Here is a 142,779-nt window from a genome sequence, read left to right on the forward strand (position 1 = left end):
CCCCTATTAACATCTTAAGTCAGAGTTTACCTAGCTCTTTCACAACCATTCACATCTCAATGCATGGGATCGTTAATAGAACTGAAGAAGCTATTTGGAGTCCAGTTGACTGGAACTGAAGCTCTTAGCTCTTAGCATTACAATGAAACGGACGACTAAGGATCCACACCAACAAATCGGATTCAGTTACATTCATCCAGGAAAATTATTGGGAGTTCACGGTGCTGTAAAGTGTAATTAACCCTATAGAGCCCAACATAGCACCGGCGCTACGATTGCATATTGGCGGCAGATTTGAAACCAGAGAAGATAGATCGATCATTCTTTTTGCATATAAAATCTGGGGAGTTACACTAACATTTCACACATTCACCAGGTCTCAGAGCACTTTTTCATTGCAGTGGTGGGTTTGTAAAAATATACAATAAAGCACACATAACAAAACTCTTTATAAAAGAGACCACGGGATATTGTGCAGCTTTTTCACATTTACAAATTTGAGGGATACAGCAATGCAATTTCTGTATTTTGAAATATATGTGAAAAAAAAAAAAACTTTTTTTTTTTTGGTTTATTGCACTTTTAGGCTATTTATTATAGTAGTTAAGACATAAGTCAATTCATATTATTAAAACTTGGGATATAAGGGTTATATTGATGTAAAGTGAATGGAACAGGAAAAAAATACTCTAAACAACTGCACTACAGTATGTAAAAATGCAAGAATATGTCCTGATGGACTTGCATAATGGTAGGTCTTAAACTGCTAAAACAATACCAAAGCAAAACTGCAGTATTTTTCTTATTTACACTGTATAAATATTAATGCTTTTATTCTGTATACATGGGCTACATTTTGAAGTCCTTCAATTATGCAACAGAGTCCTTTCTGATTACTCTTATGGTAATTCAACCATAATGCAAGAAAACAATAAATAAAGGCCCTTATTGTAACTGGCACGACACAGGAAATGGCTGGAATGTAACAGTGTAATAATAGCTCCGATTTCTTTCAGGATTTCCTTCAGCCATGGGGTCTAATCTGGATATTTTTAGAAAGTTTAAAAGTACTTTTTTGCATCTTTTCTTCCCGCAGAGTCTCATGATGTCTGTGTGGTGACAACAAAAAGAACCTCGGAGTTGGTGTCTGCTCCTGATAAGACAAAATCCGACTGAGCTGATCTCAAACCTTTCTGTTCTCCAGGAGGCTGCAGGGACTTCTAGCCTTTGTCTCCCCAGAGATGTGGAGGAGGAAGGTACAGTTACATAAGAAAAAAATATATAACTCCTCTATCCATCCGTGATTGTGAGCACAGCATGTGATGTTCTTCACTCAGATATTAGGCACTGGATGCTCATACAAATAGCTTTTAGTACATAAAGTCCTTGTTATCTCCACTGTCATACATACAGATAGTTTGATTTATATTTAACATTGCTGTTTATAATCATGTTGTTGTTTTGTTAGTATTCAGAAGTGATGATATTTAAGAAATGATCTACCATATTTACAATAAGTGCAAAAAGACTGGAAATATAAAGTTTGTCAGACTTACAAAATGTGGATAACATGAATTATTTAGTGCATTATATCATCATATAACCTGCACATGAGCTAAAATATGTGTTTTTTCAAAGTAAGAACCAAATTATCCAAACGCTTCAACTCCTGAAATCCTTTGTTGTTGAAAAAGTAACTAAACATAGTTTTGTTATTTTCGACAGATTTGGCATTTCTCTGTTCAAACACTTTAATTCTGACTAAATATTTGAGGCATCAAGTAGCTCACCCTGTCCTGTTATCATCACTCTGTTGCCAAAATAGCTGATGCACAATGAGTCATTCATCACGGCTCTAAGCAGATATTCACGTTGTTGCTGGGGGAAACTGCTCTCAGCAGAGCCACATAAAGAGATAAAGGACCACTCAAGCCTTTTAATTATTCTTCACAACCATTTGTCATTTTATATAATACCCCTCCGTTCTTTGTAGGAGAAGGTGATTCCTGAGTAGATGGCTCTGTACAAACCAAATTGTTTCTCCAGACAGGATTAATGGCAGCATTTGCACTTGGTGGGATGTCCACTGACTGATAATAAAACAATTTATTTTTTATATTTACCACTGTTATCTTCAGGACTACAGTGATTTTGGGAGCAGAATTACTGAAAACAACTTAATCTTCTATCTTTCTACCAGTATTTCAGTTTCAAAACATTCAAGTGTAAACAGATAAGAGCACAATAAAGGCTTTCTGACATGGTTACGTTGTTCTTTGTGAGTGTGAAATGCTACAGCAGAAATGTGATCACTGATTTGTTTTCAGGCCACTGAGGCAGAGAAACTGCTAGATTCAGCACTGTGGTTCTGGCATTTTAACTACATCATTACTGTGACAGTTATAACATGAGCACATCTATCAGAATTGGTTTAGTGAGGAAGTATAAGTACTCTAAGTAGTACTTAGAGTACTTAATTTTTATTCTTTGGAAACATCATGTGTGAATTGTATTCTACAGTGTAGCACTCATTATAAAATCGCAAGCTTTGCTTTCAGTAAATGGGGATCCTATAAATAAGCAAACAACCAAACAGATATTGCTGAAAGATAATTTTTTTAGAAGTAGATTTAACCATGACAGTGTGTTTATCCATATTTTTATCTCTCATGTTTAAAATCACTGACTAGGATAAATCCACAGCTTAAAATGCAGCTGAGACTGTAACCTCTCCCTATATTGTGCACAGGCATTGTGAAGAGTGTGTCCTATGCATGTTCTGACCTTGCAGTGTGAATTGCAAAACGTGATAGCAGCCGACCATAAATCACTGTCAAGGCACAGACTGTTCCAGCCACATCCAGGTAATCTATTTGTCCCAGTAAAATATGGTGTAATTTGTTCCGGGTTTCTTGCAGGACCAGCAGAAAAACCTTTCCGACTGCATCTTATGCATATGTGGTATTTGCTGGCAGTGACGGCTTAACCCAGTACAGTCTTTCTGCACTTCTGATTCACATCCTTTGCCCTGATCATGAAAAAGAGCCTCTTACATATTATGTGATGCATTTAAAGAGAGCTGAGATACGTGACAAGATTTAATAGCCCAGGTTTAATAGCATGTAGCTCTATTGAAAGCTTTCAGTGGGCAGACATCCGCGTTCTGACATCAGTGCTCAATATTCTTAGACTTTAATAAAAATGTCCTGGTTCTCACTCTCGTCATCAAGCCCTAGTTTTCAGTTATGTAACGTTATGTAACTTTGTGATCGGTAGCTTTGCTTGAGGATGAGTTTGGTACATCGGCAGCTTTCTAGTCTTTTTGCACAGCAACATCACTCAAACGGATCTTTATTATATGTTTTCTCATTTGCTTTTGTGATAAAGGTTGAAGAATTGTTACCACTGCTGCTTATTTATCTCAAACAAAGAGTGTTACGTGAGTGCCTGGGATGGAAATCATAGCCTTGAGAGCTCACACTTGGATCATGAGAGCGAATGCTGCTGTCCTCCTAATGGGTCTTTATGTCGTGTGGGGTCAGCAGTTAGAGGAACATTTCCTTATGTAACAACCTTCTTACCCCACCCAAGTACTCAGCAGCGGCTTAATGAATTAAACGCTTGTGAGACGGAATGAGGAAATCAAGTTTAAAGAAAGAATGAAGAAAGCTTTGAGCTTGTGTTGGTTTCTGGGTCAAATCACAATCAAATTCTTTATGAGCTGGACTGTGCTACGGTGTAAATCCTAAATCTGCAGGATCCCAGCTTCAAATAAGATCACACGTCCAGGCCGGACACAGATGGACATTTCAGAGATGTAAAAGATACTATACAGTATACATCCATCCTCAAGGGTCCCATCTCTGGACATGTTTGGGAAACAAGCAAATCAATCAGTGTCAATTAGAGCTGCGTTCAAAGCGAACCACATCCTGGGAGTCGGGTGCCCATTGTGCACTCAACAGCAGGCAATGCAATTACGCTGCAAAACCATCTCAAGGGCTCCGGGTCCGAGAGGACGAACTGGTGCCGATAAAAGGCTCTTACCGTCTTTTATCTATACCTCTCTCAGGTACCCCCCTGAGCAGAGACTTTCCCTGAGCATGTGAGAAGGCAGCTACACTGGAAGCCCTCTGTTTCTTTCATGTTGCAGGTCTGTCCCTGTCAGACGCCACTGTTTGGGATGCCATTCTACATAAGTACACTGATCTTCAAAGCCTCTCTGCTGCTCATCCTCTCATTCTGATACCTCTCCAATGAAGTGGGAGCGGCAAGAGCTGTAACAGTCATTGATTTCTGAGTCTACAGTCTGTACAGTCACTTCCTCCCCAACCAAGGTGAGAATGCTGCACTTTAGCAGCTGAGTGCAGAATTAGATTGGGAGACGTGGGAGCATAATCACATTTGACTTGCAGTGTGAATTACAGAGGAGGGATGCAGATTCCTTTCTCTCACATTGGTATAACGATGCTATATTTGATACTTCATTTGCATGCAGACAAACACGCTTGCATCAGTGTATACCTCAAGGAAATGAACATTCACACAAAGACAGCAAAGAAAGAAAAGACTCCCAGCTTCCAGCTCCCATGCTGGTGCAGACATATGCTGTTTAATTCTTCATTGTATATTTTATCATAATGTCAGAAGATGGAATACGGTAGCAACTGTGTATACTGGTTTTAAAATATTCAGCTATTGCTTTTACTTTGCAATTCCATCAAAATTGAATTGATTTTTTTCTTTGAGGGTGGTGTTTACGTTGTTGTCATAAAGCATACATCATAGCCAAAGGCAATTCAAGGTAATTCACATAACAGAGACAAAATACATCATTAAAGAGTGCAAAAACAACAAAGTACGTCTTCTCTGTTTTAATCTGTTTTGCTACATAATAATGTCAAAATTTCAAAGCTGTTTCATCATGCACGGCTTGTTTAAATACAATGTCTGTCTTGTCTGATTTAATATTTTATCAGGAGTTGCTTCGTGTTTCAGTTTCATTCATTTCCTGTTTTGTTTTTGCTATTTTTCTTTTTTAGTCCGGTGCTGTGTTCGTTTGAAAGTTAGAGCATCACTTTGTGTGACTGCAGGCGTTAGTATCAGTGATGCCCTGTTATGGTTGGCTGCTTGCGTCTTTTGTATTTTTGCACTTTGTGGCCCCAGTCGTGATCGGTTTCTGTGGCAACATGATTTTGAAAATAGCTCCCGTCTCTAACGGCCCACTGCTGTCGCAAGTTCTCCCGGCTGTAGCCCACTCTTGATGCGTGACTCATTCATTGCTCATTATCATCCCACTCTTCATTTCTGCCTACCCAGGCTCCCCTGCTTGGATATCTGATGGCTGTGTGGGGGCGGGGTAGAGGCTACTATAAAGCTGGTGCGTCCCTGCTGTGATTGGCTGGTGGGATCCATTTAATCTGCTGTGGCTGCTACAGGGCCCACCCCCATACTCCTCCCCCTCTCTCTGTCCGCCCTGACAGCATCCATACACAACAGTGCGCTGTCTCTGTTCCAGGGAGAATATCAGCTCTGCACAGGGAGGAGAGGATTAGCGCAACCACTCAGCTCATCTGCATATACGTTCCCAGAGAACCACATGAGCACCCAAGGCTGCACCTCTTTTGTATAAAACCTGGCACTCCTATCACAGAGGCTCCACTTGATCTACTCTCACTGCTGTGAGATCATTTGATAGAAAGCACTGTTATTTTTTTTTTCTTTTGGACTCTTTTGAATGATTTATAGAATTTAAATTTGCATTTTGTTGCCTGCAATGTCTCTGTTTAACTGGGACAATGCAAGTAATGCTGTTTGACATACACTTGCTCTGAACATCAAGGAGTTTACCCTTCATTTTTTTGGGGACTTTTTCCACTGGGTTTGTTTCTTCATCTGGTTTGGAAGACTACAGCTCCAGAATGCCATCTAGAGAGTCCTACGAGGTTAACAAGGAAGAGAAGCATCTGGTGCAAAAGGCCAAGCGAGAGGCCAATCAGGAGGATATTCTGGCGGCAGCTCTGGGAATGAGGATGGGGCCACAAAAACCTTCAGCCACTTTCTGGCAGCCACTTAAACTGTTCGCCTATTCGCAGCTCACCTCGCTGGTTCGCAGAGCCACGCTGAAGGAGAGCGACCGGACGCCCAAATCTGAGAAAGTCCACAACTTCAAGGTGAGGCTGAGTGAACTAACAGAACGCTTGTCAGCTGTTGAATCTCCAGAACATTGGTATAATTTCATCATGTGTGGCCAGAGGGCTGCTTCTCTTGCGACCCTTCTGGGAAATGGAAGGGGAGGGGAGGTGTGTGTGGCTGAATGGGAGAGAGGGGATGAAAAACAGAGCTGTTTTTGGTCTGTCCTGTGAGCCTTTATCAAAAGAAAATCTGTTTGGTGGTCTGTGAACCACTGCTGTTAGTTCGAGCACCAGATGGAGAGATTAGGCCGATGGAGAAGGGAAACAGTGGAGGACTGTAACCCTGTTTGGCTCAGGCTCACTCTCCTAGTTTGGCTGGTTAATGGGATGGAGAGCAGTGAGAGAAATATTACCATCAAGGCTTTCAAACTGCTGATGCTCACTGCTCTCTTTCTGCTGTTTTGTTCTCCTCATCAATGATGCAATTCAACCTTTAAATATTCTAACGTATGACTATACTAAACATTTAACTGTTCCACTAAAATAATTCCAACTGCCGAACTTATTTAAACAATACATAAAGAATTGCGATTAATAGATTCTGGAAACAGGAAAAATGCCCAAAGAAATGTCAGATGACACAACTCTAGGTGATTGACATCAACTTTCTTCATTAGATAGTGAACAAAAAAACAACTAATCGAAAAGAAATCAAAGCAATAATCACACAATATTTACAAGAATAGACTCTGTTGGTGAGTAAACATGGGGATATTTCTGTTCTGATCTGTCAGCCTTTGATAATACTGAGTTAAACCATATACACTGCCGACCTGTTCCCTGTGAGAAGGTTTCTGCTGGTTCGGGGAACATTTCCTGACGTTTATGAGCTGTTTAACCACTAATAATTCCAAATTTATCACCAGTGTTCACTACCACATATTTTTTTATAACACAGTTTCCTTCACAGTGTTATTCCTGCATTCATGAATACTACACAAAATGGCTTTCCTGGTGCTGCTGCTATTGACTTAATGCAACTATACTGGGAGAGTCGTGGTTTGCTCTCGCTCCCAGAGGCCTCCCTGATTGGCTGGGCTGTTGTTACCTGCTGGTTCCCTTTCCTATACACGAGCCAGGCGGCCTTCTACTGTTTCCATAGAAAAAAAAATTCCCTGACAGCTTGTACATCGTCTCTGGTGAAGTGTCACAACCCACTGTGCCACCACGGCAAAGCCTCAGCTGCTGAAAGTCACGGCTGCAGTCACCACAACATTGTCAGTTCAAACAACAATCCTCCTCCATGCACGGATCATCCTCCTCCACTGTGTCATTGAAGATGGCAGCACCCACGGGTCTCCTGGCAGGGTAAAGGAGAGGGAACGGGGTGGACATGGAGTAAATGGCTGCAGCTACCCACTGTTCTCTCGATATCTTGTCATTACACTTCATCGCTAATATCTGTCACTGTCCTCCTCTCTGCTGTAGGTCCATACCTTTCGGGGGCCTCACTGGTGCGAACACTGTGCCAGCTTCATGTGGGGACTGATGGCTCAGGGGGTCAAATGTGCAGGTATGACGTGTTTACAGCCACATTAAGCATTATATGAACTGCCTCACCGATTGATTATTTTAAAGTGAGCATCGCTGTATGTGGGTTACTTGGCTTTTAGAGCATCTGGACCTGGATTATTGCGTTTTAATCTAAAATCTCAACAGTAGTTTGAGGATTAGTGGTTGTATAACACATTTGAAAGGAGGACTCCACTGCTGTGATGCAATGGATATGATGTAAAAACCTTTTTTACGACCTACTTCTTTCTCCACTGAGTTTGTGAATGGAGTTCAAACACGCAGAAGAACGAGTTTTCAGGCCTGTCAGGGAGATTCTTCTCAAGTTAAAAATAATGACTACATATTATGCTCAGGCCTTAGTTCTTCTTCACATCCTGTCATCGCAATTAGAGTAAAAACGGCTTTCTGTGTTTCACTTTGATGATTTTAATGGAGCATTTGTAGAATTATAACCCTGAAAACACACAGCGGGCCAAATACAAAAAAAAAAAAAAATCTCATTTTTCTGGGTGCATTTTGTGAGCAATTGCTCCATAGTGTGCAGATATTTTATTCACTGAAGATCTTCGCTTCGCTTTGTGTGGCAGATGCACACATGTAGTACTGAGAAAAATGGTTTGAGTATATTATCTTACTTACATGTCAGATACTCTGATGAGATTTCTATTTCACCGTATCTCTTGTAAGAATTCCTTTCCCATCCCAGAGTCGCACTATAATACAGTCGGATGTGCGTCTTTGATGTTTTATTGATGCAACAAAGTGTGTCACACAAATCTGCAGGAGCTCTGCCATTAATTATTAATGTCTTTATTTTGAAATCTGACAACAATTGAGATAAAAGCACATATGTTTGGAGCCAGTCTTTATCAGCTCCACACTCTGCCATTCCTTCAGACTCGACCACAGCTCCCAGAATCTAGGGCAGCAAAGTCTCACATGATGCTCACATTTGCATACCAAAAAATGTTCTCCCACCCCCTTTTCTTTTTGTATGTGTGAACTGTTTTTGGCCGAGTGCCAGAGAGCCAGCCTCTGCTTGTGCTTGTTGTGCCACTTTTCCTCATCAGAGTACGCCCCCCAGCCTCATCCCATCATGCCCATGAAGGAAAACAAAGCTGGCATGTCTCTTTAATGAGGAGAGGAGCTGGGAGTGTGAGGAACGAGCTCCGTTTCCACACACATTAAAATTCAGCCGGCTTCAACCAGAGAGCTGGGTCACACAGCTCAACCCCTATTTCACTTAAAGACTTGATAGAAAAAAACCTAAAAAGTACTGGTAGTGTTTTTTTGTTCTCAGTTCCAGTCAGAGAGGGACTGGTTTCAACTGGTAGCTCCTCCGGTTAGCCATGGTGATAATGTGCTGATTAGAAAATTAGCTACCAGCCACCATCAAACGTCCTCTTAAAAGTGAGCTGCAGCCTCCTCACCATAGCAACAGAAGACAGAGCTGACGGTGCAGTAAGACAAACATCCCCCGTCTCCCAGCTCCTGGTGTCCCCTGGGTTCACCCCCACCCTCGGCACCTGGGACCCAGGGCCATCGGTGTGCTCACAGGGACAACGTGGAGCTCAGCAGGGTTGAGTGTGATGACAGGACCTCCACTATTATACTGCCTGTCTCATGTCCTTAAGAGAATCATCTCTTAAGGTAATTACATTTCTGCATCAATGCATATAAATCCCGGCTGTGTGAATTTCTCCAGGGACCCATATTAATCAAAATATTGTGAGGTCCCCCCCAGAAACGTATAGAGTCTCAGCTTTCAGAAGCAGCTTTTTTTGTTCAATATTTAAAAGTCGGAATTCTTCGGAGGGATCAAAATAATTGTTTTTAATTTTCTAGAATAAAAAAAAAAAACACTTGGCATTTGTCACAAAGAAAACCTTTCAGAACTTGGAGATGGTTCAGAAGATCTAAGAGCTTGAAAAGCTGCCCCATTTTAGTCTGGGAAAGTAGGTCTACTGTAGCCCGCAGCGCCTCAATCGCTGCTTCCACAGCCATTGTGCTTGAGCTCGGATTTGGAAAAGAATAGAGCACGCAGCAGAGCTGGCCGTCCCTCCTCCAGGCCACGGCATTTCCAGTGTTCCTCTAATTCCCTGCATGGCTCTCTGTTACAAAGCAGAGCTGCAGTCTTTCTCTGCATCTGCTCTCGGGGGGCACCTCTGTTCCCAACAAGGTGAATCCTGCCCTGAAACAGCTGCGCCTCAGGCCCCATCCTCTGTGACTGGAGACACACCGTAATGTGGGGTACTTACACTAACATCATGACTAATATACCATTTAACCACCCAGCGAGGAGCGTCCTATTGTTTCATATCTGGCACATTTTGAAATAATTAAATGGCCTTCTGAAGGTGACAGCCCACTCTCAAGGTGACTCTAATACCATGTGCAGCAGAGAGAAACAGCTCTCCAGAGGTCTGGTGACATTTCAGGGGCAGATATTGATCAGGGGGATTAACACGTTTCTACAAGCCAAAACACACATGAAACCGGTGAGATAAATCAAATGAACTTGGCGTTGAGTGGCGTGTAGACAAAATGAAGTGAAAGAAATCATTCAGCTCACTTTATACGGTTGACAGATTCTATTGTGCAAATGAAAACATCACCATCCTTCGATTAGGACTGTTTGAAGCTACAGACCCGCCGGAACTAAACTCATCTGTATGTGTCTCTTTGTAGATTGTGGTTTGAATGTCCACAAACAGTGCTCGTCTCTGGTGCCCAACGACTGCAAGCCGGACATGAGACACATCCGTAAAGTTTACAGCTGCGACCTGACAACCCTGGTGAAAGCGTATAATACAGCCCGACCCATGGTGGTGGACATGTGCATACGAGAGATTGAGTCCAGAGGTCAGTTTAAGACGATTGTGAATGTGGGTAATTTGTGTTTGGTTCAAAATGAGACATGTGTTCCTCAACATGAATATGTTAAATGCTTTTTATTTCTGTTCAACTGATTTTACATCCTCAGATATAATGCTGGACTCTGATTGGCTGACATTAATTGCATTCAGCTGGAACATTTCCATTAAAGGATTATGGAATTATGGAACAGCCATAATAATTTGAGTTGAAATCTTTGAATATAACCATTTTCTTTGCTGCCATATGTGAAGTCAGGCAACTATTAAGTTATCTTGAAGCTATATATTTTTTAAAAATGCAACAAATTTAACTTATATTGGTTGAAAGCATTGAAATTTGTTCCAAGGATTCTGTTCCTTCTATTGTGTATTGTTTGAGATTATTGTGTGTATATTGCTGTAAAAAGGCTTTTCCTTCATTTTCTAAGTAATCTGCAATATATACCACTTAGATTGAAGTGCTAAAAGTCTGATTCAATTACAGCTTGGCTTAATGTTTTTTTGTGTGTGTTGGGGGGGTGTATGACTGAGAAGAGCGATGAGATTGCTGGTAATTGTAAATGTGTAATGAGGAATACATTACTCTGTTTCCTGCTGCCTTAGTTGATTGCATTTCAGTTAAATCATTCAACTATGTAGGAAACTCGTTGCTCCCTCATTGTCTGCCCTCTAATATATGTCTGAGGCTAAGTTTGATTTATGTCTTTATTATTTTGCCCAGTGATGCAGAAAACTATTTGCATCTGCCCATGTTGTTCCATTGTGTGACAATGTGGACGTTTTATCCTTAATTTCTTATGCATATTTAAGAGTGTTTAATGGCATTTCCCTACACTATCCATGGTGATGTATGCAGGTGATTTTTTCTGCATTACTCATGACAGCATCTGAAAGGTTGTTTGGTTCATGTTTTCTCCTCAAGGACTGAAGTCAGAAGGCCTCTACAGAATATCTGGATTCAGCGATTCGGTGGAAGAAGTCAAGATGGGATTTGACAAAGGTTGGTCTTGTGTGTTTTACAGATAGCTGTCAACTCGCAACATGACAGTAGACACAGTGTGTTTGCATACGATTGCATGAGACAGGCAGAACACTTAAGATTAACGAGAAAGTGACACGTTTGTGAAGGATTAGTGTCCATCTGGAAGCGCAGATCCCATCCTGACGTGTCGCTCTCACGGAGAGTTTCACAGCGTGGACAGACAGGGGGCACCTCAGGGGTTACAAACCAGGCATGTACTCTCACTGCCTTAAACGTGGCCGTGAAAAAAACTCTTCTCTGTGTTGGGATTCAGTAGGAGACTTAGTCTGTCTTGGTCCAGTGCAGTGTCAATTTTAACCGCAAGAAAAAACCCTGCAGCACTGGGCTAAAGTCTGCATGTGGGAGATCATCCATGACAGAGTGTCATTCCAGCTCACAGCACTGTGATGTTCAGTCTGCCAGCACAAGTAGGCCATGGCCTGCTCTGAAACGCATGCCTAACCGAGGGAAAGTCAGAATAAAACAGGCCAGGCAGATGATAGCTGCTACTTTGCAAAAATATAGAGCGAGAGTCAAATTTTTTTTTCTTTTACCTCCATTGTAACACAGTCTCTTCATTCCTCAGTTCACTGTGACGTGAAAGTGCTGATGTGAGCCATTTTGAGTGTGAAAACTTCTTCTTCTTCTTGTCTCCTTTATTCCATCACACATCTTCACAGATGGCGAGAACACAGACATCTCAGTGAACGCCTATGAAGACATCAATATCATCGCGGGTGCGCTCAAACTGTACCTCAGGGATTTGCCTGTTCCTGTTATCTCATATGATGCCTACCCCAGGTTCATCGAGGCTGCAAGTACGCCACAACTAGACAAATTACTCAGAAGCACACCTGTATAAGCAGTGTTTTAAGTGAAACAGATGTCAGGTGCAGTACATCGGCCTGAAGAGATTGAAAAAGGCTGTCAGTGAGCAGTTTTCATGTAGATTTAGGTGTATTGTTGAGACTGGACTGCAGTGCTATTATGTTGAGTTAAGCTGCACTGTTAAAATGTGACCATACAACTAATTTCTCTGAATCAAGTGACTGAAAACTAACTCCTGAATAAATATCCAACTGAATTTGCAATAAACAGAGTCACTTGCATCAGCCGTCTAAAGCAGCACCTCATCCTCAGATTTCCTCTCAGAGCTTAATGACTTTAACTTCACCCCCAGAAGTCACTGCATTGATTCCTGACTGTGTCCTCTGAGGTCAAAGCGTCGTCTGTATACTCTAATAACATCGTCCTTTTTGTTTCCCAGAGCTCGCAGATCCGGAGAAGAAGCTGGAAGCTTTCCGCGAAGCTCTCGCCCTGCTGCCGCAATCACACAGTGAAACTCTCAAGTATCTCATGGCCCACTTAAAAAGGTAAATTACCCAGGAAAGTTCTGTAAGAGCTAAGGGAAAATACTGCAATTAAGAAGAGGAGGTCAGAAAAGGGTATATTGTTTTTACTGTTGTGGCAATGTTTTAATCCTGCATTCTCTTCATTCTGCATCTTAGGAGAAATAACTACTAAAATAACATAAAATTTGCCAAAATGTGTCATATATATATATATATATATATATATATATATGTGTCATATATATATATATATATATATATATATATATTCACAGAATTTGGTGAAAAAGAAGTGTTCTTTTGTGATGTTTGCTAACTTTACTATATTGACTGTGTGGGAATTATTTTCCTACTTTTATATTATTGTTTATGTAGAAGTGAATTACCCTAAATTTTCATTAGATGCTTGGAAGTTCATTGCTTTTTAAAAAAAATATCCCATTGCCCCCTCCACAGTGTCTCTCATACAGTCATTAAAACTCTCCCACTGGCAGGCTGCATGTATTTTTCTAACTTTTATGCTCATTTCAGGGTGACGCAGAATGAGAAATTCAACCTGATGAACGCGGAGAACCTCGGCATTGTTTTCGGGCCCACCCTCATGCGTGCACCCAACCTGGACGCCGTCACAGCACTGAATGACATCCGCTACCAGAGACAGGTGGTGGAGGTGCTCATTAAAAATGAAGAGGTGCTCTTCTAAAACGCACATCAGGACTTTTATAGAACAGCTCTCTAATCATTCTTTTGTGTAAAGACTTGAAATGACTGTTTCTATTCCACTGATACATTTTTTTTAAATGCCTTGTGTATGGACTAGTGCTGACCTAACATCTGTCCTCCCCTGTAACTGGGCGCTGGATGATGAACCTTACACTTGTACGTACTTTACGTCTCCCCATTTTTGTCGGGGGATTCTCAGAAGCCGACAGACCAGCATGCATGGTGCAGGGTCTTTGTTGCTTTGTAGTTGTAACCCAGCATGTGTTAAGATCGTGTAGCGCCGTGATTTTTCTTTTGTCTGTTCCGTAGTAGGTTTTTTCCACATTCCCAGCTGCCTGCAGCGCAGTTATTTCTGTGAAACTTTGTATAGCTGGATGTAAAAAATAAGCTACTAATTTTTTCGGGGGTAATTTTTATGATGCTGTATTTTTTTATCTCCTCAAATGTTTGTATGTCACCTGCAGTTCTTAGCTGAATGAGCCTTTTCCTCTTAATGTGTTCGCACTGGTGCATTTTGCCTGACCTTAACATTTTTATTGTGTTATAAGCAGCATTATTTGTGAATTACATTTTTTACTGTAATGTTTTTGTACACAATTTGTGCATGATCACTTTAATTTATTAAACCTTACTCTGAGAAATTAAGTGCATAATGAGTTGTCTGAATTGCTATAATAAAAATCAACATTTAATTTGTGATCAAGTTGCATTTACTGATTTTTTTTGGCCACTTTGGGGCAGCGGGAAAAAACTGAGTTGACGCTCATGGTTGTTTAGTTGCATTTCCAACGGATACGAAACAGCATTAGCTTTTGTTATGAAGCATATGTTTATGCCCAGTGGCAGTGAGTCATGCTCAATCTCCTTTAGCTTTGCCTTCTTGTCTGCCATATTCTGAGGAACTTATTTGACTCTTAAGTTTTTTTAATGCTCTGCTGCTAACTTCTACACCCGTCTACGATGTCTTCAAACAAGCGGTTAAGCTATGAGTTGAAAATCCACATCACTAACTGAGTGTGCATAGTGAATTTATATACACATTTCAACATATTACATTGGAAAGATTAATGGAAATTGCAAATTTTTGTTCAAAATCCTCAATTTCACAACTAAGTGTTTACGCCAGGGGTAGCCAACACGGTGCCCGCGGGCGCCTGGTTGCCCGCAGAGACCATGTGAGTTGCCCGCCCACCACACATGTTCTAAAAATAACACTAGTCACCATGAAATTCCTTATAAAAAATTATAGTTGCTGTTCTCTTTAAATAAAAAATACTTACATTAATGCACATTTTAAATTACAATATTTATTACATTTTTTTTAATAAAAAATGAAAATGTCTTACGTGTAAATGAACTTTGACCTTGTCCGAGTCAAAGTTCACTGCGCATGTCCAACTACACGTCACTCTGCTGAAGCGTTCGGGCGCAGACACTTTGGGAGGCTAGATGTGGTCTTTACCCCCAAAATATGACAGAGAAGTGAAAGAGAAAACACTATTTTCACGGTGACTGGGAGGAAGAGTTCTTTTTCACGACAGTGAAAGATAAATGTATGTGTCCTGTTTGCGGGGCGACTGTTGCGTCGGCAAAGCGGCATAATGTGGAGAGACGCTACTTTAGCTAGTTAGCTTCCATGCTAACTAGCCACCTGGTAACGCACATAGACTGTATGCGTACTACAGACAGGAAAAGCCCGGGACTTAAAGGCAGCTTTGGCATAGACCGCGGCGAAAAGCTTCTTCGTGGAGAAAAATGTACTATTAGAAAAGCTTGTTTTAGTGACGACATACGGGGCTCCTCCATGACGGGTCGGCATGCAGGCTTCATTGTACGATGCAGAGGTGATCCAGACTTCCCAACATTCCTACATCTACATCGGACATCACTGGGAAACTGAACCATCTGAACTGTGAGCTGCAAGGTAAAGGTAAGACATGATAAGCTCTGCAATGCCAGGCTTCCCACTAACACACATTTACAGACAAAGAAAGAGGTAACATGTCATTCAAAACACCGTGCCATTACACCAAAGTGTGAAAAATTATTTGTTGAAAACATGTAATAATTTGTTATGATCTGTTAAAAATGTTGCAATGCTGGTGCAAAATGCTGGTGATTAGTACTAATGTGATAGGAATCATTTCAAAATGTGAAAGAGTTGATTATTTTTCTTACAGAACTGATAATTTGTACAAACATGGGACAGAGTTCATGAACTGTTCAAAAATGTTACAAAAGTAGGGATTTGCACAAATGAAGCATGATTTGATGACAGTTAATGATTTCCTAAAAATGTTAGAAGTGATAATTTGCACAGAAATGTAACTGGTGTGATTTTGAACAAAGTGCTGCAAATGTGCTGATTCATACAAAACTGCCAATTATTTTAAGGAATAATTAACATAAATGTGATCAGACAGTCTTTTTACATATTATTTTCATTATTATTGTTTAAAGATGATGGCGCACTTTTGCTGTTGAGGAAGTTTGTATCAAACAAGGTGCCCTTCGTACTACTCAGTACCCTTGAAGTTGCTCTCAGGTTCAAAAAGGTCGGTAACCCCTGATGTAGACTACCCAGACATGTTGACTTCTGAAATGATGCAGATGTAATGTTGAAATCACACAAGAACCTTTTTCAAAGTAAATGCACACCTTCCTGCCATGTGTCTGTATATAGCACACCTCCTCACTACTCTATATCTGACTGAAGCAACAAAGAATTTATCTAGAAGTGTTGTCTGTGTAGCAAAATCCAGATGTAGTTTATTCCTCCATAAACCTCCACTGTTGCCTAAAAGCTAATAAAACCATACTAGGTGACATGTTCATCATTACCATCAGCATGAGCAGGTTTATTTATTTTGGTTCAATCCCACATACACCATCCTGCTACTATAAATACTCACAAGGCCATTAAATATATTGCATTACTGAAAATAGTCCCCCAGTATACAACACTCAGCTTTTAAAAATACAGTTACACATATTAGGACATGTTTTTTTGGTTTGTGTTTTTGTGGTTTCTTGTGCTTTAATTGAGAAACAGAACATAAATCACATATTTTAGGCTGCTTTAAGTAAATAACACATGAACACAGTGTTTATTTGAGGCTGCAGGATGACCCAGGCAGCCTTTTCTTTACATATTCAGAGCGACAGGTTTTGCCTAAAAGCCTCACGTCACATGACTGTAAACCCTCTAACAATGCATCAGTCATACAGATTCACTGTGTGATTAAAACCAAACCCACATCACCGAGGGCAAAAACGCCATGCTCTCGGGAGGTTGTTAATTACTGGATATATGTGCAAACAATGTCACATAAAATTTATGAATTTCAGGATCAATTACCCACAGGTTATGTCTTTCCGAGCAATTTCTGAGAACCGCTCGTGCACGTTATCAGTAGCTTTTTATATCATCACTGTCGAAGCCTCTAAAGAACGTGTGGATAGTGTTTGTCTTTCACATTTGATTTTAAATCCTATTTTTTTTCTTGGACATTGTGAGCTTTCAGGGTGAATTATTATTTTACAGATTCTGGCAGCTCATGCTATATTTCATTTTCAGCCGCTCTTGACATTTAAGTGTTTGCACCTCAAATTTCACCACAAAGCGTTTGAGGAGCAATCACTGCTTGACATTTAATCACTCGGGTGTTGGGACCACATCACGCTGAGTTAATGCAAGCCAAACTCAGGCTTGTCTCTGGTGATTGTGTGGCAAAATTGGATTTTCATCCAACCGTTTAGCCTCCCCCGCCATTATCAGCCATTTTAAATATATCATACCTTTATCTACGCAGGGCATTGACTGTGAAAGGGGGTAAACCACACCAATAAAGCTATCAGGCTTTCTATCTCCCAGTCAGATGCTGTGATAACACCATGCTAAAGTAGAGTCTGCCAAATGTATTGTGTGCTGGATGTGCATTATTCACAGCAATGGGACTAAATTTGAAAGGCTGTGATCCATGAGATAACTGACCTTTCCCTCTTAACCGGATGCTAATGTTTTTTTCCTTGCAGAAGGCTGACCTGAATTTTCAAATACTGAAATGTAAAGAAATACTCAGTTCATCAGTGCAACGTATTTGAAATGGAAATGCTTGTTCTGTTTAATTGCTGGCCAAGGCTTGACAATTTCATATTTTTTAATGCTACATAGAAAACAAAGCAACAGCGAATTGTACATGAACAGTGATTTTGTATCCCGAAAAAGGCAAAAATGCTTAAAAATATCACAAACATACCCAGTATGAAGCTACACATATAAGGATTTAGAATAATGAAAATGATTTTCTGCTAAGGAGCAGCGTTGTCCAGTGTTTGTTATTTTTATATTTGTGTTGCAACAATGCATTCCTTAAAGCACATCATAATCTCTTCTATGGAAACTCTAATCCTTTTAATCTTCATCAGGGCATAAACATCCAGTAGGTTGTCCAGCTTCCATCCACCCCCCGCAGATATTACATAGGCGCTTTCATTCAGATTCAATGAACATTTACAGAGCAGATGTAAACACACAGCACATCGCCCTCCAGAGGGAGGAATCATAGTGTGAGTCTTCAGAGTGGTATAATTAACACCGGACAGAGGACCAAAAGTGTCCGGCTGCCACGAGGTCGACTGAGCAGATACAATGAAGGTTCGTCCTGTGGTAAATGACAGACTTGGAGAATGGCAAAACGGTGCTAGCATGGTCTAAATCCAGATGACCTGAGTCACTGCAGGCAGAGAGGAAGAGGGGGGAGGGTTGAAGCAAATCTCTCTTAATTCACATGTTGCCAAAATGGTCATTTGTCCTTAAGTGAGATGAATGAGGCCTGTGGTTGAGTGGTTGGTTGATTGAACGCATCGGGGACGTGAGGAAATTGAATTGCTTGACCCATCACAGGCCCCACAGGGCGGCATAGTGAGGAGCAAAGAAGGGATTTGTGGTTTTAACACCTGGACCCCAGGAAACACAAAGCTGTTTGAGAATCAGAATTATCTGATAGCATTTTATTTCTTATGTTTCACTAACTGGATTTCTGAGGCACAGTGGGAATATTTTAACAATGAATAAGATGAATCTTCATCACCCCCACTGAAAGGTTACTAATGAACACATGAATCTTTATGTCTCCCTATTTAGCACATGGATGCAGTATATTAACATTAATAAATGCTTTGTATGGATAAGTATTTACCAATGTAATTATATTTAATGTAGTTTTAACTGTTCAACCAGTAGAGGCTGTGAGATGTGTAATGACAATATAGGGAAACACAGTTGTAATAATACAAGTCTTTACAGAAGAAGCCGTTATTGTGAATGATTACTGGAGATTTCAGTCTATATCTCTTTGCTGCAGATGCTCAAATTTCTATTTTGTTTGGACATCTGTAGTTGATGGGGATCATATAATACAATATAAAACCAGAGTAGTTTCAGGTTGTTTTATTTGCTGTTCCTGAAATTGAAAATGGAAAAAAGTAAAGAAATCTAGTTAAAATCCAACGCTTTACAACAATATGAATTATGTTATATGTAACCCCAGTTAAAATCATCCATCGCACATGAAGATATTTTCCTTTAACAAGCTCATGCAGACAGATCACTCTTCAATTTTCCCATGTAATCTCCATTACACGACCTTGTATATAAAATGTATACAGATTTCAATGTTTTAAATAATAGTTTACCATGGATATAAGAAAAACTGACAGCAACAAGCATGTGTTGTGTCGTTGCACCTCGAAGTTGTGTGTGGCCAACTTCCCAATGGGATATTTCAGTGCTGGATTACTCTGGCACGTTGATCTCATAACAGATGACAAAGTATGTGGTCCTCTCAAATGACAAGCATTGGCAGCCACTCATTCACATCCGCTGTCAGACAATAACAACAAGGCTGCCAGTGGAGAGCCCAGAGGTTGTACAGTAAGTCATTTGCCAGCGTTGAAAGAATGTTTTAGGTGGGTCAAAGCCTTTTTAATTCTCAAGTGGTCAACGGGCAGCGTGTTGAGGTCGGATCTTGGTTTTGGATGCCTGACTTTATTGGCAAGAATGAATACTGTGTTTTTCATTTTTCAACTAATCATTCTAGCAGGTAAGAAGCTGTTCAAATTACAGAAAATATATGTTAAAATGTGTGTTTGTTCTTTTTAATTAGGTTTTGTGTTGAATGAAGTTTGAAAAAGTTATATGCACAGATAAATATATTCACTGAAGCCTTTCTTTTTTGATTTTACTGAACCTCTCAGGTCAGTGTAAGATGATTCAAGTCAAAGACCAAACTAATGAGCAAATTTAAATTTACTGGCAACGACCTGTATGTTGTTTTCTTTTGCTTTTCGCCGCATGGAGTCCACTGCATATTTATGGGACAGGCAGTTTCTTAGTTTACTCTGTTGAATGTGTCCAGAATCATTCAAGCATTCAAACAGCATGTTGCAGGAAAATGACCTTCACTTCAAGGTTAGCCGAAGAAAATGAAAGGGGATCCTGGTCTGGCTTGTGACAGATATGTGGCGGAAATAGCAATAGAATATCTCCATTAACAACTCTTACGGGGGTGCCATCACATGTTTAAACAGAGTATAGCCAAATTTTGACACAAAATCCAAGTAGCATATATTAAAAACAAATGAACCATTTTCAGAGACCTGCAGGTTTAAGAACAGGAGCTTGAGTGCATTTTTAAATGAATATCTCTCTGCTATCAGCTTTTCAAAGCCACTAAATGTGATGTTTTTGGTATTGAGCTTGACTACACACACTGTATCCACATCATATGAAAGTGGGTCAGTTTCAGTCTGTTGTGTGCTTATATTCACAAACATGATATGCCTATACTATGGAACTTGTCACATCTATTTTCAAGTCATATTAACTCAGCTCAAGTATCAGACGGTCTTAAAGCAATATCACTATATTGGCACATCAACAATTTTCCAGCACACTTAATATGCAAGAGTCACACTGCCCCTCAAAGCATTATTCCCTATTTGAAACAATTCCAAATCTAACGAGCTCATCAGTAAATAAGTATGAGGCTGTCCTTGTTTGTTTGTTTAGGTGCCGTCTGGGCCTCCTCTGACGAAACCCGTCTGGTTAAAACCCTTTTCACTGGTTACAATAAGGTTGTCCGTCCCGTCAATCACTTCAAGGACTCGGTGGTTGTTACTGTGGGTCTTCAGCTCATCCAGCTCATCAGCGTGGTGAGGTTTCATGTCACCGTATATCACCCTCATCTGTATTAAGATTCCTTGTGATCAGCTGTCTAAACACATACGCCCGTGTCTGCAGGATGAGGTCAACCAGATCGTCAGCAGCAACGTGCGACTCAAACAGGTTCACTTAATATTTTTTGTGTTTTTGTTGCGATACCATGGAAGAGAGACATTGCACAAGCCAGCATACTGCAGAAAAACTCAAGAGACTTTAAAAGGAAATGCATTTTTTTTTCCTTTTCCATCTCTTCTATAAAGGCCAGAGCCAGATGTAGGTCATGTGCTGTGCTGATTGTGTTTTGTCAAAGGTCTTCCTTTAATCCTTTCTTCCAAGATGAGTTTTGTTGGATTTAATTCAGTATTGGTGCTCTATATACTTTGTAAAGTTTGATGCCAAAGAGATAGATTAATCCACCTTCAAATAACTGCAAAATATGAAGTGCATCATTCTTTTAGTAGCTTGGAAATTTCCCATAGAATTTTCTATTCTTTTTCTACAAAATGAGAATGTATTAACACAGAGTTCGTTCTGCTTAAATTCGCTTTCTTTCACATATCAAATCCTCAACAATAGTTATATTTGCTGAGCTACTTTCCATTGTTCTGACTCTGCTTTTCTGTTTTTTCAGCAATGGAAAGATGTGAACCTGCAGTGGAACCCAGAGGATTATGGCGGCATCAAAAAGATCAGAGTCCCCTCCACTGACATTTGGCGTCCTGATCTGGTTCTCTACAACAAGTATGCTAGCAGGCTATATTTAATCCATGCCATGTCTCTTGTTTTCTTTTTTCTTGCATTATTTTCTTTCACTACAGTAAGCTTTGAGTGACCCAAACACCCTGACTTCTAGAAACAATCAACGCAGCTGTCAGTGACATTTTGAATCACACTTTCCTATACGGCAGTCTGTAGCGCGTGAAAGCTCAGATTTCATCAGGGCTAAATCTGGCCTCTGTTTCGCAGGGTCCCCCCTCCTTCTTCACACCATATGCTGCATCTGACACACTGCTATTTCTCCCTGACAACCAGCTCTGCTGTGACAACAACTTGTGCCAACCTTACCCATCCTCGGGCACTGACGTCCCCCTGCGTTAACATTTAGCTTATCATCCCCCATGCTGATGCTGCCTTTGTTTGTGTGTGCCCGCAGCGCTGATGGTGACTTTGCCATCGTTCATGAGACCAAAGTGCTGCTGGAGCACACCGGGATGATCACGTGGAACCCACCTGCCATCTTCAAGAGCTACTGTGAGATTATTGTGCTGCATTTCCCCTTTGACCTCCAGAACTGCAGTATGAAGCTGGGTACCTGGACATACGATGGAAACTTGGTCGTCGTCAATCCTGTAATACCACTTAATCCATGCATGGCTACTTTTTTGCTCAGTTAGATGAGAGGATTGATATCACTGTCATATCTGTATGTAAACATGAAGCATCTTAACCTAAAAAAAGAAGTTGGACAAAGTCCTGCACCCATAAAGCTCTCTAAATAACACAATTCATCATTTTTACACAGTTTTTATACTGATTCAACAAAGAAAACATGTCCATAGGACAGCTTGTTTTGTTGTCTTTGCCAAGTTACATGTTTCCCTCCTGCTTTCAGTATTTCTGCTAACTTTGGTCACAAGAAATGTTCCCACTATACTGACTAACATTACCTCCAAGTTCTAAAACATTTTAGTTTAATGTTGAAAAGAACATTTCAAATATATTTAGCATTTCCAATAAAGTTCTTATAAGGTAAAAAGTCAACTGAGACATCAACTGTAACATTTAAAGAATATTTGGAGAATGTTGTCAATGATACAGTTTCCTCCAATGATGGAGTGTCATTAACAAAACATGTGATGTGATATGTTAACAAAGATAAAACATTTTTACCGCAATGTTCTGAATATTTTTGGGGATGTTGCTGAGGTAACACATTATAGAACGTCCTTTTATATTATGTGATAACAAAATGAGGACATTCTCAATGCAACATTAAGAAAATGTTTTCAAATATCAGTGTGTAATGGTCTAACATGTCTTTAGAGAATTTTAACCTGCTAAAATTCTCACTGGGAAGCCACTGTCTCCTGACTGTAGATGTATGCTTTAAGATTGAATGTAGACATACAAATTCAGCACAGTTTAGCATTTAACATCTATTTAACAATCACTTTAGAATGCAGGCAGAAATTTGAGGAAACTTTTTACCAACAAATACAAAATACCTAAAATAACTTCAGCTGATATAAACAGTTAAACAGCTGAGACTGATACATGTGACAAATACAGAACTTGAAATACTAATACCCATGTTTATTGCATTTTATTACAGGACAGTGACCGCCCAGACTTAAGTCACTTCATGGAGAGTGGAGAGTGGGTGATGAAGGATTTCCGTGGCTGGAAACATTGGGTGTACTACGCCTGCTGCCCTGACACGCCCTACTTGGACATCACCTACCATTTCCTCATGCTGCGACTTCCATTGTACTTCATTGTCAACGTCATTATCCCCTGCATGCTCTTCTCCTTCCTGACGGGCCTGGTCTTCTATCTTCCTACAGATTCTGGTATGTTTACACTCGTGGTTTTAATAAAGTAATGACAGGTACCAGAACACATCATTTAAACATTCATTATACACTGCCTGGCCAAAAAAAAGCCACCGCCTAGATTTAACTAAGCAAATAGGTAAGAGCTTCCATTGGATATTTACTGCAGTGATGAATATGCTTCCGTAGCCAACAACTTGTTTAACTCTAGCTGATGCAGTGAGGAGCTTCTCATTTCTTAAAACCATGTCGGAAGATATATCCTGTGGTCATGGAAAGGATGTTAATCTGTCTCAGAAGGGTCAAATTATTGGCCTGCGTCAAGCAAAGAAAACAATTACGGAGAAACTACTAAAATACTGAAACTACTAAAATCAGGTTAAGACCCATCCAACACATTATTAAAACCTGGAAGAACAGTGATGAACCATCGTCTTTGAGGCACAAATGTGGTCGATTATGTGGTCTGATGAGTCCAGATTTACCCTGTTCCAAAGTGATGGGGGCATCAGGGTAAGAAGAGAGGTGGATGAAGTGATGAACTCATCATGGCTAGTGCCTACAAGCCTGTGGGGGTTAGGGTTATGATCTGGGGTTGGTCAGGTTCAGCAACGTTATGTTCCCAAAGAATGAGGTCAGCTGACTACCTCAATATACTGAATGACCAGGTCTTTCCATCAACGGACAGCTCTGGAAAGCCAATTTCTGCCCTGATAGCATGGGCATATTCCGAGATGACAGTGCCAGGATTCATGGGGCTCACTTTGTAAATGAGTGGTTCAGGGAGAATGCTCACCATATGAGTGAACTACAAGGAACATGCAAAAACATCTCATGAATTTGCAATTTGTCAGAATGAGATCACATCTACTTAAACTTGCAGCATTATATTTGTTTCATAATATAAACTGGCACCATGTTGGACAGATATTCATATCTGATGCTGCCCGTCAGTCTGAAGCGTCCCAGCATCCATCGGCTGCAACAGGAACTGCACAGCTTATGTGCACATCTGGCCGTGTTCCCAGTGTGTAGGTCTGCCTCATTACCCAGAGTCCCTCTGTGCTGTCATGTCTGAAAGCAGGCCTTTGCTTTAATGTATAATACATCACTTGATCCCTGTTTCTGATATGGCTGCTGACAGGATAGTGTGGAGGAGAAGCTGGTGCCAAAAGACGCTCTCCCTGGGATAACTGATCTTACTGAGCAACAAAAAAAGAAATAAAAAACATGTCTTGCATTTTGCTGGTGTGAAACGATGTCAGAATCTGTTTACTTGTTCGGGTCCTAGTTTTATAAAACAGAAGCTGCCTGTTACTTTTTAAATGTGATTTGTTAATGGGGGTGAACAATGCAGTCATTGTGCTGGCTTATAAATTCTGGAGGCGAATTCCTGATTAGCTGAGGGGTCTCAGAAATCAGGCCTATAGAAACAGCCCTCCCTTGTGGCAGAGTATCTACACTGCATGCTCATAGTTAAATATGGCAGCAGCACGTTAGCAACTCTGATTTCAAGGTTTTAGTCTTTCCTTTGAAGTGAAATCTGTTTAAATGGCACAGAATTTGTTATTGCCTGTGGACATTTTTACAGTTTATTATACTGTGGAAAACACAGCTTGTCCTCTTTACATCAAAGTTCAGTGATATTAAACCTCTTAGCAAGTATTCACTGTATGAGACATGATCAAATTAGGGTCTCACAACCTTTTCTCCTTAAGGTCTTTCACACTGTTCACATTTTGTATGTGTTATACCAGTTAGAACCAGTTTCACTTATTGAGGGATATTTTTTGATAATTATTTGAATGATTTTTAAACCAAAACATCAAAAATGGCAGACAAGGCAGTCAAAGATTGGAAGTAGGTCCGAAGAAATAACATTGTGTAGCAATTTGTTCTCTAAGTTTGCAAGGTTTTGTGATCTTCCACGCAGCGCCTGCAAAAACAGTCTCACCTCAAGGTCCCCTCGGTGGCTGGTTTGAAGCTTTTGATCATTCTCATGAGCAAGATCCATCTGCTGATGAAGATTGCATGCTGTTCAATGGACTTCGAAGTGTAACTGTTTTGTCCATTTTATTCTGCTTTTATCTCAGTCATCTCACAAATGTTCTAATTAGATCCTGACCTCTCAGGTGGAAACCATCAGTCTAAATGTCAACTTACCACAAGCATTTCTTTCTCAACAGCTCCCTCTGATGTTCTGTAGCTTTTGGTGATTTTCAGACAAACTAAAAAGACACAAGGAGCAGTGAAATTGGTTTGTTGTGCCTTCCAGGTGAGAAGATGACTCTGAGCATCTCGGTCTTGTTGTCTCTGACTGTGTTCCTGCTGGTCATCGTGGAGCTCATTCCCTCCACCTCCAGCGCTGTGCCGCTCATTGGGAAGTACATGCTCTTCACCATGGTGTTTGTCATCGCATCCATCATCATCACTGTCATTGTGATCAACACCCACCACCGCTCCCCAAGCACTCACACAATGCCAGACTGGGTCCGCAAGGTGAGCAAAATGGGAACTGTGGAGCTGAATGACTGCAAATGAATGAGTCTCACAAGCTTCCACAGTTTTAGATGCATGATATTTTTCCTCTGCATTGTATTGCCATCTAGTGGAAGCACACAGAACATGTGTTTGTTGTGTTTTTTCTTTGTGTAACTGCTCCGATGTTGCACTCTTTGACACAGTGCATTTCTTTTCCTATTGCTTACGGCAGGTTTTTATTGAAACCATTCCCAACATCATGTTCTTCTCAACGATGAAGCGTCCAGGCAAAGAGAAACAGGCCAAAACCATCTACGGTGGTGACTTTGACATCTCCGATATTTCTGGTAACCAGGCCTCTGCGGTTCCCTACCAGTCCCCCATCACAAAGAACCCAGATGTCCGCAGTGCCATTGAAGGAGTCAAGTACATCGCAGAAACCATGAAATCAGATGAAGAATCCAACAATGTAACCTTTCTTATACTGAAAAGTGTTTCTAATGTGGCGTTACAGTCGCTTCTCTTTCTGCATATGTGACACATTGTCCCTGCTCTTTTTCCAGGCTGCTGAAGAGTGGAAGTTTGTGGCCATGGTGCTGGATCACATTCTGCTGTGTGTCTTCATGGCTGTGTGTCTAATCGGGACATTAGGGGTGTTCGCCGGCCGCCTCATTGAGCTGAGTATGCTTTAAAGGATTGTGTTTCACTGTTTTTACTTCTCAGATGGCCAGTTTGTTGCTCAATGTGGAACATGTTACCTTTGTTTAAGAAGCCTCTATATAAGCCCTACAGTCCATACTGCCTGTGGAAGTCTCTGCTTGTTTGCTTTGAAGAATGGTCCTGTTTTGTATGTATAAGAACCTGTTTAATGCACTTATAGCAACACATTTTGACAGACCTACATTTGTTTTCTTATGGGGATGGGATCGTACATATGTACAAATGAAATGTTGAATTAATTCAAAAGAAAATCTAACATTTTGGAATATTGTGCAATTTTGCTTGACATGTTTATAGACATGTAATAAATTGCTTTTGCCAGTTTACAGCGTGACTGTCTTGACTGAGATGCAGTGAGATGTACAGTATGTCACAGAATTCTTCCTGTTATAATCCAGTTATGAATGAATTCTGATGTGTGTCATGTTTCAGCATACACCTGCCTCTGGTTTGTAAGTTCACGAGAGGTCTGTTGGACACCAGCTGCATCATGTTTTTCCAGTTATATCCTTTTTCACGAGTGTATCCAAAAGCACTACTTGCATTGTATATATTTGTCTGCCAACGCTCTATTTGACTGTCAGATCCATATGCACATTATGTAGCTTTGCACTGTCAGTTCTAAACAGTTCTTTCCTGGTTACTTATTTGCTAGATCCACAAGTCTTGATCAAGCCACAGCAAAATGTTACTTTTAACATGAACCCAATAAGTGTATTTGCTCTGATAACTGACTGTGACGCAGGCTTCACCTAATCTATTCTACATGTTGCACAGTTGGCTTCCACTCAGGCACCTGACTTAATGGAATGAAGGGTTTAATAGACGAGCAGAATTTATGTACTGCCATTAAAACGCACATACGATGGTGGTGACATGGATGTAATCTATCAAAATTACAGTAGTTCCTCTTAGTCTTTTTATATACTGCACCTCAAACACATTTTAGGATGAGCCCAAGTACATTGTGTTTTACACTAATGTGAATTTATTTTAAACTATGTTATTTAACACTATCGATTATAGAAAAGGACATTTGTTATAGCTTTTCAACCACTGAGTCATCACTTTCAGCTTTATCACCATTTAAATATTGCTAAAAGTAATGCATAAATGGTAACTATTTCAACTGTTTATAAATTATTTTTAGCATTTTCATTTCCAGTCATTAATCTATTGTTTGTAGCTTCTTTGTTATTCATTCGTCTTTAGCTTTTCGCTGTTGATAAAGTACTTTTAACACTATTTTAGCTTTTAGCTATCAGGAACCAGTTTGGGTTCAAGAAGCAGACAACGTCTCCACTTTCAAAATTAGATTTCAAACATTGCTTTTTGATAGATTTTATTATCAGGTAACCCTGAATTGTCCTTTTCTTGCTTGCTCCCATGATGCACTGAGCACCTCTCTTCTTTCCCTCCATGGCATTCATTTTCTGTCTTCTTTCTCCCATAGTTTCACTTGTGTCCTCTCTGCTGGTATTATGTTCAGATTTTTGGTAACTGGTCTCTCCAGGCTCCCCAGTGCGTTTTGTTCTCTTGTGCATTGTGCTTTGTTTGTTGTTTCTTCCTATCACTTTCCATATATTTCCTTTAACCTCAGACAAACTGGTGCAGATTATTTCTAAAGAGGTTTCTTCCTGTTAGAAGGCAGTTTTGTTTCTTGCCTCCGATTGACATCAAGCACATGCAGAAAGGTCATTATCAGATTTCTTATGTTTCTCTGTTAAATGTCCTGAGATAACTTATGATGTGAATTGGTGCTGGATAAATCGAATTAAACTGACCTGAAAAGCTGCTGACTCAGCTGCTCTTATCACTATCAAGTGAGATATACAGAAAAAGTGACATCGTCAAAGGCATTGTTAGGATCTTGACATATTTAGCTTTAGCCCAGTCCAGCAGATATTAGATTTTAACTTGGTAATTTTGCCATTTTTAAGTTTATTTCTGTTTAAAATAAATATAAAATGTGAGATGCTGCGCTCTTGGCAAAGTAAGGCCATCTTGCTCTCTTTTTGTTGTTAGCCCATGTTTCACATTAATATCACAGTCAGAATGCAGGCTGAGTAGAACAATAATTCTCAAACTAAGTACCTTAGAATTCTTTTTATGATTTACTTAGCTACAATCATATGTGGAGATGAGCCATGGATATATTTTTTATCATGAATTTTATTTAATAATAATTTGGGTGACAGAAAATTTAAAACGGTAGAAGAGATGCAGGTGCTAGAGAGGTGAAAAAGTCCACCCATAAAGTCCCATGACACAATAGCCCAAATAGATAAGTAATAATAATCAGAGCAAATTTGGTGTCTGTATTGCAGACAAAAAAATAAATAAAAACCTGTCTATGCCCTAATGATAGCTTATCCAACTTAAAATAAAACAACAAATGTGTTTTCATCGCTACTTCTTTATGTGTTAGTACATTGCGGTAGGTATTTTAATGATTACAGAGTTCATGCTGTAAATGTAGTTATCATAGATTGTGGTTATGAGGAAAGGTCCACACACACAATAACGTCATTGCTGCAAATATCTGATCTAAACTGTGATAAAACACATGAAAGAAAGATATTTGAACTTTAGCAGATCAGACTTCATGAACATTTGTTTTCTTTTTGATAGATTCAAGGACGGCTTATTTGTACAAATACAAATACATTTTGTTTGGCTCATGATTTGTTGTATTCTGCATTTGATTAGCTTGCAAGGGTGATTAAAATTATTTTCCAGCAAATATCTTTAAAAAAAATATTTACCCCCTTAAATACATTTAAACGATTGTGTAATTTATAGTATTTTTTCAACAATGTTTTTTCCCTGTGACTTTAAATACAATAAAAATCTGTGTAACTTTACAGTCAAACATTCTATAACTACTATTTTACTATTTTGTGTGATTTTACTTGTTATTGTCTGTAATTTAATAAAATATGGAAAAAGTGCAAAACATAAAAAATATTTTTAAAAAATAATAATACTAAAATAAAATAAGTTACCATATTTTTAATCCTTAACATACAACAGTAAAGTGTTTCAAAAAAAAAAAAAGTTTTCCCAGTGTAGCCGAAGCCTAATAATACTCAGGGGTGTAAACTGAAGAAGGCCAACCAAGCCCACATTAATTAAGTGTATAGTTTAGATAGGTATTATATTTTAGCCTCATACACCAGGACAAAAGAGGGCAGAAATTTGATTTGTATGTATGTAGATTATGTAAAGTAAATGACTATTCCTGTATAAGTACTGGACACATCTGATGGCTGCAGCCTTCAGACTGAACTCAGCTCCTCCTCTGTCCGCCCTGAAAACCTGATTGGTGAAGACGTGTTGTGAAATCAGGGATTTATGAAAGGTGCTGGGAGGGGTCCACCGCAGTGTCTGTGTAACAGTATTTCAACATGTGTCGTTAGTTTAGCGTTATTCGGACAAGTTTGTGACAGTCGAGGGTAAACTTTGGTCGTGTAAGTTGCCCTGCTGCGTCTGTAGTTTAACGTTAGCTAGCCGGCTAACTCTTTTAGCTTCTACAAACATGACTGACACATGGGACATGAGAGGACACGGCCGCTGTGAGAGAGGTGAGAGGAACTCTAATAGCTGTTTAAACGCACTTCTTGTCGACTCACTTTGATTTAACAACTTTACAGCCGCTCTAAAATGTGTATTTTTAACGCGTAACTCCGTTTAAACGCGCTTAGCGGTGCGCATGAAGTTGTTATCAGATTACCTTTGAACTGGCCGTGTTGACGGATGTTGTTGCTACTGCTGCTTAAAGTCCTCTGCTGTCCTTTACTTTCAGTATTTGGCTGTGACGGGCACTAACATGACCAGAGACCCTCCATGACAGCTGACAACACCGGGAGGATGACCACGATGGAGGCACCGGGCACAGCCAGCAGCTTTAACCTCTCATATGGGGAGAATGAGGACCCTGAGACCGCTGCTGCCTCCTCCAGCATGTCCATAGACAAACTCCTCCCTGCTCTGCTGGAGTGCTTTGGGATCATTTTGTGCGGATACATCGCAGGCAGGGCAAACATCATCACCTCCACCCAGGCCAAAGGATTGGGGAACTTTGTGTCCAAGTTTGCTCTGCCAGCGCTGTTGTTCAAGAACATGGTGCTGCTGGACTTTGGAAATGTCATCTGGCCTTTCCTCTGGAGCATCCTCATCGCCAAAGTGTCTGTGTTTTGCATTGTTTGCGTCCTCACACTCATAGTCGCCAGCCCTGAAAGCCGCTACAGCAAGGCCGGGCTCTTCTCCATATTCGCCACCCAAAGCAATGACTTTGCTTTGGGATACCCCATAGGTGAGCATAAAGCTTTTTATCCAACCACCCACACTGCTTCTCATCAACAGCTGTGACTGTGATCCTGCTGTCTGAAAGCTTTCCCATCCACCAAACCAAAAGTATAATTATCAGGTTGTTGTGGTGTAAACTGAGTTAGCAAACAGAATTTGACATCGCTGCATTCAGTTCCCTCCTTTATAAACACAGAGTTAATGCAGGAAATGTTCTTGAGAGTGCGTCACATCACAGCAAAGTGAGATTTATTAGTTTGTCCTCACACACAAACATTAGCAGAACTATAATCACATCTAAAGCATTTTTATTACTACCTGTGTTTGAAGTGGAGATGTGAACACGACAAACTGAAGCAGTTAAATAAAAAAAAGATTATGTTGCCAGATATTTATAGTTTACACTGTTCTTTAAGAAACGCTTATGTTAAACGTCAAGCATGATCGAATAACTGACAAATTTGTAAACTTCAGATCAAGTGATTTTTTTTAAACTGATTGCAGAAAGTGTTTAGTATTCCAGTGACACAGAATTTGTACCAGTATAAGCCTGCTTTCTAGCCATACTTGTCTCAGACTGCATGGCCTATAGATGTTATTTCCAAAAGGTTCCTTTTGTTTTGCAGTTATTCCAGTAGCTAATGCTTCAGTTCCGTCATTACTTTTGATTTTATAGTCTTTAATATTAAAACTGTTGCCCTGCCTCACATTTAATGTCTAAAAGAGACTTCACCGCTTACAGAGAAGTTTATTAAGAGTCATGATACCAGTTGCACACTTGCATGGTAGCTCTTATGATCGGGCAGGTCAGGACAGATATAAACAGTTGTGCATGTTGCAAGCCTGCTTCAATGGATTGATTTGAGAGCGTTCTTGTACTCAGTGCTGATAAACGGGCATCATGTCTAATCTTTTTTACAGATTGCAGGTCCTAAGCAACCTATTAATGTGAAATTTAGGTAAAGTTGTATACGCAAGGCTGTAGTAGTATGTTTTGTTACCTTCATAACATTTTACTTTCATTTTCATCCACAGTTGAAGCCTTATACAAGAGCACATATCCAGAGTACCTCCAGTACATCTACCTTGTTGCCCCAGTGTCCCTGATGTTCCTGAACCCCATCGGCTTTGGCTTCTGCGAGGTCCAGAAGTGGAAGGATCAGGGAAACAACCAACAGAGCAAACTGCGGGTCGTGGGACATGTACTGTTACAGGTCCTAAAGAACCCCATAGTATTCATGGTTGTCATCGGCATCATTGCCCACTTTGTGCTGCACCAGACTGTTCCTGCCTTCATGGCTGAGTTTGTGGATGGCTTGGCGAACTCTTTTGGGGGAGCAGCTCTGTTCTACTTGGGTCTGACCATGGTGGGCCAGTTGAGGAAATTAACCAAATCCACAGTCGTGACACTGATATTACTCCTTACAGCAAAACTGTGAGTGGAAATCATTCAGGCTTTTCTGCACCTTGAGGTGATTTTATATAAGAATTTTTTTTTTTTTATTGTCCAGCAACCTTGTGTTGTAGTGATGCATGCTGTAGGAGTGTAGGGAGAGTCAGCAGGTTAGAGCTCTATTAAGTGCTCCCATCATGTCGTTTTGTGCTGATGGTTTGGATGATTCAGACCTTTTTTAGGCTTCAAACTGTTACCACATATATGACACATTAAGAGGTCTTAGGAGTGTGCAGCATGGTCATAGCAAGTGTGTAAAAATATTGTAGCAGTAATGCATTTCATACCAGTGTCAACGTACCCTGCACATAGTGGTACATGATGTCAGCATTTTGTTTTTACTTTCAGACTGCTGATGCCCCTGATTTGTAAGGACATGGTGGACCTGTTGGACAACAGCAACACCAGCGCTTTGAACCACTCCAGCCTTTCTGATTATGCCTTTCTTTATGGAGTTTTTCCGACTGCACCAAGTGTGGCCATCTACGCCGTTTATTACAATGCAGAGCTAGAAGTTGTGAGTTGCTTACAGCTATCTGCTAATCTTGTACCTGCCATTCAGCAACTTGAGTAACTTTGTGTTTTTTCTTTATAACTCACTGTACATGTTTTTTTTTTGTCCTATTTTCTAACAGGTAACCTCTGGGATGGTGATCAGCACTTTTCTCTCGGCTCCGATAATGTATGTTTCGGCCTGGTTGCTTACAATGCATTGGATGGATCCTCAGCTTTTAATGAATTCACTCCAGAATGTCAGTTTTAACATAAGCATAGTGAGCTTAGTTGCACTGGTGAGTCACAACTAGACACTTTATCGTGGCAAATGTCAGTTTGTTGTTGAGTAATCTTTTACAATTGACCTTTCATTGGTGAAATCTTCTATTGTTGTCTGAGTGTGTGGAAACTGGGGTCATAGAGAAATGAAAACTGCTTCATCACATGATTGCAGATATAGTATGTTCCACTTTGTTATTGACAGCAGTTTGGGCTGCCATGATTTGCGATGATCACTGTATATTCCATAACCAGGCATCAGACACTATGTTATCTGTTTTTGCATTACATGGAAAAAGTAAAGGGGGAAAACGAAACATTTGCAAAGACGTTTGCACAGCTGTGGCAGACTAACATTAAAAGGCTCAGTCATTTAGAGGATGTATGGGTGAGCAGATGTTTGACCGATCTACAGACCTACTTCCTCTTTCTTACTTAAGTGCACCTTTTAAGGAACTTGAAACTCCCTGTTATAAATTGATAAGTTTTGCAATTATGAAATACTTGTTCTTCTGTTTTTCTCTTTGTTTAATGCAGTATGTCATTTTTCTGAGTAATGTCCCTTCCACTTTGCTTAGAAACTGAATAGCCACAATAACTATTAGTTATGTTTACTAAATGTCTACATGTATCATTAGAAATGTGTGTGTTTTATCTGACAGGTGTGGACAATTCCTGTCATGTTTTTAAGTAAGAAATTCAAGAGGCTACCTCATGTGTTTACAGTCAACCTTTTCTTGGCACAGGTAAGCATGCTGCCATATACTTCCAAAATATATTTCACCCATTAATTAAATTGACAAAAGAAATCTGGTGATAATGTCACACCAGTAAATGCTTGTATTTGTTGTGCTTTGGTCTGTAGTTTCTAACCTGCATTGGGATGATTCTGTGGTACTTTGTGGTGAAAGGAGACAGCTTCATCCTGCAGATCTTGACTTTCTCCGTATTATGTACTTCACTCTACAGTACATATTTGTGGCCAGGTATACACACAACCGTCCCCCCACATTAACCTCACACTGAACTGCACTCGTTTGTCTCTGTAAGCTCTATAATATGAAGCCTTATTGTCAATTTTTAATGTGTGTTTTTGTTGTTTTAGGTTTAATAGCGCTCTCAATTGTGCTCTTGAAAAGGTCTGAGGATCTGAAAGTTTCACCAGGGATGTTAGTCATTGCAGGCTGGGGGTGAGTCACATTTAAAAGTGAAACTAAACTTGTTTGTCTAGCACATGAAATGCAGAGCCATGATTAGTTTCCCTTCGCTATGGTTGAACTCAAATCTGAGGCAATTTGGCATAGAGTTGTGTCAATAAATGTACCACCAAAATGATTGATCCAGATTACTGTGCTGAATCTAAATGCTCAAACAAACATTTATTCAGATTTAATATCCATATCATTCACTTGGTTCAGGGAAATGTTGTTGAACTGTTGAACATCTTTTAACAGGATTCCAGCTTTCGCGACTGCTATTTTGCTCTTCTGTGGGGTAAAAATGCCTGACACAATTGATGCATCTTACTTCTACGGCGAACAACAGGTACCAATGCTTGTGGAAAACATTTTAATGTTTTTTGCCATTTAATAAAAGACAATTACATGAAAGTCTGCATACTATATGTGTGTTTTCTGTTAGATAATCTGCACCACAGTTGTAATCGCCCTAAGCATAATCCTGGGAGGAGGGTCGCTTGTGTGTCTCAGTAGAGGAAGCTGGACACAAAATGACCAAAACCAAGAGGGAAACTCTTCATCTGATGAGGATCTTTTAACCGAAGATGAACCAGAAAGCCAGACTTTGTTTGAGCCAGTTCCTCCATCGGGAGAGCGCAACAGAGGTATTTTGTCTACCTGAAACCATTTAACAGAGATTATAATAATAATAATTATTATTACATCTGACCATTTTTTCCTGTTACTTTGGTGGCACCGAACAAAGACCAGGTTTCAAAGTACTAAAAGTTGGTGATTAAACTAGCTTAATAATTAGTGAAGCAGAATACAGCTAGCTTACTGTCAGTTGCTTAAGCTCAGGTTTGTGTGTTAATGAAGAGAGAAATCCATGATCCAAAGGCTAACCCGTATCTTCAAACTGTCTACAGCCAACTGCCACAAAAACAGCCTCCCTGTGTTCAACCCCCTCCCTTCAGATACATTTTCTGTTACATAAATAGTCTCTGCAATTACAAAATCTCCAAGTAAGCAGTGAAGACAACTGAATTAAGCTTGGGTGTCATTATCTGGAGGTTATCCAGTAAGTTCTTGACAAGTAAAATTCCACTTTGAACACATCATCTTTCACAACCTACACTTCCTTTAAATGGAAGTGCCAGAAAAAGGAGTGTCAGCAAGCCAGCACTTTTTTTTGTGTTTGCTACATATGACAACTGAGCCATGGTGAACTTAAGACACAGATGAGCAACTTGAGCAACAAATGCTAACAAAGAGCTAAACCAGTATCGTTATGTCAGTGCGATTTGTTGCATACTTGGCTGCTGAAGTATAAAATGTTTCCAGTATATTATTGCAATACAAGCATTGTAAAAGCATTATTAAACAAATTATATAAAAATAAGTAATACACTTTGTTGGAAAATAGGTCACAAATGAAAACATACTTATTAATTGTTTTGTTTGTTTTCAGATTTTTGTCAGTCAATGAAATAAGAAGCTATGTAGCTTTATTATTGTAGTACTTAGATTTATTTTTTTTTTGCTTTCAGTGTAAAATGAGATGAATTGTACTAATATAGTCAGAGAATCACTTTCCCTTTTCTGGCTTTATCAGCGTGCCTCATATGTGACTGTGCAGCACCCCAGCCCATGCCTGATATGATCATCAGTACAAACATGAACAACACACCAACCACACTTGCAGGTACTGATAGTCGACTAACTTGCAGTTTTTCTTCTGTAAGCATTTAAAATGTAGTAGACTTGAATAACAGTAGTACAGAATCTGTCTAGTCATGCAACCTTGTATTTGAGAAATGTAAATGTTTTTGCATGTAGTTGGTTAGATGTAGTTTGTTCAGTTTCTGTTCTGCTGACCTCCTCAGGTCAGTGTGAGAACAGGTGTGAGTCAACAGACTGCCTCCTTGTCCAAGTGGAGGAGCTCCAACAGGTTGCAGACAGACAAGAGACGCGTCATCTGCTCATATGTGTGCTTCTGACTGTCAGCCTGCTTGCTGTGAGTAAACCACCACCTTTCAGTTATAAATGACATGAAGTCAGCCTTCGCCTGCCTGCATTATTATATTCAGTGCATCACAAACCAAATCAGATACAAATGACTGAGCTGTGTAATTTTAACTCCTGTCAGTGGGAGACTTTAAGGTATATAAAGTCCTTAAATACATGTATTTATAAAAGCCTATTCTGAAACCCCATTAGAAAATAATTTTGTATGGATTATTATTTATTATTGTATGTGATTTTTATGTATTTGTGTTAATCTGTAATGTTGAGAAAAAAATTGTACTTAATTTTTATGCTAGACACCATATGTTTGGTCCATCACCTTCAGGTAGACACTTCCTCAAGTGGACTGAAAAAACAAAACTGAATTCTGCCAAACACTCCCACTAGCAGCCTGGACCTGAGTGCCTACGAGCAACTGAACTACTGCCTTATGCACCTTGTATTTATTTATAATGCAGTGATAGATTATTGATTCATTTTGTTGCACAATGTGCAATGACATTAAAAGGAATGTATTCAATTTTAGTATTCTCTTACTAAAATTAAATGTAAGGAAATGAATGTCCAAATGCGCTAAATTTCACTCAACTGGTTCTACAAGCTGGTTGTAGGATCAGCGTGCATCTCACACGTAACATCCTTCTTCAATCCTGTTATTCCAGAACTTGTCCAGCTGCTTGTGGTTGCTCTTTAACCGTGATCCTGGCAGACTCTACCTTGAGCTGTTGTTCTTCTGTGCTGTTGCCAACTATGGACAGGTCAGTGTTACAGATATCATAGTCCCAAAATCATGAGCCTTTACTTTAACACAACACCAGAGTCATGATAGTTATATTTTCTGTCCACAGGGACTTCTCTCCTTTGCTCTCTTTGGTCTGGACAAGCATTTGATTTTATTGCCATTTAAAAAGAGGTAAAAAAAATTAGAATTTACATAACGGATTGTGCCTCAGTTTACTATATATACTGTATGTTTATACAGTATGTGCACACATAAAGTGCCCATGCATTTATTTTTCTTCAAATGGTGTTTAGGTTAATCAGTCTGTGGTATGGAAAGAAGCAAGAAGAGCCACCGCAGACAGATTTACCTGAAGACATCAGGATGACCTGCACCCAGTTCACCAGATACCACAAACAGCAATGTTTTCATGACATTGTGAAAACAAGAAGGTGAGAGCATGTAGTGTTACTGCTGCTCTGGTCAGAGGTTGATGAATAAATATTTCCAGGTTCCCTGGCAGTCATCCACAAACCACAATGCCAGATAAACATTATTTTAAATATAATTTCTTGCTCTGTGGTTTTGGTGTGTGTGGCCTCTGTCTGTTTCTCTGCTTCTTGTGGTTTCTCTTTAAAGAGAACAACAGTCATTTGGGTGAATGCTTCTCTTGACTTTCAGGTGTGGGAAGCAGACTGTGGTGGACTGTTTTCTTGGCTGTGAACTTGTGGAGTGGCTTCAGCAGGTGGGCTTGGCTCAGGACCGTGGGGAGGCAGTGCTCTACGGGGCGCGGTTACAACAAGGTGGGGTGCTACAGCACATCAAGGACGAACACAGCTTCCAAGATAAGCCCCTTTATTATCGCTTCATGACATAAGACACAAGGGACTTGACACTTTTATTTATCCCTAAAGCAAATGGCATTTCATTTCAAACAGGGAATTAGTTCTTGTCCAGCCCTGTACTGTACAGTATTTTGCAATGCGTCATTGTGCAGTGTAACATTACAGTTGGGTGTGGGAATAGGCCACGCCTGACTGATGATGTATGTGTTCAGAAATGCAACGCTCTGGCAAACCAAACAGGTCAGTGGTCACTATGCAGTTGTTCTTAAAGGGAATTTCTGTCTTTTTTTTTTTTTTTTCACCAGCTCATGTTTTATATTTAACATGTCTTCGAGCAAGTTCACTCCTGAGATGTGAAGTTGTAGCCAGGAATTCAGCCACAGTTATATCTCTTCACTGTGTGGAAATACTGCAGCCACACCTACTGTTAAGTGCGGTACTTTGCAGCAAAATCAGGAAGTCAGGCTTCAGATTGTAATGGATGTGTACGACAGAGACACATTAATTTAACATTAGCCACTGTGTCTTGCAAGTTAATATGTAACACTGGATTAAGTAACAAGGCATTACTAATCTCAAAGGGTAAAGCAAGATTTTAAAATGACTTTTTTTCTTGTTTGTTTATGCAGTCAATTTATGTGATTTGACTTTGTTGCCTTGTTTCATGCCACTGTGAGTAATGAAGCACAAAGACATGTTCTCATCAAACAAATTTATTGACAAAAATAAAATTCCCACTCCTGCTGAATGTATTGTTTCCTACAATGGGACACCTCTTTGTGCATTATCACTGTTCTACCAAAGCCATTAACCAAAGGAATAAAGGGAAGATGGGGATGATTTTCTTGATCCAGTTTACAGAGTTTGTTTAGTTAGTTTAAACAGCTAATGTAGCATTAAGCACAAGTAGTGTTGCTTTGGTAACCTGCAGTTTAATATGACTTGCCACTGATGCACCACAGTGTTTACACTGTTACCAGGACCAGCACCATTTTAGAAACGACTGGCCAGTTGTGGACAAAAGGTTTTGTCCATGTTTCCATGTTATTTATTTATAGCAAAAGACAACTGTCAGTTGAGACATTTAAAAACATCTAAGCAAAAATACAACCCAAACATAATGTGGTAGCATGACCCAAGGACTGAAATACTTGAAGGAATCAGGTGTTTGTACTTGAAAATGCTCATCTTGACTTGAAAAATGAATTATCCTATTTCATATAATCCTCATATCCTTAAAAGCTGGAGCTGCTGTTATTCTTCTTTACCTTGCACAATGATGTAATTAAAGATAAATGTTTGTGGCTTTTTTTAAGTGAAACGTGTTATTAACGCAAAAATGTTGCGAAAATGGCTGTAAAAATATGTCTTTTTAATAAAGTTACTAATACAATGTGCATCTTTCTCCCAAACGCTGGATAATTATGTGTTATTTAAAATAAATTCCATATATTGCATAATTGCACAGAAAGTATTTCAGATGAATGGTTCTAACCCTAGGCAACATTTTAGTCCATATTTTCCATTGCAGGATTCATGAGTTTCATAGATTTTAGTTAGTATTCAGTTGTGTACACATGTATGGTTTATTATGCACATTTGTCCTTCCACCTGATTAAAAAGTAGTAAAAAGCCTCTTAACTTTTGCTGTAAACAGTCATTTCCTCCTGAACAGACCTTGAGAACAGGTCTGCCAGAATATCAGGCTTGTCAACACCACTTGAAAGAATCTTCTCCATTTCTATCATCTTCATTCTCTCTAGGTCCCTCATGTTTTTGGTGATCTTCTGTCCTCTGTCCTACAGGAGCAAACATGAGGAAAAAATTTTATTTTTCTCATATAAATGACAAATTCAGGTAAATTGCAGGCTTGAATTAAATTTCCAAACCTTGTAGGATTCAATGATGGCAGCCACAAGTTCATGTTTGACAAACAACTCGTGTTTGCGGTTGGGTTTGCTCTGGAAGCGGGGTTTCTTCTTCACGGGGTCATCTGGACCATAACTGGGGGAAGACGTCTCCTTTAATGGCCGAGCATTTTCCACAAAGATGAACGGTTTGAAAACAGACCTGTTGTACAAAAGAAGAACTTAGTAAATACTCAGTAACTGCAGTCAAAATTAAAGAGTCTAATATGTGCTTAAGTGACATCAAATGTTGTACCTTTCAGGGTCTGGAGTTGCAGTAAAATAGTGAACCCCCGGCAGCTCAGGGTTTGTGGGTATCACAGACACCATGCTGCCTGTTGACATGAACATGCCCTCCATGTTGATGCCACTATCTTTATCCCTCAGGATACCCATCATCGTCTCCGCAGTAATGTGACCTTCAGTAAATAAAATCAACACATGCATCAACAGTCATATTAACTTTTATGTCCTCATTTTTTACAGCGGTTTCTACAATAACTCACCGTTGCTCTTCTCCAGCAGCTGCTTCCCCTCACAGTATCGGCTCCCAGAAGCTTCTATTCTGGCTGTAGTCATAAAGGAGTAGACTGTGGCAAAGTTAAACTCTGTCTTTCCATCCCACCAGCCCTTGCTTTGAGCATACTCCCTCATTTTTGGATGTTCCTTGTCTATCTTAGTTGTTATACCGTACTGGTTGGAGATGTTGCAATATCCATCTGGAAAAGGGGAACATGTGATGATGAGCTGTTAAAATTAAAACGTATCGGTACAACTCAGAGAATGTCGTTATTCAACATGAGCCCAACTAGTGCAGTGTGTTATTAGAAAACTCTGTGATAATAGGTTTACATGGGATTCTTCATCTGTTTATCTACAACTTCAGGTTTTTAAAATCTGTTTTACTTTAATTTGTGACTGCAGTAAAAAAAAAGACAGAAGGAATATTGCACTTAAAGGCCCAATAAACATGGTAAAGATGTGGACTGGGAGCTACTCTGAGGTAGACACTGTATTCTTGAGGCCAGTACAATTACTGACATCAATATAGAGTTCTAACAAGCCTTAAATGTTTAAAATATTTAAAAAGATGGGACACAATGTGCTCTAAATGGGCCATTTTTCAGTTGAAAAATAAAGGTGACAGCGCCCTCTGGTGGGTAAATGTGTAAGTTGGTATTTTACATGTTTGTTTGTATTTGCAATGGCCTCATCTCCCACATAACCCCAAACCTCTTGAGGCTTGTAACACTTGCAGCTAAGCAGAATAGCTGGCAGTTCAGGTTTTCTAGTATTCTTCATGCATTTAATTGCCCATATCTGTGCACACATTGAACAGATTTGATTTTCTCCCTACTGCTGAACATGGAAATCATCATACCTGTTTAAGAAGTCTACTTCCCTTATAGTTCTTTGTGGATTTCATTTTGCAGGCAACACTGTCTTTTGAGCTCGTGCCATTCACATCTGTTGCAAACCTCTAGTATTCTTTTCTGATTACCTTCCACTCTCTCTGCTGCCCAGTGCTTTCCAGACGTTTCCAGCAGCCAGGCCTCCTTCCGGTCTGAGATGAGGAAGCTGTTGTGGTAGGTGAAGCCACTTTCATCCTCCATACATGATCCTCCCTGACCGTATTTCTCCAGCAGCTCAGTGATGACATCCACAGCCTTCTCAGCTGTATCAGCTCTCTCAAGCCCAAGCCTGTAAAATGACAGACATCACAATTCATGTTGCATTAGGAACATTTTGTAAAATTCCCTGTACAGTGCCTTCTTTTGTTGTTGTTGTTTTACATATGCAAGAATATGTGAAGTATCAGTATTTCCTACTAATAGAAGGGTCTGTGAAATATCATTCTGTACAATATTTTTCTACATATACAGTGGTGGAAAAAAGTTTTCGAACACCCTTGAAATTGTATACAATCTTAAATGTTATCATGAAATGTTTGTGGAAAAATCTGTTTTGTGCTTCAAAAGGCGTGGCTGCATTAGACAGACACAAACAAATACAAATTACATATTTTTTGTTTGTTTACAAGAAAAACTAACAAAACTAAATTCTATCAAAATGACACAATATTCAAAATTTCTTATTTTTATAGAATCAATCAATTTTAAGTTTTTTATGGCTTTTTTTTGCATTTATTTAGTATTATGGCTGAGATTGTACTAAAAGAAATTGCACCTTGAAGATCTTAGAGTGATTCCTAATGCAATATACATGCAAAAAATTATTTCCAAGGTTCTGGCTGGTGCCATGTTATTAAAATTCTCTTTAAATCTCAGGATGAGTAAATAAACTGTGCTTGAAAACACAGAAAATTTCTTTGACATGGGGTTTACCTGACGAGATCCATGCCGAGAAGAGCCTCCTCATCATCAGCGGACTCTCTGCTCCACACTGCTTCATTTCCAATGCACACTTGATGCTCATTTGCGCCCATCTCTGCCCCCCACAGCCAGGCCGGTCTGCTCAACACCACTGCATAAGTGTGGCCAACCTGCTCTATCTCTATGTATGTGCACTTTTCACACACAAAAAACAACAAAACACGGGAACAAAAACTGTCAATGATCATCAGTTGGCACACTCAGCACAGGAGCTTTCACACTGTGGAAAATTGAAGGTTGGAGGCCAGTGACAGGCTAAGCTGTGTGTGTCACCTACCTCAACCTTCTCCTCTGCAGCATAATCTCTGGCAGGAAAATACACAACCTCCTGGACTTCATCACAAGGCCTGTCAGAGTTCTTCCCAAAGATGATCCGTTGTCCTTCAGTGGAGGGAGGTAGAGCCACGAAGGTGTCACATGAAGATGGCTGCATTTTAACCACACACTATCAGGGAGAAAGGATAATAGATTGAACACATACATTACTACAACAATTATATTCAGAGCTCAGATTTAAATAACGTGGTTGTCTTGGCAAAAGCAGCCACTAATACCTTCAGTACACTTCACTGTAAGCTCTAACTGTGTGAAGTTTAATGTCATATAGTCTGTAGTCATGAATCCTACCTTACCAGTCTCACCCAGAGCTGTCAGTTTCTATTCTTCTGTGTTTCTGTTTGAGTCCATCGGTCACAGTTCACGGAATAGGAACTAGTACAGTCACGTGACCAACGTGAAGTCAGTCTCATATTCATAGTTCAGAGAGAAACTTGTATTTTTCATCCATATATTATTGCAGTGCTAGTTATAGAGCATTTTTATTATTTTAGTTAACATTAATGAGAGCTTTATAATTACAAATATTGTAATTAAAAAATATTTAATTGTTTAATCTTTCATTTCCCTTATATATTAGATGCGCACCTGGAGCAGACTATTTGCCTACATGCAAAAAATAAATTTAACAATCTAGTTTTTGGTTTCTATTGTCCAGGTAATGTAGCTGAATTTCAACCTCCATTGGTTCTGCATCAGTTTCCAAGCACAAAAACGGATTTCTCCAACCCGAGTCACTCCAATGTGAAACTGTCTTCTTGTCGTCGTCGATTTTGTTTACATGAGTAGGAAGCTAAGCTCCGTTAGCCAACAGTAACGTTTCCACTCAGCTAACCTTACCGGTTGCAGACATGGGGAAGTCGTTCGCTAATTTTATGTGTAAGAAGGATTTTCACCCTGCGTCGAAGTCAAATATCAAAAAGGTAAGTGCTTGTTAGCAGCTAGCGTCACTACTTTTGAAGCTAAACAGACGTTAGTTTAGCCTGCTAGCCAAAGAGCTGTGCTGTGTTAGCCTATTAGCTCAGCTTGCTACGTACCAAAACGAACACTTTGCTAACTTCTTGATAGAAAAATTGACGTAGGAATTCCATAAACTAGCTAAGTTTGTTTTATAGCTATGTAGTTGAATAAAACTAGCCACCGTTTAGTTTACTCACTCTGCTGTTGAGTTAAGCTTAATATTGTGAACAACACATTTCAGTTTTCCAGTTAGATGTTTCATTAAGTGTCTATTTTTGAGTAAAAGTGGACCAACCATGAACATTTACTGCAAACAAATGCTTTGTATAACGGCAGTTCATTCACTAGCTTCTTGAAACAGAAATTCTTGCTTGCTTCTAATGTGTGCTGTTTAATGTCATGTGTTTGTAATATTTAATGTGGATTATACGATTTAATGTCGGTGTCAGCAGCGGAAATTGAGCGATATTGTCCTCCTTATATACATGTGTATGTATGTTTTGATTGTACACCGCTAAGGGACTACGAATGCCTAGCTTTCAGTCACTTCTGACAGTATATTAACTGATAAATGTAGTGGATACACACCTCACAGATATATTTAAGAAAACATTTGTTTACATGTTGTTTTCTCTACAGCTGGTTTGAATTATTAGCCTATGGAATGCACAAAAATGTTCCAGTCCAAACTGAAGTCTTCAGATTTTTAGTTCGTCATTTAGGAAATTAAAAATAAGTACATCTTACATCTAAGAAGCTAATACCAGTGAATGTTGTATGATGTAATTTTTTTAACAGTTATCAAAATTACTGTCAATTAGTCAACCATCTGATGACAAAACAAGTCATATTTGCTGCAATATGTGCAGAGGGCTTGGTACATCTCTGTAACAGCATGTAGGCCAGCGCAGAAGTTGGAATAGGACCTTTTCTTTGACCATATGTCTGTGAGACCAAGCAGGACAAAACTGTGCTGTAACTCTCCCTGTCTCTTTGTCCCTTAGGTATGGATCGCAGAACAGAAACTCACTTTCGAGAAGAAGAAGCAAGAAGACCTCATGCAGGCATATCTGAAAGAGCAAGACACTTACAACAACAGGTTAGATAATTATGTAGGAAGATACCTCGTATCTCCTTAGAGTTCAGTTCTCTTACCAGTGTATTTTACACCTTATTTTAGTCTGCTGATTAATGTATTTGGAATATTCACAAAATTAACTGTAAGACTGCTTTCTGTTTGTGCATTTTTAGACCTCCTTCAACTTAGTGTGTTTTAAATTTTAATGCCGTTTTCAAAAAAATAATTAAATACATTGTTTTCTCACTTTTAGGCTTTTAATGGGAGATGACCGTGTTAAAAATGGCCTGAATTTCATGTATGAGGCTCCACCTGGAGCATCCAAAGGTAAATTATCTTTTTCACAAAGCAGCTCTGATCCCGAACAAATATTGATCCCAATTCTGATGATTTTATTCTGAAGAAAACAGTGCTTAATATTTTAATACTTGTTTTTTCTTTGTTTTCTCTCCATAACTGTCCTCTGTCCTGAAGAGGAAAAGAAAGAGGTAAAGTAATAAAAATTACAAATTTAAAACTACAAAAATTATTAGTTCCCAGGGCCTCAACATGATTAGAGAGTCCTCAAAAAAGAATTAACAGTTTGTATTTGTACATGCTTATACACTCCCCGTCCAAACAAAAAGCAGCACACTAATATTTCATTGGACCACCTTTATCTCTGACAACGTACATTCACCATGGCATCATTTCGATAAGCTTCTGCAATGTCACAGCATTTATTTTTGTCCAGAGTTGCATTAATTTTCTACCAAGATCTTGTATTGATAATGGGAGAGTCGGACTGCTGCGCAAAGTCTTCTCCAGCACATCCCAAAGTTTCTCAATTGGGCTGAGGTCTGGACTCTGTGGAGGTCAATCCATCTGTGAAAGTGACGTCTCATGCTCCTTGAACCACTAATTGTCAATGTGAGCCCCACGAATCCTGGCATTGTCATCTTGAAACATGCCCATGCCATCAGGGAAGAAAAACTCCACTAATGTAAAGACGTGGTCCTTCAGTATATTCAGGTAGTCATTCTTTGACCTCATTCTTTGGGAACAGAGCATTGCTGAACCTGACCAACCCCAGCTCATAACCCTAACCCCCACAGGCTGGTAGGCACTAGCCATGATGAGTGCATCACTTCATCCACCTCTCTTCTTACACTGATGTGCTCATCACTTTGGAACAGGGTCAATCTGGACACATCAGACCACATGACCCTCTTTCAGTGCTCCAGAGTCCAATCTTTATGCTACCTAGCAAATTGAAGCCTTTTTTTCTGATTAGCCTCACTGATCAGTGGTTTTCTTAGTGCTACACAGCTGTTTAGTCCCAATCCCTCAAGTCGCTTTCACATTCTGCATGTGGAAACGCTCTTACTTTCTCTATTAAACATAGCTGTAAATTCGTCTGTTGATTTCCTATGATCATCTAAGAGTTTGTTCCAGCCACATCTGTTCCTCGAAGACGGTGGTTCACCACTATTCTTCAGGTTTTAATAATGCATTGGATGCATTTTTTCAGAACAAAGTATGGGGGTAGTTCACTGAACAGCAATGCAATGTGTCCTTGTGTTTATACTCACCGTACAACAAAGGCCAAATAAACACAGTAACGTTCTGAAACATCGTAGTACAAACTTCAGACTAATTACAGTGTCAGGGGATGAAACCCTCCTTAAATGTATTGTAAGCAATACATTCCAGACACATCTTCACAGATTAATGTGTTTGCTTGTATATTCCGTTAATATGACAAATATGACAGTGCTACAACAAAAACTTACGCTATATATCCAGGACCCAGATTTCTGTATTATGCCACCGTCTGCAACATGCATACAGTCTTTATTTGAACTTAAAAATGTTCTCTTGAGTTTGGTTTATGTTTGATTGCATTCATTTATAACAAGTAGGGTTTAAACACTGAAATTCATAATGAAAATGTGGTTTTCAGGGTGAAGGGGAAGATGAGTACAAATTTGAGTGGCAGAAGGTGGCTCCTCGAGAGAAGTAAGTAGTTGATTTTTACACACAATGAAATTTCTTTGACCAGTGCTGTCAGAATTTACATTATTTTCTCCTTTTTATTGTATCTTATAGGTATGCAAAGGATGACATGAATATTAGAGATCAGCCATTTGGAATCCAGGTGAGTGATGATTTGTATTAATATGAAGCAGGTGTACCACACAATTTATTCCTGACCTGGTGGTTAAATGTATGAGAGTCATGAGTTGAGTAAATGAATAGAATATAAAATGCCTTTATTATTTCCCTCAGTCAGATGCTTTTTTTTTTCTTTTGAAATATTGGGTACTTTCATCTTCTCAGGTCCTTGAAAGATCTACAGATGAAACAAACGAGAAATCTTTCTGTTGTTATAATGTTTTCAGCACATGTTCACAGTGAAGCCATAGCCTTTGACAAGGGGTCGCATGTAGACACTGATTTGTTTTCAGGATCAAAAGCAAATGCTTTCTTATGAAATACTCTGATGTATACACACACATTTGTAAAAGTACAACCACGGCTTGTTATGAATTAAAAGCCTAATGCATTGATATACTGTTTTTTGCCTCATAATTGGGAGTTAGGAGTTAAGTTGCCTTAATTTTTGAATAACATGTACAGTAAACTTTAAATTATTATGTGTGTTGTAACTTCTCAAGGTGCGCAACGTGAGATGCATCAAATGTCACAAATGGGGGCATGTGAACACAGACAGAGAGTGCCCTCTGTATGGATTATCGGGTATCAACGCCAGCTCGATGGCATCTGAAGAGGCAGCAGGTACATAAAATAACTCAACATAAAAAAATACCAAACATAATTTTAGATGTCTTGTCTTTCACTTGATTTATTTTATGCAGCATTTTTATCCTAATGTTGCCTTTAAATGTATGTAAACAAGCAATACTCTCTTTATGCTGATTTTATTTTCGTTATTTATTTGTGCATTAGTAATAAGGAAATTAAAATAAGCACTAGTGAAGATAAGCACATATTAACATTAGATAGATAGATAGATAGATAGATAGATAGATAGATAGATAGATAGATACTTTACTAATCCTGAAGAAAATTCATTATCATGTATATATTTGGATCGCCTACAATGAGAAGTCATTATAAATTTAATTATAGTGTGGAATTGCAGAATATTTTGCTCGCTTTGGTTACCAAAATATACATGTATATTTGTCTTAAACATGCTTAATGTTAGGTATGCAGTGGAACAGCTAGAATAATCTTTCATAGCACAAAAGAATAAGGAGCCAGAATATCAAGGTGCCAGAGTTGCAGGAGCTACACCTACTGTATCTTTGCTCTCAGCCTTCAGCTGGAGCTCCCAACCTTGAGCTGATTCTGAGTTCTGCAATCAGCGAGTTGAGTAGTCAAGTAATAATGTTTACCCTGGGAGAGTCCAGTCAGTGGTGTTGATGGTGGAGTGCTGTAATGGTCCCCCTCCTGTGCCAGAAGAAAAAATGTAATTATCGTGTATTCTGATTCCCCTAACTGCTGCTTTGGCAGAGAATGATATTGTATGATTTGCTCAGCCGGAAGTGGAGTGAGTTGATTTGATGTCCCATTCTGTTAACAAAGCCGCCTCTGAAATTCCCACTGTGGAGATAGTGGATGGTATGGGTTTGACATCAATGGGACTCTGAGGCTGTGATTTGTGCCAACAGGTCCGTCGATGCACCCCTCGGAGTTAATGGCGGAGATGCGAAACAGTGGGTTTGCCCTGAAAAAATGTGTCCTTGGTAGGAATTCTACTGTTTGTGATCCATCACAGGTAATTGTCTGTCTCACACTGTCATCTTTGTGCACATAGGACAATATACGAACACACACGTATACCATACCCTTGAGAAAGAGAAGACTATAGCTTCGGCGTGTCCTTAGACTGCATCCATTTGCAGGAAAGTGGTTGGTTAATGGCACGGCTGAGGTCAAGTGAACAGATTTGATAAAGAAATTCCATCAGTGTTTAAAGTGTTCAGCTGATGTAATCAAACATAGGTTTGCCTTTGAGAGTCGTACTTATCTGTACATTGTGGTTGTGATTCAAGTGCAGATTTCGATGTGCTTTTGCAGGATTATGTTGCCAGTGAAGAAGAGGAAGATCCCGAGGTGGAATTTCTGAAATCATTAACGACCAAACAAAAACAGAAACTCCTCAGGTAGAAACACTGCACACTTTACAGAAATTCCTCCTGGTGATCAATAAAATATTCTATTCTAGTCTTACAAATGTTAGTATATTTAAGTTTTAATGAAAATCCCTGCCACATGAATATTGAGCTAAAATTTAAATATATTTTTAACATAATTTGAATAATTTTAATCCTTTTGTTGAAATCGTAAGCTGATGATAAAATCTTCGAAATGGTCATTTACAATGGTTCTGTAATGTTTCTGATATATTTATTTATAATTTTTAAATGCTCTGTGTTTGCAGTCCAATTAGCACATATCATCAGGATTTTTTTTCTGTATTATTCTATTTTTTTTTACAGCTTTCTGTTTTTCAGACTTTAATATGATTAATCAGAATTTATTATGCTGTCATTCTTCTTTAGATCTGCTGTCTCTGAAGAATGTTAATCTCTGTTGGTTTTTCGTGTTTTACAGAAAACTCGATCGGCTAGAGAAGCAGAAGGCCAAGAAAAAGAAGAGCAAGAAGCAGAAGAAGAAAAGCAAAAGAAAACACAAGAAAAAGCATGAAAGTAGTGACAGCTCAAGTGACTCCTCCAATAGCAGCAGCAGTAGCAGTGACAGTGGCTCAGATTCAGACAGCCATAGCAAGTCCAAGAGCCAAAAGAGAAAGAAGAACAAGAAAAAAGATTCCTGTCGGGATAACAGCTCTGAGAGCGAGCGTCAAGTCAAGAGTCAGAGAAAGGCCTCTTCTCACAGGAGCAGGTCACGCAGCCCTCACGCTGGACAGAAGCGACCTAAAGAGGAGTCTGGAGATTATAGACAAACAAAGACAGAGAGGGGAACGAGCAGGAGTCGAAATCGCAGCCCTGAGCTCAAGATCAAGCTGGAGGGAGGTCAAGAGAGAAAGAGGCCCAGCAGCAGGGACAGGCAGAGACCTAGCAGCTCCAGGTCTGGCTTGGACAGAAGTAGAAGCCGTGAGAGAGGCAGGGAGGACCGAGGTAAAGACAGACATCACAGTAGAGACAGAGAGAGGAACAGAAGTAGCACAGAAGGAAGGAAAGGCAGAACAGCAGATGGGAGGAGTAGAAGCAGAGAAAGGAGAAAAGACAGGGAGGGCAGGAGAAGAAGTAGGAGCAGGAGCCAAGACAGAACAAAAAGAAAACACTGACTTTTTTTTTTCTTCGGTTTAGCGTTGTCTCCGGTCTTACAATACCGAGCAAAAAGTGGAAATGTTATGCATGTTTCTTGCAAAGTAGTATTTCTGGTAAACCTATAGGGTCCCTGTATTTAAAAATTAAATAGCAGACGTTGTGCGCGGCTCTCCTTTTCCTCCAGTAGAGGGAAGCAGTAGCCTAAATATATCCAGACAGAGCTCATGCTTCTGATGCTGTTTTGTACTGTATGAAAGGCTCTAAATTAATTGATTGCCATTGGAAGCAATTTGCAGCTGATCCGTTGATGGGAAAATGTTGGACTCATTTTCATGGTGAGACAAGTTCCGTTGCTGCTGTTTTTTTAAATTTTTTATCTTGCTTTCATGATGGAGTCTTTTTTTGGGAAACTGGCATAGTAAGCTGTAATTCTTGGACGGCTGTTGATTCCTGAAAAAAATTAGAACTTTCGTTCTCTGATTAAAAATTTAAATCTCTCAGTTTATTGGGCTATTTATTGAAATGTTTTAAATTAATACCAGGGTCGTAGATTTAGTAAAATTGAAGCTGTGAATTTGTATGGTGGCTGATGAGCTTATTAGTTTAAGATTGACACCTGATAAGGACTTAATACACGTTATTTAAAATTAGTAAATTATTAAGTAATAGTATGTCATCAATTTTCAGGGCGGTTTCAAGGATTCAAATAGCTTTTTTGCGTTTTCTCCAATACTGGAATACGTTCTGCTGAGATTTTGCGGGCGTCAAAAACCAACAGAAATAAAAAAAAATAATAATATGAATTTTGGTGAAAATAAATACTATGATCGAAACTAGTGCAAACAGTGTAGAGGAAATAAGGTCCCTGTTTTTTTTTATTTATTATTATTAAGGCATTAGTAGCTATTTTATATCTATGGGAAATTGTGCAAATAAATACACAGCGAGAAGGACACTGAAATTAAGCGTTTGTCTTTTCAAATTAAAATGTCTCAATTTTATTTTGACAGGTTCAGTCTCAAAGCATAATTTTGATCTCAGTGAAAAATGATCAAGAATTGCATTTTATCTTTGAAAAAATTTATTTTAGTTGCTTAAATGTGCCGTCAAAATATATTTCTTTGCTGTAAGTTTAGCTTTTTATGTTTGGATTTAATTCAAGCTGAATTTGATAGTTTTCGCTATCTGCTCGTTTCCTTGAAGCCGCTGTTACACAAAAGGAAATGAAAATAATTTCCCTCTATTGCCTTCTGGTCAATTTAACATCCTCTTGAGGAAAAAAGAAGAAGAGAGGGTGTCTGGATGAGATGCTTTTCCATGACGCATTCCCAGTCCTGGATTCACGCTGTAATTATTCCCCGGCTTTTTCTTTGAGAGTCGGACGCTGCGCTGGGTAAGCACAAAGAAGTCAGAGAGCATCCTTGAACCCTTTCAATACGGGGCCACTGATATTCAAATAACATGCAGGCACCATTTGACTGCGCTGTGCAAGGAGCATTTAAAATTCAACATTTGCATGTGACTCTTTGCCCCACTCTTTTTTTCTCTCTCTCTAAAGTTTAAAAAACTGTTCCCATAACATCTATGTGGTTTCTGGCAAAGAGAAAAGAAGCCATATCCTTTTTGTCGGCCCATCGATTGGTATGCAAATGAAAGCAGTTAATTTGGACAATTAGAATAAATATTCGGGGACCTTTGTCAGCGAACCCCCTTGGAAACCCCCCGATAAAGTGAAACTGAACAAAAGATGTCTCGGAGATTAATTAGATATTTGATAAGACACGAATCCCTAATCGCAAATACAAGACACATGGGGCTGCGATGTGCTCCAAGTCATAATTAATACCATTTAACAAGATTTTCATTTGGGCATGAAATGTCTTTTCCGGGGCATTAAACATTGATTTATTCCATAGGGGGGAAATAGTGCAAGTCAAGGTATTGTAGGTGATTTTAAGAGAAAAAAAACCCCTCACGGTTTAAAATCAATCCCTAAATATTTTTTCTAAATTTTCGAATTAAATCCTAGCAAATAATTAAACAAAAAATATATAAAATCTACATCACACACTTGCAGCCTTTTTTAAGATGTTTTAATTACGATAAAATGAAAGTCTTATACGTGTGACTTTATACAGGTAAACATTTATATATAGATATTTTTTAGCAAAGAAATAAAATGGTTAACCAAAGTTTTAAAAAGCTGTGTACATACATATCCACAAAGTGCGTCGAAAGTAAACTCCCTGATTTCCAGGATACCAACACGAATAAAACAATCATAGCCTAACATTTACATGAAAAGAACACAGAGTTTAGTCGTCAATATACAAGATGGAACTCACATTGTCCAACCAAAGTTCAACAGGTTTCGCGCACCCTTTAAGCAAACATCCATTTCATTTTCAAGTTGTCCCTCAAATTTGTCCTGGAGGCCTACAGTTAGTAAATCACTCTGTTTTCTTTAGATGAACTCACGAATGAAATACTTGTTACGCCTGTGGAGAATATATCTTTTTTTCTCTTTTAGATTTTTGCTTCTTGGAAATATTTTCTCCTTTTTATTGTCTGTCAAATAAGACCCGTTTTCGTTTCTGTGCAGTTTTTTTGAATGTGGTTTGATTTTTTTCATTATTTTTTTTAGAGGGAGAAGAAGCCTCAGGGCTCGTCGTGAGGAGACGGATCTTTTACAGTGATTCTGGGGTTCACACCCTCCAAAATAAGTTCTGGGGACTCGGACCTTGGGGTCTCCAGGTTACTGGTGTCGGTGTCACTGTCGCTCCCCTTTTTGCCTCCTCCGCCCGCCGTGTGCGTTTTGATGTGCTTGCTCAAATGGTCACTCCGCATAAAGCGCTTGTTACACACCGGGCATGCAAACCGTTTCTCTCCGGTGTGGGTGCGCAGGTGTCTCTGGAGCTCATCGGACCGAGTGAACCTTTTGCCACAGAAAAGCCAGTTGCAGACAAAAGGCCGCTCGCCGGTGTGCCATCTCAAATGCGCCTTGAGGTGAGATGTCTTTCCGTACACTTTACCGCAGCCGGGAATGTGGCAGCTGTGGAGTCCTTTTCTCCGCAGACTGGCCCCGGCGGGTCCCAGCCGCTCAGCCTCCTGGCAGTTGGGACAGTCACATGTTGCTCTGCCGGAGTACCGCCTGGACGACCTGGAGGAGCTGCTTATTCCTGAGCTGCCCCCTGAAATCATGGCGTTGGCGGCAGTAGCGTCTGTGTAAGTGGGGATGACCGTTTTGAAACCGTCCTGCGTTAACAGGTGCTGACTGGTGGACAGGAGGTGAGACGCGGTCGGGCTGATTCCGGTGGAGCTAAACGCCGAGTGGGTGAGCGAGGAGAAGTCCGGGTTGTAGCCACTCAGCTGGGAGTGGATAGCCTGCGGGGTCCCGGAGTGCAGTGAGGTCTGGAGGGTGCCTGCGGGATTCTGGACATCGAGCCACGACCCGGGGTTAGTATGGACATCCCACCACGAGGACGCCCCGTTGGCGACATCGCCAGAGATGGTTGAGTGGAACCCCGACTTGTACCACGACTCGTACGGGTGCGCCATTCCCACCCGCGGGTACAGAGTCTCTGCTGACGTGTGGACTTTGGAGATAAAAGCAGACTGTCCAGACTCCTGGGTCGTGACGCTGGCAGAGTTGGAAAACAGACCGCTGTACTCTGTGGAAAACGCAGACGAGGTCGGGGAGGTGGAGGCTAAGCAAAAGGCGCTGTTGCCTGTGCCACTGGTCGGTGTTAGTCCTGTCGAAGCTCGGCTCGTTGCTACTGTGAAACCGGGCAGACTGGATCCTAAGTTGCAGCTGGAGGAGGATCTCTTCCACGGGTGAAATCCACCTTTGGAGAAAGCGCTGGAGTCTGGTAAAGTTGTAAGAGGACTGGTGTTGCCAATTTTGTTGCAAGTTGCAGCCAGCATCGCTAGAGGTGTAGTTCCAAACCGTGGCTCTTCCTAAAAGAAACACACAAAAAGTTGGACTTAGCACACGGAATGACAAATGAGGAAACTTTTTTTTTTCTTGCTTCAACCGGAGGCAGCGAATGCGCAACAAAACAAGAGTTCAGGAAATTAATTAGAACCGCAATTCAATTTAGTGTAACTTAGCTCAAACATTTTTTGAGGAGAGAGGCGACTCGAATAATTATCATTTAAATGTTTGTGTGCAAATAGTGCAACAAATAAAACACTCAACAACAATCACGTTTAGCAAGTGTCTCAAAATAAGAAGAGGAGCGCGCAGAAAATATTAAAACCACAACAAAGTTTGCCCAGCTCTTGTTTCATCTTTTGTTCGCTGTTAAAAGTTCATTTTTATACCAAAAAACAACGGAAACAAGTTAAGTAATGACACACAACACAGAAGTTAATCTTGAAAACACGCGTGTTCTCATAAGCAGAGAACACATTTTGTTGCAAAAGAAAGTGGGGCAGCAATAACTTTACGCGCAACTTTTACGCATAAATACAAAGTCAGACTCACCCCAAGTATAGACGTAGCCATATCCAGGGTCTGTGCTGTGATGAGAGTGTTCGCGATTTCAGTGCTGTATGGCTCCAATTTGATTCAGATTTACCGTGTTGACTCGGGTCACACGGTTTCTCTCTTGGCTCGCAGCTCCCAACACTACCTAGTTGTAGTGAGCGTGTTCTTTGAAGTACAGCTGGCGACGACGCGCAGCCAATCTAATAGCTGCATTCATGGCTGGGGTTTGAAGTCAGCCAATGGGAGAGCCGACCACAGACAGAAACACCAAAAACCCCGCCGTCAATCATGTGTTGTGCAGCCTCTGCTCAGACTGTCATACAAGACACGATTTGGTATTTTTTTAATGCATACAGTTATTTTTATGTATTCTCACACGAAGGCTCAATGTCTCCTTTCATTGCAGAATTGAGTTCACACGTCAATTCTCCACGAGGTAAGCTTTTCACTAATTTTTTTTCTTCCTTGTAGGTTGGGGCGACACTCTTCCATGTGTAATTCCAGGTTTCCCTTTTCTGATTTTTTCAATATTCAGGTCATGTGCAACACGTCATTAGGAAATTGTTGATTTAAGCGCAGAGTAGGAATGTGAACGATAACTTGGAGATGACTTCATTAAAACAGTCTGCAGTCAGTGTCTGCTGCTGCTGCTGCTGCTGCTGCTGCTGCTGCTGCTGCTGTGTTAGAAATGGCACAGTTAACGCACAGTGGGGAAACAGCTGGCGTTGTGCGCTCTATGCCACATTTTAAAGTGTTTATAATAGAAAATCGGGGATGGATCAAGTTTAGCGAAGAAGTCCAGAGACAGGCCTGACAGCGCAGACCTCACTTCTCTAACCACAAGTTGGATTATTTATGAAGTGGCTGCATGAAAGCGACTAAATATGTGAAGAAAAACAGCTTCAGACTCGTAATTAATCAACTAACCTCCAGTTTGTTTTTAAACTTCTACCCAAAAATATTACGCGCGTCTGAGTCCGTGCGTGTGGTCGTGTTGGCGCACGCCCGTTGCCGTCCGTTCCCCCCCTGCTTACTTGTTGGGGGGGAGTGCAGGTGAGGGGTTAATTAAAAACGACAGCTCGCTTTATCATGTAGTAGATGTGTTTTAAAAGACAAGTATTGGAAAAAGTTTGAGCTCGCAGGAAGAGGAGGTGGGGGGGCACCTGGTGTAAGTGCGCCAGGCATCTCCATTAAGCTGCTTTAACAGGAGACACGGTACCTGTCTTTTAGCTGAGAAATAACAATTTAACGGCAATTTAATTAAATTGTGGACAATGACGAGGATGCGTTGTTTCACCAATTTTCCCCTCAACTCGAGATTCTTCTTTTTTATTATTATTTTTCTCTCTCTCTCTCTCTTTGAATATCACAATTCAATAAAGCCCGCATATTCCATAGCTTGATAAAACGCTTAGGGATAATGGCATAATGTAAAATTGACCTGCTCTGCTGTGATTCATCATCCCTTTAAAAGTTAAAGCAATTTTCTAGAGAAAGGCTTGACCGAAAGATGTGCATTACAGTATTCAAAACGGGCAAATAATGCTCTATTATAGAGTATGAATGCTGCCAGTAAACACAGGCGCAATTTGTTCAAATACTCCCCTCTTTTTTTATTTTGCTTTAAAACCCCACCTTTGGAAGGGTGAATAAAAATCAGTCTCATCAAATACTCAGCGCTGCCAAGAAAATGGAATCATTTTTGCAATCATGACAATTTAGCAGAGTGCTGTTAACAGTATTAAATGTCTACTCTTCATAAGCAGAGTTGATTGTTTCTAAAGAAGTTAAATTAATTCGAGCGTTAAATGAAATGTAATGCAGAATGTAAGCATTTCTTTTCACTATAATTTCTTAAGAAGAAATCGGAAAAATAGCTTCAACCTCCATTATTTAATTAAAAAACATGATTGCACCGTGTCCGTAAAGAATTAATAATAGAGAGATATTACAATTGCTGCTTAATATTCTTGTATTGTATTTAGGATTATATCTCAATAATGGGCAGTGTGAGGGTCCTAACAAAGAAATGTGTAAAGGAATCACAGGATCTATATGCTCTGTTAAATGTAGCCTTTTGATATTTTTATTTAAATTTATTTGTAAAGAAATATATTTGTTAGATTAACCTTGAGCAGCACAATATTGGTGATTTTTCAGACAATGTGTGTTTGGGACAAGAGGGCAGAACATGATCTCGCCTTGTCATTCAAGTGAAAATTCTGAGCTGAATCTGTAATTCTGGACTCCATTCGTGAGCACTTCTCTGTGGCAATTAGGAGCCTATTACAAGCCATTAGATTGATCAATGTACCTTAAACAATGGGAATGATTTATTTGGTCGAACAAAACGCTCTGCATCTATTGTGATGAGTCTAAGTGGGGGTGCATCCATCAACAAAAGATAAATGATTAATTCAGACCTATTCATTTGAATTCTTTCTACAAAGCCAGCCTCACTTGCCTCAAATCCAGATTATTAGAGCCTCATTTTCTGCATGTTAAACCAGACAGGCTGCTGGATTGGGCAATGGTGTTTGGTTGTGCCCCTGTGTGCTTTAATTTGTATTTCTGCACAGGCAAGTTTATTTGAGGATGTTTAACTAATTGTTGTAATTTCGTGTGCTCATGTGGCTACACCTGCTTCTCCCAAAGGGGGTTGGAATAAGCTACGAGTGAGAGGATGTTTCATGTTATTTCTGTGGTGCTGAAACTGCACATTTTTCTGTGAAAATTCCACTTGTGTCATAGGGAATCAGTGGAAGCTCAGGAAATAGGAAAAAGTGGGCACAAGTGTATAGATTTGTTCAGGATGCTTTTACTTAGTGCATCTTCTTTTGCTTTCAGATATTTCTGCGTTGTAAAATTTATTCTGCTCCATAGCAAAAATATGAAGATAATGTTTAAAAAAACAGCTTGTCTTCTTGATGTCTTACTTTAAATGACAAGGTCTGCATTTCCTCTGCCAGTTAGTTTTATTATTTGTGCATTAAGGTTGCCAGCTCATTCTTATTTCTGTGACAGGTAAACAGAGACCACAGTAAGAGAATGGAATTGATATATATTAAAGTATAGTTAAACTGTTTTACAGCAAGGATTTATTGCTGTAAGATGTCAATAGGCTATAAAACAAAAAGACTTGGCAAAATTGCTTGGACCTGTCAGGATTGAGACACAATTCATGAACGTCTTCAGTTAGTCGACTGTCAGGACGGATTCTAATAATAATACAAACTGACAGTACAGTCAAACCTCTGATAAGGATGATTGTTTTTTCTTTTAATGCCCACTTTTCAATAGTACTATGTAGGGTGGATCTTAAAGAAGCTTGTCAACCCACATCGATATTATCGACAGCTAAATTTGGAGGTGCTGGTCAGCTTGCCAGCTTACAGTGTCAACTTTCACTTCCAGAGGCTGCATGTTCTATTTCGAGCGCAGGGAGCCAGCTAGTTGAAGTGCAGTGGACTGGTTTCATTTGAGGACTTAGCTTAGCTCATTTTCTGGCAATGAATGTGCTTTTCTGAGTTTGTGAGCTGTTGTGGAAGTCGGTAAAACCTGAGGTGTGAGAAATGGCTCCGAAAAAGGTGTGTTTTTGTTGAGCGATAGGTCCATTCAAATATGAGTACGCATTGTTTAGGTTATGTAATGTCAAGTGGTCTTTCTGACTGCAGGCATTTCCACATTGTCTTTATTAGGGCAAGGGAGGTGATGTACCAAAGCCACCACCACTGATTGGAAGGTTTGGAACCTCACTGAAAATAGGAATTGTCGGCCTGCCCAATGTTGGGTAAGTAAAATGATTTTATTTTTATATGGCTTTCTCACTGCATTGACAAGCATGTGCCCTGCCTACTTCTGAACTATATTTGCCTTCTGCAATACCACAAATATGAATTCATGTAAGGCGAGATGTAAACCTTACACAGTACACTGCATGACTAAAGAGAACACATTTAAGTTCATAAAACTTCTGATTTCATTTAGATTTTTGGCAGCAGTTGTGCAAGCTTCTCTAAAAAGAGTTGTGACACCTTGTGCGTGCCAGACTACATACTGCACCAAGAAAAATGTAATGCACATGATTTTAGACATACATGCCAAGAAGACAAAAACCATGACGGTCTGTGGAAAGTCTTTCTGTGTTCTTTATCCACCGCAACAATGTTTCTATAACTGTTAAGTGTCTGCAGCCACATGTGCTCCCACCAGCCAGGGATCAAATTCAGCAAGAGGTTTTCAACCAGTGTCTCTCCTTGCATGCATCTTAACTTTCTCTCTGTTTAAGACAAGTGCTAGGACTGAGAGCAAACTTGTGACATCAAAGAGAACATGGGGTTCTAATAAAACAGCTAAAGTAGCATTTATGTTGTATCTTCTATCCCTGAATTTACCAATGTGTTCTGCAATTTCTGTTAATTAGACAAAATACGTGTTTAATTCTGTTACATCTTATTAACGAGAGTCTGTCAACATTAGAATATAGTTTCTACCTCACCACAAGCCTAAGGACCTAATGCAATCTTGCACTACTGTATATTTTTGTACATCTTGACCTTTTGCACCATAAATATTGCACATGTTGCACACTTGTTTGTATGTTCAGTACTGTCTACTTCATTGTGTATGAGTAGATTTTCACCTTTTGCACCACAAATATTCTTTATGTTATTATATTTTTCCATTTTTCTATGTATGTTCAGTGTTGTCTATCTCAGTTTGTTAATATGAACGCGAGTGACGTGTGTTCAATGAACAGATTCTACCATTATGTTAATCACGGCTCTAGGTAGAGACACAGTAAAGCCATTGCATACAGCTATATGACAGCAAGCAAAAATTATCCTACATTCTTACTACTTCCTACTATTTGTGCAGAAAATGTTAAATGATAATTGAATGAGAAGCATTAACAAACTCTGTCGTCAGTTTGTTTTGAATAGCCACTTATCACTCATCATGGCACGCACTGGTCAAAGGTGAGGATACATGCTAGGCAGCTCTGTGGGCAAATCACAGGGAAAAACACATACGCTAACACTAACATATTCATGTCTTGGGCAATTTGTGAGTTAAGAGGCTGACATACTGTTTGCATGTCAGACCTGGTCAGACAAATCCATTTTGTCAGCATCTACAAAGACCTTCAGCAACATCAGTGACATAGCGTAATCACAGGACAGACCCTACATGACTTCTCTGTAGCCCCCTTTGAGTTACAGGAAGGCTCCAGTGGTAGGTCATGTTCTGTACAGCTGACAGGTTCTCATCTTTTTTTGCAGTTCCATAAAACATGTTTTTCTAAGCGATTTTTCCAACATAACAGTTGTTTTCAAGCAGCCTAGAAAGTTTTGTGAGATCTGAAAACTGCAAGTTTTGAAAGGACAGAAAAGCCTATGATGGTGAGAGAAATATGTAAAACTGAAGTCATTGAGATGGATTAGTTAAACTGTACACAGACTGGGATTGTTTTTGAGCAGGCATGTATTTGTGATATATTTAGATGTGGATCATACTATATACAGTGCTTCTGCAGATGTTTGTTCACATGTGGTGTGTGTTGGTTGCTGTTTTGCCAAGTTTTGGAGATTATTGCACAAAGCTCTAACTCTCTAGTGTCCAGTGTTTTCATTTCTAACCACAGAGAAACCACAATTTCTTCCTGGTTTAAGAAGTAGAACTCACTGAGGTTGTGGCCTGCCATACCATATTTGTGTCAAAGTACAACTTGTCAACCCTCCTATGGTTTCTTCATGAATGAACTATGTTCAGATGCCTGCCAGCTGTTCGTTGGGCGTAACTGACCATTCTTCACACATGGGAAACTTGAGAGAGGGATTCAGCCAACCTTTCTGCTATTTCTACACTTAGACTGGCACATTTTCAGAATGTTTACCACCATTCTCCTGCTCATAGACAGGAAAATGTCTTGTCCATTTAACCCCAGACTGTATTTATTGCTTAAGATACACAGGGATACATGCCTTTAGCATCTCTCTTCACTCCCCTTGCCTTGTGAAGCTGATTAAGAAGCTGATGTCTTAAAAAATCTTCAAATAATACCTTCAGCTGTTCTTATATACAGAGTGGATAAATGTGTGCTCAGGGAAACACTCTCATCATGTCACTGAATTAGGCAGCTTGCATGAGGATAACCAAGATGATTAAGATTAACAAGGCATTCAAGCTGAAAAACAAAGAAGCACACTTCCTCATGCGGGCTAATATATTAGCTTGGAAGTTATCTTTTCTGGTATGGACTGTCCCTAACAGAAACATAATCCTTTAGAAACATAGATGCTGCAGACTCATAAATCTCACCCTCATGTTTAACTCTTTTGTATCCAAAATTATTAATCAGATTAAAATGAAAATAAAAATAACAACAACAAAAAAATCGTAATGTCTATTACTTTGGTTTAAAGTTGGACATTTTTTCATTTTAAGTCATAGCTCATTACAGTTATATACCAAGTGTATGTGCAGAGTTAACTGAAATATTATTTCTTATTATGCGTGCATAAATTTGCTTCTTAACAATAATCCATCGAGGCATGAATCACAGATGTGAATAAGTCATTAGTACATGCTTGATTTTTGTCCAACACACAATGCAGCTTCTTAGGACACTGGGGTCAAACAGTCCATTGAAAAGGTTGACTTTAATGGACTGTTTTTAACCTATAGGTGTGATGAATTATTAATCTTTGTCAAAGCAAGCTACAGAGAAGAACTATAAACCAACCAAGCAGATCCTTAACTTTTTCTCAGACTTACAAAGTACATTTATTTACTAATAACATGAACACATTATGTATTTGCATAATTGAGAATGAAACCACAGCTGAAATGTTAAAAACACATTTAGTTATATAAACAGACAGAAAAAATCAGAAGCTCAAAGTATTTTGGATCAATCAAATATTATATAAGGTAAAAGGTATCCTGTAATAATTAATCTTGAAAATTACCCTAAATCAGCTGTATAGCCTTTTTGTCTTTCTTTATCGTGTCTTTAACAACATAATAATCACCTTGATTTTCTAGTACTGAAAACATATTTACGAATTGACAGAATGATCTTAATTTAAGATTTACTTGATCCACCTCCCATCCTTCATCAATATGAACCCTTGGATACATGACAAGTCTATATGCAGACAGGTGACAAATTAAAGAAAAAACCTGATTAAATGAGTGGAGAAACACAACAAATCCAGATGCATCCACACAGGTGCACTGCAAGGTACACTTATGCAGTTAACATCCAATCACGCTATGTGGCATGAAAATGCTGAACAGGCACAGCTGATTCTGATTCTGTAACAAGATGTCAAGAGGAAAAGATCTAAGTGAGTTTGAAAGGGGGTTCATTGTTGGGCTCCAGAGGGCAGGAGCTTCAGTCACAAAGACTGCTCAGCAGTAACTGAAGTGACATCTGCATTTAGATTTATAGGAAGGACATCAGTAAATAGGGTTGAAAATTGTGGTTGACAGTGCAATTTGATGACCGATGACTGAGAATATCAATGCAGGATGTGATCAGACTGTAAGCAAGAACTGTCTGTTGACAATTACACAGAGAGGAATATTATAGTAGGACTGCAGTGGTTGAAAGTGAACAAGTACCTCAATGTTTGATCCATACAGTGAGGAAATCCACTGGCTCTCATTGGATCCTTTTTATTCTGATGGGAGTGGTCTCTTTTAGGGTGAAAATGCCATCTACAGGCCACAAGGGATCTCTGAAAGGTTTAAAGAGAATATTATGTGAATCATATACTATGACATTTGCAGTCGCCAGATCTCGAGTCCATTTTACACCTATGGGGGATTTTAGACTGACTTTTTAGACTGATTTTTGACAGAGTTCTTCACCAACATCATCAAAACATCAACTTAGGGAATATATTTTGTAAGAATGATGTTTCATCCCTCCAGTGGAGTTCTTTGGACTTTGGACAATCAGTGCCTTGCATTTATGTACAGTCTATGATGCCAAGAAACTCCCAAATAAACATTTTTTGGGACATTTTTAGTATATATAGACCATAGTGAACTCTGTTGAAGTTTTTAGGTTGATATTGGGACTCCACCTAAAAATATGTCTTCCCCCTATAATTTTCTGTGACCCACCACTGGGAAAACACTGCTCTAGAGTCTGGCTGCAAACCCTTCAAGACACATCACTTTTCCTGTTACTGATAAACATATTACCCTCAGATTTGCACAGGAATAAGTAAGTCATTTTCAGTGTTATTTGTTTTATCTTAATGATTAAAAATTTTCTACCGAGAGTGGTTGTAGTTTTCCATTGGATTGCTTTTCTTCTTTTTTCACCAAGGTGACCCAGCAACAGCCTTTAAGTATGTTAAAGTCTTGGTCTAGCTTTACATAAGGAATTAATTTATGCACTTTGGTAGTCTCAAGCAATTTCATGCCTATAGACGTTAGCAATCATTTCAATGTGAAGCACTAAGTAAGAGAATAGAGATGGCAAGTCTTGGATTATAGTCTCTGCCATGCCATTATTACTGTTAGACACTTACCATTGTCTGTAGATTCTGAAGTACACTTGAGCCGCCTTATGCCACAGAACATAAATCTCTCTGTGATCACAATATGAGGCAGCACTTTGTTGATCCTGTTCAACAGTTGAGATCTATCAGAAATCTAAATGCTCCTCGGCACCATGTACAATTGATCTATTATGGGATTATCTAACCATGTCATTGGCATAGCATTTTACAAAGTATTTTTGAGTCAAGAGCTTAAAAATTAAGTCCATTAGAATAACCTTTTGTGTCTCGTGTGAAATTAAAGTTAATCTCTAATAAGGTACTGAGGTATTTCAGGATCATGCTATGGAACCTTTGGGCTCTACACACTGGCACTTTCAGATGTCTTGACCTCACTGCTGTTTTTATTTTCAGGAAGTCAACCTTTTTCAACGTGCTGACAAAGAGTCAGGCTGCGGCTGAAAATTTCCCCTTCTGCACCATTGACCCAAATGAAAGCAGAGTGCCCATTCCAGATGAACGCTATGATTTCCTCTGCCAATTCCACAAACCTGCCAGGTATGGGGTCTCATCGTTCACATATTATTCACACTTCAGATATGTAGTTTCTGATGGTGCTGTTGCTATAGGTATGATAAATATGATACATATAACAATGTTGTTAACATGTAGCTGCGTGATGTGTTCTGTATGATGTTACAGTCTGTGCCTTTGAAAGAAAAACCTCCAGGACCTGGTTATTATACACATTCATAGAGGCTGTTAAATCAGGTTGAATTCACATTGGCTCTGCTGGATTATATATGATCTATACTGTGCATCGAACACATTCAAAATAGATTCCATTTCTCTCCTATTTATCCATATTTACACTGGTAACAACATGAATTAAAAACACTGGTGATATAAAATGCAGTGCAACGCCTACCTGTCTACACTACCTGCCTCTCTTCGGGTGGTATTCTACATATTTTTATTAAAAATGTCCAGAAACAACAATGAATTGATTCTGCCAACCATATTACTATCAGTGTAGCCAAAGCCTGGCATCCTATGTCTCTATGTCACTGACCTACATTAGTATCCAAAAATGATTAAAGTGAGCCATCCTGCTGCTTCAAATTGAAAATCACCCAATCCATACTCATCTGCAACTGAAAATAATCCCTAATCAATACAGTATTTACTTATTTTTAAGCAATATATATTAAAAAATACATTTTTAAGCCACTATGAAATCATTTTGAACAAATAAAGGGGCATACAGCATTTGTGTCTTACTAGTAAAGCTTTACAGACAGTGAGGGGAAGTCGGAGAGCATTGACAGATTGTAGAACACACAGACCTCTTTCATTGCAGACATTTTGACTTTTCACAGTAGGGAAAGCTCAAGTGGAGTTAATGATGGCTTAGTTCCATTAGGTCTCCCAGTAAGCCATGACAGTGAACCAGCATGCACAAAATCAGGACCTTCCCTAAGTGGAATGCAGCCATCATTAATACACCTGAGCTTTCCCTACAGTGACAAGTGAAAGTGTCTGCTGTGAAAAAGGTCTATTGTCAGTTTTCATTAACATTTTATGGAATTTGTTCAAAATAACACCAGCCTTAACCTCTGAGGATGCTTTGTATTTGTATGTTGTGTTGCAGACTCATGCTGACGGAAAGCAACATATAGCATTCGTACACACTTTACATTATAGTGCAGTCCAAATTGGCATGATCTCATATCAAAAAATTCACCCTTGAAATCCTCTCTGAGACTGAGTAAACAACCAAATTAAAAACTTGAAGTTTCACGTTGAGTTGTACTGGACTGAAGCTCAGAGTAATGTGGTTTCTATTTAGTCTTAATTATCTGACTTCTTCCTTTTGCTTCTTGGTTTGCAGCAAAATCCCAGCATTCCTCAATGTTGTTGACATTGCTGGTCTGGTGAAAGGTGCTCATGCTGGTCAAGGCCTGGGAAACGCCTTCCTGTCCCACATCAGCGCCTGCGATGGCATCTTCCACATGACACGTGAGTCACAGGTTGGGGGTCACATCCCTGTGTAGAATTTCTCATCATCAACAAATCACATGAAACCTATTGGCGCAGTATTTAATATGCTATGTTGTAGCTAAAGCGATTCCATCGGCTGCGTTTGGTCATGCCAAGACTCCCCCACCAGGCCTTTGAAAGCAGAAGCCATAGTTTTCCTGGAGCTTTGCTTAGCAGGGCATCTTGTGTGGCCAGTGCCAAGATCAACATAACAGTCAGAATAAATGAAATCAGACCAAACCTCACATTCCTACTGGGAGGCTCCCTGAATGAGAATCACAAGAGCGGTTACTGAAAATGTCTGTGCTTGGTTTAGACTTCATACAATCAGTAGTATATTTTGAGGGCTGGAAACAATGCAAGACTGTAGAGAGGGAACACCACATATTACTGTAATATGATTCCTAATGCCACTTTTGATTTATTTTGGGTGTGGAAGAGGTAAGTAAGGCATTAATAAACATGTGAGAATGAAACCATAATTTTCTTCTACTGTCCTTTTCTTTGTTCCATGCTGAATCTATTCTAATCTACTCTATCTTAGTCTCATCTGTTGTCTTTAATATTTCTTAAAATGTTGTTTATTTGATATGATTCTAAATACTGTCTGCTGTTTTTTTGTGAATGTACAGATATAATTATCCTAACAAATTGTTCCCAGTTTGTCCCTCAGTGAGACAGCCTTCAAATCACTTCCCGAGTCTTCCTCTGCCTCAGGTTCTTCTGTGTCCCTGACATGGTCTTTGTCTTTGACAATTAAAGTATTACACGCTAGAATAATTCAAATCACTGCAACTGAAATGAATGCAGAGGCTCTTTTAAAAATAGCTGAATTTGTTTGCTGATTGTATGCTGTTATTGACTTTCCCACTGTGTGAAAAGAGCTCTGATTAGAGTCAGTGGTGGCAGGCACAGTGCAGACGGATAGAAAGGGTTAAGACTGAGGCCATTTTTCTATATTGTTCTGAAGTTGTCTCTGTGTATCACTGGCAACCATATTACTTCTGTTCCAGTGCAATTTTCAAATAGCCTTTTCTGCATGATGACTCTAGTAGTTTGTGAGAAATGGAAGTGGAGGACCACCCACTGTAAGACTAAGTAATGATTTACAGAGTGGACAAGACTTGTCAGGTGAGATAAACTGTTTTTCTAATAAAAAGTCACAGAATAAGGTTGAAGCAGTTCTATATTATTTATTGTCAGCAGATCTCATAAAAAGATCAAAAACAACAATGCTTTAGTCTGTCTCGTAGTGGTTTATAATTCTCAGTCATCCTTAAACCCCTTTGGTCCTACAAAAAGGATAACTTTGGTGATTTCTAGTTATTTTTACTGTCAGCAAAACTCAAAAAAACACAAAAGCAAACAATGAATTAATCCCACTAAGAAACACTGTGAGTCTAAAACCTGGTTTATCTTATTCCAATGTGTCAAAGAGTTCTATTGTTATAAAAGAGCCATTAAAACACATCATTGAGCCACAACATTGCACTGGGTGACATGTAGCTTCATTGTGCAAAATGTGTGCACTATAGTTTATTACAAACCAATCCACCAACTAATCCTAGCAATCACTTTACTGTGTATGAGAGTAGATCCTGTAAGGCAGAGGTCACTGCACATGCTCAGATACACAGCTCTGCTCACACTACTTTGCTAGCTTGTTGGGTTACTTAGCAGAACTTATTGACTTAAAACTTAGGATAAATATTGATGTACATCTGACTCACAAGAAGAAAATCAGGACTGATATATTCATAGGACAATGCTTATATGAGCCCAAGTGTTCAAAAAGAGAAAATACATTTGAGGTGTGCTGAAAAAGGCAACCTAAGGCTACCAGGATACACTAATTACCTCATCTACTGATAGTTAAGCACTGAATACCTCAAACACAAATATGAGAGACTAGTGGTGCAGCTGTGGTTAGTGCTCAGAAATCACAACCAAAGCAAAGATAAATGTAGATGCTGCAGTGGAAAGATCTGGAGATCATAATGAACATTCATGTGTTATACACTCACAACACTAAACAGCTGAGGTCTACAGCAAAGTTCTTGACATAAATTCACTGCACAACACAGGATCAGGCAACTGTTTATGATGTAAACTTTGTCCCTGTGCATACTCAGTGACCACAAGCAAATATGCTAAATCCCCCCTTGTTTGCACAGATACTACCTATTAGGAGGAACCATTTTATTGTGGCTTTTGTTTTTTAACAGAATTTGTCGAACTAGAAAGTCACAGTTATCCTTTAAGGTGTAAATCTTTAAATTAAGATCACAAATATATAGTTACATGTTTAAATAATAGTATTAAAAAACGACTGGGCCAATCAAGAGTTTGTTGGAGGCTATACATTTGTAAAGAATGGCTTGGTTCACCATTTTCAGACATTAGATACATGTGTGATGTGGGTCTATTCAACATGCAGTGGACTACTGTCACCCTGTCTCACTGTTAGTAGAATTTGCAGCAGGCTTTTATAAAAATCACTGATCAACCTGAAAATCTGCACTGAATTGTATTAAATGGTGCTTTGTCCATATGCATACACCCTCTCTCCTCGTCATATATGCACTCTTACTCTTTTCTGTCTCATTCTCTCTCTCTCTCCTGCATTTTTCTCGGCCACTTGATTAAATGACATTTAAACATCAGTATCACTGAATTAATTTACACTCCTGATGGCAGCACCAGGTTAGCAGAGCCAGGTAGGAGTCCGACCCGCCTCCAGAGGAAGATCGTGAAGGCGGTTCGGCTGACATGGGTTGACCCATATAGCTAGATCCCTCACCCACAGCACTGTGTCAGTCTGAGTGGGGTGTAATAGTATTTATACAACACTGGAGATCACACAAGAGGATTAAGCTCTATCAGACTCTGGCTGCATAGAAAATACTACTAACTTACACTTGATCATTAAAGAAGTGAGAAAAACATGAAATCACATCACATTTTTTTTCTTTTGAAGAATTTTTATGTTTTAAGTTTTAGTCTCAACAGAGGAGGACTTTAATGTATATAATTCATCTCTACATTAATAGTACATATCTTGGCTATATGTGTGGTTTAAAAAGCCCACAGTTCAAATGTATATACCGGATCCTCACCCAAAACCAACTCTTTTGTTTGTATTCACACAAATTAGACAAACCTTCACAACAATTAGAAATAGAAATCTAAAACTTCTTCTGTGTGTGCGTCTGCAACTGTCTGCCCTGGCATGCCATTGTTTCCACTCTTGTGAAGTCCTCGGAAACAATGTGGTTTGTTTCACAAGTTAACCATTAAGCAAAGCTGCTTTTGTTTTGTAATTATATCTATCTGGTGTTAAGTTAAGCAGGCTGCATTGCTGATGCCTCTGCTTTTATATAGCTTGATTATATGGTTGTAGGGGTTCACACTTTTTTTCCTGTCTGGAGTGGTATGTTTTTGTCTGAGAATTAGCAGGAGCGTTTATATAGGGTTTCATTAGTGACATGAAAAAGCTCAGCGTAGTTGTATGATTGTTAATGCAAGCTGAGGAAACAAGCAATTGACCTCACCCTGATGAAATTAAATTTGAAGTCTTGTTAAACTTTAGATGTCAGGATAAATTTCTGCCAATCCTGTCTGAAATTACTTCATGGGCCTTCACTCTACAACTTTTTCCAGGGAGTAGGTCAACGGGATTTTCCTCTTGATGTCTGTTCTGCGCATTATGAATATATTTCATCCCTTAATGACTTTGAATAGCCTGTGTAAACAGAGGATTTACTTTCAACAATACCCTCCAAAAACTATTAAAGTACATGATGACATCCTGAAAGCTGATTCTATTGAATGCGGGACGTTTCCTGGTCTCATAACGAAATGGTTTGCAGGCTAAATGTTCCCAGTCCCTCTGCAGTCACTGGAGAACGGCTGAATCCTTACTGTCTGAGACAAGACACAGACATGTTCTACTTGATCTACTCTTCTGTTCCCCGCTAGCAGCTCTGCCAGCTCACCTGGCCTTATTCCCAGATGTTTGGTTTCCAGCAATTAGATGTTTGAATGCTCACACGGTGCCCTCCCCACCTCCCCATCACTGTAGGAAGCCCCTAGTTCACTTCTAATGAAGACTTATTTACGGTTGCACGGCACTCAGTAAGACTCTAGCCTTAAGACATCATGGTACAGCACGTTTAATCTTGAGGGACTTTCTGTGGTTGTGGCCAGGCAGCTGGAAAGTAGCTGTTATTTTTGGCAGAGATGTGTCTCTTCCTGGGATATTCATGCTTTCAGCACCTGGATTCCTGGTTAAGTTGGGGTTCTTTCTTCTTACTTCGCTGCTGCCTGACAGTGCAGATTAAACTTTTAGGGCAATAAAGTTGATCAGCTGCATGAGATCATATGGGAAGACAGATGGTAGATATTCCTTTGCAGTGCTGAAACATTTAGTCTCTTAATTGGTAAGTCATCATTTGTTCATCATTGTTATTAATTAGTTAACAACCAGTTTGAAAGTCGATAACTGCGTACGACATTTTTTGCTCAAATAGGCAAAACAATTGAGGAGATGCTTGAAGCTCCTTGTCTTCTATCACTGTAAACTGAGCATTTTTGGTTTTAGGTTCTTGGCTTGACACATCAAACATCTAAGAACCTGCTTCGTGCTTTGGGCATTTGTGATAAGCATTTACCAGTATTTTATTTTAATGTTTTACCAAAATAGACAGCTTATTCTCTGGTGAGAACTTGGTCCTACAGTGCCGGACCATTCTCTAATGCCAGGTAGAATGGTCTGATTGCACCTTATTGTCATTCTGCTATAGGGAAAAAAGACCTCTGGTATGTTTGTATTCCTTTAAACCAATCACAGTCATCTTGGGCAGGGCTAAGAACTGCAGTGGTGCTCACTCAAAGTAGCGATGGGGGAATTGTTTTTGTGGAACATTTCCACACAGGGAGGTTAGCACTGCCATCAAAATAGCTAATTCACTGAGAAAAATTAGCAAGGCTGCTACATTGCACAAACCAAATCAAATTTTCAGTGTGTAGTTTAAGCGTCAACAGTTACCTTAGTTTGACTTAAAACCATAAATGCAATAAGAATTGGACTCTATATTCTATGTTGGTGCTGAAAGTTGATCAGTTTCACATATACTGAAAAATGTTCACCATGTTTATTTGAACTCAATAAAAAAATAGTGTCCTGCTGTAGTTGAATCTATTGGCTGCACATATGAATGGGAAACATTAACGCGATTATACAGCTCTTTTAGCCTTATGAGTATAAATGTATCAAATTCTCTAGTAAGTAATTTTTGCAGTGTTTTTTTTATTTGGCAAGTGAGTACTTGGTTTTACATAGCCAGACCAGTTGTGGAGAATGGCCTCACTACACTGACTGATCTGATTGTGCTATTGCCAAATTTCTATACATATTCACATGTAAGCCATGACTTGTAGCTACATTTACTGTTTTAACAAGAGCCTACACACCAGCAACCAATAAGCTACTGCTTTAATTCAGAGGATAATTCTCATACTTATACAGTCACTGTAGTATCTGTATTGAAGGTGAAATCATTGTTGACTGTATTATATTTTATTAGTTGCATATATATAAAATACCATTGGCAGCTGTCAGGTTGTGACTTTTAGGCAGAAAAAATGCGTTTTTGTGTTTTTCATGCCATTATAATTAAAGATAAAAGCCTGTTTTTGTGCTTTGTGTATATATTTTAATTCAAATGACAGCAGGAAATATTCCTGAAACACTCTGGGAGTAAATGTCTCTTTTCATTGTTAACAGTGGGGCTAATGTAGACCAAGTCAACATCTTCATCCTCCTCTCACTCACCTCTAAAAAATGAAAACCAATTAAAATCATTCAGTGTCCTCAGGTACTTCCACATGAATCATGATTACCTGATGAACACATAAATCTGATGATAAAGAGTGAGTGCTTAAATGCGTTGCTGCCACATTGTATTTGTGTTTGTTTATTGCGTCATTCAGGCGTCATTCCACTCTCCTCTCAATGCTACAGTAAAAAAAATCAAACTGATTGTTTAGCTACAGGCGTTACATGCAAACTGGCTTGACTATTCAGACAGAGATGATTTATGGCTGACCTGCCTCCCCACTGACGCCAGTAATGGCTGCTCTCCAGGAATTCAGCCTTATCACTCACGAACTCACAAATCCCCAAACTTGACAAACGTCCAAAACACCTCAGTCAGCCCAGTGTGCTCAGCAATGAGTGAGCTTGTCAACAATTCACTTGTAGAATCTGTTGTTGCATTGATTCAACTGTCAATATTAGTTATAAAAAAATTATAAATTTTTTACTGACGTAGACCAGAGCCAGAAAACAGGAAGCCATCAGTGAAAACATGTGCACAAACTGTAATTATAAAGCACACATTTACAGTAACTGTTGTGTTTACAATCTTCTCAATGTCTGACATGTAATCTCATGCCCAATGGATAACTAAAATTACAGAATTTATGGTCTGTAACTATTTATTAAATACGTATTTAAAAATTGTCAACAGAATCCCACAGATCTAGTATATCCTCTTCATAATAAAAGCATTCATTACTGAAGACTTAAAGACTCTTTAAAGGAAAACACACACTAAAAAGAAAAAAAACACAAGGAAACACAAGGAAACAACAAAAACAAGAAGAAAAAACATATTGTAGCAGCTGGGGCACCAAAATAATTTGCATTATATATATATATATATATATATATATATATATATATATATATATATATATATATATATATATATATATATATATATACATATATATATATATATATATATATATATATGTATATGTATATATATATATATATATATATATATATATATATATATATATATATATATATATATATATATATATATATATATATATATATATATATATATATGCAATATAGTGCAATATAGTGTCCCATTCATATGTTTCTGATATTTTTAAAATTTTATTTCTTTCCTTTTTTGCCTTTTCATGGGTTTTAAAAGTTAAAAAATATCATATTTACAGATTTATCCTTTGAACTATTCTGAGTAGTGAGATAAGACTTTCTCATTTGAGTTCCTGCATGTTTATGGGTGTTTAGTTTATCACCTTTTCCCCATACCATTACTTTCGAGATAGTAACACAAACGTAGGGAACAGGAAGCAAATGTCAAGATGTTAGTCTTGACTGGTTAACTGTTATTCAGTAGCATTTTTTATTTATTTATTTGTGCAGTTTTCATTTGATGGACAAAAGCCAAACACTAAAAACTTGTATGCAATCTGCAATCTGCACCAAAATAATGGTTTCTTTCTTTGTCAATGCTACACCTACCTGAGATTACCTATCTACAAAGTTTTATTTTAAAAAATTAAAATCAGCTCACAGGCAGACAAACAAACAAACCACAAATGGTTATGAAAACATGACTTACTTAGCAGAAGTAAATAGAAAAATGCTAAGTTTGAAATGAGCCTAAACAGCATTTACACTGTTTCCTGCACTAGAGTTCCATATTGTATCCAGGTATATACACACTGTTTTATCTGACAGTCTCAGCTGACCTGATTTTCTTGTTTATCTTGGGTGAAAGCAGTGGAATTGCATTATAAATAGGTTAGAAAAATATTCTGCCCTCTGCTGCATGCGTCTCTTTGTTTATGTCGGTTGATGTTGGTTGTTGTTTTAACCAATACTCCAAATGTGAAATCTCCATCATTTAGCCGTGCTGGGATCATCCTCCTTTTGTGTGTTTTCGGGCTGTGTTGAGGTGCTGTCACAGCATTTAAATGAGCATTTTGCTTCAGCGAGAATGAAGAGTTTTTGTCAGCCTCCACTCATCGTGGATGATTAGAGAAAAATGTCTACCCATCTTGACTGGAGATCGCCACAGCTCCAGATAACATGCTCGGTGATTGAAGGTCGCAATATTTTGAATTCTAATGGGTCTGCAAGATGAATTGCCTGAAATAGACTGTAGAATCTTCCTGCTTCCTCCTCGTGCCCCCCTTGCCTGTCCGCCGTGAAAAGAACCACTGGGAATGGCAAGGCCCGATGATCATAGAATTATTGGATGGTGATTCTAAACCCTTCAAAACGGAGTTGCTATGGAGATCTCGTTCCAAACTGTGAAATGATTCACCTTTGAAAGGCTGGAGGGCCTGAAAGCTGAACACATCATTGTTCAGGTGGCGGTTGGTTAGGAAATTGCTGGTGTCTGTGCAATCAGCAGCACTATAGTAGTTAGGGATCTAAAAAGGTTTGTTCTCTGAATGATGTGGGACAACAGCGGTCTGCATATGACAGTTCCTTTCAATCACGACACTCTCATGCTCAGTGGTTTAACAAAGTAAATGGAATGACAGAGGTTAAGCTAATGATAAGGAAATTAATACTGTTGTTTTCTGTCTATTAGTTCAAGAAAACCGCAGATTCGTCATTCAGGTTTCAGCTGAACACACATCCGACTTGTCTGGACGACTTTCCCCTACATATAGTTTTATTTTCCATCAGTCATCGATATCAAACCTGGTGGAAAGAAGCACCTTTAAATCTCAGCCTGAGACATTGCAGCTGTCAGTACATTACATAGGAATTGGAGACACCTTGTGAGGTACTGGTATTCATACTATCGAGCACTGTGATTTCACTGTGATCTATTTTGAAAGATGGGATCATGTAGAAAACATGAGTGTATCTCTGAAGGGCTCCAACCCACCACTTTCTGGTGTCAAACTGCTTTTTAGCAGCCTATGTATTTGCCATAATTGACATGGGGAACAGACAGAGAAACAAGGCTGAATATTCCACAAACTCTGTTACAGAAGCAGTGTACTACAAATTGCTGTCAATTTCATGTATCCTAAAATGAATGTCAAGAAGATATTTTCTGAATGAACATAAATACCCTTATGTGTATTGCCAGTGTTTTTATGCTGGGAAGACATCCATAATGTGCTTTTCCTGACAGACTCATAAAATAGCTTTTACTGCTCTGAATACCAGGAGAATTGCGGCACTGAGTTTGCATGAACATTTTAAAAGCAGCGTGAGGAATGCAAGTTCTTTAGATGTGCTCTTACCCATCTTGCATGTGAAAACATGCACAGGAAGTTCGAAGTCAATGAATACTGTAATTTAACTGAATTATGTTGACCACATATCCTCCCAGGTAGCAACATCAGAGGAAGCAGCTCAATCAGTATTGATCTAGATTTGACTCAGATAGCTGCCTTGTCTGTGTACCTGACAGAAAAGTAATGATATAAGCTAACTTCAGCTTGCTTGGTGTTTTTCAGTGTTAAACTTGCACTAAGTGAAAGGAAGGAGCTAATTTTTTTAATTATGTTGCAGTGAAATTTTACACAGTGAGGTTAATGTAAAAAACGCGTGCCTCCTTTGTTGCTTGTGCCTCCTTTCAAAACATCTTTCATTTGTAAATGTCAGTACAAGTTATATCTTCTCAGGCTACACCTGCCTGCAGTGCTGTTATAATTTTGCAGAGCTTAGCCTGATCCCTAATCAGGCCGTTGAACACCACTCGCCCTCTGGAGACTAATCCTTTTGTTCTGTCAATAAAGGAGCACCTGTTAATAGTGTCTTCACAACATCCACTGTTTGACATGAAGCAGTAAAAATGAATTGTAAGACAGACCTGACTCCTGAAAGTGGACCTTTCCGACCTCTTCCCTCGTTTTTTGTGTGTTTTTACTGTCTTGCATGTAGCTTTGTGTGGCGCCGTAGTTTCATAAGGGCTGTTTTCACAGAGGCCCAACCCGACTCAGTTGTTAAAGGACTAATTGTAGAGATTGCCCCACTAGATTTCTCTCCTCTCTTTCACTTCATGCATTTGTTGTCCAGCTCTAGGCCTTGAATGGGAAGGCGGTAAAGTAGATGTGAATGTTAAATTAGGCGAAATTAATTAAAGCAAATTACTTTGGAATATGTGGCAGTCAGCAGAGAGTGTCAGTTGATGACTAAATAGTGAGCGATCAGCTGCTCCTGCTCTTTGAAAGCCTGTTTGAAATTTTGATCTGTTCTCTTTTTAAAAAATTAATATTTCTTTTATTTTTCTGTTTGTGATTTCTTAAAGAATGTGTTGCCAGATGATTGTGCATCTTTTAGGTGTTTTAAACTTTTTTTAAACAAATAGACTGATATTTTGCCATTTTTAATGATTTCATTCGGAAGGATTTATCCCAACCAGCAGTGGTTTATTAACCATATAAATCCTTTTTAAGCCTCTTTAAAGCTTTAATTAATATGTACTAAATGGAACAACAGAGGGATGCATTTTCCATCTGAAACAGTGTATCAAAACTATACATCATAATTGTTTATAATGTATGTATATTCTTGCAGCTAACAAAATGATTACGTTGCATTATATTTTCTGAGTTCATGCAGACACAATAGCAAATTTTCATTCTAATCAGTGCTGAACAGGGAGCTGGTAAATTGGAGCAGCAAAACAATAATTCCACTGATTAGCCCCTTTCTGTGTGGCGTAAGTGAACTGTTTATACTGTGGAGTACCTCTGCAAGAGGAGAGGAACCAAAACAGCCTGATTAGGCAAAGAGTAATTGAATAAGTTCATTTCACCATGAGGACAACGCACAGGATGACAGCTTGCACAAAAGTCTCCAGCTTCTGTTGACTTGCATGAGCAATAAGGTTGCAGGATTTTTTTTTTGGTTTGCTGTCAGTTTGTTGTTGAGCTGGATTGTAAAAGGTCGTGTACTTCACTTTTATGGAAAATCAGGTATTTGTGCCTCCTTAGCTCAGTAAAAGATGATATCCTGTGCATGTTGGGGAACATTCAGAGGTTTGTATCGGTTCAGTTTACAAATTAGTGTCCCATACAAGCAGAAGAGGAACCAGTTGTTATTAGTGTGCCAGATTAGGAGTTTACAACCTGCTCTGCATGGCTGCATGTCAGCACAATATTGCTTTAAGCTAAATTCTGACATCAGTATGTTAACGTAGCCACAGTGACAATGCTAACATGTTGATGTTTAGCAGATTCACTGATAACCACCCAGCTACTTGTAAAAAGTCATCCTGTGGGGTATGTATATGTCTGTACAAAGGTTATTATAGTTAACTACACTACAAACCAAAAGTTAGCTGTGAAAAAAACATTTAAAGCAAACCGAAGCTTTAAAAATAAAAATAACTGACTGAAACAATAGTGTACATTTAAAAAACAACCTAAAATAAAATGAAAATATACAGGAAAAGTCTTTAGTTTTCATCTTTATTCACTGCAGTCAAATTTGAACACAGCAAGCATGAGGAAGCTGTAGCTCATGTTTACTGTAACTTGGATGACTACAAAGCTGTGAGTCATTTGCCTTCACAAAAGGTTGTGTTTGTACTGTAATACCTATTCTAAACTTCTAAAATATTCCCCCCTGACAAATACATCCACATATCATAAAAAAACCAAAATAAAAATCACAGAAATAAATAAAAATGGAACAAAAACACAAAGCCAACTCTGGAAACCAAGTGAAACTAAAACTGGAGTGAAAACAACATTGAAAACGATAAAATTGTACCCATTTTCTTGGCGAAACTTGGCAGGACATTTCACTCGTCTAACTGTTGGCACTAGAGTCATCAGGATTCTTCCTCTGGGGATCACGAATGTCTGTACAAAGTTTAATGGAAATCTACTCGATGGTGTAAAATCAGGACGTAGTGATGATGCCATAAATTCATACCTTAGCCTCAGGTATGCCGTCACCCGTCACGTTAACTCAGCACAGCTATGAATCAACAATATTTTCTGCATGTGTCACTGTTAGAACTTGTTGAGAAATCTCACAGGGCCTCACCTGTTAACAGACTGTCACACGCTCAGGTGTGAATATGGATTATCGATAACATTTAGTGACTCCGCTGTGCACATTCCAAGCATACTGTCCTTCAACACTTTGGTAGTTAAGGCCAAGTCATCATTCACCTGACATCCACTTCCTTGTTGAATGAGATGACATTCCCATTCTGCCACGGTGTCCAACTTCACGAGTCGCTGTTGTTGACTGATTTACGAAGATGTGTGCTGCTACTGTGTAATCCAAATTTACCAGCACTCAAACAACAAAAAAAAAATTACACAAAGGTACATAACTAAGTACATTTACTCCAGTACAATTTTGAGGTGCTTGTCTCCTATATTATATAAGCTCGCTGTTTTAAATTAGGCAGCAAATTGTCCAATTTGTCTTGGCTAATAAAAGTGAAATACTGCTTGCATTGGTGATAAAAATCTCTATAATGTAATACTAGAATATTATATAATGATATAAGAGTCATGGGGGCTTTTCAGAATTGTAAGTCTGTGATACTTTAAACACAACAGCAATGGAATAATTTTGCTGAAGTGAAATTTAGAATGCAAGACTTCTACTTTAAATGGAGTATTTTTACTTTGCAGTCACTTTGGATGAAAACTTGCACAACTGTACACAAATCCTATGGGTTTGCAAATTAAAAGCAATGTTAGAACAGCATACAGGTCCACTGCAGATGCCTCTATTAACGTTAAAGGCTGTCACTCTCTTGTGACAGATGTACAGCCGTTACCCCCCTCCACTCCCCTTCCCACCCCTGAGCTCTGCTGGAGAATCAGAAGGAGTCCTGAGAGTCGCTGGTGGCTAAATTGTCTGCTTCAGAGCCTTATTACCTAATCACCAGCACAGCCACAGCTAAGATGCAAATGATTGGGAGAAGACTGTCCTCTTTCATTCACGAATGTTGACATTTTCCCTTAAACACACTTGCTGCATTTGTCATACTTTTTACGTAATAGTCTTAAGACAGAGGGGTATAAAATGCATGACCAGATGCTTTCCACTTCACGCATTTGACAGCCTGTTTTGTTGCACTTAAAGCCAATTTCGGTGGAACTTACTTTGACACTCTTAGCTGTTTTTGTACAGTTCTGACACTTGCACGCTGAAAAGAAAGATTAAATATATTCCTGAATATTTGATTGTATTTGTTATGACTTTCCTGCGACTCCCACTGTGCTTTTTCATGTGGATGTTTATTTTTCCCCATATTCTCTGCAAAAGCTAATGATTTTTTCTGGGTCTGAATCTAATCACTGTTTCACATTTGATCTCAGAAAGTCAATGTTATTGATTCTGTTACTCTGATTCTGGTGTTTGTATTATACGTGTTCACGTAAAGCAGTATTGTTGCTGCGAGAGAGAGAAAAAAAAAGATTCTATACTGATTCTTCGCCCTGTGTGTTTGTGTCCTGTCGCTGCAGGTGCTTTTGAGGATGAGGATATCATCCATGTTGAGGGGACAGTGGACCCAGTGAGGGATATGGAGATCATCCACGAGGAGCTGAGGCTGAAGGATGAGGAGATGATCGGCCCTATTATTGACAAGCTGGAGAAGACAGCCATTAGAGGCGGTGACAAGAAACTCAAACCAGAATATGTGAGTCAATGTCCCAGCAGGCCCTTTGCTCCCCCTCACAGCAAGGCACAAATAATAACCCTCCCACACACATGGCCAAGGAGAAAAAAAGTATGTTTTTTTAATCTCCCTCCAATAGGTCTCACCCCTCCCCCTGGCCCATTTTTTCCCTTTTTAAGATTGAAAGTGATCAGGGGTCAGGGGTTTTCTGCTGTAGAAATCATTAATAGAGAGTTACTTATTCAGCTGCTGACCCCGGGTCACAGCACTGGGCTAATGAAAGTGTTTCCACACAGCTCTTTTCATCTAAAGTAATACTCAAATCATGGCACAGCTCTTGCTCATGCTTATACACCTACAGCAGCTCGGGAAATTGTGCGAGGCCATACGGTGGGTGACACATATTCCTATACCTCGCTATGAATACCGTAAATGTTGAGAATATTCTTTGACAGAGGATTTCTCGGCACTCGGAGGTGCAGGGCAAAATGCCGGGTAAGATCAGAGGAAAAAAACCCACATCCTGGAGGTCAGATCAAAATGTATGTGGATTCACACACATTCAGACGGTTATATTGTTACGGTAATGAGGCTGAGCAGCCAAGTTTAGCAGTGATTTGGTTGCAAATGTCACATGATGCCCTTCCATCATTGGAGCAGGATAGGATGGGCCATCGTGCGAGGGGGATCTGGCCTTTCACTCGGAGCGGTGTGCCCAATTTCAGGCCCCAACACACAGAGGCTCTGACCACTCATTACGCTAACGAGAGGGGCTATTTCACCTGCTGCAGAGGCCCCCGCCACTGGTTGGTTCGCCCAAGACGAAACCCCCTCCTTCCAGCCAGCAGCACTTCCCCACACCCCTGTAGCCCCACAGACAGGAGCCATTCAGGCTAGGCAGGTGGCCGCTTACGCACATAATTGCTAACAATTTTAGGCAATGAATAAAAATGATCTACATTACTTGTCAAAGGTTGTGCACGCGTCGGCAAGTGAGAATCTATAGAAGACCTCTTTAGATGGCAAAGAATGGTGCTTATCAAAGCCTCCACTAAGCTTTTAGATGGGAGGGATTTTGTGATTGTCTCACAGGCTGAGCCTAGCGTTTGACATGCTCAGCTGTGTGTAAGCACACATACACGTGTTTATGTCGGCATCTATATGCAGAACGTCAAGGCTGCATCTAAAAATGTGGTTTATAAAAACAGTAGTGCTCGTACTTTCTTTTGTAGTGCCACAGAATGCAGCGGAATAAAAAAAGGAAATTGTGTCAACTATTTAGATGGTGATTACTTCCTTAGATTTCCCTCTTTCCTGAATAATTTGAAAGACCTTTGAAATAGTATTTAATTTCCTTTGTCGCACTCAGTTGTCTACTAGCACCACAGGTCTTTATGAGACATGAAATTTCATGAGCAAAACCTATTTTTTTTCCTGCTCCTAGTAGATTTCAAGAATTACTTTAATGGAACTGAAATGACAGGGCAACTTATTTTACTATTTAGGCATCCGGCGATTATCACATTAGGAAATCTGTTGTGATTCAGGATGACGCAACATTCACATTTACAGAGTGAGTTTAGTTGATATTTCACATTAAGCTTCTGTTCTCAAAGATATTTTTTAAACTTGCTTTCTCACATGTTCTTCGAGTAGAAGTGAAATACAATTAAAACCAATAATCTGGTTTATAAAGAGTTATTAAAATAATTTAGAAATTCTGGAGCAGTTATGACAAACCACACAAAAAATGAGATGGAAAACTGAAAACGTGTTCAGTGAAAAATGCATCTCTGCAATGAGTTAATGTATGCTTGTGCTTGTGCTCTTCAAGACCTGGAATGAAAGTGATGTGCTGTAGAAACATGTAGACAGCGAGGGAAACTCCCTGTACATTGTTATTACATTCAAAACATATAGAATTTGCATGTTGCTTTTTTTTTATTAAATGTACTTTCCACTGAAGCAGAATGCTGGGGCAAGACAAAACCCAGAAGGTGATGATTGACATTGTAAACTAAAAGGGATTTCAATTAGGGAGAAGAATGCAGCTTTATCTCTGCTTTTATACATTTACTGCTGCATAATGCTCACAGCTAAAGATGTGTTGTTTATGAGAAAAAAAATCTGAGATTTGGAAATTATTGTAAAATCGGGTAAAAATTAGTTTTAAAGATGAAAATGGGACTTGCTATTTTGTTGCCAGTTTAAGTTAAATTTATGTGCATGCAGCAGTGTATGGCTCATATGTATGCATTGTTGTACAGATTTAAATCCATTTTGCCGGTGCTGTGTTTACAAGAACAATGTTTCATCGCTTTTGTCCATACGAATCCTCAAAGTCCCTATCCTTACAAAACAATAATAAGAAACCGGCCCACCAGCGGCGCTTCATGGTGGCAAGCGTATGTGTTTGACCCCTGTGGGACCTATATGCCTTTTATTAACACCTGCCTGTTAGAGGAGCGCTGCACGGCGGCTGCGAGCTGATGAGGGAAACCTGGAGCGGGTTCAGCCTGTGTCACTGGCCGTTTGCTGTTTCCATTTCACAGATGATTAATCTCTCTGTGAAGACTTGGGCCGGCGCAGGCGGAGTGTATGCAGCTCTTCCTGCGCTCTCTCCCGCTGGCTGCACTCTGGCTGCCTGACTAAAAGGCCTTTAGAATTCCTGTGGAGAGAGATGTGCAGAGAGTGAATGCAGCTGGCTGGGGGTCAGTGTGTGGAGCTTTTTCTGCCATTGTGTAATTGAGGCTCTGGCAGGATTTTTTCCTCAGTTCTTTCAAAAGGGAGTATGATTGTGAAGTGCTGCAAGGGTTTGGGGAGGGAAAAGGAGGTAGGGGGAGTGTTGCAGGGGGTGGGGGAGTTTTTATATGAAGGGGGAGGTCAAGTTGACAGGAACAAAAAGAACGTGTTCCGCTAATTTCTGTGGGGCTGGATCAACAATAATAGGCTCAATTTCTTTATTACAAATTTTATAACTACCTCCCTCCCATTTTCCCACCCTTTTCCGCTTCCAGATCCTGTCAAGACCCAGTCTTGCCTGTGGTCTCAACCCACAAGTACCTCAGTAATGAATGTGGCATACATAGCTGGAAATGCTCAATATTTTCTCCAGAAGAAACAGAGAATAATTAGCTCTGTACCTCACTAGTGCTTATTCGGTATGACTACATTCTGCAAAGTGCCTGAGGAAGGACCAATAATTTACACCTTACTAACCAACTTCCAATTAGTTCCTAGCTCTTTCCAATTTTGTCTCCTCTCTCTATCCTTTTTATTAAACAGTCCCGATGGAATATTGATGTATAAAGCTGAGACTCTAAGAGAGACACCCCAGAAGGCATTTTGTCATGATTTAAAGGAGGGAAGGAGGTCTTGTGCATGCCATCCCTGTCAAAGCCAGGCCACTCCTGCTTGAATGCGAGCAAAATCCATTGTTCATTTTGGCATCAGGATGCCATGCATTTAGGAAATAATTACCCCATACCCTGCTGGGTTTATATTCTTTTTCATCTCCTTTAATGGCTTCTTGTTCATTCTATTTTAACCCCAAACAGGACGTTATGTGCAAAATAAAGAGCTGGGTAGTGGATGAAAAGAAGCATGTCCGCTACTATCACGATTGGAATGACAAGGAGGTAAGCGTTTGATGTTGCTGTCAAATTTATTAATGTGATTTATCTCGCTAATCTTTTCATCTGACCTAAAAGTACAACTGCTGTTTCCCTGTCTTTTGATTTTGCGAGCAAGACGTCTTTTGTGCAAATCACAAGTTAATGTTATGCATAGTCCTTTTTTGGTTATATTTTGACATCACTTTTGTACGAGCTAATGACATCTGGCCACGCTGATCTTGATTTAGAGGCTTCATAGTTGCTCCCCACAGTGCCTATACACCAGATCCTAATTTGATTTGGCTTCGCTTGTCTCTGTCTGTGTTGTCCTCAAAGGCTACTTTGGAAAGTTGTGGATTCTCTCTCTCTTTTTCACAGATCGAAGTGCTGAACAAATACTTGTTTTTGACGTCCAAACCCATGATCTACCTTGTTAATCTCTCTGAGAAAGACTACATAAGGAGAAAGAACAAATGGTAAGTGCTTCAAAGAAGGGCGGGAGCAGATTCATTGCACTTACTAATCATCAGAGCATTCCTTCTACTTATGCAATGACTTATATCCATTTCTACTAACTTTGACCGAATCTGCAGTCGCCTATAAACAGAAAAAGAAGTGTGTGTGTGTGTGTGTGTGTGTGTGTGTGTGTGTGTGTGTGTGTGTGTGTGTGTGTGTGTGTGTATATGCGTGCTTGCTTCTGTGCATTCATGTACGCGTGAGACTGACTGTGGTCTCCTGCTGATAGAAACGGTCATATCTTTGTGAGAGGATCTGCCTGGAGGTGGCACTAAGTAAGCTCTAACACAACATCCAGCTCTGCAAACACCGACCAGCCTCCAGACTCTGCACTTCATTAAGCACATACTAGCATATGGTCTCCATTTTCCATCAAAATTTCTCATTTCCATATGATATCAAAGAGAGTGAGCGTTTTAAATGACAGCAAAACAAGTGTGTGTGCATTCGTAGCCAAACAAGTGATTAATATCATCTGGAGACGGCCAATAAATCATAAGGACAAGGCTCCTTGAATATTATCCGAAATTGCTTTACTCCAAATATTTGGTTTTGTTGTCACATGTTGCTGTTCTTGCTTTACAAGTACCTCTTTACAGCCGTGAAGTTCCCACAGTTAAACTAAGTCTGCCCAGTGAGATGTTTCCATGTATGTTTTTCTTTTTAATGCTAATGCACAGGGCTTTTTCTAACTTACTTTGCAGGTACAGAACCAACTGTCTAAACACGGCCTTTCATGCACTAATGTAAACTTCTTGCTGTGTTTCCAGCTCTGTGATCCTCTGCTCTGTCACAAACACTTTTTTATAGTAATGTTGTCATCTGGCCACAGAGAGAGCACATCTAGAAGGCTGGTGTTAGACATCCATTATATCTGAAAGGGCTACTTTTCCACACTACAGCCGTTTTGTCAATAACACCAACTTGTGGATTGTTATCACACTTTTCCAATTGCCCTCTAGGCTTGTGGTGTCAGTTCTTACAAAATTTGTTTTTAGTGCTTTACTTGGCAGCATTGTATTACAAGGGAAGTTGTTTACCTATGACTGTTAAAATGTTCCTGACACGAAAGTATGACTGTCAGATGGAGGGAGGGGGAAGAGAGCTCATAAATCATATGATTCATGGCAAGTGGAACATCCGTCATCAGAGGGAAGACAGTTTTTTTTTTCATGTCGCATGTGTGTGTGTGTGTGTGTTTTTAACGGTGTGAAATGCAATAAATCTTGGAGCATTTTAAACAGGCAAACAGTAGTGCTCAGGTGTCCTGAGGGCTCCGCGATGAACAATGCCGACATCAAAGTGTTGATGTTTGACAAGTGATGAGTCACTTCCCTTGTCCAGAGAGGGGCTCACACCTGTATGGAGATGATTACAGGTAGATCTAGCTGGCCCTAATTGTACAATAAATGCTGCTCTCAGCCCTAATGGCAGCTAGTCTGCTGCAGAGACGCCAGACTGCCATTTGGCTGTCGCCATGCTCCTGTGTTTTTCCACCAGCACAGTTGAGATGATGATACGGTTAAGGACTATTCAAAGCAAACAGCAAGACAAATTGCAATCTCAGCTGTAATGTGTGCAGGAAAAGAAGGCAAATCGTAAAATGAGGCAAATAAGCCAATTTTATCTGTGTCTCTCAGGACACCCATTCAGACCATTTCACAGGTTCAGTTGCATTTTTTTTTCAAGCTCACTTTTTATATCTGAGGTGTTTTGAGGAGTGCATGCTGTCAAGCTGGATTTAGGTTAATGTTATTAATTTCAGCAACATGTTCCACCAAACATCATTTTTTATTTTAATGAGTGTACATTAATTGCTTTTTTTATTCTGGGCACTCCATAGCAGGTTATAGAAACAGTTATGATGACTGTACTGAACCACCATCTTCAGCACACATGGGCGATTACAATAGTTTCATCAAACGTTGTGAGCCTCCAGAAACATTCCATTGTTAACCAAGATCATCCTGTTTGGAGTATGGGAACCACATACCAAGCTGCCCTTGTTTAGACAAGAATACACAGTATTAGCTTTAGCAAGCCATCATTAATGGAGGGATCAGACGAGGAGCAAGGCCTCCTTTCATCCCCAGGTTCTCTGCTGGAGACAGTACATCATTTACTGTTGAGAGGAGCACATGGCTCCAATCCTATACAGTGTATGTGTATGTGTATGAGAATGCGTACATGTGCATGTTTGAAGTCTGTTTCAGAGGCGACTCCATGCTCATTTGGATGCTGGTGTAATTGCGGTGCGGAGATCAAAGGCGCGCTGGCCGAGTGATGTTCCAGAGGAGACTTTACCACACAGCCCTCTCCTCTGTGCAGAGGGGGCCGCCTGCTGCTCACCGCTCCCCTCTCCCCTCTAGCCATGCACTGCCCCCTGCACATCCCCGCTCGTAAAAAATGATTAAGGCTGCATTTGTCATGTGTTTATGACTGAGAGGCATTGCGTGATAGGGAATGGCATCTACAAGAGTCTATCAAGAGGCTTTTTCCTCTTTCCTCGGCATCACTGAGCTGCCTAGAAGACTATTTCTCTGTGCCACATGCTGTAGTTTGTGTGTTAGAGAAGGTCATTAGAGCACTGTTGATGATGTGGTGGCTGCAGTCTGCCCAGTGTTGATGTCTTTCTCTTGTCAGTTAAGATATTGTTTATTTTACAAGCATGTGGCCTCGACAATTTTTTTCATATCAGTCTTTATTTCTTTTAATAGGTTTGATATCACATATTTATTTAATCTTCCTCAGAGAACTAAGAGCAGTCATATTTTGTAATGGCAAAAGACACGATTGAGAATATTCCGGCTATGCTGTGATGTTTTTCTCCCTCGTCATTTCTTTTTTTCTGCTTTTTTTTTCCTGTCTTTTGGACAATGTGCATTAAAGTAAATTGGTGCCTCTTAAGTAGATGAGTTGACCTTTAAGGAAACCAGCAAGCGTGACCTGTCTGTGAGTGCCTCTGCCATGTGGGTTCTCCTGGTGAGTGTAGGAACTGCAGGGTACCAATGCTTGGAGCTTTTATTAACTGTGTGTGTGTGTGCGTGTGTGTGTGTGTGTGCGCGTGTGTGGAGGCTGGGTCTGTTCGTCTGTCTGCCTGTATGAAATTGTGTATATGTAATGTATAGGTATGAGTACTTTTCTTTGTAGTCTGTAGAGCCTTATTGTTATACTTACTTTTTATCATTTATTACTCTTCCTCTTTGATTATTTGCTTTTCAGTGTGTGTTACATCAGGCACTTCTGTCTCTGTTCTTAATACTTTATGCTGGAAAAGCAACAGATGAAAATGTTATAAACCACAGCTGCTCTTCCCATCAGCCTTTCTTTAATCATGTTCTTCCTGCCACAAATACTTCATTTTTTAAATATGATTTATTTCCCTGTATTCTTCTGTCATGGCGTAATTCAGACAACTATGATGTTGAAAAGAAAGACTGAATGTTTCAGGACGAGTGGCTTCGCTCAGCACATCAGGAGGCATCTGATTAACAAGTTATTGGTTTGATCTCAGCAGAGTGCCTTGTTTTTTCTGTTAAGGTGACACTGACTCAACCTCTACATACTTTGCTCATTATCAGTTAAAAGATAAAGCTGGAATGTTTTGTGGTTTTCTCCTTGTCAACAAATACACAAAAAAACAACAAAAAAAATGTTCTCCTAATTGCTCTTGTTGTCAGTTAGCAATTAAAAACACATCAGTGTTGCCCTGGCTGTTGTAATTCAATATAATTAACAGACACACTGTAGTTTATTTCATCCCAAATAAACCAAATACTCACATGTATGCAAAATACTTGGATGAGAATAGTCCCACAAAAATTAGGTTTTGAATACTACACACTATGTCTAACTCTTTTAAGGAATTATTTAGCCCCCTTTTTTTCTTAAAAGGTTATATATGGATATGCTTGTTATATATTCAAATTGGTTTGAAGCTAAGTGGCCATGGACAGGGCAAGAGAGTCAGAAAATATTGAGAGAAAGACTAATTCAGGGGTTTAAATCTTTGCTTTGAATTTGTTAGCTATGAAAAAAAAGTAGATTAACCAAAGTCTTAACTTATCTTAATGACCTATGCAATGTAAACCCTAAGTCTGAAGAAATCCACAGTTTAAGAAGAAGGAGGAGAGGAGCAGGACTCTCCTGAGTCTGATACTCAACTCTGCCTGTAGGAGGAGCTTTCACAATTAAAGTAAAGGAAGACCTGAGAGCAGTTGCAGCATGCGGGCACTCAGTTAATAAGGGGGGAACTCCTTCATCTGTTCAACTTAATCACTGGCTTGTATATTTCTGCTTTCATTTTTGGTTTTGAAGAATAAGTAATAAGTTAGGCATGCATCTGTTTTTGCCTTATTATTGTGATAAACAGCCAGACATTTCTGAGTAACCATCAAAATTTAGAGACTGAAGCAAAACTAAGAACGGAGGGGACTGTTATGATACTGAAAGCCAGTCCATGAAAGCAGTGACTGCAACCCACTTCAGCTACTCCAAACCATAATTCCCATAAACACAACTGAAACTTTATTGAGTGCAAAACCACTGGCTCCATCCAAGTTTTTAGGAACTGCTATCTAGGGAGTTAGAGCTCACTTTTCAAAGCCGTGTGGGAGATATACGATCACATACTCCCTTTTATTTTGTGCACAGTCGTGCACTCTCTCCTTGTGCAGTGTGGGATCTTGACAAACACTTTCCCATGGTAAGACGTGTACCCTACTGCCCACTGTCAGTCCTAATGGATGCCTTCAGCCAGCTTTCAATGAGAGAAAACAACAGGAGAGGCTGTATAGTAAAACTGAAACAGATGTAAAGTCCTGTCGGCACAGTTAACCCGGTTATTGACTGTCCCCAGTCCAGGTAATGAAAGGACACTGTTGACATGTAACATGTCACCCCATTGTCTTTGATGTGTTCTGTTGTAAAGATACAGCGCTGTTGTTGCAACTAATGAGACAGAGTCTGAACTTGAGACAAACTGACTTTTTTTAAACTCTTGTTTGCTCACTTTTTTTCCCCCCAAAATCTATTAAGTATTGGTCACTTTTTTAAGGCTTTGTCCTGATAAATGCTGAGTGAGTCCCCCACAGCTCATAATGTATTTAGACACCTCTGCAGTAGTACAACATGCTCGCTGTCCTCTGAATCCACGCTGGGAATTGTTCTCCTGTACAGCCTGTAGTTTGGCATTTTGCAGACATAAAAAGAAATGTCTGAGTTTCAAGTCTGTCTAATGATACATTTTGATAGCTTTGGCTTTGTTGAGCTGCTTTTTATTATCTTTGTGATAGGGTTAAGACCAAACACACATGCCACAGTGAGTAGCCCGCAGCCTCGGCAGCTCTAATGAGACAAATAAATGAATTTAGTGTTGCCACATACAGCTTGTGAACGCTTATTATCGGGATTATTGTTGAACTGTTATGAATGGGGGAGAGAAAAAAAAAGATGTCGGATTGGAAGGGGGCATGATTGGCTGATGTTACATATGTCCTTGATTACCTTCCTTCTGCTTTTATTCTAATAAGTGGCATTCTTTGTACTCCCTAGGACAGCTAGACAGTCTGACACACGATGAGAATAAATATTGCATGTGGTAGACATTAAGCTGTCATCCTGGAAAAAAGAAGAGATGGAGAAATCCGTGTGGTGTTCTTCGGCGCTACACTTTGCCTGCTCTTGTCACAATTGTCACATCTTGATGACTCCCCCCACTCTACCCCAGCCCCCTTATTTTCTCTCGCCCAGTCAACTGCCATGAATGACAGCATGGATACCCCATATAGAGAATTATTTTGGGTGATGTAGAATGTACTCCTCTGGGTTACAGTTTGAATTTCTGATGTTTGCCTCTTTTTTTTTTTTTAAATTTCAAATCCGCCCCCTCAACCCCCCCATAAATAGCTTTAACCAAGTTTATAGCTTTGATAATGTCTTCTCAACAATCATCTTAAAGACAAAAATGGGACCGGCAGTTTGTTACGGGTTTTATCTATCATGTGCAAGCATTTAAAGTCACAAGATTTAATGGGTGTATTTATCAAAGAAAGGAAAGTTGTTTTAAAAAAAGCTTGTTACCAGCGCACCCTCAAGGTTTGTTTGAGATACGATGTGAGATGATGCTCTTAATTAAAGCTGCTCCCATTGTGCGTGCACCATGTTCTGTTTCCTCCAGCCCATGATTGCTTTGAAGATTGAAAGAAGTTGATAATATTGGAGATAGCGTGTGTGTGTGTGTGTGTGTGTGTGTGTGTGTGTGTGTGTGTGTGTGTGTGTGTACGTGTTAGATCTCCTCCCTTTTTAGAGACTGACGTGTAATGCCTTTCCATCCGGCTGTGGCCACAGGGAGCAGAGAGCGTCTGCACTCTTGTCGCTCAGGAGCTCACCACTGGGAGGATGAAAAGCTTCCCACAGAGCCCCCGACTTCCTAGCCTCTAAAGCCACCATGAGCTCATACCTCTCATTTCTGCCTCCCTTCACAGAGGAAAGGAAAGAGGAGGGGGGTTAGTATATGCTGTGTGCCGCAGCATCCTCACCCCTTAGACTGCTCATCCCTGTAACCTGGAACTGGAGAAACAGGCAGGACTTTGAGTTTATTACTTGATGAGTCTGTGTCTGATAGCTGCTCACGTTCGGCCGATGTTCAGGTGCTTCCTCCACCTGTGGGTGTGTCAGTCACTGAGTTGTGGAGGATGTAGATAGAGGATTACTCTTTAGGTCTGTCAGCATTCAATTGCATCTGAAAGGAGCACTCAAACTGGAGGTGGTGGCCCGTCTTTTACAGGCTTAACTGGCTAAGCACTCATAATGAAGCCAACCTGTATGAGTGTGCGTCAGACGCAGGCCCAGGTCATTGTCTCAGGTAGCTGCCCCTGTACTTTCAGAACCTCCTATTGTTTTCTCCTCCTGAGCCATTTAAGCAGATCAAAGCTCTGACAAAGCCCAGGGAAGCCCCAGGCATGCAGAAACACAGGAATTATCCCCCCCTCAGGATTCCCACACAAAAAGACAAATAGACTAGCTCCAGAGGGTGGCCCCCTGTGGGATATCTCTATTCAGAGCCTGTCTGTTGTGGAAGGTCCAATTGTTTTTTTTCTTCCTTTTTTCCATGTCATTTTGCAATATATTGTGCTTTAAATTAGATGCACAATCTAAAGCTTGGAACAAATAACCAGACAGCTATTTTTTTTTCTAGACAAACAGATGGTGTTGCTTTCATACTGACTTGTTTTTACCATTTAAAAAAAAATGCTTGTTTTAGATTGGTAAAAGTTTGATAAACAGAAAGTACTTGTAAGAAAACTGTATTTCTCTCAGTGAATTAAAAGCAGGAGGAAGAGCACAAACATGACTTGTTCTTTAGCCTTGTTTGAGCCTTCAAGCTGGTGAATGATTAGCAGAAATAATGTCCCTGTCACCCTTAATCACATTAAAATGTGGTTAACATTTAATTTTTCCCACTTGATATGCAAAAATTTCCACTTGATTTGCAGCAAAGGCCATTGGAATTCCATTATAAAAAGAATAAAAATTTCAGGCATCATTTGTTCAGAGAGGGATATCAGGAGCAGAAAGTGCTGAATCTTTCTATTAGGCGAGCAGTGAGAGATGGCACTCAGTGCTGGGACATAATGGGAGACTGACAAGACGCTCACACACATACGCAATCTTTGTCACTGAATTTCTTTTCAGTTTAGACTTGTAGGCACTTTTTTTTAAACAGTTTCTACATTACAAATATTTTATTTAGATTTTCTATTTTGGAATTTTACAAACCTTTTTTTTTTACTTTAAGTATTTAGATAATAAACAGAAATTAAATTAGTCAGTAAACCTGCACTGAAATAAAAATCTGACTTATTTCTTATGTCATATAAAGAGCTGTATATTAAACTCAGCTGTAAAAAGGCCTCGCAGTGCAGAAAACACTGCCTTTGAAATACAGATTTACATGAACACCCTTTATAATTTAGAATGACTGAAAGATAAGAACAAAAAAAAATCTGAAGCATGTTTTACATAAACATTTTCTCCAAATTTACACATCCATACAAAATTTCACACAAATAATTGGAAGGGACATAAATACAAATTGCAAAGTGCCGTTGCAGACAGCGGTGAAGTTGACAGAATTGGTTTTGGGAGTCATGTTGACGGAGCATCAAAGCTCTTAATTGACAGTGCTTTGTTTCTGGAGTTGAGGGAAGGGGGTGTTTCATGTTCTTGTGGCAAGGTGTTTGTCTGGTCCTGTGTCACTCAGTGCAAGGACCCACAGACCCCCGTGCTCATTTGCAGCTCACGTTCTCCGTCTCGGCTTCACATTATTAAAATCATCCCTCAGCCTTCTACCAAGAGCCTCTTTGTTACTTGGCCGGCTTGGCTCAGCTCTGTCAAGTCTTCACCAATTACAGTCTCAGGTACAATGGTCTATTCAAAGGATCACAGCCCTTGACTGGTGTGGAGAGAGTGATTTGTGAATCATTATTCAGCCGCCTGTAGAGAACGCAATACCTGAGGAATGCAAATAACGTGCCACCAAATAGACAGCTGTGCTGCTAAAAGTGACAAACTACAGCTGTTATTATCTCAGATTGGATTTTTTTCCCCTCTCAGAGCGCCCTCCATCTCCTATGTTTTCAGGTTTTTGGCTTTGACTAAATATGTTTTATTTTTCTGTCCTTTATTGGTGAGACATCGGTTCCCTCCTTATTTTGGTGGCAGTCAAGCGTCTGCACACATAGTGCGAACAGAAAGGGAAATATTAGGTTATGGCTCATAATAGATGTGCATCTGAACAGACAAAGTGGCATGTGAGGCATTTCAAATTTACCCTGTAGTGTTATTTTAACTTGTGAGAAAAACATTCAATCAAAGCAAAACTGTGCTCTTCTTGTGCCCGTTACCCTGTCATATATTGTATATTGATAATCATTAGGTAGGAGCAGTGATATGGTGTTGCAGGTGATAAAACGGTGACATTGTTATTGGAATAGATGTGATATTGAGGTGGTCGGGTTCCTCCCAGTCTTTGATTCTTATGGGCTTTAAACAGGAAACTAGGATTACAGATAATGACAGGGACCCCTTAGAATCAATCCAGCCTAGGAGCTGCCGTGTGAAAATGGATTTGTGTGATGCTGTTCTTTGAGATCTGTCCAATCCCAGCCTCGGAGCTTGTGGGGCTAATCTCATAATTGCCCTAACCCCCTTGTATTGTTCTGACTGAGAGTCACCATTAAGTGTCAGGATATCTTTGTCCTGCAATGTCAGGTGTCCTGTTGGACAGGAACATAGAGAGAGAAAAAAACAAACTTAGGCAGTTAAGAAGGTGACATACACATTTCTAAGTAAGGAAACACTTAGTGGTTAGTTGTTCTACTTCCTCCTGGCTTTACCGTAAATGTTTATTTGGTTTCTCAGCAGGTGAATGAATTGTCTTTTGTAGTAAAAAATGAGGGAAAACAACAAAAGCCTCATGTGTGTCGTGAACTTTAGTTGGAAGTCATGAGGCAGTTTTGCTTATTTAATCTTAAACTACTTTAATATCCCAGAAATGTAGTTTTTACTCAATCAGCTTAAGCACAATGTGTAGCCCTACTATTAGGTCATTTTAATCAATAAATAGGTCCTTACTATCTTATTTATTATCTAACGATGCAAGAAATATATATAAACACACATTCTGCATACTGAGTATTTTCAATTGTGATCTAATGCTTTTAACTATCTAAGATTTTATTTCAGAATGTGGTATTTTTACATTCTTCTTCCTCGTCACGTCATGTCGAGTCACATTTTTTGTTGAAAACTTTCCAGGAAAAAAAAGTCAAACTCTGTGCAAGAAACGCCACCTTTGGAGTGCAGCCTCCCGCAAACACTCATATGTTCAGCTGCTCTCATGAATATGCATGCGCCGGCGGATAGCAAATACTTTCATGTTAATCAAGTCCCCCAACGAGTTTTGTGGCTGCTGTTTTCATCAGGTTGGTGAAAATCAAGGAGTGGGTGGACAGTCACGACCCGGGAGCCTTGGTCATCCCCTTCAGCGGCGGCCTGGAGAGCCAGCTACAGGACAGCAGTGAAGAAGAGAAGCAGAAGTACTGCACAGAGCACAAGACGCAGAGGTTAATTAGCATTCAGTCTCCCCACACTTTATTATCAGCTGTGTCCTCCATGCACTCCTTTAATTGCATGTGCTGATAGAATAATAAATGGCAGAGTAATTACCATTATAAAGCAAAGGATCCCTCTTCTTACTGAACAACTCAGTCAAAGGGTTTTCCTCTAAATTAAGTTTTTAACTGTCATCTGTCATCTGTAGGTATAATTATAACTTGGGCATTTTGGGTTTATTGTTCTTGTGTGAAAACCTCTATGGAGAGAAAAATTGTGACAGCAGATTTTTTTTTTCTTCTCTCTCTCGGCACAGAACGAGGCATTGGGTTGAATTCTTAAAAATGTTAAATGAGTCTACAAGCTTTCTAATTAATCAAAGAAACCATTGGAGAGTTGAATGTCTTATGTGAAACGAAGTGACCCATCTTATTCACTTAATGAGTTTATATTGGAATGAATGGGGCCTTGCCACTGAAGTGAACTTTGTCTAAGCATCAGTGGCAATAAAGAATACTTAAACAGTTCAGACCCCTTGATTCAAGCTGAAATTTCTCTCCCCCAGTGCTCTGAGCAAGATCATCAAGGCAGGCTACGCCGCCCTGCAGCTGGAGTACTTCTTCACTGCCGGACCAGATGAGGTCCGTGCATGGACCATTCGGGTAAGAGGCGGCTGCCTGCTGTGCACATACATGTGAGCGTGAGCGTGAGGGTGTGTACCAGACGTACACACTCGCACACAGTATCCCATGTTCCACCCTGCTGGCACTTTCACTGATATCACACACTTTCAACTTTGTCATGGTTGTGCTTTAGCTAGTCATTACAGACCAAGGATAACTTCAATTACTGGTGAGCTGCTGAACAGTGAAAGTGGGGGCTACATTGATTGAGGAGGGCAACAATTGATTTTGCCCATTACGTCCATGAGAATGTTTCCATCCTGTGCAGATCTGCCTGCCCTCCTCCTGCCGCTGGAGATAAGGAGCCTGTGCATTGTGCCTGCCTAATCTGTGTGACGGAGGTTGTCTGTGCCAAAATTGATGTCGCTTTTCATTCGACTGTTTGTGGGCCTTGCTGGGGGCTCCTCCTCCCTGTGTGTCTCAGTTTACTGAGCCCAGCCCGCCAAGAGCTTTGTGCAATGGGATCGCAGGATTTACATCAATACAGATGTTGGCTTTGCATGTTGGTATTGTGCTTCTTCTTTTATTCTTGAACAGATAGAAGTATTGAGTCCGTATGTAAAATGTATTTGACTGAGTTACATTTTTAAGTACATACAGGTGGTTTAAAAATCATGCAAAGTGCCTTTTGAAAAAAAACTTTTGAAAAATGAGAGATTTTGTCATATGTAATTATATCCATTCTCTCATCCCAGCGCATATTTCAAGGGATTATAATTTTGGATCAAATTATTACAATGCAGAATGCTTTCAATCCCATAAACATAACATGTCCATTTGGAAACGGAGGCCCATTTTCCAAAAAGCGCTGCAATTTTCCACAAAGGCATCTATTCAAAAAACTTGTCACCAAGCAGATCATTATGGTTTTGTTCCCTGAATGAGAGTCTGCTCACTGTTCATATTTTAGTGACAAATATTGTTCAATTCAAAAACTTTAAATAGGCTGCAATAAATTATGTTTATCTGGAGGCAATAATGAATGGCTTACAGTTTTGACCACTGATGTAAATGCTGCTTGAATTTTGATCTTGTCTAAAGTTATCTAGAGTTACTGGTTGACTTACAGAACATGTAGAAGTTGTGCATGTTTCTGCTTTACCAAGATGATTTCCTTTAAATAAGCTTACATTGTCTTCCTTCTATTTTCACAAAAAGAAATTTTAAGAACCGGCATTAATTTTTGTGTTTCAAAACAATTTGAAAAAAGAGAATAGGCCAACAACAGCAGCTGATTTTTCAAACTAAACAGGATGATTTATCAATTCATAGTCAGTACTGATTAATAGAAAAGACTATGTTGTTATGTTATTTGTTCAAGATATGGATTTTCTCAGGAATTTTATTCCACATAATGAAGTTTAATTTATTAGATCACCACTCATAATTTAATACCAGCTGAAACACAATGCATTGGGACTCAGTTTGTGCAACTTAAGAAGTGTTTTTTAAAAAGTCTTTGCTGCTCACCAGTATTACTAACATCATGCTGTAGATCATTTCATTTCAATTCACCGATATACAGTGTAGATTTCTGTATGAAAGATCACCATTGAGGTCAACATGGCAGGAAAATGCTGGCTGGGAAATAAGTTGTGATTCTGGAAGCAAATATGTTGAAGTGACGTAATGTATATTTATTTAGCCCAATATCACAAACTGACAAAGTGTACAGCATGTGACACTATCATTAGACTTTCAGTTAGAATGAGGAAAAAAAACCTTCCAAAATACTTAATAGGGATAAATATTATATATTTTTGACTATAAATCCCACTTAGAACATCTACCTATCGATCTATCTATCGATCTATCTGTCTATCAAAAATCAACCACCTTCAACACCAACTTTGTTATTCTTTTTTTTTAATTTCTCAGGCCAGAGGGGACGGTGAGCTCACTCTTCATCTTTTTTTCTTTTCTTTTTTTTAACACAGGACACATTACATTTTAGTCAGATGACATCACCAGGTTGAGGCGCACACTTGTCTCAGCATGACTGATGTCCTCACTATTTACAGCAAAGTCCCAAAACACTTCAAAGGCATCCTCAAAAACACGCTTGTCCTCTTCGACATAACTGATTACAGGCAGCCTTGATTGTGTGTGAGGGGCATTTAGTCAGGTAAGCATCAGTGAGTAACTATATTAAGCCAATACATCTTGTATTGTAAAAACTACACTCAGTAATGTCGTGTTCCTAAGTCCTTTAACATGCTTTATTAGGCAGCCTCGAGGTGACCATTATCTATCAGCCTGCTCTGCATAGCTCTTAACTAGGACAATGTGGATCTCTTGTAATGCGCCATATGAAAAAAATCCCTCCCTTAATCTATTTTTCTCCAGATAGACAAACCTTGATGCTGATTAATGGTAGTTAAACTCACAAGCACTCCGTCAATGAGATTGCAAATAGATGGTAATGTATTAGAGTCATTAAATACGCATCATTCTTTTGGCATGAAATATGTTGACCCCAACCTGATTATATACATAATTAAAACTGCTCAACAGTTTCTGAGCACGGAGCTGCAGAGCAGAGAGAGAGAGAGAGAGCAGGTCGACAGGCAGGAGTCATAATGATACACAGCAGCCACGTCACTTATTTGGGTCATTTGTCATTTCCGCCCAGCATTATTTCAGTGCATATAAATTGCACATTTTATCAGCTTCCCAGTTGCGTCTTGGAGTGTTAGAGACGATTCAAGGTGCAAAAAAATTGTATACAACTATTAAACTGTAAATGTGTGCTTTGTAAATTGGTATCTGAAATAGCTTTACTTAATGTTTGTTTTGAATGTAAAATCATTGCTGTGTGTTTCAGCTCAATTTAAAAAACATCACAAACACATTCACACACTCCAAAACTGTTTATTGTACTACATCTGCCACAGTGAAATATTACTGAGGGTCTCGAATTGAATTTGAATTATCAAACTCTGGAGTGTCACAATAGCGAGGCCTGATGCAGTGAGGTCTATACCACCCTGGCCTCTCACTGCAACACTGGGTCTTCTTGCTGTCATGACCAGAGAGCCGAGCAGCGACCCACAATGAGGCAAGATTGCTTGGAGAGAAATCAATACCACCACGGAATGGGAATCAGAAGGCATTGATAGCAGTGCTGGGTCCTTATCGGTGTCCAGGCTGCCCTAGCAGGGCACAGCCGAGTGGAAAGCTATCCAGAAATCAGGACTGAAGCAAGAATACCCCCGACTGAAAACACCCCCAGAGTGATCACAAGGCTATCACCCTATCAAACACCATGTCGCTCGCATGCTGTAATCCATCTTCTCCAAAACAATTCATTTGTCCTCTCTTTTCCTTCCTTGTCACAGAAAGGAACTAAAGCTCCGCAGGCTGCGGGGAAGATCCACACAGACTTTGAGAAGGGCTTCATTATGGCGGAAGTAATGAAATTCCAGGATTTTAAAGAGGAAGGCAGTGAGAACGCTGTCAAGGTGAGCAGTCAGGGTGCCAGAGGAGATGAGGGGAAGTCTCCTGTGATCAGTGGAGCTGACAGTCACCACACAGCTCCTACTGAAAACTGCTCTTCACCTTTACTCAGGGGAAGAAATTACTGCACACACTCCAGCACCACTCTTGACAAGCCAACTGATTCTGGCTCTAAACACTGCCATTCTGCTCCAGCTGTGCATATCTTTATCACAATGTGTCTTAACTGGCTGATGGTAGTTCTTGCTCGTGGCTCAGCAGAGTCGCTCAGAGGAAGCACTTCTTCACCTCGCCAGGCATTTATCAGATCCATAGAGTGCGCTGTTAGCTTAGCACTCTCTGTTGCCAAATCCCCAAGCTACTGCAGGCATGTGACAGTGATATAAAGCGGCGAGTTAAATAAAGTGTGAAATTCCTCAAATCAAGACTGTTTCATGGGTGGGTAGCGCAGAAATGTGACTTGCATATCTTATTTTTATGATGGCTACTGTTTGTTTTGACCTTTTAACTGTGCTGTGGGTTGTTCACGTGCACACTCCTGTCAAATGTAGTAACTGAATTTGTAAAGACTGTAAGTGGGCTCCAGCAACAGCCGGCGTATAGAAAAATGCATAGAAATGCTGTTCTTTCCTGCTGCAAGTTTAGGTTTGACATTAATTTAGCTTCAGATCTGCAAACTATAATTAAGTAATTGACAGTACAGAGTTAATAATCACTTAATCAACACTGTAGGACGCCTTTTATATCAAAGATGTACTTTTTGTCATGAAATTTTTGTAAATACAAAAATCTTAATTGTATTCTCAGTTAGTTAAATTAAGAAGAAGTGACTGTAACCTGAGTGACACTTGTGAGCAGCAGATGTAAGCCATGCTGTTGCAATCCCTCTATTGTCACCATCAACTCCATGTGCCCACTTACACACTCAACTAATGTAATTATGGTGGCACAAAGGGCCCACGGGGACCAGTGTGGAAAGGAAGCACTAAAAAACATTTAAATCTCGTTACTATTCAAGCCTTTTTTGATAAATATTTGATATTTAATGCAGCGGCAGTGTATTGTCCACACCCTTCATAAGCTGCAAACAGCGAGTGAAATGTGTCGGTCTCTGGGGGTTCCGCCATTGTTATCCGGGGGTGAGATCTGAGTGTCAGGTCCTTCCTGCATGCTCTCTTACTAATCCCTTTTTGAGCCTCAGAAGAACATGGAGCGTTTCTGACTGTGGCATTAAGGTCCATGCTATTTAATGCCAGTTGTGGGAATAGGCTGTCTGAATAGGGCCAGTGTACGGGGATATCACATTATTAGTAATCATATCTGCTTAAGCCAAGCTTGCTGCTCCAGATGGCTGCTTTCAAGTGCAAATGAACCAGTTAGACGTGTCTGGTTTAATACATACTCAGGAATCACAAATAGCCATTGATTTTTTTTCCTGTCTCCCTCTCCATCCAGTGTTTCTGGTGGTATTGAGCTTGGATTAAATGGTCTCCTGAGCCTTTAAAGGGACATTGATTCTTCTAATTAATTGTGCACTGTGCAGAACCAGAATGCATAAACCTGTCCGTATTAGCACTTCAAGTCAATTATTTTGAGTTTGCCGGGAAGGAGAACAAACACTTACTGTATACAAAAGAAATGTTAGAACTTATTTTGCTTCCTTGAGAAGTTTTATAGTGCTGTAATCAAAGACTTATTAACATTTTGTGCTTGTGCACATGAAACTGAAATGGACAGAAGAGGGGATTATTCACTCAGTGGGAATTCAGGCACCCCTTGAACAAAACATGCATGTAATTGTGTGTGTGTGGGTGTGCGCACGTGTGCATGCAAGCGTAGAAGAACAAGAGTATGGCATTTGCAAGTGCAGTTTAGTTACTGTAGGTGCCAAAATAGACTAGCTACTAATCCTGCTCTGCAATTTTCCATTATTCTTTGAAATATACAGAGCCGCTACCTATTTTATGTTATCCCTATAATCCGGTAGATAAATAACAGAAGTATGCAATAGTCTATAATGTGTACATCATACAATATTTTGTGTTGACTTTTATTTTAATTCAGCATTTATTTTTTCTTGATCGTGCAGGCAGCTGGGAAATACAGACAGCAAGGACGAAACTACACTGTTGAGGATGGAGACATCATCTTTTTCAAATTTAACACACCGAATGCACCAAAGAAAAAGTGACACGAGAACAATATGTTTGTTTACATAACTGACTGTCTTGTTATCTGTTTTTTGGCTGATACCCACTTGCCACTTTCCCACTTTTTGTTCTCCATTCTGTAGGATTGAATCCCTCCCTCATGTGCCAAAGCACAGGTTCAGTAAACTCTGACAGCTTTGCTATTTAAGATCAGGATCATCCCCCACTCCAAATTGTAGCAGCATTTGAAGGAGCATATTACTCTCCAGATACTTCATTAATCTCCATCACGGGTGCCAGCACTGACACAGCTGACAGCGGGGACAATGCCACCTGCTCCTCTCCCCCTTCTGCAGATAATGCATGTTTTACAGTAGCCCAGATGTCTACACTCAATAAAACATTTGACAAAACCAGTCTGTGTGTGTTTTGGGATGTCTGTATTGAGTGGGAAGCTGCATGGGGATGGTGATAGCGGTCCTGCCGACCACTGATTAGAGAATTAAAAGACACAGCTGACATTGACTGTAGCATAGAGGGGACAATTATAATTAAATCTGTTAAGTGATGCTGATTTTGGAAGGGCACATACAGGATGCAGGTGTTTTGGCCAAAAGAAGTGGTCACTTTAAATGATTATTTGTAAAGGGATTGAGTTAACCTTTCATTTAAAATGTTTTATTACATTTACGATTATTGAATATGTGTGATCTCTCTTTCACCGTCTCCACAGTACTTGGCTGCAATCCTTAAATATTGACAGAATAGCATGTTTGTTATGTTTACAGTTTCTTACTCCCATCCCTGAACAATGAGGGCAAATACACAGTTACCGAAAAATAAAGGAAATTTTCATTCAAACCATATTTTCACCAAAAAAAGTCCACATTTTTAGAATATTCTGTGTAGTATGAAAATAGAAGTTGACACAATCCACGAGCACAAGCAGAAAACGATTCCTGTTGTCTGGAGTAGTGTTTTTCTCGCCCCTATACTTTGTGCGTAAGTGTTTGTGAAGCGTTTATGCTGATGGAATTGTATGGCTGCAGCCGCAGTGCTCCAAAGTAAGATTGTATTCTCCGTGGGAGTCCGAACAAAGAGCTGTAGATCAGCAGTGCTTTGCTGAATATCTTGTAACCATTAAGACTGCAGAGAAAAAAAATGGCCTTTTGATGGGAACAAAAAGATTGAATAAAAATGGTCATTTTACAGAAAGACTATTGCATATCCAAGTTTTGGAATAGGATGTTTTATGGAGCAGAGCCTGTACAGCTAGCACTACAAAGAATAGTGTTTGTCATGGAAATAAGGTGGATTATAGTCTTTAGGGTTTGAGATCAGTGGCAAAATATAGGATAGTGTTTATTGTGTACTTTGAAAGAATGACGGATGACAACATGTGGATCAAATAACATTAAGCTTACTTTGCTTGGTAGTTTTAGCATTAACCGCTGATTTTAACCACAACTGACACATACAACTCTGATATATTGTACGGACACTTCCACAACTTCTACAACAGGCTGTTTTCAGTTGACTGTTTTCTAAGTGAAACCATACAAATCCTCTGGAGAGCACAATGGGGGCTTGAGACCAAACTGTTTTTGCATTCTTCTCGGGGTGGGGGTGGTGGTGGTGGTGGTGCTGGCCAACCTAAACCCAGCACAGAAGATTATTCATCTGCTGCAGTTTTGAGGCTCAGGGATTGATGAGTTGTTCCCAGTGGTCTGGGCTGCTGAGCATTTTGTTTTTCATAAAGTGGCAGTAAATCTTCTCCAGGCAAGTAATAAAGCTATTTAGAATCACGCAGATGTAGCATAGGAACAAAACACCAAACAAAAAAAAAAAAGTCTCTTGTTCTGCAAGAACATCCTGAACATGCTGTTTCAGGGTTTGATACCAATAATTTTGCTGTCGCACAGGAGGCAAGAATTAATGAATTATGAAGTCATTGGACGAGCCTCCTGTCCTGACGTCATGGGCCACATTTCAAAGTACACGTGCGAACATAATGCCACGGTTCACGTTTTAAACAAGTACTAAAGTATTCATAAACGCTCTCAGGTGACATCGGTGGATTATAATAGCTGCCCAACAGAGCTCATATAATGTGACAGAATCTCTGTCGGTACAAATGTTCTGTCAGCACCATCAGTCAAGTGGTGCCACTCTGCCCCGAAGGCAAACCACAGTGGCTTCAAACCGAGAAGGACGCAGAGTGAAGAGCTCGCTTTAAAACACACACCCAACAAAACAAACCACGGCCTGCTGGTGTAAATCACATGAGCGCCAAAAACCTTTGAAGAATTTCAACAAAGAATGCATGAGTTATAACAAATAAACATATAAATAACTATGGCATTTTTTAAAACAGTAAGTATGCACAAGGGATTGTGTTGGGAAATTTGATGGTTATTATAAACATACTGTATCATATTATTACAGAGAGGAAATTATCTCTATTCTGGATGACAATAAAAGTGTTGTAATTGTTGCTATTGTGTGACTTATCTGTCTGATGCTTTGTGCTATATGCTGCACACAGAATACACATGGAGTCGATACAGAGCCAGGATCTGGTTAAATCGTGCACGTATGAGGGTTTCTGCAACAATTTCCCCTCGTTTATGTTGCGCTACATGATGCAACTTAGTGCTTTGATTTATTGCTCTCATTGGCAGGGTGATAAAACACTGTCAGTGCAATGCTGAGTGAAAAGAATGTCATAAACAGCTCAGAGGAGGCTTAGAAAGCAGTGTTTAAATCATAACCTATGGAATTTAGTTGGTCTTCTCTGTTGTTATTGCTGCAAAAAGGGCTTCTTTTCTTTGCCATTTGAACAGCTTTAAACAATAGGTTACTATAAGTGTTTTAGTGTTCATATAAAATGCAGCAAAATCTAATTTAATTTGGCATCGTTTTTACCACAAGTCATCATTGTAAACAATAAACTGTTAAATCACCAATGTGGCATCCAAAAACAACTCAGTAACCCTGGCATAGTAATTCATTCTACTGCAGTTAAAGTACATAAAGTATACACATTGTACCCCGGCATAGTTTCCTTTTAGTGCCACTTGTTAGTCTAAGCTGGTTTACTCAAAGTACCACCTTTACAATCTTTAGCAATTTAATACAACAGTTTTGCCACAAAATCTTCCTTTGTGATTGTTTTGGGGGGTTATAAATGTCCACATTCAATCATATTTTTATTTATTTAAATTTGGTGTATTGGACTACATTATAGTTAGAGTGGTTTCTTATTATTTGCAGAATATTTGAAACACTTTCCTATATAATGCAATCTGCTGCACATGATCACTGACCATATTTAACACGTATCATATGTCTTGTTTCATATTTTATGTTTTGTTGTTTGTGGACCCTGGAAGACTGGGCTCACTGCCTTATGTGGCAGCAAATAAGGATTTGAATGAAGAATGCTAAAACATGGAAATAATTCAAACTATAAAAACCTTAATAAACCCATGACCTCAAAGAGATTATAAAAGTAGACTTTACTTTATGGCACAGAGTTGTGTTGGATTACATTAATCCTCTGAAACCCCAAGCAGTGCCTGGGCATTATTTGTTCTTGTCACATTTGTTCTCACTCTGGGTTCATTTTCAGTGCAGTATAAAGTCCTGCACCTCTATGGAAACAGCACAACCATGGCTGGCTTTTGTACAGTATGGCACAGTTGTATTGACATAAATTATTTTAAAAAATGAACAAAAAATGTAAAAACTTGGAACAACATTTTTTCTGAGCCCACAAGTATTACTAGTATTGCAAAATAATTCTTACATTTTTATTTGTTTTCATACTTCTACTTTCTGCTTTGTGTAAACACAGCCTGCAGTTCATCCCAGTTCAACCTAAAAGTCTTTGACTTTTTGTCATGTTAATATTTAGTATTTTACACAACCCGCTCAGTTGTTTATGTTTATACATACACTACTGTTGAAAAGTTTGGGGTCACTTAGAAATGTCCTTATTTTTGAAAGAAAAGCATTTTTTTCAATGAAGATAACATTAAATGAATCATAAATCCAGTCTAGACATTGTTAATGTGGTAAATGACTATTCTAGCTGGAAACGGCTGGATTTTTAATAGAATATCTACATAGGGGTACAGAGAAACATTTCCAGCAACCATCACTCCTGTGTTCTAATGCTACATTGTGTTAGCTAATGGTGTTGGAAGGTTAATAGATGATTAGAAATCCCTTGTGTAGTTATGTTAGTACATGAATAAAAGTGTGAGTTTTCATGGAGAACATGAAATTGCCTGAGTGACCCCAAACTTTTGAATGCTAGTGTATATTTGTTTATTTTGGCACTTTTCAAGTGAGACATGTAGAATAAAGTGATTTTGAATAAATGTGTTTGAGCTTAGAGTTGGTTAATTTTTCCGAGGCAGCTGCACATCACACATGATTAGTTCAAGGACCACTGGAAGGTTTAAACAGTTATAATTTCTTTCTGTAATAAATGGTCTAATTTTGGTGATTTTTTAAAAAACATAACATAATTTTAAACATGTCAGTGAGGTTCAGAGCATTAAACTGCACAGGTGTAACTAATAAAGTGGCCACTGAGTTTAGATCTATTTTTCCATTAAAACACACCATCTATATCTGCACATAAACTTATTGTATACCATTTTTTTAAAGCATTTTTTTCATTCTTGCATAAACAGACTTGTTTGCACATTTCTCAGAAAGAGCGCTACTATAGATAGATGCTATATTTATGTTTTTTGTCTAGTTCTGTATATGCATATAGATACATCTGTTTTCATACATTTGACCTGTTTGCCTGCCTATTGTTGTATATCCTTGTTGTCTCTGTTTAGTGTTGCATCATGTGAACTACTGAAAACCTGAGTTTGTTGTAAGTTTCAACATGGCTGATGAAGGTTATTCTGATACTAAATAGGAAATGCATCCACATATGAAATGTTCAAAACATGTCCAACTTATTTTAAAAAGTTTTCATGTGACTGTCTTTGACCTCAACCCTCATTGTGTGTACAACTATCAATTCCCAGTTCTCTAGACATAGAACAGTATGATTGTTCCGGTCTCAAGTCCTTCAGAGTTGTGTCTAACACACATTTGATATTCCATCCACACTACTTCATGCTGCACCAGTTTCAATTTTCTCTCGCAGGTCCCATTTACAGTGCCTCCAGTAGGGCAGTTTCTCTCCGTGGGATCACTCTCTCTTGGACTGGCCTTCATGAAAACAACTGTCAATATGTTAATACAAAACACTCAGAGCCATTGTGGATTCACTCAGTTATCTTTCACATTTCTGCAATGTGCCACAACAGCAATGTCCACTCCTAGAAGACGCAGAGGAGAGGGTTTTGCTTAGAATAATCACGCTTTGCTTCTAATTTCTCGTCCATAATTCAAAGCGGGTTTGTTGTTAAAGCATAGAATCTGTGTCACATTTCTCACCATGAAAGAAAAGCAGAAAGCTAAGAGGTCTGTGCTCATGCAGGGAGAAGGTCATAGATGCCCCTATTTACAGTTATATGTGTCACACTGGATCCTTATAGATGTGCTGAAACTCCCACTGGGTAATTGCTCTGCAGACTTCACAGATTCCTCTCATGAGGTGAATGCAAGGTCTGTCAATACAATCTCATTTCCTTTGTTTGTGGCTCGAGCTGGAGACAACACTCACAGGCCAGAAGACAAACACGATGGCAGTTACATGTCTTGTGCAGGCCACTGCATCCTCCAGGGTGTTGCATTTGTGTTGCTTTTAGGATATTTGACTTTTCCCTTTAACTTGGAGGTCTTTGTAGAAATTGTTGATACGTTTCCAAGGACTCCTGAAGTAATACAGACGTAGCTGCAAGGTTTTTCTAAAGCTGTTTTCATTGGCCTGTGTTTACCTGACACTTGGATTGACAGCAGAGTGATTGGAAATATCCACCATTCACTGCCGTGAGCTCCTGAGTGCAAGGAAAGTGCTTTTGTAGTCTGGCTGTAATGGGCCAAGTTTGAATTGAAGGTTGGGAGAAATAGCCTCACTGCAGTCGCACACTGTGAGGAACTGACACACCACAAATAATACTCAGAAGTGGGCTCCTGATAGCATCACAGCCACAGAGCAGATACAATAGCATGCAGGCTCTCATTTCAATGCACTTTCACAATGTTGTAATGTGCACAATCAGATGGAGGGGAAGAAATTCAGTCAAATACAAACTCAGATTCTGTCTTGACTGTTTTTCCCCACAAGTTATCGACACAAAACTCCTAAATGTCTTATCTATAAGTGAGAAAATGCCGCTATTGGTTTGCAAAAACACACGAGATCAAGGGAAGATGGCTTTTGGGGAAAATTCACATTCAGAATTTTACTTATTATTGCCTTAAATAGAGTAAATGTGTTTTAAAAAAAAAAGGGATACAGTGATCTCCAAAGCTCAAACTATATCAACAGGGTCCTCCTCATCTTGTGATTCTAAAAATCACTATTTCATTTATATTCCGTCAGTCCCAGCGGGTCACCAGCTCAGTTTTTGATCTCATGCCTTATGTTGCTTTTCAGGTTACACATTGCAGCCCAATCTGCACTAATGTCCACAGATTTAAAACCTGTCAAAAACAGGTGTCAGATCTGGTTTTGGATCACTGGGTTGTTGTATCAGAATTGAGAGAAAATATATTGGATTGGTGCATTACATTAAAAATGATTAAATGGTTTGGAATTTAGAATACTTGTGTTTTGTGTTTGCAAATACAGTTACCACAGCTGATACACACTTCACTCAGAATGGTAATAAAAACAGATTTTGGGATACTTTAAGAAGTCACATGTTATTATTATTTTTTTTGTATATATGTTTGTCAGAAAATAAAAAATGCCAAATGTTGGGTTGACTTACAGGAGCATCACAGTGGGTTTTCCCAACAAAAGTTATGAGATGTGACAGCTGCTGGGTATCAGAATTGTTGCTGACTGCTCCTGGGCTTTAGTTAAAACTGGTTAAAAATCAAGCATGAATGTGTTTGGCAAACATATAATGTGACTACACTTCTTTACCTGCTCTGTAGCACAATGTTACAGATTTCAAGCAGATTTCACACAGAACTGGTAACAACAATGCAACTGAAGGTACACAGAAGCCTCACTGCCACCACCACCACCGTTAAACTGAAGATGCATAATAAAGTCCACTATTTCCTCTGCCAGTCACATTAATTCAGTCACAGCAGGACACAGCTCAGTTTTTTAATCCACAGCAAGTCCATGCCTTATGTCACTTTACTGGTTATAATGCAACACATTGTGCACACTGAGGTTTGCTGATTTTTAAGTGAAGAAAAAGAGATGTCAGAATTGGTATTGAGATAGAAAATACTGAATTAGTGCATTAAATCTAAATGATTAAACTACTTTGAATTTAGAGTACTAAACAGATATACATATATCTCTTAGAGAAGTGCCAAAAAGTAGATTTTTGAAACATTTCAATAAGCCAAATGTTGTTGTTTGTTGTTAATAAAAGTTGTGTTATGGGTAGATGCTGGCAGGTCATCAGCGGACTGGTTACCAGAACTGTTGCTAGTAGGTTGAAAATCAAGCATGGATGTGTTTGGTAAATGTGTAATTTTTACTGCACTTCTCTACTTGGTGTATTGCACAATGTTATATGCATTTGTAACAACTTAACTGACAGTACTTTTAAAAAATATTTTACATGCAATCACAGAATTCAATGCATACATCTTGAAATACTTGATTTTTGGAACACTGTAGCAGTATTACTTAATAAAGTTATGTTATGTAACAGACGGCATGATAGGAATGGACTAATTATTGTGACTCAGAACTGTTGCAGTGCTCCTGGGCTTTTGTTTGTGTTTGACAATAAAAAAAACTTAATTGCTCTTCTCTACCTGCTGTATTGCATACTGTTAGAGGCCACAAACAACGTTCTCAATGAATATTAACAAATAACAACAATGCAACTGAAGGTACACAATGTAACTGCAACCCTCACTGCCACCAACACTGTTAAACTGAAGATGCATAACAAACAGGAAAAGAATACAACAAAGGATGATTGACAGGTTGACTGACGAATAATAACACAGTGTGGGACAAGAGCAACCAATCAGCTTTATGTAGAACGGCGGGATTTCCTGTATGTGACGCAGATACTCCCAGTCAACAGTGGAGGCCCCACCCTTTGTGTTACCCACCGCCCGTCAATCAAAATAGAAAAAAATCTGACAGTTATCACCAATTTCTGCGCGTATACAATCAGTGTAATGTGCTGATCATGTCCGGTGGCTTGTGACTATCAGGACCCTCCGTTTTACGACAAGTCACGCAATGACTGGTATGTAAAATCTGTTGTTCTTCACCCACGTAAGCTAACAGGCTATCTGAGGCATCCTCCGGCTAAATTAGCTCGCTAGCAAGCTAGCAGGGATTCTCGTCGGTGATATTGCTAATCAGCGCCGGCTAAGTTAGCTGTATCGGCTAACGCTTCGCTCGTTAGCTCGGCTAGCTGGATTAGCTTGTTTAGGACACATCACTTATTAGCTTTTCTTCTACTAAGTATGCTACATAGATCTCTTTATAGGGGTTATAGCTGTCAGTATCCGCCGTTGGAGCTGTAGTGGGTTTATTGCTTCACAGTTTATCGACGTTAGAATATTGTTACAGATGCTAGTCCTCTGTGAATCTCAGGTTTGTTTAGCTAACGTTAGCCGTTCCCTCACTTAGCTAACCTTTAACTTGTGCTTTTCACCTCACAGCCCCAGAACAGCCAATGAAACCAGATGATATGGCTGCCTTGGACGTGGACAGTAGTCAGAGCGACTTTATGCAGCAGGAGGAAGGCAGGGGCAATCAGGTAAGATTTCCCTCTTGGTATTATGAATCTCATTATGCGTTGTTGCTGCGTTTTCACTAACTGAGTGGTGCCTACTGAAGTTCACACATTTCAAACTAGGAGGGGGGGGTTGTACCCTGATTTGAACCTCTCAGGCAATACTTCCTCCCAGGCTATTTACAAATCCCGCCTCCTTTGCTCGGGTTGAAGTAAACGACAGCCAGCTCTGATCAGTATTATGGATGTTATCCTAGGGGCTGCCTGAGGGGCTCAACACTGGACAAGAACGTCCTTTAAAGGTCCCATATTGTGCCTTTTTTAAAGTAAATTAATGAAAATTTTCCATGTCCCCAGAGGGTGTCTTTCAAAATTTCCATTCAAAATAGGGCAGAGATGGTTCATTGTACCATGACTGTTTTACTCCTGGGTTTAGTCATCTTCTAATGAAGTAGTGTTTGTGTCTGAAGCTCTCAAAACCACTGAACTGCTACTGTCTTCCTGAAGGAAACCTCTCTCTGCGTCTGTGACTCATAGTACAAAAACAAATAATTGATCTCGTCAGCCAACACACACCTAAATGAGTGTGAAAGTGTGTTTCTGTCACTTCTAACTTTCTTTCTGAGCAATCGTTGAACATGAAAGTATCTCAGAATTCACAACACAGCCAGTGTTTTTAACTCACGTCTATGTTAAGTTTGTCAGACGATGCCGCAGCTATAAAATAAGTAAATTATTAAGAACCTCTTTAGACATGGCAATGAAGAAACTTCCAGTTAACAAGTAGTCTTAATAGGCTGTTTCAGACACTATTTCATCATTTTGTTGTCTGAAAAATAAAACATGAAAATATGTAATTAAAACCTTCACGATGCCTCTCAACTTTACAGTTTCCACAGACCTCTGATCTGTGGGTACACAGTCAAAGCTAATGGTAACATTAGCCATAATACCTACACTACACGGTACAACTATGGATATTCAGTAGCTGTGATGACATTTTCATCAAAACTAAAAGTAATTCACTTGATCTTCAGATACTGGGAGAGCATGAAGACTTTTGTGTGCACTCTTGCTGCCAACAGCAGAAGATTTGGTCAGATTTGCTCCTGGGTGAGACATTTTAGAGTTAGCAGAAGTGACTCTAGAGAGTACACAGACCTGGTGGTCTGTGAGGCAGCTGCATTATTATACAAAGTTTGGGTGAGACAGCTAATGGTTTGTGGTTTAGGTTTGTGATTTAGGTTCAGTCGGAAGCTATATAGTTGTGTAGGGCTTGAGAAATGGCAGACGTAAGCATCTTATATCTTAGCAATGTTTACTGTACACCTGTAAGTTTGTAACCACAAAACACAATAAAAATGGATTTTCACCATATGGGACCTTTAACCTCCACACTTTAGTCTTCACTCTTTAGCAATGAGTCACACTTTTAATGTGGCCCAGACTAATGGCCACCCACTTTCTTCCTTTTAAACCTTGCCCATTGCGGGTAGGACACTCAGCCATCACCCCTCGACCTGCTAGCAACGACCTGCACTAAGGTTGGGTCTCCATCGTCAGAGGTGGACAGAGGTGCTGCTGCTGATGTGGTAAGTCGGCACCTCTGCTACATCTGATACAGTTTAAGCAGACGTGAAGCCTTCAGTCACAGTTGAGGAAAGTTGGGGGAAGTGGGAGTAAACCTGTATTTGTTTGGTGGAGTTACAACCACTGCATTTTGGCATCAAAACAGGAGGGAGTCTCATTGCCACAACTGGAACATTTTTACTACATTAAGTACTGAGACAGACTCATTTGCAGTTAGGGCACCCATATCCTTCTGCTCACAAGACTGTTCTTAGTAGACTGGAGCCCCTTTCAGACATGCACTGCTTTCCGTTAATCTGACCGCCACTGAACATGTCGGCTTCTTGTCTGAACACTGGTAACTTTTTTTTGCTAAAAGTTGCGATGGAAGTCATACCTGGCAACATTTCCATATCACTTTCAACACAGCACAAGTGTGAACTGCATGCTGTCAGCATGGTCAACAATGGTGCTTACAGTAGTAGGAAGTGATTTAGGGAAGGCTTTTTCACATTTCACCGCCAATATTGATCCTATCTTAATCTGAATGACAGAATGCCATTACTAACAGACTGATGAAGGCAGCAGTATTAAATATCCCATGTTTGAAAAGGGTCCTCATTATTGACATTATGACTGTGGCCACTATATACAAATACATCTGACAACTTATTCTATTTGTTTGTGGTTTATCTGTTACGCAATCTAGTATTAAACAGCAATTTTAGCTGTGGACCACAAATGCATCAGTTGCAACAGATCAAGATAAGCTGTTAGAGGATGAATTTTGACTGTTTTTGTTTCTGGATTAGGTTTTACCTTTGAGCTTTCTCGTTAGACAGGTTATCAACTGCTGGTACCCGTGTGTCTTAATTGACACCAAAACAGTAAGGCAAAACGGGATTTTGAATTGTTGCTTTATCCACGTTTTTGAATTGTTGTGATTTAGTGCAATATTGATTAATTTGAACATATATCCAACAACAGGAAGCGTTGTGGCAGCATTGTTTTCAGGTATTCAGATTTCAGGTAGTAATAATGGACATCGCATGTGAAGTATGTGAGTATTGTCGTTTATGTTGCTTAACAACATTTATTCTGGACGAGTTTGGGATTTCAACATCACAGTATGAACTTGAATTACATTCTGGCTCTGATTGGACAAAAACAAAATCACAGCTCTTTATATCCTGCCAGCAAAGCTGCAATTTTTGTTTTTCATATTTTTACAAGAGGAACTTGTTTGACTGTGTTTGGTTCCATTTCTAATTGGTCCCAGCTTATTGCTGTATTCAATCTGAGTGCATAGTATTGCTAAATATTTTTTCATTAAAATCAAATGAAACCAAAACACTGCTGAGAAATGTCTGTCATGATGCAGGGAGCACCACTTACAGCCATTCATTTCAAAGCAGCTGCAACAGAGTGAAGTTTGTATATATATTAAATCAACACTTCATTACAGCTGTAGTAGCATGACAAAGTAGAGCATGTAAGAAAACATGTCTGGCTGTGTTCATGCAGCACCTGTTCGTTACAGTCGACACAAACTCAAGTGTGTTTGCCCATTCGCTCTGGTTAATTTTGCCTGTTAAAGCAATGGCGTGTTAGTTTTGGCTGAGCAGTGGCAACGGTGGACTCTGTGGCCACAAGTGGTAATTACAAGATTTTGGTGCATTAAACATTTGAGCGTTGTCGGATATGAGACACAACCTCATCAATAGCTCATGCAACAAACACAAAATTGTCATCTTTATTCAAACTAGCAATTTTACTGTCCGCATCGACAAATTATGGTTACATGAATTTCAGTAAAGTAAACCGTGCTTGTTTACACATTGTTGGGATATTGAATCACAGAAACAAACAACAATAAAAGAAAAATGTAATTCCCATACCAAACTGCCATCTCAACACAATTCAATAATAAATAGTCAAAGCCTGTTTTAGGAGTTATATTACCAACTCATTAAAGCAGATGCTATCTCTTACCATTAAAATGTCTAGCCACTGAAAATCTGTAGAAATGGGCTTACTTGACTAATGATCAAAACAGAACAAGTCGACAGCTTTGTTAATCCAGCCAAACATCAGTCGAGTGTAACAACACAAAATATAGCAAGGTAGCTAATATTACTTTTATTTCAAGAAGCATTAGCCAGTGGCGAAAAGCCAGTCTGAGATTTTTTCTTGCCTGGCCTGATTCTTGATCCCTCTTTTCTCCTCTTTGCTTCCTCAGTGAATGGCCACTTCGCTCTCCTTATCGCTGCCAGCATATCTGTACCAAGAATTTTCTTCTTCTTCTTTGTATCTCTGCATCAGCAATGATCTTGACCAGAGGAATTATGTTTTTGAGTTGTCTGTCCATTTGTCTCGTCCTTCTGAACAAAATTTTACTTTCCTTTAAATTTGGCACAAATGTTCGCTTCACCTCGAATTGTGTAATGTGTAATGTGTAATGTTGCTTTAAAAAAGCTGTTAATCAGAGGCTGGTGTGGATCAAACGACTAAACGAAGACTTACTGAAAAGGTGCATTTACCAGCAGAATAGATAGATAAAATCATCAAGCACTTTTAGGTGAAGCACGCATTGTTGTCGGTCATAAGGGTTTTCTTCGTGGCACTGATTATACAAGATGATAATCCATCAACAGTGTCTGATACGTGAGTTTTCTGTTAGTATTCAGGTGTGATTTCAGGGCTGCAGTGTTCAGTTTGTTATACCTCATAACAAATCAGGCAGCAACCTATGACAAAATAATATTAAATGACCAAAGAAGTCACAACAAAGGTGTGAACACTCGTATGATTAAGTAAACAAGAATGGCAACATACAGGAGAAAAAAAACTGTACATTTCCTTCAGCTTCTATTGACCCAAAGAATTTGGCTCATTTGACTCCCCCCATATTTCAAATGTTGACGTTTTTCTTCAAAATAATGGTCTCTGTACAAACTTTCAAAAGCTGGTCATAATGAGACTTCTGAATGACTGTTTTGCATTGCATAAGCTAATTTATTATGAACAGGTGCTTAATCATTTTTTAATGTCGCCCATTTTCTTTCTCAGACATCAGATCCATCTACTCAGCTCACTGGGACTGACAAATGGGAGGTGTTAACCCCCACAACAGCAGCAAAGGATGAGTCTGGAATAATACAGATCCAAAGTCAAGGAATATTAACATCAAATGGACAGTATGTTCTTCCTCTCCAGAACTTACAGAGTCAGCCAATCTTTGTGACATCGGGAACGGACGACTCATCTGCCAATTCAGTGCCTAACATTCAGTACCAAGTAATTCCTCAGATTCAGACAGCAGATGGACAGCTGAGCTTCTCCACGTCCGACGTGGAAGGACCAACTCTGACTCAGGACGCCACGGGACAGATTCAGATCTTGCCCGATGGTAGCCAGAGTCTCAATGTGACATCAACTGCGAACATCCTTAACAACAACCAGAACCTCATATCACAGACTGGTAATGTCCAGCAGATCCAGGGGGTTTCTATTGGCAGCTCCACCTTCAACAACCAGGGCCAGGTTGTTACTAATGTGCCTGTGGGTTTGCCCGGGAACATTACCTTTGTTCCTATTAACAGCGTGGACTTGGACTCCCTTGGCCTGTCTGGTGCTCAAACTATAGCAACAGGGGTCACTGCTGACGGCCAGCTAATTATGGCGAGTCAGCCTGTGGATGGCTCAGAGAGTCTGGCTAAGACAGATGATCACCTCTCACAGACAATACCAGTTAATGACTCCCATGCAAATCCTGAGATATTTGTGCCAACGTCTTCCTCTCAGCTACAAGTTCCCGCAAACGAATCAGGTCTGCTGACGCAGGATGCTTCATTATCATCAGTGGCTACAGAGCAAGCCGACTCCAGTTCTGGTCTCCAAGAAGGCTTCATCCAGCAGAATCAGGAGCAGAGTGTCCAGGTGTCCTCAGCTCAGCCCATCATCCAGCTGCAGCAGGTTCCTGTTCAGACCACCAATGGTCAGGTGGTCCAGTCAGTGGCGACGGGTGGGCAGGGTCTGCAAAATGTGCAACTGATCAACCCAGGAACCTTCATCATCCAAGCTCAAACAGTTACCCCATCGGGACAGATACAGTGGCAGACCTTCCAGGTGCAAGGAGTGCAGAACCTTCAGAACCTACAGCTGCCCACCACCCCACCTCAACAGATAACTCTGGCACCAGTCCAGACCCTGTCATTGGGTAGCCTCAGCACAGGGCAGATCCCCAACCTGCAGACAGTGACAGTCAACTCAGTGGCTCAACAGGAAGGAGGCACAGACACCCCTGGAGGTACAGCAGCTCTTTTTTATTTAGCAGAATAGACACTTATCTTAAAGACACTTATTTTTGAATATTTTGACTGCTTCGACCTCCTTTCAGGACTGTGTGGGCATCTGCAAACTGTGCCTAATTGACATCTTTCACGTTACCCAAATTCTACCTTTTTAGAGTGGAACAAATTAGACCTTTATTCTTGTTAGCACATGGATTTTGTTGATCTCTGATAATTCCTATCATAACTCCTCCTACCTTTGAGTAGAGGTGTAATCAGTGAGAGTAACTCCAAACAACTAAGAGTGTGCCTTTTAAAGGTTTTAAAGTCTAAATGCTCTTTTAATTGATTATTTTACATGCCATAATTATTTGCTAATGTTCTAAATTTTATTTTCTTCCATTTTTGCTTCCTACCACTTTAATGTCGTTCAAAAAGGTCCATCTTGAAAAAAATACTTTTAAATTTCCCAAATGTGGTCAATTACTGCTTTTATTAAGCTAATACAACAAAGGTCAAAGGAAATTTGTTTTTAGTGCTCAAAGCAGAGAATCCATCATGACATCTGTGTGGACAGTGCCACAGCTCTTGTCAATCACACCTGTTTGTTTTAATATAGTGTATATCGTTGTACACATTTAACTGACAATTATTTTCATTGTTAACTGAGCTAATTATTTTATCTTGTAGATCATTTTTTTTTAAATTAAAGACATTTTGACTTGCAAGTGCATGAAAGCAAACATAAATATTATTATTCCATTTAGCTCCTTTGTTTTCACAATCCTGAGTTTATGTATATTGGCTCACTATCACACTGTAATGGTTTACAGAAGGATCCTTGATGTTATTAAGTCTGCCTGTGCTTTTTCTGCTAAATTAACATTTCGTAAAGCTGTTACCAGTAAAGACTATTTTTTAGTTGCTAATTTATTTAAACATTATAAACATATAAATGTAAATATACTGTATTATTTTGTACACATTTCTCCAAAAATTCATATCCTCAGATTCAACAAGTCCATGTCCTTAAAATCACTTTGTTTAATTTTTATGTAATTATAGCTGTCAAAACATTGTGATGAAATTTTTAATTGTACCAAAATCCATCCATCCATCCATTTTCTGCCACTCATGTGAGCCAAAAAGTCCACACTGCATGCTTAATTAATTATCAGAATTGTCATTGATACATTTTTTGTCAATCAAGGAACTGTGTTTTAATATGGAGTTTAACTTGTGAAATTTGCTGCCATGCTGTCAGTCACATGCAGTTATAAAGCAGCTGTCACTATTCAGGCTTTTTGGCAACTTACTTCTAGAGCTTGTGTTGATATTAACATACATATTAATTTCAGATATTCAGATCAAGGAAGAGCCAGACTCTGGAGACTGGCAGCTAAGCACAGACTCCACCCTGAACACAAGCGATCTGTCCCACCTCCGGGTCAGGCTGGTGGATGAGGAGGATCAGCTGGGCCAAGAGGGCAAGAGGCTGCGCAGAGTGGCTTGTACTTGCCCTAACTGCAAAGAGTCGGGTGGGAGGTGAGGTGGCTTCACTGGTGCTTTTACTGGTTCTCGAATCTGTATTTATAGCATATCTGGACTTAAAGTGTTCATACCTGTGTTTCTCAGGGGATCCAGCATGGGGAAGAAGAAGCAGCACATCTGCCACATCGCAGGCTGTGGGAAAGTGTACGGAAAAACATCACACCTGCGCGCACACCTGCGCTGGCATTCTGGGGAGCGACCTTTTGTTTGCAGCTGGATGTTCTGTGGGAAGAGGTTCACACGCAGCGATGAGCTGCAGAGACACCGGAGAACACACACAGGTGCCCTTTTTTTGCTCCCTCAATGTTTGCACATCAGGAAAACATCCATAAAATCAGTAAAATGTGTTAATTTGTGCCCTGCAAAGTGTGAGTCACGAAAGAAATAACAGCGTTTGCTCCCCTCTGGATTTACATGTAAAATGTCAGGTTAGGATTGAAGACCACTGTGAAAAACATATCCAGATTTAACAGACTTGGTGGCAATTTAACAGCTGAGAATGAGGTTTAGACAGTTTCTTCTGCAGCCTAATACGCAGGATCTGTTAACATCAGCTTCTACAACAAAAACACTGCAATAATAGCTAGTTGTAGCCTTCAGGAATCCAGCTTTTATGTTTAGTTTTGTCCAGTGATTCACTGATCAGTCTGGATATGATGTAGCAACCATTTGCCATGCATTGAAAGGATTATGTCTTTTTAACATGTGAAAAATCCAACTAAATATACTGACGCAACATAATGATATACAGTATGTGATGACAGTTAATGCATGGACAGACCTTTGAAAGGGACATTTCCACTTGATCATACTGTAGTTGTGTTACCCTACCATATCATTGGCAGTCTGCGGTCTCTGACAGGACAGACTAAAGTAGCATTTCATTACGCTGTCAGCTGCAAGATATGAACAGCTAGAATTCACAGTTAACTTTTCATGTAGATATTCAGTAATTCTGGGCCGTTAATTGGTCCTAATTGTAATCAGTTGTATAGTATCAATTTGTCATTTGTGTCAGTGACAGATTGGCGTAGGGCAGCTAATTCAGAATAACACTGGACCCAGGTCGTACAGCATTCAGTAACGGTACACAATGCAACTCAATTAAGAATGTGAATCTCACTGACAGTTCTGGCCTTTTATTATTTTATGTTGCATTAAGTTTATTCAAAGATCAATCAAATTGAACTTTGCATGCCACTTTTTAAACTTCTTCTCATCTGTCTGATGATTAATGGTACGTTTAATCCTCTCCAAACGTATTTAGCACCGAACTCCATCTTTCAAACTATATTTTCTCGCTGGCAGGAGAGAAGAAGTTTGTCTGCCCAGAATGTTCCAAGCGATTCATGCGGAGCGACCACCTGGCGAAGCACATTAAAACTCATCAGAACAAAAAAGGCGTGAACTCTGGCAGCGCCGTGGTGGCCTCGATGGAATCCGCAGGGTCCTCAGACAGTATCATCACCACGGCAGGCGGGACCACCCTCATCCTGACCAACATCCAGCAGGGCTCGAGCAACGCCCAGGACATCCTGGCCAACGCAGAGATCCCTCTCCAGCTCGTCACCACAGTAGCGGCAAGCGAAGTCATGGAGTAATTTACACTCCACTTATGAACTTCTGCAACCTCTCTCATACTGTATACTCCTACTTGCATTTTTATTCAAGTTTTGAAGGAAAAGCTAAAATTATAAATATATATATATATATCTATATATATATATTTTAACACAGAAATAGTTGGTCCATGCCCATTCTCAGTTTTTACTGAGTTAAAAAGCAAACAAGTGGAGACTAAAGGTGGAAAAAGACATTGCAGTAAACACACAAGGAAATGCCTTATTTTGTACAATATTGTGTAGTTGAAATTGTAGGATTCCAGTTTGTTTTAAATCTACTTATTTGTTTATAATAATGTTTTTCATGAAAAAAAAACTATTGATAAGTTGAGCAATTTTCTTCCTTGCTTTTTGTTGATGGTATACTTTGATGATGTCCTTGGATAGCAAGATTTGTTCAGCAAAGACTAAATCTCACAGCAGAGCTAATTTTATCCAGCTGAGGTAAAGTTATTGTTTTTGTCCATGCAAAATTTTCATGTTGCCTGTTTATTTTTTTCTGTTATTATTATGCATCTTTGTTTCCTTGCCGTCGGTCCGTTCTCCATTTTTATGGATTTGCTCGCACCTACGACGTTTTGCAGGTGAAAAGGAAAAACAATCAAAAAATTTTTTATTCTAATTCCTCTTGAACATATACTGTTGATATGATTCACATTATTTGCTTATTAAATATTTTGACTGAACAGCTATTTATATTGGGCTTTACATAGACAATGCATTTGTGACATTGAAGGTCTGAAATATTTCAAATGGCTCCATTATATGTAATTCAGATGTGTTTTTGTAAAACCTTTTTGGAGGACTTCAAAACTAAAAAGGTGTTGTAATATAAAGAAAAAAGCCATGTTTTGGAGGTTAATTGCCAAATTTGACTACAAACTCAGGGTGACTTGTGACTGTGTGATATAAGTAGAATAAATCACCCCAGTAGCTTCTCGGGCCATGATGGGATGTTGTGAAGAAATGTTTTGTGACGGATGGAAAGTGGAGGTTAATTAAGCTGTCATCATGTTACCTATGCTCGTCTAATCTTACCATGTCAGTTTTTTTTCTTTTTGTTTTTTTGGATAACGTTCAACTCTTTTCATGTTATGGAAACAGCTTTGCAGATTTTTTCACTAATATGTTGCTCCATCAGTCCTGTCATGCAGTTGGAAAAAATCTGTGTATTGCTGAAAGTGGTACTCTTTTTAACAGCACTGTTCTCCTCACTTTAATCTCCTTTTGTATAAAAATGTTTTGTATACTTCCCAAGAAACTGTCCGTTATACTCATTGTCAGTAAATGTACAATGCCTCTGTCTTTGTGTTGTTTTCCTTTAACTGTATGTTACATCCCCCTCTTCCATTTTATGTTTTTATCTCTGTTCTGATCCTTCCTCCCCCAAATTATTGAATTGTTAAATTGAATACACGTACACACTGAACAGCGAATTTACTGGTGGCATATTTGTCTTTGTTTTTTTCTTTTTTATGAAAATGAAAATTGTCTAATGCAGTTTGCTTTCCTCTTATGACCACTTGGTTGTTTTTAGGAGATTTTTCTTTACAATCCGAATCAGATAGAAAGATGCTGGAATATTCTAACAGCATCCTCATCTCCTGTACTAAACACTGAAGGTTTATCCTCGCTCCAGTCTTCTGTACAAATATGTCAATATAACACCAATATAAATCTTTCTGTTACACTTGAATGTCCTTTTGTTTTACTTTATTTTAATTTTTTTTTTATTGTAACTTGTTTGTACCATGTCTGCTCTCTGAGGGCAATTTGCGATGTCATACTAAACTGACTAAATGTTTAATTTTTTCCTGTCCTTTTTGTGAAAGCTTTTGTTTTTGTCTCCTTTTGAAGACGTGCCGCCCAGCCAAGAGTTTCATGCTCTCTGCACGGCTCGCTCTCTGGGTTAGCAGTCCAGTAGATGTCACTACAGCCAAGGGAGCAGGACGAGAGGTATGTTTGACCCCTTGACCTTCCCCATGTAGTGCTGCTAAGATGAGGACAGAAGTCTCTGAGGCTAACATGAGGTGCAGACCCTCGATTAACCACAAGTTAATGTCACACAGAAATGTCAGGAACGTATTCTGCTGCTGGACAACAAAGTACTGTCTCATGACTTTGAACGTACCCTACAGAGGCTTGGGAGGTAACAGCTCCTGATTTTATGACCTGGATTCATGTATATTGGAGTGAATTATCAAGAAAGCCTTTTAAATAAGCTGCTCTGTGTGCTTTCTGGCTGTGCACACATTTTTGATGCTGTCATTTGCCAAAAGTGGTGATTTATTCATATTTTTAAATGGACATTGCCAGTCCACAGCAGCACACACATGCTGCATCACTATCTTTATCCCTGTCACTAAATGGGACATTTTACTAATTAGGTACTCTTGCTATTTTTTTTTCTTTAATATTAGACTCAAGACCACGGCATAAGGGAGTTAAAAACGTATTATAGCCTACCTGGTTTTAGTGTCTGTGAACATAATTAAAACGGTAGTCTATGAAAAGCTTTATCTGGTAAATCTCAGTGAAAAGCACATGCTTTTTGAGTCTTAGTCAATTTGCTGAAAACGAATCAGAAAATGTGGTCTATAATGTTAAAAAGGTCTCGTCCGTTTTGTCATTCCTTTCATTTGCATAATTTAATGAATCCAATTCATTGTAATGCAATACCAAGTGCACCAGGAACATAGAATGACAGTTTGAGTTAATGAAATGTGTTAACGGTATCATCATTTACTTGTATGTTAATTAGTCCAATTAATTTCCCCTGCTCGGTAATCTGAATATTGTAATAATCTTTGCTCCCCTGCAGGAATGAAATCTGTGATACACAGACCTCAGGGACAATCTGTGCTAAGAATCATGGTTTCTCCAGTTGTTAAGTGTTGCAGATTTGAGAAAAATTGAGTGCCTTGAGATATTTTTTAAGGACTGAGATCCAAGAACACTTATGCTACATATAAATTTAGGTTTAATATCAATTACCACTAGTTGTAAATGATCTGCCTTAAGCTTTTGTGATGCAAATCATACTCCAGCATTGCCCGGTGTCAGAGCCAGGACAACTTTGTCTCGCTTGACAAAGTGCCATTGCTTTGTAACAAGAGGCATGGTTCCTCTGGCCGCTGCAGATAAAAGCTGCCATCAGTGGGCGATGCTTCCTGGCAGCTCGGCAGGTTAAAGGGAGGAAAGAGGCATCGGCCGCTGAGCATGACACCATCCACACTGTCACTTCAACTGACCACCTGGATTGGAGGACAACTCTGTCCACAAACTGTTCAAGCTCCTCTATTTAAGTGCTTACATTTTCTGTGCCAACGTCCTCCTATATAATAATTAGAACCGCTTTCAGCAGTCCAGTTAAGGAGTCTTCAGAGGTGCCTTCGATTTGTGTTTTTGATTTAAAAAGAAACAAGACAAGTAAAGCCTTTTGTGGCTTTGATTCGGTCCGACAACCACATCCGTGCAGCACAGTTGCTCTTCGTAACTGTTACAGTCTGAACATTATGTGGAGTTAAAGTGAAACAGAATTCAATTTGGCTGTTCTTTTGCATGGAGGAAGGAAAGCTTTTTCAATTATACAACTTGTAGACTCATGTTTTTGTGATGGACAGGTATCATTTCTTGCACTAGAAGTTGTTTGTGTGTTTTTATTGTATCAAATAGCTTTTGGTTGTTGTAGCTCGGTTTTTGAATAGCGATGTAATTGTACGTGGTGCTCAACTTCTCTTCCAATTCATGTGCAAAATGCATAAATACAATAACTATGCAGAGGGAAAGAAACACTGTAATCATGCAATAACATTTCCAACTGTATGTGTGATAGAATTCAAAACGCTATTGGGATTATGGTTCTTAACCATTGGGAGGTAATGTGAACTGTTGGCAGAAATGACTTATTTCATTATACTGTCCCAAATATACAAAATACTTCAGCGAGAGGGCTGCTTCTTCCCTATCTGTGCCCAATTTTAACAGTTTTCCCCAGTTGTTGAAGGATAGGCCTGCAATTTTGCAAAATGACTATTATTTGCCTTTCTCAAGGAATCAACAACTTGAAAGTACAGTGCAATGAATTGTTGGGGTTCTGCAGCTGCATTCATTTACAATATGTCTTTTTTTCTGTCTCACAGAATTTAAAGCATAAAGCCTTTATTTAATTTTCTTTTGGGTGTGAAGTGCCAGTGTCTTCATAGTTGAAAAGCACTCACCATCCTGCTTAATATTTTGTTTACAGCCCGGTAATAATGTTGTTTTTCTCTTAAACTATTAGGACGTTTGAAACTAGATTTGAAAAGTGTCTCATGTTTCTACATTCCTGACACATTCTTGCCCTTGATCAACTGCAGAAGGCAGACAATAGCGCAGATCATTTTCCCCAGGCAAGGAAGCACAGCATGGATCAACTCAATAACCTGATATTCCCTTTCTACTGAATGTGGCCAATTTAGCAGAAGGTCAGCGCCTTTTTTTTTTTTTTTTTTTTAAACTCCAGAGACTATTTGGTGACCTCCCTCTGGAGCCCCAGCAGGACCAGAGGAGACAAACAGAATCGTCGAGCTAGAAAGCGCTTGTGTTGACATTGCGTTGAGGTCTGGACGTCTCAAGGTGAACAGACACCTGGTGTGGGACAGTGGGGCTATTATGTAAACCTGATGGCCGCGGCTAGCGATCGCACGCTTGTGGATTCAGTTTTTCATGTATTTTTTGGTCATTATTAACAGCGTCAGGGTGGATGTTAAAATTTAAACATGTATACTGGGTAGAAAAGTACGGTGTATGCGTGTGTTGCTGCAAATCGTTTTCCGTCGTCCTTTTATATGCAGAGGTGCCCTTCACAGCATCAAATTAAACACTCTTGTCTCAGGCAAATTATGGTCTGACTATGTTCTATTTCAAGAGGGTGGAATTCAGATTGGGGCTATCTTTATTGTGAAATTTCTCTCTCCCACTGTTTTGCATTTATTGTATGTATGTTTTTTTTCCAGATCCAGCTGTGAAAATTGAATCGACAACATTGAGACACCTCCATCAAAATTTCCCACATTATGCTCTTCTTTGTGCTCATACACAGTATGTGTCTGTTTTTAGTGAGGAGACAATTGCATAAGATGACATTAGAGATCTACGAGAAGATTAGGAGGGATAATTTTTAGTCATTCCTCACAGCAGTTGTGTCGTTTTCACACTGTACGAAATAACTCTCTTTATTGTGCACCTCAAGGTCAAACGGCTTCAACTTTCTCAGACTTGAGTCAAGGAAAAAAAATAGTGTACGCTCTGTATTTTTTTGTGATGACAAGAGCCGGCCTTCAGCCCATTGAAAATGATTTTAGATATGAAAGGAGACGTTTTGTATCTGAAAATGTACATTAAATGGTGTCAACAGCATCCCAGAGGTCAGAGTAGAGTCCCCATGGAGACTGAATCTGGCTGCTGCGCTCGAAGACTCGACACCCCCCTGAGTGGCGGCTCTGTGATGGCTCTCAGTTTCTCTCGTCATGTCCCTGGCAGCTTTGACACAGGTAATATGCATGCAGGCTGACAGTGCCTGGGATGTGCGGCAGAGACAATGATGTACATATCATTTTCCTCACTGACTGATTGAAGACTGTAATCTGTGCTGGACTTTCTCTCTGATTACACACGTCTCAGGGAGCAAAACAAGGACTCTGAGCTGCCACTGGGCACTGGGCTCATCCAGGGCTTTCAGCCTTCAAGAGGACTGAAGTCCGCCTTTAAGGTGAGCTCAATTTTCGTCCCATTTACACTATTGTTACAAGTGTCGGATAGAATGCATCTAGTAGATAGTGGTCAAACAGTGGCTGTCTGAAGATGACACAAGAACAGAGATGTATCTGGCACCCAAGGTCATCCTATTCCCTTCTCCGGCACAGTCACAAATGTTTAGAGCTCCTGTAAAGGCATTCGCAAGGAGAAAAACAATATGAATTTTACATTCACTGGCATCGTGCTCTGCTCTTACAAAATGCAAAGTGTGTCCTACAGCTCAACAGGCCAGTACGAAACCTGTCCAGCTTGGCCAGCCATGAAATGCGGTCAGAGAATATGTTTCTTTGGTGCTCTATTGTTAAAAAAGAAAGCATTTCAAGGGGTTTTCTTGCATAAAATGTAATGTTTGCAAACAGCACACTCACACACTAAATACACTCTTAACCTGCCTGTGTAACCTTGTGAGGTACACTTGTGTCTTTATGTAAAACCTGAGAGACTTCTCTGTTGACAATAGGTCAATCCTTTACAGAAGGTACCTAGCACATTACAAGGTTGGTCTCCAGGGAGAAGTAATGGGTTCTGGGCAATTGACCAACCTGCCATGCTTTACTGCACCTGCACTGAGTTAGAGCTGTCATCATTACCACTTCCTCTAACGTTCCCCCACAGCAACCCAGACACTCCCACTTACAGCGATATTTCACTTTGGTGGAACATTTTCACTTTTTTACATGCATCCCCGCCGAGTGGAGGTAGTCTAACTCTAAGATTTGAAGCATTAAGGTAACCTCTAACAGGCGTTTGAGGTCCGCACTAAAACACAACGTTTCCAGCAATAGTTACCAGCTATGATCTGACTTGAACTTTTCGGATTGAGAACCATGCTTTCCAAAAAGAGAAAATCACGACGATGAAAGGTTGTAAAAGATGTCGCCCATATTTTCTCTGTGTCAAAATATGAAGAATATGAGGTTAGTCATTTGAATGCCATTTATCCTCTATTTTAGTCGGGTTATTCAAAATGATTGCAATATTGTATAGTCTCAAAATAATCATTAGGCAGTTATGTGAAAAAGCCGTTTGAATGGTTCATTAAAGTGAATAAAAAAGGAACAAGCTCCACCATTAGTTAGTTAATCAAGAATTGCTGTTAGACTGCACCTTTAGCTTAATTTGTGTTTTTCATTAGTACAATCCTTTAGAAATTGTTGTACATTTAAATGAGTGCAGCTACACCACGGACAGAGGAGGAATCAGAACTGTGGAGGTCACAGACATCACACACACAACTTACTGATTACAACACCCTCTGAAATCCAGATTAATCAATCCAAAAAGAAGTTCATTATGTGCATTAACAGTATTATGTGGACAATAATCAGCACTTTTTTTTCTGAACAAATATGTGAAAGAACAGGCCAGGTTTTGCTAACAGTTTCTCCAGGTCCATTTTGTGACAACATGATCTTCATCAGGAGATCGAGTTTTCTCAATTAGACCTATAGGTGTTTAAATTTCTTGTTTTTTTGATCACTTTAAGTGTTTGTTAGGTTTCACAATAGCTGTTAAAATGCTCAGTTGTTTTAAGAATTCTCACATGATATTCAGTATTTTAAGTCAGGGGTCTAAGTTAATCAAACAGAAACTTGTACTGAGGCTAGCTGTAGACTCCCCTGGGTGCTAATGGTACAGTCCGACCACAACCACAAAGCACAGACACGGAACATTAGAGTCATTTTTAAAATTTTGCTTCAAAATTCTAATTCTGAGGCAACAACACAAATGTGCACAATTAAATATTCAATTGAAGTACCATGTTGTAATCATAAAAAAGCACAACAAAAGTTTTAACCGATTTTTCATTTGATTTATATTGATGGTTTCAACTGAACAAAGAACTGCATGGTGTTATAAAGAGCTATTTCACCCAGAAAGTTTTGTTTTGCTGTCAGCGCAATTATCCGAGCTCACTCACTATGTAACAGTCATTCTCAAACGGAAACCGGCAAACCTCTTTATTGTAATAAAAATGTTTAGCATGCAGGCGTTTTGAATGACAAATATCAGAAATTATCGCGGCCTCGGCGTAGAAGCCTGTAGCAACTTTGCTCTGACTTGCAGATGTTTTTCCCTCAGTTTTCCCTTCCTCCTCCCACACATGTCTTATATCAGTATTTGCCGGATCCAAAACGACCAGCTTCGAAAATGAAGGAGAGGAACTTTACATTGTGCCAGAAAAAGGAATGGAAATTGCGGGCAGTGTCAGATAATTGAGCTTGTCGTAAGAGACATGTTAATAACAGACAGAGATGCAGAAGACTTGTCACTCCGTACCCTGGGTGACAGACTCTCTCTGCTGTTGATGAGCTGTTTTAGAGGGGAAATTGTTCCACGCAAACACCATCGTTATTACAAGCTGGCAAGCTGCTCGCTTGTGTACCCAATTCTGCTTGAACTGACAGAATCCAATTGACCGGCACATATTCATGCACTTTATTTTCTTTATTCTCACCAACAATGCAGATAATTACTGCACCAAGTAAAACTGAAAATAGAATTTCACTGTGTCCCAGAAAACAATGCCAGAGCTGTCTCAGCAACATGTCTGCCGAAATTGCCTTGACTGGGAGACCTACTGTAAGACAAGCAGCAATCCAATATTACTTGTCAACTTAAAATCTACTGAAACCATATTGACACTTTCTTCTGTAGAAAATACAGTGAAATAACTTGCAGTTTTCATGCTGCTATTTTCCTCTCTGTTGTAAAGCAAAGCTCCATACGATCCTTTGTTCAACAAAGCATTTGGAGGTTGATCAACACAGTTGCTGTTGTGTTATGACCTAACTCGGGTCTTCCTGTTTCCTGTCGTGGGTAAACACATCCGTTTACCATCACACTTCTACAGTTGTCTTTTTCTGTGGTTTGAAACAGCACAATCAGTGTATGTGAACATAAAAAAGTGTCAGAAATGACAGTATCAACATTTAAATTTGGGATACCATTACTACTGTGAGTTAATTTTTAGATCATCAATGAAAGGCTGATCATGTGCAGAATATTTTTTGCCATTTAATATCTAGTTTAAAAACTGATTTGTACCCAGAAAGCTTTGTTTCCTGGTTCACCTACACGTCAATAATTTACTATTTCCTTTTTTATTTGCCAGTGATGCCAATGTAAATAATTTTAAGGAAGATTTCAACTTATCCTATTAAAATAGGCCATATTTAGCTACTGAAATCCCATTTTAATCACTTATCTTTTCTCCAGTATTTTTCTTTCCTGATTAACCTCACAAGCCTTTTTAAATTTGAAATGCATCACTTTGCATCACTAAACTCAACCTACATGGCATCTTTACTGCTGAGGACTATGTTATATTTAAAAAATCTGAGTTGCCCACTGATGACATTAGTGTTCATACCAGGGTTTTCCATGATATATATATTTTCAAATGCAATGTCTAAATTGCCAAATACCCAGAAAAAAAAACAACTTGTGAAGTTGTTATTTTCTGTAAATTCACAACTAATGGATATTTACATCAGTGTGTGTGGTTTTCACATTACAGCTGAATAAAGAGCAGGTTTCATAGGGCTGGAAAATGTGTATGGACGTCACTCTGATAGGTTTAAATACTAAATGGGTTCATTTGTCTGAAAATGACTGAACATAGGTTTTGGTGTGGTTAAAAGGCACATTTACCCTAAATTTCATGTCTGTGTTCCTATCATTAATCCCCTCGGGAGTTAATGTGATCAGCGGAGTAGCAAATGGGACGTTGTCTGTGATGCTCATGGCCTCAGAGAATAGCTGGAAGGTAAAGTGTCTCCCAGGGACCGGACCACATCTGCTGAGTTCACGTCCCTCCGCCACCTCCAACACGTCTCATTAATAAGGACCCCTTACTGATGCCATGTCACTGTGTCATGTATTATTATATATTTTTTTCAACTTTAACTTTGTTGCGAGTGTGCGGAGGATGTGTGGCTGTCATACTAATGTATAGGGACAGTGTAGTGCCGCTGTCCAACAAGTCGTCCGTTATCTGAGGGAAATGTGTCCGTCCAGAGGTGGGGGCGGCTTTGTGCTCTCAACCAGGCCACCTCTCAGCCTTTGTGCCAGTAACAAGCTCAGCTCAGGCTCCAACGAAGCGAGAAATTGTAAACTCTCCGGAGAGGCCCAGTGGAGAGATAAGGGCTTAGTGTTTGCTGGCAATGTGCATGGGGATGAATCTGATACGGCCGAGTCCCACGCCAGAATGGGAGTGATGATACCTCCCCTTCTATGGAGAGTTATGTTTAATCCCCTTTACCAGTGTATTCACTTGCAAATATTCCTGTCACCATTAATATGTATTAACATCCTTCACACACTGTTCAATACAGATTTATCAGACTCTATTTTTTCCCCCTTGTGCTCACCATCATCTATGTTCTGCTCTTGAACCACAGCTTTTTAGAGGGAGAACAGATCTGAATGTGCTGCTGGTGTTGGAGCAGGCTGGAGATACTGCAGGATTCAATGCAGGCTCCACTGGTCGTCTGCAGCTACAGCACACAGGCAAGACAAATCCCACCAGACTTTATTTGTGTCATACAATTTTAAATAAATTCTCCATTAACTTTCAAAAAAGAAATTCTCCGTACTTTGATCATAAGTTGTTATGATTAAGTAATGTGACATGAGGGAATGTGAAAAATGGGTTCTCTGTGTAACGCTGCAGGCATAATGTCCTCAAAAAGTCCTTTAAATGCTCTAAATCCAGATTTACAAACAGCACAGTAAAATTTAACCACTGAAGTTAATGGAATCTTAATGGCAACGTTAGTAATTTATCAGATTTATTTTTCTTTTTGTCAGTACATTTTCACATCCTCACAGCATTTTTATAGTTTATAAAACCGTTTAACTTAATGTTTACCTTTACATAGACCCGAATATGTGCATTTCTGTTTCACCTTAGTTAAACCAAACCACCATTATTCTTACCTGTCATGCTGTACCTGCAGAGAAATATAACAGGGAATAATTCCTACATTATTTTCCTGAAAATCTACACTGAATTTCTTTACATTTAGTCTGAAGAATGCCTCTACAGTTCTAAATTTAGGTCTCTGACATCTGCAGAAAACCCTACAGAAGACTCAATTTATCACACTAATATTATATTTAAATGTAAAATATGTTACAGCTAATATTCCAATTTAAGTCTTTATTAACTTGAAGGTAATTTTGATATACAGCTCTAACAAGATAAGGAATGTTGGATGGGATTTGTGTGAGATTTTGTTTGTGTTTGCTGGTCTAATCCAGACAAAGCCCTGAGAAGCTCATTACAGCCTGGTGAGGCCTTAAGCCTGTGCTGTCTGCATTAAAGCAGCCAAGAACTGTCTGTCAGCTTCCTGGCAGAGCCCAAATCAAGCTGTCAATTACTGGACGTGTTTATGGAAATTACATGTTTGTTAACATGCTGGAAAAATGTGCTCTCGGCTCAAGCAGCATGTGTTCGGAGAAACAATTTTGCTCGGAAATCACCTTTCAAATGGATGAAGGTGATCCTCATCAGATCACAGACACGAGAAGCATTTTAACTCTCCCTGTCCTGATATGTGTGAGGAAAAGCCCAGACAGAAGGAGACACAACTAACAATCAAAGGTGGAGTCCATGAATGACGCTGTGTTTTTGTTTATTAAGTCATTTCTTGTCTGTTGTTCAACCTCCTCTGTTACTCTTAAAGACGCAAAAGCACAGGTTTGGTTGCTAATGCGGCAGCGAAAGACAGGCTTGAACAGTAGCTCTTACATCTGACATCCAGCTGCACAAAGTAAACATTGCATTAAGCAAATTTATTGAATATACAAAAGAGTGAATTTACCACTACAGGGAGCAGCATGTTGGATTTCTAATCAAGAATAGCCAATTAATCGTTTCAGCACAGCATTTCCATTTTTTATTCTCCGTGTATAGACGTCTTGCAGTTTCACAGGTTCCACCAGATGAAGAATGGGCCTTTTGAAGTGTAGCTTCACTTTAAATAGATTTGTAACAATGCCTTGTGAAAATGAAGCTCTTTCTACCGTTCAGTGTAATGCCTCAGATGAGATGTTTATGTCAATTTCCCCTGTTGATTTTCTCTCACATAAAGGCCTTGATTTCAGCCTCCCAATGATCATGAAATTGAGCCAATCGACATGCATGTCTCAGATGCCTGGTCGAGCTCATCTTAGACAAGGTAATTTTGTCAGAGCAATTACCATTGTAATGTATTCCAAAGTCAGGGCATTTTCTGCTGCTTAGGTGAGCCGCTGACAGCATGTTTTGATTTTTAAGCAATTGTGCTTTTCACTCTGAGATCATGCCAGGGTCTGCATTTCTCCCTATGCAACAACCCGCTATGATTCCATTATTTCACATTAACATCTAATTACCTCACTCAGACCTGTAGCTATATTGAAAAGCCACCGCGAGTTCTGGGGTTTGACGAAGCTGTAAGTAAAGATGGGTTGGTGGGTGTTTATGAAGAAGAACCTCCAACTGTAAGACGTACGCAATTCCCAGTGGACCCGTATTACCTGTCAGGGATGATGACAATGCCCTGGAGAATGTCACTGTGCAGTGAAACTGTCATCACACTATTACTCTCACCATTACTGGCCCTACATTTCCATGTAATGGCTGTGGCACACTTTACAATTCAGATTGTATTCTCAGTCATTGGCACTTAAATGCAGCACTCCATTTTATGAAAAGATAAAGATCTCTGTAATCTGCCAGAGCTCAACCATCCCTTGAAAGCTTGTCAGGCGGCATTTTGTTGTTCACTAGAAGTTGTCATACCCCGAAGCATCTGCCTTTGTTGGCGCTGGTGAAAGTGTCTTTTTGAGTGCACTATTGTGCGCTTGTTGATATGTGCTTGCCTATAGAGTCAGACTGTGTTTTGGTCCAGTTATCTGTTTGAGTCATCACAAGGGGAATGTGTAATGTGCTGTATTGTACAGTTGAGCTGTGACTACGGATCAGCACAGAGTCACCACATCCCTTAGTCACGGATCATGAAATTCAGACCTGAACGCGGTGCTTGTTTTGTTGTGTTGCAGCTGAAATGCTAAGCATGTCTATGCATTTAAATATGAACTTTTCAAATGTAAAGAATGAGGCTGGGAAATTACATTGTTTGCGTTATTGTCAGCAAATACCACGAAAACTGTCGTTGGGACTTTGCCCAAGTCTGTTTGTTCCCACTAACCATGAATGTTTACTTAAGATTTCCCTAAACTAGCTGGGTGCTGTAGCTTTCAGCAAATGTTTGAACAGGACTAAGTGGTGCACAAATTGCAGATTAATACATATTTGGTGATGAAGTGAGTTTTTGCAGCAGCATCATGGTGTGTGTTAGATCAACTCAGTGCCCACACTGCAGCTGTGTGTCGTAGTTATGGTTTTTATTCTTTTCTGAACCTCTTTTAAGAGGATCAGTCCATACTTTAATAAGATAATGGTTTGTCTTTTATTTAACAGATTAATCTGTCTGCTGCATTGTTGGTGATAAAAGGTCAGATGAAGAAGGCTGCTGCTCAGCCAGGCGATTCCTCTCCTACACATCAGTTCAAATCAGAAGAAGTTCAGGACTCATGCTCAGGTAGGATTTCTAAAATACATCTTTCACATTGAATTTTCACAGAAAATGCAGCCTTTGTTGTTGTCTGTCTCATAGTAGGATCAAATCATTGTTGGTTTAGTTTTTTTTTTCCTGGTAATTGTTGACAACAAGAAACATATAGAATACAACTGCATCTTTAGTGAGTCTGGGAGCGGTCCAAATGCAAAGAGCCAAACGGCGGGCCTGTGTGTGATAGCAGATTGAGTTTAACAAGCCAGATGGGTTGTAATTGTCTGATCAATCCAGTGTTTGTGAGCTTTTATGCCTTTTCTTATGGTTTGTTTTCCTTACGTGCTGCTTCCTCTGCTGATTTGCCTTCCCTTGGGAAGTGTCTGTGTCCAAAACACTTGCTGCCTGACCAGCGTTGCTTTGCTCCGGGTGTGGAGTCATATTGTGTGTGCAGTCTGAGTTTGGGCAGCACCTCCCATGAAAAGGACTGGAGCGGTATTATCTTCCACACCTGCTAGCCGTTTCACTGTTCACCTTCTCAGAGCTGCTGTCTGTTACGGTGTTACATGATTAATGCTCTGTGCAAAGGTTAGTGAAGACTCACTTCTTCACTGTTCTAAAGAGTAAAGAAAAAAACTAGTTAAGACATTTTGAAATGTCATTGGCTTTGAGTAAATCATTTTAACTCACTTTTCATTTATTAAAACTTAAAGAGCTCGTCCTTGGCTGCTTTACATTTTTATATTCACGCACCTCAATCATCAAGCGGCTTTTCTCCTTTAACATGATTTAAAACTAAGAGAAGTAAGGCGTACACATCTGACTTAGAACTTCTCTGAGACAGGCTCTTACTGTATAATGCAGGCATTGTTATTTTCATGCCACATGTAACAGCAGGCACACTTTCCAATCATAACTTAAGAGTTGGCCCCTGTACAGATGTGAAGAGGTTAACCCTTCATTTTTGGAAGCTGCTGACTGGTTCTCTTGCCTCTCCTTTACTCTATCACAGTAATTGAGACTCTTTCATGGCACTTCTGTTTCTTTTCTTAGATATATAATGTACTGGATAGATCCTCAACATGCTCAATCACAGAGAACTAATTTGACTGTATTGTTTGACAAGTGTTCCTTACGGCTTGGTGAGAGTAAAATGCAATCTAAGAACAATTATGCCATTTTCTGAGAACAGTATGGGGCAAGTGAAAACAATTTTAGATTTACAATGGTTAAATTTAATGACCCCTCTCAACTACTGAATTTCAGTAGTTTTGGGGGTTGGTTTATATTCGTACCTGACTGCTTTTTTCTCAGGGTGAGACAGGAAAGTGAAATAATGTTGTTGTTTAAATGATGCATCGAGATAAAGTATAATATATGAAATGGCTGTACTTGCAATTTGTTCTTACTTCTTCTTCAAAAGTGAAGAGTCTGTGACTGTCTGCCTTAGATAAGAGGATCCAGTCATTTTCATGCAGTATATGGTGAGGATTTAATTCTAATTCTGCACCACATCAGGTACCTAATCTTAAAAAATGGTAGGTAAAAGACCCTGAAGGTGCACTGGCATTTGAGAGGTAGTGAAGTAAAAGAGCTCAAGGTTGCAGAGGACTGAAACCCATGTGAGCCACGTCTTTGAAGCCCCTTTTGGACTTTAAAATTTTTATCACTCCTGATATTTGTTCTCAATGGCAAATTAACAGCCTTCCTTGTGCCATTCAGTTTCCTTTCCGAAGACGAGGCTTAAATTTTGTCTAACTGCCTGAATTTACTACTCTTCTATTTTTCACACGACAGAATCGATACCAGGACTGAAGAAGAGAGGATAAAAATTTATGGTATCTTGCAATTTAATGGTTGAAAAGATGCAATTTGAAAGATCATAAATTGTGAAGGAGCTTATGCTTCATTGCACTTGATTCAGTGCTTGCTGTTAGAACTTGATTTGCGAGTGTCTGCAAAGTGTGATTAACGAGGCGATCAATGTGCAGTGCAGCACACTATGGCACTCCTAATGCTCTTCATTAGAATAAATAAAATAAATTGACTGCAGCTCTATGAAAACTCTGTAATGGTTAAAAATCAAAGAATGTCATCCCCCAGCCACGATTTAGCTTCTCGCAGCCTGCATCCACCTTGATCACATTATCCTGACAGCCTTGTCTCTGAACCTGCAGGGGCCCTGAGACGAGCTCACGGTGAGGGAAGTAAAAGGAAGTGGTGTGTCGGCGGGGGCCACAGGCTATTGCTTAGTTGACTGGTAATCATAAATCGGAGGCTTTTGTACTGAAAGTGTTGGGGGGAATGCAGTCTGTGGAGTATTAATGCATGAAATAGCATTTCAAGCTGATAAACGGTTCGCAGGATGGTCAGTCTGCGCAGATTGCTCTTCCCTCTTTCTTTTTCATGGAGAGCATATTGTTTGTAATAACATTTACCAGAAAAATTTATTCCACTTCATCTCATGTTTTCTTGCCAGACAGCTTTGGTGGTGGCGGCGGCGGGGGAGGTGGATTGTCAGACCTCAGCTGTAATATTTCGCTCTTCCTGCCTCTTCTCTTTGGATTATTGTCTTTTCAGATTAGACTTTGTTGAATTGTCTTCGATATGAGCTGTCATGCAGTCACTTAACTTGGCCCCTTCAATTGATTTCTTGCTACGTCTCCCATGTAGCTGTTAAAATCAATTAGCTATAAGTAACTGGGCAACAAAATGTATTTGTAAATGAGCTGGTATTGATATTTTCATCTTTCTCCATTAAAAGCCAAGTATCGACTCCGAGGTTTATGTTATGTGTCATGTTGTCTCTTTGTCTACACTATTACCAGGGGAATAGCAGAGCAAATATCACATTCATAACATCGGCTGAAACAACAAGCAAGTTATAATTTGAGTGCATGTATAGGAAATATATTTGTATGTGTCTCTAAGGTGTTTGTTCAGTATTGCACGGTGACTTTGCTGATGTGATTCCTCCACACTGAGAGGAGATTCAGACTCCTGCTGATGAGATGTGTCTCTGTGCAGGGTGATGATGATAAGGTGCCCGATGGAGTCCGTACGGCGACCACCGGCCCTCCGTGCTCTTGTCTTTGTGCAGCTACTGTAAGGTGAGTCACCTCTCCTGCCACTCAGAGCAACCTTTATTAGCTCTCTGCCCATTAAACATGGCCTGAGTGCTCATTTTGCATGGAGACATTTAATTGCGTGCCGCTGAGGCTCGAGTCCTAATAGGCTAAGTGCTGGCTCCTACGGTGACCACATCAGCTCTATATGAACTGCAAAACTTTCCTCCTTCCTGCAACCCCCCACCACACATTATTGCAATCATACTCGAAATTACACTCCGTCGTCTAATCATGTTGCATTTGTGTACATTAACTAATAAATTACCAAAAATGTTTCTTCTTGTAAGGTGAAAACAGTTCTCAAAAATCAGTAATGAATCTATAAAGTCAAATCATCCTTTGGGGAAATTATTGGTGGCGTCATTAGTCATTTAAGAATATTTAGAAGCAATATTTCTTGTAAATGTGCTGCTGCTTGAAGCTGAAATGTATTTGTTTGAAGAGAATAAGCAAGGAAGCATTTTACTATCCATTACAGTCATCACTGCATAAATCTGTCTTTTTAGTTCCTGCTCCGTCCATTTAAGTTAGAAATCTATAGGTCCTTCTAACTTTATAGCTCTTTAGATTTAAGTTTTCATGAAATGACTCACAAAGACCAGTGAGGTCTGCTCAACATTAAATATGTCGACGTTCAATAGCTTAAATGACTGAGACCACTTTCTGCCAGAAAATTAATAAGGCAGTCTGTGATGACAAAATAACAGGTTATAGTAAGCTACCAAACACTGAACAGTCTGACTTTATACTCTAATCTTTCCATAAAAATCACACATTAGATTCAGCACAGATACATGACCAAAAATGTCGAATGAAAATACACATTAAATGAGAAAAACGCGTTTTATTTTCAATGAAATCCATCCAGCCTGCTATGTCTCCAAGTTTGTCAACCTTCTGTGGGTTTTTTGAGTCTTACATTTTATCTAGAAATCTTTTTTCAAGCAAGAACAGTAGTGAGCATACAAAAATATAACTGGGTCAGTATTACAAATATTACATATAACAGCTGATGAACTGTGGGTGCATTTCCACATAAACTGCATAGAATTAACAGTATATGGGGGAAAAAAGGCGAATACTTTTCAGTCTGTAAGTATGTCGAAGCAAACCAGCAGCCATACTCCTTATTCAAACAAATGTGTCTTCCTTTTTGTTCGTTTCTGAAGTTACATTTTCCATCTTCTTTGTTGAATTTGAGACATGTACTGCAGGTGGATTGGCCTGCAACCATTTACAAGTAAACCTCTGCATGTTTGCCCAATATCAAATATAAAAACTGGTATTGTTGTTGAATTACCAGCTTTTTAAAATTGTTTTTAGTTAAAGTTTTTACCAAAGGAGAACATTGCTCTTGTCACAGGCTTTTTCACACACTGTAGAACTAAATCTTTTTATTCACAATTGAAACTCACAAAGTATGAGCATTAGGAATGATAGATGTTATATTTATGGCAAAACTAACAAAGTTTTTGCATTTATATAAAATGTTATATTACATTTCACTGATTCATCAGGAATACTACAATATTATCATACTTTCTGCTATCATTTTCTAATCCACCCTTGTCTGCAGTGTTAAAAATCCATAATTTAAGCAATAAAGCACCACCCTTATTTTACGCCTTTGTATGTAAAATATGAACTTCCCTGCTTACTTTCCACTTTCTTGAAGAGAATACAGTTGACTGGGAGCCTTCTGTGTAGTCGTTGTTCAGGTGGTCAGTTTCTGCAGGTTGTTTTTTCTTATCTGGGGACTGTTTTAGTCATCCGTAATGGGAGGAACATTTCTTGTCCCTTGTTTGTTTGAGATTTCTGCAGCTTCTGTGGGTCAGACCCCAGACATGGTGGCCACTGATATATTCCATGAGAGAGTACCGGATACCCTCAAGTAATTACAGCAGCATCCTGAATTTTTTTGTTTTTTTGTTCTCTTGATGATTTCCCTGGGTATCTCTTTTCAAATGGAAGACAATGTGTGCAGTCATTTCTATATTTTTGTTTTCCACCATCAGCCAGAATACTGCTAATAATCCATGAAGCCTTTCTCCCTCTTTTTTCTTTTTCTGAGAGGTAAACTGTAACCTCGCCCGGCCAAATGGGAACGGTCATCGTCGAAACAAAACAGATCAAGTTTTTTTGTTTTGAAACTGTGTTTAGAGAAGGTTTCGTGTTGCATAGCATGTTCCCATGAATAATAGACAGCACAATTTATTTCCAAAGATTGCTTCAAGATCGTGCTAAATTGCTCAGATGAGATAAACAGAGATTCATGTACGTGGAAAACCCTGTTTTTTTTAGTACATCGTGTAATTACGTTTATGTTTCAGCGTTTTCATTTCACTCAGACAGATGCACACAGCTCACTCAGAAACTAGAAATCATCCGCCTGCTTTTCTGATGAGGAATTTATTAACTTGTACTGTTTTAAACAGAGCTGAAGGCCTGAGTGCATGATTCAGAGCAGAAAGAACACAGAAGGGGGGTTAACCCTGTCAGTTTAGCCTTCACTGAGGTTATTCCAGGTTATTCATTTTGTAACAGTTGGATATACACACCAGCAGGGATGGATCAAGTATTAAGGTCATTTATGGAAAATAGTTTTACCAGAATGTAGAAATTTTCTGTTAAAAGCAAAAGTCCTACATTGATAATGTTGTATAAAGACTCTCTCTGGTGAATTTTTTTTTTTTTTTACCTTGCTAGCATGTCCATATGGTGCTTTTTTATAAACACATTATGAGAGAAACAGGCATTCAACACCTTGGCAGATACTATTGTTTATTTGTTTTCTAGCAACCTTTATTAATCATATTTTATTACTTTCTTACCTACTCTGGATTGTTGTCTTTCCTGTGGTACTGATTGTGGATAATGAATCAATCTTGTCTACTGGCAGGGTGGGGCTTTCTGTATCCTCTTCTTCTTCTTCTCCAGTATAACGACTTGCCGTTGTGTCATATAAAATACTTTTACAATGTTTGGGCAGAGTCGATGGCGAGCTGGTGTGCTCGAACTGCAGCAGGTGGGGAGAAGTGGGTGGAGAAAGATGCAAGGACTTCATAAAGCTGCACTTTCTAATAAAATGGCAAGAGATGTAGAGCTACATCTAAGCAATTTCAAAGCCAGAGGGGATTAATTGTAATGGAAATATGTCTAAATATGCACCTTTGAATCACATAGATGAGTATTTTAGGGGTTTTAGATATTTAAATACAGCTACAATTGAGATTTTCTGCAAAATAGACAAAAATTATCAAAAGACTAAGGCTAATTCTAAGAACTATAATAATGCTGGATAGTTGTGACTGTGACAGATAATCATCTTTTGCAATGATATAAAACATATTATACAAAGTAACTACATGGGGCAAAATAAAATGATAATGGAATATGAAGTGTCATAGCATGAAATTAAATATATGCGGTTACTTTTCACCACTGTGTACTGAGGATTCAGAGAATATCATTGAGAAATGAAAGTGGCAGATGTGTTTTTATGTTTTAATTAGAGTATACGCTGCTTTTTCTCTTCTACCTGCTAGTACAGTTTTAGCACCAGGCGTGTTGTAAGTTTTCTGCATAATTAGCCACCGCACAGTTTCTGGTGCGTCTTCCAGCTCCCACTGTCCTCCTCCATGCTGAGGGCAGAAACAGCACGTGCCGCCGCTTCCCGCTACACAACAGACGAACGAATATGGTCGTGTAAAATCATTGATTTGAAACTTTGACATCACGCTCCTCATCACGTTGGAGCATGAGGAGCTGGGAGGGGGCACAGGGCAGCCGAGCAGTGAATAGACCTCATCAGTGAGGGTGAGGGTTCAGATCCTTATATTAGTTATACAGGAGTCACCCTCCCCGACCTAAGGCAAATAAGCCACTTAACGCAATTATTTGCAATCAGTAAAGGTGCTATTCATTATAAAAGGACTTTTTTTCCCTTGCCTCAACATAATTTCCTATTGTTCGCGTGAAAATGGCATCTAAAGGAACATTTTAAGTGCCATTTTTTAAAGGCTGCTTCAAAGTCTGAATAAACTTTCAAATTGTGAGATAAAACTGAGCCTTATTGTGCGGTGACCCTCGCTGAGAGAGAAAATGGCAGGCTTCTGGAGCACATTCTATTGGGCTGATTTGTAAATATAAGCTTTTGAAATGCAGTACAATGCTCCATCATGAATATTTCAACCGGTTCCTATTTCATGCTTTTGTAATACTTGGACTGTTTTTATTAACCTTATCAGTAGGTATTGTGCAGGGAGATATTTCATCTCAGAAAAAATCGCCTCTGAGCAGTAAGAGAGCAGATGAACTATCATTCCAAAGTTTCCCTCCAGTGTTTATCTGTACATCTGTCTTTGTTTGATTACAGTTTCAAGAACAGAAGCCTCAACTCTCTTTAGCCTCCTATCTGTGCAGGGTGTAATGTGCTATTTGGTAATGCATACCAAATATCTGACTAATTAGCAGTTCCCTCACGTTGCTATACGTTTTTTCGCTCTGCATATTTCTGCCTTCCAGATAGTAATGCAATTAAGCACAACCCTTTTTTCCCTTCACAAAATTGCTTAAGTAGATGTAATTAGGGAGTGAATGTTTTGATGAGGAGAACAGAACTTATGGAATATATCCATAAACCTTCACTACAGAGCATCATACAGTCGCTATAGGAAGCATGCATATGTAATTTGTGAAGCGTCCTTTATTTAAAGGACGAGTTGACATCTTTTAAAGTCTGTTTAAATACTCCACATGGAGGTTAGAAGCATTATTGGTTGCTGTAGTTGTTCCTTCTCTTCACAAAGCAAATTACAGAATCCTTCTTCTGTGTTTTGGTCATTTTAGTGCAACATTTCTTTTTTTGTGTTTTCTGGAACAGTGTTTTCCATGCTGGGCTGCGTTAAGAGACAATAACTAAAGCAATGAATATTGCACTAAAGTGACTGTAACCTCAGAAAATATTCACTTTTTTTGACTAAACGGAATATTAACTTTAGTGTAACTTTACCTCACGAAACCCACTGTCTCTAGAAGTGGTTATAACATAAAACATTGCACAAACATACTCATAGGCCGATGCAAACACAGACATAGTGGCAACATCAAAGAGCCCAATGACATAACAGCCATAATGTTATTTTATGATAATAAATAAAATATATTTTGCTGCTAATCCGAAGAGCTGCTAAACTGCCTTTCATAAGAATGACTGTAAAGATCTATTCTATTCTAGTAGTAGAAGACATCAGTCACACGAAACATACAGTGTGTAGGAGCATCTTTTGTAACAATTATGGTTAAAATGTCCATTTTCTCACTGTTATTAAATTATCTTTACTATTTGTAAATCATCTCAGCCCCACCACTGTTTAATGTGCCAGATGTACATTAGATGGTAAAAGTCATTCAAATGCAAATGCAGCAAAACAACAAAATTCACAAAAATAAAATTACTTACAATGCTGAATGCTCCAATTGTGTGTAATATATACTATGTTTTTGAACCTTAGTAATATCTTCAGTGATGTCACTTTAATTTTTCAGCTGCTAAAGGTAGGGGTTCATTTGGTTACTTTAGAAACTGCTGGGTTTCCTTTGAATTTCCCCCAGTGGAGCCGTAAAATTGTATCTTTGTTAGTAGTAATACATCAAAATGTAACTGTTGATTCTATTTTGTATAATTATTTTGAATATGAGATATACCATACATCCATCCATCATCTAAACACCACTTAATCCTCATTAGGGTACCCTGGACAGGTCACCAGTCTATCACAGGGCTACATATACAGACGAACAGTCACTCAGGGTCACATCTACAGACAATTCAATGTTAATATGAGATATACTTAAAAAGAAATTCAGTGGAGTTAGCAGGTAAAGTATAGATACTTAAAAAATTGTACTGTGAAAGTACTATGCTCTAGTAAATGTACGTAGTTACACCACTGGACATTTAAATATTGTTTTGAGACAGAATTGTAAAAACATGAATCTGTTTTTGTAGTTTGTTCTCAAACCAGATCTGTAGTTCTCCAGAGTATCGGCCCTTTTGTTTTCAAAAATTTGAATGTACATTTAGTAGTTAAATATATATGAAGTGTTCCTTCTGTCATTTAAACTCCTTCAGTGATGCAGCAGCTGAACCAGCGTCTACTCCTGTTAAATTCCACACCGAGCTGAGAGTTTGAGAACTTGTGGTGGCATGCGCATCTGTGTGAAAACTGGTGGCAGCTTGATGCGTCACAATCGTCTCTGATCAGTTACAATGGAAATAAATAATTCATGCTGGAGGAAATGAGTCTAATTAGCAGGCAGTTTGGGTCCTTTGATAAAGCTGAGGACTAATTCTATGAAGGGCAGGAAGCTCTGTCATCAGTCAGCCCTGAACAGATTAGCATCTATTATGAATGAGGGACGAGCACCCTGGTGAAACCAAGTGTGTCCGAGAGACAAACTTAATAACTCCTGTGATGGGACAAACTTCCCCTCCACCCCCACCTCCTCCCCGGCTACACGCATATATCCACCCTCCTTCCTTCTCTCCGGCTGCCTCTCATCAGTCTACACTCCCATCATTGCGGGTTTATTGTGTGCAGGTAGAAGCATGCCGTGGCAAAGGAGAGACTCGCCCCTCTGTCCATCACCCTGACAGCTGTGGAAATACATTCGCCATGCTGCATTAAGGAGCGTCCACACTGTTTAACACCACACTTAAACACAAAGGGAGTCGGGGGCACCTTCTCCACGCCTATTTTCCACATCCTTGTTCCAAATTCCCAGCTGCTAAAGAAAATATCACCGGATTTGAATGCATTTTTTCCTCCTCGTAGGTTTTTCGTCGTCTCTGCTTCAGAGCAAGCAAAGAGATACTTATACAGATGCCAAACTTGTGGAGCAAAAATGATGCCACGTCTCTCCTTTTTTTCTTGCAAGAACAACACAATTGAGGCCAATTAGAACTGAGTGCAGAGCCGCTGTGACAAGCAAAGGTCCCGGTATCAGGGGGGACATGCGTGGGCGGGGTGGACCTGTCAGCGCTACATTGAGGGAGATAACAATAAATAGCTAATAATGACACTTAATGAGCTTGATTAAGTTGATTTGTTATGGAAAAAGTGCAGCAAATGGTGGATGCAGGCGATGTGATGAGAGATTGATTTTAATAGATAGAGAACACTGTTGGGGCTTCGCAGCACAATGGGGCTTTAGAGGGAAATAAGGTACAAAGGGACGCTGAATGGATTCTCACGAGACATATTTGAGATAATTAGATAAATTTCACACTAACATACATCATTCACTCAAGGACATGATGAACATGTTACGTTTCCCACCGTACACAGGATTTCTTATATTTTGAAGCTGGTCTGATTATTTTCAACTTACATGTTTCCAACAAGTGCAATATGTTCATACAGTATATGAATGTCGTTAAATGCTATAATGGGAGCAGTAATGACTGCCAGATAATTATCCCTCCCACTCAGACTTGACGGCTGCTGAATTTCTTTCATTTCACCACATAATTGTCTGTGATTGAACTGGAGATTTCTCTGTTCTTTCAGGCTGAGTTGACTTTCCACAGTGATGGTGGAGGTTATCACGGGGCCCTACAAGTCCCCCGAATTGCCCTGTAAACAACATGCAATAGTGAACAAAGTTTCCCTGGCTTTGAATATGCCTCTCCCAATTTTCCCTCGAAAGCGACAGAAAGTCAGATGAAGGGAAGTTTAATTAAGTAAGAACCTGTTGAGGAAGATTTCCAATCATGGTCTTCAGAATGAGTGCATTCAGCGTATTCATCTCCAGGCGATATGCTCTCTCTTTATCCAAGTGTGCGCTGGAGTTCTCTAGAGGGACCCCAGTTAATTGAATACATTAAAGTAGAGCGCCGGAGGCTTTATTTATTTTTCTACTTTAGTCAGACTTGTTTAAAGGAGACCAACTGCTGATGTTTGGCCCCTTCTAGAGTTTAAATGGTCTCTACACTGGGAGTGGTGTGCAGGAGTGGTGGTTTGAGAAGAGATTTGATGTAATCCACAGCCTTCTTTATTCAACATGAACCCCTGAGTGAGCCTAGTTTATGTATTTGGCAGTCATTCAAATGTGCATCTTGGCCCTGAGGCCTGTGTCCCATTATGCGTCTATAGGACTCAATACATAGAAACCTATGAAGCTTTTATTTTGTTCCCTTTAAAGTCAGTCTGCTGCTCCTGCTGCATTCTTTCTCCCTTGTAACTTTTACGACAAGTTGCAGCACACTGTGCAAACACGAGCCAACTTGACGTCGTTTTTGGGCTTTTAACTTTTACATCTCATGGTTATTTTATGCATAAACCAGCTTTAAGCATGTGGAGATACCTTACAGCTGCAGCTAATTCTCTGCCATTTTAAGGTACATTTGGTTTTTCTTGATTCATGTGAACGCAAATTCAAATTACATGTTCCTTTTGGACACGTTATATGAAATTTGAAAATTGAAATTTTAGGTATTTTTGTGAGCTTTTTTTTGACCGCAGAAATCTATGGATTATTTTCTTACATTATTTTTAACACTATTAGATGTTGCAGGTGGACACATTCATTCACCTGTAAGAAAAAACATGTATTTGTGTATATTTTATAGTTTTCTGTAAATAGGTTCCTATGAAAAGTCCCTTTAATTTGCCTGTTTATTCGGACATCTGTGTATAATTACACTGATTTATTACAGGCGAGCTCTGTTAATCTGATACTACAGTACAACCATAAGAATTTGTGAGTTTGTGACTTTGATTTGCACCTGAACCAGGATGGGTCAGAATCAGTGTAGAAACAGCAGAGCTGGTTCTTTAACTAGCAGCTCGAGTGGTGGACTTTTATTAACATCATGTGATGTGTGAAATTCAGACGGGGCTTTTTCCCCAAAGGGCACTGAGATCAGATCCCTGGACAATACTCATTAGTCAACATGCTCCTCACCTCCATCGTCGCATTCATCACGACGACACAGAAAACTTACTTGCACAAGCACATTATATGCTCATTAATAACCCGGTACAACATTCATCTTGCAGAAGGAAAATGAATTTCCTTGCTCTTGTGCACTTGTTCATTTTAATGTCAATTGTCAAAAACCTTTTTCTTTGTTTTGCTAAGCTGGATTCACAGTATCCATTCAATCATAGTTAAAAAGGTAATGGGACGAATTTCATTTTGCATTGTTAATCTGGCTGGCTATTACGAAAATGTTTTGAAAGGTTCAAACCTTCTGTTTTTTACCATAACAAACATGGATTTCCAGTATTACAAAAAACAAAACAAAAGGTGCTGTTTTTTTGAAATGCCTCTGCTGTGGAGAAAGTTCTTTGAATCTGCTTCAGTTTAATCAGAATATGTAAAACACTGTAATTTAAATACCAGGATGCCTTTT

The 142,779-nt window shown here is 39.4% G+C and overlaps 8 protein-coding genes and 1 long non-coding RNA gene across 16 annotated transcripts in view; 7 read left to right on the forward strand and 2 right to left on the reverse strand.

Moving 5' to 3' along the window:
• The first annotated feature begins 5,474 nt into the window (after positions 1-5,474).
• chn1 (chimerin 1) lies at positions 5,475-14,380 on the forward strand. Its single transcript, XM_023284300.3, has 7 exons — positions 5,475-6,173; positions 7,623-7,707; positions 10,398-10,571; positions 11,508-11,585; positions 12,287-12,424; positions 12,874-12,979; positions 13,490-14,380. The coding sequence occupies exons 1-7, from the start codon at positions 5,922-5,924 to the stop codon at positions 13,659-13,661; spliced, it is 1,005 nt and encodes a 334-aa protein (XP_023140068.2). The 5' UTR covers positions 5,475-5,921; the 3' UTR covers positions 13,662-14,380.
• Positions 14,381-19,565: 5,185 nt separating this feature from the next.
• LOC111574581 (acetylcholine receptor subunit alpha-like) lies at positions 19,566-26,985 on the forward strand. The gene is made up of 9 exons (XM_023279264.3): positions 19,566-19,785; positions 20,754-20,896; positions 20,985-21,029; positions 21,538-21,647; positions 22,060-22,255; positions 23,239-23,476; positions 25,734-25,957; positions 26,172-26,408; positions 26,503-26,985. Exons 1-9 carry the CDS (start codon positions 19,743-19,745, stop codon positions 26,629-26,631), a joined length of 1,365 nt encoding a protein of 454 aa, XP_023135032.1. The 5' UTR covers positions 19,566-19,742; the 3' UTR covers positions 26,632-26,985.
• Positions 26,986-30,010: 3,025 nt separating this feature from the next.
• gpr155a (G protein-coupled receptor 155a) lies at positions 30,011-42,160 on the forward strand. 3 transcript variants are annotated; one of them, XM_055014942.1, is made up of 17 exons: positions 30,011-30,243; positions 30,465-30,974; positions 32,003-32,402; positions 32,769-32,937; positions 33,056-33,211; positions 33,857-33,940; positions 34,060-34,180; positions 34,300-34,384; positions 34,649-34,739; positions 34,836-35,037; positions 35,988-36,077; positions 36,259-36,389; positions 37,063-37,158; positions 37,249-37,313; positions 37,436-37,573; positions 37,803-37,924; positions 41,398-42,160. In XM_055014942.1, exons 2-17 carry the CDS (start codon positions 30,506-30,508, stop codon positions 41,439-41,441), a joined length of 2,463 nt encoding a protein of 820 aa, XP_054870917.1. In that variant the 5' UTR covers positions 30,011-30,243; positions 30,465-30,505; the 3' UTR covers positions 41,442-42,160. The 3 variants fall into 3 exon arrangements, with proteins under 3 accessions (XP_054870917.1, XP_054870918.1, XP_023135031.2); XM_055014943.1 differs by lacking the exon at positions 41,398-42,160 and having other exon boundaries at positions 37,761-37,895; XM_023279263.3 differs by lacking the exon at positions 41,398-42,160 and having other exon boundaries at positions 30,012-30,243; positions 37,803-39,363.
• Positions 38,664-43,008, reverse strand: scrn3 (secernin 3). Of its 3 annotated transcripts, none has more exons than XM_023279265.3 (8): positions 42,899-43,008; positions 42,544-42,711; positions 42,219-42,400; positions 41,375-41,574; positions 40,380-40,592; positions 40,130-40,292; positions 39,856-40,036; positions 38,664-39,765 (listed from the first exon to the last, which is right to left on the reverse strand). In XM_023279265.3, the coding sequence occupies exons 2-8, from the start codon at positions 42,697-42,699 to the stop codon at positions 39,604-39,606; spliced, it is 1,257 nt and encodes a 418-aa protein (XP_023135033.2). In that variant the 5' UTR covers positions 42,700-42,711; positions 42,899-43,008; the 3' UTR covers positions 38,664-39,603. The 3 variants fall into 3 exon arrangements, with proteins under 3 accessions (XP_023135033.2, XP_023135034.2, XP_023135035.2); XM_023279266.3 differs by having other exon boundaries at positions 42,894-43,006; XM_023279267.3 differs by lacking the exon at positions 42,899-43,008 and adding an exon at positions 42,821-42,837.
• A 359-nt stretch (positions 43,009-43,367) lies between these two features.
• cir1 (corepressor interacting with RBPJ, CIR1) lies at positions 43,368-50,440 on the forward strand. Its single transcript, XM_023279280.3, has 10 exons — positions 43,368-43,525; positions 44,567-44,661; positions 44,894-44,967; positions 45,115-45,128; positions 46,583-46,638; positions 46,729-46,777; positions 47,298-47,418; positions 48,318-48,424; positions 48,727-48,812; positions 49,264-50,440. Exons 1-10 carry the CDS (start codon positions 43,454-43,456, stop codon positions 49,955-49,957), a joined length of 1,368 nt encoding a protein of 455 aa, XP_023135048.1. The 5' UTR covers positions 43,368-43,453; the 3' UTR covers positions 49,958-50,440.
• Positions 50,441-52,016: 1,576 nt separating this feature from the next.
• On the reverse strand, positions 52,017-54,586 carry sp9 (sp9 transcription factor). Its single transcript, XM_023279281.3, has 2 exons — positions 54,427-54,586; positions 52,017-53,897 (listed from the first exon to the last, which is right to left on the reverse strand). The coding sequence occupies exons 1-2, from the start codon at positions 54,445-54,447 to the stop codon at positions 52,599-52,601; spliced, it is 1,320 nt and encodes a 439-aa protein (XP_023135049.1). The 5' UTR covers positions 54,448-54,586; the 3' UTR covers positions 52,017-52,598.
• Positions 54,587-57,856: 3,270 nt separating this feature from the next.
• Positions 57,857-99,387, forward strand: LOC111574594 (obg-like ATPase 1). 2 transcript variants are annotated; one of them, XM_023279282.3, is made up of 11 exons: positions 57,857-58,016; positions 58,128-58,219; positions 63,363-63,506; positions 64,840-64,967; positions 78,282-78,457; positions 81,994-82,074; positions 82,429-82,526; positions 92,553-92,693; positions 93,248-93,344; positions 96,704-96,826; positions 98,911-99,387. In XM_023279282.3, the coding sequence occupies exons 1-11, from the start codon at positions 58,002-58,004 to the stop codon at positions 99,010-99,012; spliced, it is 1,197 nt and encodes a 398-aa protein (XP_023135050.1). In that variant the 5' UTR covers positions 57,857-58,001; the 3' UTR covers positions 99,013-99,387. The 2 variants fall into 2 exon arrangements, with proteins under 2 accessions (XP_023135050.1, XP_054870919.1); XM_055014944.1 differs by lacking the exon at positions 96,704-96,826.
• Positions 99,388-107,165: 7,778 nt separating this feature from the next.
• On the forward strand, positions 107,166-118,562 carry sp3a (sp3a transcription factor). Of its 3 annotated transcripts, none has more exons than XM_023279277.3 (7): positions 107,166-107,343; positions 107,765-107,862; positions 109,335-109,430; positions 112,477-113,716; positions 115,058-115,244; positions 115,335-115,531; positions 116,559-118,562. In XM_023279277.3, exons 1-7 carry the CDS (start codon positions 107,337-107,339, stop codon positions 116,849-116,851), a joined length of 2,118 nt encoding a protein of 705 aa, XP_023135045.1. In that variant the 5' UTR covers positions 107,166-107,336; the 3' UTR covers positions 116,852-118,562. The 3 variants fall into 3 exon arrangements, with proteins under 3 accessions (XP_023135045.1, XP_035808284.1, XP_023135046.1); XM_035952391.2 differs by having other exon boundaries at positions 109,344-109,430; XM_023279278.3 differs by lacking the exon at positions 109,335-109,430 and having other exon boundaries at positions 107,167-107,343.
• An 11,578-nt stretch (positions 118,563-130,140) lies between these two features.
• LOC118470932 (uncharacterized) overlaps positions 130,141-142,779 on the forward strand; it is a 22,582-nt gene continuing 9,943 nt past the window's right edge. The window contains exons 1-2 of the long non-coding RNA XR_004848118.2: positions 130,141-130,263; positions 133,261-133,343. This is a non-coding gene — a long non-coding RNA (uncharacterized LOC118470932). The remainder of the gene's footprint in view (positions 130,264-133,260; positions 133,344-142,779) is intronic.

Source organism: Amphiprion ocellaris, chromosome 11 (assembly GCF_022539595.1).
Source record: "Amphiprion ocellaris isolate individual 3 ecotype Okinawa chromosome 11, ASM2253959v1, whole genome shotgun sequence".
NCBI lineage: Eukaryota > Metazoa > Chordata > Actinopteri > Pomacentridae > Amphiprion > Amphiprion ocellaris.

What these genes read in the sequence shown, in the direction of transcription:
- chn1 (XM_023284300.3), top strand. Translation starts at nt 5,922, where the DNA reads ATGCCATCTAGAGAGTCCTACGAGGTTAACAAGGAAGAGAAGCATCTG. An exon ending in AGAAAGTCCACAACTTCAAG is followed by an intron (nt 6,174 to 7,622) that starts GTGAGGCTGAGT and finishes TCTCTGCTGTAG; the next exon opens with GTCCATACCTTTCGGGGGCC. An exon ending in ACGAGAGATTGAGTCCAGAG is followed by an intron (nt 10,572 to 11,507) that starts GTCAGTTTAAGA and finishes TTTCTCCTCAAG; the next exon opens with GACTGAAGTCAGAAGGCCTC.
- LOC111574581 (XM_023279264.3), top strand. Translation starts at nt 19,743, where the DNA reads ATGAATACTGTGTTTTTCATTTTTCAACTAATCATTCTAGCAG. An exon ending in CTATCTTCCTACAGATTCTG is followed by an intron (nt 23,477 to 25,733) that starts GTATGTTTACAC and finishes TGTGCCTTCCAG; the next exon opens with GTGAGAAGATGACTCTGAGC. An exon ending in TGCCAGACTGGGTCCGCAAG is followed by an intron (nt 25,958 to 26,171) that starts GTGAGCAAAATG and finishes TGCTTACGGCAG; the next exon opens with GTTTTTATTGAAACCATTCC.
- gpr155a (XM_023279263.3), top strand. Translation starts at nt 30,506, where the DNA reads ATGACAGCTGACAACACCGGGAGGATGACCACGATGGAGGCACCGGGC. An exon ending in TAGTGAGCTTAGTTGCACTG is followed by an intron (nt 33,212 to 33,856) that starts GTGAGTCACAAC and finishes TTTATCTGACAG; the next exon opens with GTGTGGACAATTCCTGTCAT. An exon ending in ACTTCTACGGCGAACAACAG is followed by an intron (nt 34,740 to 34,835) that starts GTACCAATGCTT and finishes GTTTTCTGTTAG; the next exon opens with ATAATCTGCACCACAGTTGT.
- scrn3 (XM_023279265.3), bottom strand. Translation starts at nt 42,699, where the DNA reads ATGCAGCCATCTTCATGTGACACCTTCGTGGCTCTACCTCCCTCCACT. An exon ending in CTGCAGAGGAGAAGGTTGAG is followed by an intron (nt 42,401 to 42,543) that starts GTAGGTGACACA and finishes GTGTGTGAAAAG; the next exon opens with TGCACATACATAGAGATAGA. An exon ending in GGCAGCAGAGAGAGTGGAAG is followed by an intron (nt 40,593 to 41,374) that starts GTAATCAGAAAA and finishes CCCCTTTTCCAG; the next exon opens with ATGGATATTGCAACATCTCC.
- cir1 (XM_023279280.3), top strand. Translation starts at nt 43,454, where the DNA reads ATGGGGAAGTCGTTCGCTAATTTTATGTGTAAGAAGGATTTTCACCCT. An exon ending in CAAGACACTTACAACAACAG is followed by an intron (nt 44,662 to 44,893) that starts GTTAGATAATTA and finishes TCTCACTTTTAG; the next exon opens with GCTTTTAATGGGAGATGACC. An exon ending in CAAAAACAGAAACTCCTCAG is followed by an intron (nt 48,813 to 49,263) that starts GTAGAAACACTG and finishes CGTGTTTTACAG; the next exon opens with AAAACTCGATCGGCTAGAGA.
- sp9 (XM_023279281.3), bottom strand. Translation starts at nt 54,447, where the DNA reads ATGGCTACGTCTATACTTGGG. An exon ending in TGGCTACGTCTATACTTGGG is followed by an intron (nt 53,898 to 54,426) that starts GTGAGTCTGACT and finishes TGTTTCTTTTAG; the next exon opens with GAAGAGCCACGGTTTGGAAC.
- LOC111574594 (XM_023279282.3), top strand. An exon ending in ACGATTGGAATGACAAGGAG is followed by an intron (nt 82,075 to 82,428) that starts GTAAGCGTTTGA and finishes TCTTTTTCACAG; the next exon opens with ATCGAAGTGCTGAACAAATA. An exon ending in ACAGAGCACAAGACGCAGAG is followed by an intron (nt 92,694 to 93,247) that starts GTTAATTAGCAT and finishes TCTCTCCCCCAG; the next exon opens with TGCTCTGAGCAAGATCATCA.
- sp3a (XM_023279277.3), top strand. An exon ending in GAGGTGCTGCTGCTGATGTG is followed by an intron (nt 109,431 to 112,476) that starts GTAAGTCGGCAC and finishes TTTCTTTCTCAG; the next exon opens with ACATCAGATCCATCTACTCA. An exon ending in AGGCACAGACACCCCTGGAG is followed by an intron (nt 113,717 to 115,057) that starts GTACAGCAGCTC and finishes TATTAATTTCAG; the next exon opens with ATATTCAGATCAAGGAAGAG.